This window comes from Megalobrama amblycephala, linkage group LG6 (assembly GCF_018812025.1).
Source record: "Megalobrama amblycephala isolate DHTTF-2021 linkage group LG6, ASM1881202v1, whole genome shotgun sequence".
NCBI classification, from domain to species: Eukaryota; Metazoa; Chordata; class Actinopteri; order Cypriniformes; family Xenocyprididae; genus Megalobrama; species Megalobrama amblycephala.
Genome location: NC_063049.1, coordinates 31,386,426 through 31,530,604, shown reverse-complemented (window position 1 = coordinate 31,530,604; position 144,179 = coordinate 31,386,426). Strand labels below are relative to the sequence as shown.

Below are 144,179 nucleotides of genomic sequence, written 5' to 3'. Positions count from 1 at the left end.
GAATTCAGACATGACTATGAAATATTTCTCTAAAATAAAACGATAGAAGTGCAGGAATGTTCCAAATCTCAGAAAATTACTGTTTAATTAAAGCTTCACAATAATGTAGAGAGAGACTTGATTAATGATATCTTTTTTTTGCTTTTCAATGCTTATTTTCTGCTGTTTTTAGTCACGTTATTGAGCCGATGTCAGATTACTCAAAAGAGCAACGTTGAAAGCGCCAGTGTTCACACTCTTCAGGAAGTCACAATAAACTGTGATAGTATTTTTAACATTGAGAAAATTACACACTTCACCTTTAAGAACACATAGTCTTTATGTCTCAATCTTTCTTTCCCTCTTGCACATTCTCTCTCCTCTCATCAGGATCACAGGATGGAGGATTGCATTATTCATGCCTGGCGGAAGACATGACAACCAGCCCATAAATCTACAAGCGCTTCCTCTTCTCTGACTATATGATTATGAAAAAAAGAGGAGCGAAAGCCCTTGTAAAACCATAAAGAATAGTCTGTCTACCTTGTATGCAAGTCACAGTGACTTTTTGTCTTATAGGTGATAATACAAAAATATAATAGTTGTGAGATGACCTCTTTTGATGACACATCATAAAGACGCTGATTAATGACCCATGTTGTTTGGGTCGTATAGTTTGGTAGATCTATGAGTTTTGTAAATATTACTTCCATGATGCTAGTGGAGTGTTATATTAGTATTTATTAATAATATGAATTAGCTTTATTTGTATCTTTTGTAACTTTTCCTTTTCATTTTAGTTTTAGTAATGCTTTTGTGCCTTTTGTCATTTTTTTTTTATTATTAATTTTATTTCCATTTCTATTTATTTTTAGACTTTTTGACATTTTGTCTGTCACTTAGTTTATTATGGTGATGCACTGTGTAGCTCCACTCACAATCAAATCTCATTGGTCCAACATCCTTCTGTGTATTGAACATCAAATATGTTTTGATTGGCTGTGGTTGTGTTGCATCACATAGCATTTTTTTTATTCAGGCAGCAATCAGTCTGGCAGTGATTTTTTTTTTTTTTTTTTATTGAAAAAGCGGTCATTTTCAATGGGAGTTGCTGATCTCTGTTTAAAACAAATGCAAGTACCTGATCATATTCAGTCATATTGTACGTATTCGAAAGATTCAGCGAGAGACTGTGTGCAGTTCAGTTGTGTTTATTATCTGAATCAGTCTTTGTTACTGATCCAGCTGTGGGATCACCTCCTCAGAAGGACAGGATTTCAAAGAAATCCCTAAAGCCATGCTGTACCTGACCATGAAAATAACTATTTTCTCTCTTTCTCTTTCCACCCTGTGGGTCATCAGTCTTTCTAGAGATTAGATTGTGCCTTTGAGAGAAAAATAAAGTGGTATATTGTATAGTATTGTCGGAAGTAGAATTTGAAACGAGAACTACTTACGTCAGCTGCCGTCTTGTGTATTGTCCTTTATTAGTTTCACATGCTGTTTTATTGCTGAATGACATGCATACTTGCTTATTCTGAGAGAGCACAACGCTTGTCCTCTGTCTTTCTGCCTCTCTGTAAAAAGACACAAAGGTGACTTGACTGGCTCAGAAATGTAGACGTTAAGCAGCACTGAGACAAACAATGTTTCTCTGTTAGCGGGATCAGCACTGTAATCAGAGCTGTGCCATTAAAGTGCTTAGCAGTGTAGAAGTGCCATTGTAATCAAGTACTTTGATAGTTGATCATAAGAGTGCTTTTTATTTAATGTAACTGTCTCAAGAAGTGCAACAAGCAGAGCTAAGGAGTCACGAAAAAACAGAACAAAAACATCAAAGTGATACACTGGCTTTTCATAAAATATTTAACACTAAAAACTGGTTATGTAAATGTCAACACACTAATTTATGAGGAGGGGGATCACATGTACATTCAAATGGTAAATGAATCTACATGGAAAAGAACCCAAACCCCACAGTGCAACTATAAATGGTTTAAATTATCTACATAAATTTATTGAATAGAAAGCTCTGTTTGTGTGTAATTTGTACTTGCAACTCTGTTTGCAACTAAATGAGAGTGTCCCTTAACGAGGAGGTAACAATCCATGTAACCCGTATTGCTAACCCAGTCAGAAGTTACATTGATTGACATGCATCTTGTGGAAGTGAAAGTGAAGTGATGTGCAGCCAAGTAAGCCTGGTGATATAATTATTCTGCTGTCATTGAAATTCTTTTGGAGTTTTACAAGTCACAGTTGGCAAAGACTATGGAAATGTGTTGCCTATGTGTCACATTGTCTGTGATTTCCCTTACAAGCAAACTACTATTCGAGGTAAGGTCCTTATATAGCTCTATCCAAAAGGAATTTGTCATGGTAAATATGTTGAAGATTAGCAGCTAGTCAGTTTATGAAGACACAAACTGTTTCTGCAATACAATGGTTTATTCAGTGTACTGAATCATCTCCTCTATTGATGTCCATTAAATGGAGTAGGCTACTGTTACGTCATTTTGAGCAGACCTTGAAGGCTTTCTCTGAGAGAGGGGCTCTGGATGCATGTGTGTGGAAAGAGAAAGAGGAAAAAAAAGTGCCTGCAGTTGTCTCACCTTCTGTATCTCATGAGTAGACCCACACACAATCTGTGCCCACAGCACTGTGTTCCACTCACAGTATTCATAAAACTGTACAAACCCCCAGTTCCGTGTATGTTTGTTTATTAAATATTTTGGCTGATTTCATTATGCTTTCAGCTACCAATAAGACTCTGAGCACCGTCTAGCACATTTTGCCATATTTCTAAATCCATTCCACAGAATTATGCCCATTTTTCTCTCCAAATCAGTTCAATCAATCAAAAAGATTCCATCTGAGCCTACGCATGAGAAAAAGTAATGATTTGGACTGGTCTCGCTTCTGAGATACAACTAGGGCTGCAACAACTAATCTAGAAGATAGATTATAATCGTTGATGAAAATAATCGACAACGAATTTGATTATCGTTTAGTCACATCTGCACACTGTGGACGGAACCATCCGTCAGTCACGTAGCTTTACACTAGCGAATAACGCATTTCTGTGGAAAAAAACTCATTTCTGTGGAAAAAACTGGAAAATAGAGGAGGACACAGAGTGAGCTGCTACGTGCTTTGACAGATGCATGTGCTTTTTAATGCCTTTTGAGATGTCCTCCGTGCAAAACGTACATTTAGGGTTGTCAATTGTTTTGGTAATCGAGTAATCGTTTGATTATTCTGATGATTACTCGAGTGTATATAATAATAATAATAATATATGATAATATATATAATAATCCTTTCCATTATAATTAGACGACGCATTATATTCATATCAGATACATATTGTGAGTAAGGCGAGCAACTATAGAGTTTACCCTGTTCTTCTCCCAATTCACTGGACACTTACATCCATCCGTGTATTTCGAAAGAAGTGGATGAATTCACGTGCTGTAAATCTGACAGATCTGATTCTCTGAACCACGGCTTAAACAAACATGGCGGCGCCCATCGCCCATATAGCTCAACTACTAATGTGATCTTAAAGGTGCTTACACAACAAATCACATACACTTACACATATGGCTTAAAATACATATGTAATAACAATAACACAATACTAATTGATTCAAGTAAAGTATCAAAAGCAAGTAATCATATGGTTTTATTGAACAAAACTGTCAAAATATATAGCGTATTGTACAATATAACTAATGTTCTTTATTTATTATTGCAAATGCCTGCAGAGGGTGCCAGCGGCCTGAACAATGTTTTTACAACTTTTATTTTAAACAGTTAAACGTAGGTTTACAGAATCTGATTAAATTCCACATATTGCGTTTCCAGATATATGTTAAAAGCAATCCAAACTCACAGCATATGCAGAGATGGAGTTTGAGACGTGCCACTCGTAAATGATAACAGTTCACGTGGAGCAGTATTTTCTGTGAACAGAGCCGTTCTGAGATGCACACAGGTAACCTACACACATGTAAATAATTATAGTGCATAATTCATTAAACCTGCAGCACATAAATTTATTTAATTCAATCTTTGTAAATTCACAATAGCATTATGCTTTATTATGATTTTTAAATGGTCTAATGATGCATTTTGTGAATTCTCGTCCGTGGAAAGCGCCGCTTCAGAATAGGAGTGCAATAATTCTAAAATATTTTTTTGTTAGATATTAAGTGTAGGTTTAAAATTCTACATGTAACTCAAGTAATCATATTTATTGGAGCAGTATCAGAATAGCGTAAAATTACTATTTCAGATGAGTGAATGTGTGTTTTTTGTTTTTATTTAGTCATTTTAACATTTTAACATTTAAAATGGTAAGCAATCAGTTTTTTTGTTTTGTTTTAGAATGTAATGTTTATTTCACATAATGTATAGCACAGCCTACATAGATACATTCACTATATTTGTTTTCATAGCCTTTATATTATACATTGTTTGGAGGACAACATTGGGCAGGATGTGGAATGATATATATATTTTTAAATAATGTATTAAATGTATTTTTTAAAAAATTTTTTTTTTTAAAGAACAAGTTTTGGATTTTTCATCCAATCAATTGATTAATTGAAAAAATTATAGGCTAACCGATTATCAAAATAATTCCAGCAGGGTCATCCTTGAGTCAGCATGTCCACAGCACACTAATAAAACAGAATTAATTTATTGCTATTGGGTGGTTAGCATGGATATTTAGCAGTGAGTCAGCATGAATGCAGATGACATCACTGTCTGGTCATTAAAAATGTATCATCTCCGCTTTACTCTTTCTTCTCTAACTCATAACTTAATCTATCATGTCAAATGATACCTCATGCAATGCACCCTTTTTTTGGAATATTTTCAGTTAGCTGTTAACCCGCCTTTGGTGACTTGATGTAGCTAAATAAATATTTCATTGACATTTGATCCGTACGCTCTACTCACCCGCCTGGCAGAGATTACTTTGTAATTCTAATGAGAAGTCGTGTGTGTGTGTGTGTGTGTGGCAGCTTTCACAGACAGGCCTCTGGGCCGGTGCTGTAAACAGACTTTGACCTCCTCACCCTGCTCTAGTTAATTAGACTGGCTTACACAGCTTGGGGATTTCATATTTTAGATGAATACCTAACAAAGATAAAATACGCTACATATTCTTATTAAAACAACTATTAAAACTCTTTTTATTTGTTACTTAAAAGGATAAAATAAAAAATACTGTCTTAAAAATACTGTCAAAATACAGGAACACAAAAGAAGAATGTCTTATTGTGTATTATTAAAAAATAAATAAATAAATTCTGTGGGGTCCAGTGCTATTTTACACCCCTTTGACTTTCAATATATGGACAAAATCATTCTTCAAAATATCCACAGAGGAATCTACAGGCTTGAATATTATTAAAGTCCCCCTGTAGTCAATAATTGTATCCCTTAAAACTCATTATTGATCACCAAAATGACTTTTTTTTTTTTTCCTGTGAAAAAAAAAAAAAAAAAAAAAAAAATTCATCATGCCTTAAAATAGCTTGAATGTTACTCTACACCCTTACCTCATTTAATATACGTGGATCTATGAATATGCATATTAGTTGCGCCTCCACTCGCTCACACCAGCTCAGAGATCCACTCGGTCAACTTACTGAGGTAAACATACTGAGGTAAATAATACCTTGCTAATGTTACACAAACCATGTTCCCGTTCTCCATGTCAGATTCAGACAGGTGCCTTCTAACAATCAGTATCCTTACAAATGCTTTAACAACTCAGAACGTCAATGGAGAAAGGCATATAGTTCATCATAACATTGAAATATACATCATACACCCGCCATATTGCTAAATCAACTCGATTTTTCATATCAATGAAAAAATATACTGGGATAACCTGGCTTCTCTCGAGACTCCCCTGCTATGTCGCTGTTAATGATTTGCTAAGGCCCGTCGGCACGTTGATGTGATTGCTACAAGGTAGTTTGTGATGTCACAGACACCAGCGATTCCAAATCGCGGGTTTTAGACTGTCTTTGTTTCACTGCAGTTTTAAGGAGAAAATACTCAGCAATGGTGTTGACATGAATTTGCACATGGTTTGTCTTAAAGCATATTAAAACAGCACATAGACATATTAACAACATTAAAAACTTGATTTTCACCACAGGGGCTCTTTAAGATTTAACGTGGGCACATTTGCCGTTAACAACTACATCGAAAATGCCCTGGCAGTCGCCCACAACACCTTAGCATTATGGTGATGACATTTGTTCGCTTAAATGCTGCTTTTCTAAAGAAAAAGTTGCCATATTCATTATGATATGGCATACTATTGGCTTCGTAGAAACATTTACTGTAACTTAAGCTTTGGCAATGCAAAAACACAAGGACCTTATTAAGCCTTAATTTTCATGTGCTTTTTAGAGGGCAGCCAAACTGCTCTTGTGTTGACTGTTAAGTTAATGAGTGGAGTGGAATATGTGTGTCTTGGAGGGATGTTTCCTGTGTCTGAGTGCAGTATTCTCTGCAACGCTAATGCTGTTTGCTCAGGTCATTGATGCCCAGCCATGCACAGAGCAGAACCACAGGAAATAACAAGGCTCTTCTGCCGCCAGCGCTGCTTGATCCAATGCATTGCGACAGCCGTTTGGAAAACAGTGAGTTTCAAACACATAGGGATTAATTCTTTTTGCCTAATTGAATAATTATAGAATATGTGCCAGCCTGCTTTTCATGTCTCAGTAGCTGACTGGAATTCAGGAGACCCTCATGGAGGATTTGTGTGTACACGAACTCGCTCAGCCCCTGTGTGACACACTAATGCGCACCGTCTGAAGTTTTAAGGGGCCCTTCCTGAGGACAGGGCTTCAGAGAAATTCCTCTTTGGCATTGAATGTATCTCTTGGAATGCGTTCATGATTTTAAATTTATTGATGTCTATAGAACTGCATCTGTTTGCACTTTTTTTTACCTTCTTTTTTTTGCACTTTCACAGCTGAGATGTATGTTGGATGTATGAGTGACACTTTAAGGAACAAGTTATCAATTTAATAATTTAAATAAAATGCGTGTGTTAATGGGTAAATTAGTATTAATTAGTTTTACACTTTTAATTCATGTTGTCAAATGTAGGAATATAAATATATAAATGCATATTTAATTTAATGTATTTATTTATTTATTTATTTATTTATTTTATATATATATATATATATATATATATATATATATATATATATATATATATATATATATATATATATATATATATATATGTGTGTGTATAAGTAAATAAATTATTAAATTATTATTAAATGTAATAAATAAATTTAAATGCATATTAACAGCATTAAAAAAAAACTTTATTTTATTTATTTATTTATTTATTTATTTATTTATTTTTGTTTAAAAAAATGCCATGACAATTCACTTGTGGTTGCAACCAATCAACTTTTAACTCAGTTTTAAGAGCCAGTGCCTCTCACACATGCCACTGAGAGATGCAAGGCAGACTTAATAATAGAGCTGTGGAATATAATCGTTTTTACGATGCATTGTGATGCTGATGCATAAAACAATGCAAGAAACAAGAATTGATTTTTTTTTTTTTAATTCACAAAAAGAAAATCTGATGTGTAACATTATATTAGATTGCATTAGGTTTTTAATAATTTTCCTGCCACTGTCTGTGTCATTAATGTTAATCAAACAACAAAAGAAAAGAGGAAATCACTCACTGGTCTTGACTGAATAACTTTCGTAGCTTTAATAATCCATTTTTTTTTATTAATACACTTAAAGACTATGCAGTGACTGTTTTTACATTTGATTAAATTTCTGTATTATTTCTTGAATTCTTCTTTTAAATAGATATAAAATGAAAGAAACGTAAAGCACTGTTAATTTCATTTAATTTCTTATATTGTATTTGTTCTACTCTGTTATTTACATCTTTTTGGTTTTTTTAACAAAGATAAATTAACAAAAAGAACTATGTGAATATTAATATAATAATTGGTATTAATTAAAGAATTGGAGGAAAAGATGCATCGATATGCATTGAGAACCGCTTTATAATCTGAATCGAATTGTGAGGCAAGTGAAGATTCACACCTCTACTAAAGAAATACCATACCTTCATTAAAGCGGCAAGTTTATTTTATTGCATTTTATCACATTTTTAAATATGTATAAGTTAGGGCTGTACTAGAATAATCGAATATTCGAATATTCGTTCGGTGGGGTGGCATTCGATTTTCAGTTTTGAGATTCGAATATTCTTTTTTTTTTTTTCAACACGTGACTTCCGTCGCGGACTCATTCTCACTCATGCTTGAACCGCCCGTTGGCGAACGTAGTGATTTATTTCATCTCATACTGAATAGGTACAAAATGCCCAAGACCTCAGCTGTTTGGGAGCACTTTAAATTAAGTGAGGATGACAAGACAAAGGCAGTGTGTCAAATATGCGATTTGAAACTGGCCTACCACAACAGCACCACAAGTTTGAAAAATCACCTGAGTTCTGTAAGTAGCACGCGGCAAAAAAACAAACAAACTGCTTTTATGCGCTTAATTTGCTATGATAAATAGGCTAATTGCAAATACGACACTATTTAAAAACATACAGCAGCACAGGCTAATAATAATTTGTTTATAGGTACATCCACAGGTATCGCAGCCATCAACATGCTCAACAAAACCCAAAACTTCACAGCAGATCCTGCAATTCCGAAAACCGTTAACAGAGAAAAGAAAGAGAGAGATAACAGATGCCATAGTGGAGTTTGTCGCTATGGATATGAGGCCCGTTAATGTAGTTGAAGGCGAAGGCTTCAGAAAATTAATGAAGATAATGGAGCCAGACTACACTGTCCCAAACCGTTCCAGTATTTCAAACACCCTGTCTCTTAAATACAGCGATCTGCGAGGCCAAATTTATGCTCTCGTTGAAAAAGCTACGGCCTTAAGTTTCACAACGGACATCTGGACTTCCGTGAGTATGGAGGCGTATATGGCTGTCACCTGTCACTTTATAACTCAGGAGTGGGAACTCTCTGCCTTCGTTTTGGAAACCAAAGCATTTGAGTCAAGCCATACAGGAGTCAACATTGCACAACAGCTTGGAGACGCGGCAGATGCATTCGCAATTCCAAATTACAAGCGAATAGCCGTTGTTCACGACAATGCCAGCAATATGAAGCTGTGCACCGAGACGCTGAATAAAGAACCGGAGAAATTGGGGAACCGTTCAAGGGGTCTGCTGCTCAGGACACACGCTGCAACTATGCATAAATGAAGCTCTGAAACTGGACCGAATCCGTCGCACAGTTTCAGCTGCCAGGAATCTCGTAGGGCACTTCAAAAAAAGAACATATTGTTCAAACTGTTGAAAAAATGTTTTATAAATTAAATTGACATTGCCCCCCAAAAATATTCTAAACAATTCAAGTTTGTACTGTCAGGTTACTTTTGAAACATTTGATGAACCTGAAATTCTCAATTTGAAATGAAAATGTAATTTAATATTTTTTTTTTGCAAAGATAAAGGACAAAATATGTTTGCAGTTACTTATGAACAAGGTCATGGTCAGGTATATTTAATAAAAACAAGACTAGCACAAAAAAATCTAGCTTGTATTGTTGTGTTACTTTTGACCCACCTGTGTGTTACTTTCGTCCCACCTGACGGGGTCGAAAGTAACAATGTGCAACTTATGTTCAAAGTGAAATTATACTGAAGCCGTTCTACATTTGTACAAAATACCACCTGGTATTGATAGACCACACATGTAAGTTATTGACCACAGCAAAAATATATCGCTGTCTAAAACATTACCTTTTAAAATTACATTTTTGTGAAAAATGTTACTTTCGTCCCTGCTCTCCCCTAATAAATAAAAAAAACACCGCAACATGCTTTCAATAAAAGCATCGCACATTTTAAAGATTTAAATTAACAAAAAGTCAGAATAAGACAAAATAAATCCCTTATATAGAATAAAACTAATTGTAATAGATATTACATTTTGTGTCATTTTAAAAACAATTCATTTATTCTTATTCAACTGTTTATAAGCATGCTACCGTGTTCTTTATTTATTACAGTTCGTTGAAATCACTGTGTGTTACTAATTTAATTTCTGTTTTGGGATTCATTTGTTTTAAAGAAATGTTCGTTATAAATACCTTATTAAAGTTCTTGCTCTCAACAGACTTTGTGTTTTGTATCACTTGTGCACTGTCCGTTTTCGGAGCATAAACCTGCCCGTGTAATGCGTACCGGAAACTGTTCTATTTAAAAGATTATTAAATGTTTATTAATATTTAAAGAATGTGTGCCACCTGATCATATTGCACCAAATGCAACACTGCACTCCACTGGGTCTGCCGCAACACATTTACGATGCCGAAGAGTGAAACGTGAAGTCGTGAAAGATGATACAAATGCAAACCGACACTATTATTATATATTTAGCCCCACCCACCGAAGCTTCGAATATTCGATATTGATTGCCACCTAAGCTTCGAAGCTCAAAAAATGGCATTCGAAACAGCCCTAGTATAAGTACATTATACAGTATATTATTCCCCCCCATTTTTTGTTACAAATGTAATAATTGAAAACTCTAAACTTATTCCTTAATTTCTTATAAGTGTTTCTCGTCCTCCATACAGGCATCTGTAAATGATCTTTTATTTATTGTAACACACTTTTCAGACTCTTTTTGTCTCCTCCCCTACAATATACTGGCATGAAGTTAGAGCTGACATCCTTATGTGGGTTTTAGTTTAAATTAAGCTAAATCCTGCTTAAGAAATGACTAATGTTGCTTTTGCAAAACATGGTGCAGCAGTGAAACTCATATAAAACATCAATGCTAGGCAGATGGAAGCATATCACACTGGATGCATTGTGAAATTGCTGGGGTAGTCCTGTTCATATTGCTGTTTTTTTTCCCTCTCTGCCTTTTCCAAACAATCCTACCTATTTATCCACCGCATGACAAGCGCCTGTTATGCGTTTAAACGGCTATGAGTGGAATGGAGAGGAAAAACATCAGCTGTTTAATTGAATTTGTAGACACTCGGGTGGTGGTTCTGATAGTAGGGGTCATTGTCAGCTCTAATAGACCAGAACTGCCACAGTGAGGCCACCTAATGATACACACTAGTATACAGTTGCAGTTGAATAGTTGTTAGTGATTTGAATTGTGAGACGTCGTGTTGCAATTGGCCTTTTCAACTGTTCAGTTTCAATTCATAATGTTCAAAGGATATTAGCATTTTGGCAGCTCTAGGTTTACAGTGCTGAAGTGCCTTAGGCCACCCTTCTTGGAAAAGTTAGGTAAAAACTTAATCACTAGTTCACACAAAGTTGAACAATGCTGTCAGTGGTGTTTATACAGGGCTGTCTTGTCCCACCTTAGTGTTCTCACATGGTCTGTCATCAATCATATGTGAATTGTATCAGACATTGCACTCAGTGTGTATTTGGAGGTTTTTTTTGCACTTCTGATGTGGGTTGCACACATTTACACACAAAAGTAATTAATCATTTTTAATATATGATAAATGTAATAGTTCTGTGCTTAATATTCTCATTTTTGATCCAAATAAATAAGTATTTACAATGAAGTTCAAAACTTTAGGGTCAGCAAGATTTCCTTTTGCAAGAATTGAATACATTTATTCAGCAAGAATGCATTGAATTGATCAAAATTTGACAGTAAGTTACAACAGTTTCTATTTCAAATAAATGCTGTTCTTTTGAACTTTCTATTCCTCACAGAATCCGGGGGGGAAAAAAGTATCATAGTTTCTGAAATATGAAGCAGTACAACTTTGTTAATAATAATAACAATAATAAATGTTTCTTGAGCAGAAAATCAGCACATTAGAATGATGTCTGAAGGATCATATGACATTGAATGGAGTAATGGCTGCGGTGGTATGCAATCTAGGTCTATCTTGAATACAGTTTCAGGAACCTTGTGCATAAGTCTACTGGGAGTAGAGAATGACCTGAGGGCATCATGACTCTCTCAGCCGTCACATACTGCATCACTGATTTAATCTTTGCCATCCTAATTTTATCTCTCTAGGAGATCACAGAGTGTCGGCTGTGTTTCAAAACTTAGTGAGCTTCTGAGCTAGACAGCATTTTTGGACATTAGCACACCTGTGATGCACCAAAAAAGCCATCTAGGTCAACGGCTTACTAGATTTAGAGACGCAGCCAGTGTCATTCACACACACACACACACACATACATGTGTACAACAGGAAGCCAGACGTAATGGGATTTGTAAGATTAAAACAGGATAGCGTAAAAATGGTGAATGTGTGTGCGGTAAAAGTGCTGAGTCAAACTTCTCGCTCGGGCCGATTACCGAGCCAAATACACACACTGAGTGTGTTTGAGGCACAGGCCTCCACACAGGATGAAATGCTGTTTCTCTGGCCTTCTTCCAAAGAAGAAAGGAAACAGGTTTGCAGTGAAGAGAGGTAAGGTGGTTTAGGGCTGGAAATGTGATTAGAGTGTCAGCAGGGCGGTGGGCAGACGGATGGTAATGCTTGAGATGGAGTCGCATGTCTCATAAATATTCTTTGGTGGAGGCTTTATGGTGTAATACTGACTGCTTGTTTGTGTCATGGCAATGCAGGTCACACGTTTACATGCATATATGGTATTTTTTAAATTTGGACTTACACTTCTTTATTATTGCTATTTTTTAGATTCTGTGTGGGTGTATTTTTATGCCTCTGTTCCTTTACATTTAAGGCCTGTACACACCGGGACGAATATAGCGCGCGATTATCGCCGACGTTTAACACCTCGTGACTAAACAAAGGGCACCAATGTGAGTATGCACACCAACGCGAAAAACGGCAGGCGTAAAAGTGTCATTTAAAAAAAAAAAAAAAAAAACGTCTCAAGTTTGACGCGCCGCGTTTAAAAACTGGCAGACCAATGAGATTGGCGCTTTTGTTCACGTGCCTGGAGCTGCTGAAGTTACAGTAAAACACGACTTCGGGTGCTCAAGCTCAAAACGGTCTTGCTGAGCACACATTGATACCAAGACGACAAAGAGGAAGTAAGTGGACGAGACAAACTATGGGTGCTGTGCCAGTTCGTGGCCACACACCAATAGATGTGATTTATATGGCAATTTATTTCTGTATTTTTACAGTTTTTTTGTTGTTGTTTTTTTACATTCAAGAAATATAGTTGAGAATGTCTATTTCATAAATGTTTATTTGCTCTACCCTTCACTTGCACTACTGTCATTGTGACTTATTTGCCATTTCTGACTACCATCTCCTTATGCCATATATGCCATTTTATATCTGTATTTTTATCTTCTTTAATTTTATTAATATCATAAATATGTTTATTTGCACTACCGTTCAGCACAAGCGCCATATACTGTCAGGGAGTGAATTTGCACGTTCACTCGGCGCATCACCAGTGAAAATCATTTGGGTACGAAAAATGTCTCGAAAAACGCTTGCGATAAACGCGTGCGATATTCGTCCCGGTGTGTACAGGCCTTTATACTGTAACAATACTGACACACGCAAACTCACCTGACCTCATGCCTTCATGTAAAGGAGGGGCAGCTATGGGGCTGGACAACTGATGAAGTATTGCACAAGGAATAATGAACTGGAGTGGCCTCAGTGCAGTATTAACAGTTATTAGTTCTCATTTACTCCTCAATGACTGTGCAGGAGAGTCTGAAGTGTGATTATATGTCAATGAGTGGTCAATCAGCCCCCTGGTGAGCTGATAAGCACTTTGAGCCTTTGGTCCTGACACAGATGTGACCTCTAAAAGTGCTGTAATAATGAAGCTGTAAAGTTTAACGGCTTTGCCTTCAGGTTAGTTGATGCTGGTTTGAGATATTTTTCATATTAAGTAACTAATACACAATGATCTTTAAATGCTGTAGCCTACAACAAATACTACCATGTTGTAGAAATACTTTTAATAAATTTAAATTGAATTAAATGTTTAATTGACATGAAAAAAAAATGTTACTTCAAAAAACTTAATAGCCCGAAATAAGTCAATTTGATAAGTCAGTTTAATAAGAACAGCAAAATAGGGCTGTCACGATATCGGATTTTCAAAACACGATTATCGTGGCCAAAAGAAGTCATGATAACAATACCGCTATCAGACAAATTAATTTTTATCTTGGTTTATTTTGTATTTTCTCTTTTATGGCCAATGAATCACATTCAAAATACAAGTGTATGGAGGCAGATTTCGTAACCATAATTACAAAAGCTTTGAAAAAATTACTGTTAATTGGCACTTCCTGCAGACTGAGGAGGTGTCACAGGCTTTTGCCTGATTGATGGCACCAGCATTAAAGGGATAGTTCTCCCAAATATGAAAATCACAAAAACCAAAAAATGAAACCAAACAGTTGATGGACCCCATTGACGCCCATATAGTTTGGGGAAAAAAAAAAAATCAATGGGACCACATCAGCGTAAAAGTAATTCATACAGGTTTGTAAAAACTTAAAGGTGAGTAAATGATGACAGAATTTTCATTTTTGGGTGAACTAACCCTTTAAGGTGCAATACTGCCACCTACTATATCGGAAAGTCAACCAGATACTGCTGCTGGATTATTTACAATATTATTCTATATTATATTCTATATGTGTATTATTAAAACAATATCTTTGTTTATTTTTTAATTTTTTTACATATCATGATTGTCAATATTGGTATATTGCGACACCCCCTAGTGCAAAATATTTTTTTTTTTTTTCTTTTGAAAACAAGCTTTGTTACTATTTTAAACACTGAAGTGAGTAATCATTCTGGTTGTTTCTCAGTGTCATGATGTCTTTTTTAATCCACTGCTCTGTTTCTCTTGCTGAGTGCGAAAATTGAAAGTTTGAGTCTGATTACATTGAGAAGGGTCGAGACAGATTACCTGTCTCTGATTGCCAGTGGAGTGGGCTGTCTCTTTTTATCTCTCTTTCTCCTGTTTCCTGTTCCCTTTAAATCTGTTACGCTGTGCCCAGCTGGCACGGAGGCCTGGACAGACTTACTGCTCATCACCCACAGTGCCTGCCACGACACTTCCTTTTTGTAAAAAGGCAAATGGAAGAAATCCCTTTAATTTCACTCTTTCTATCTTATCCATAAAAATGTATATATATATATATATATATATATATATATATATATATATATATATATATATATATATATATATATATATATATATATATATATAATATAAAGATGATCCAAAAATATTTTAGGGGTGACCCTGAATAGTCGACGATTCAATGCTCTGATAAGAGGAGCCTGATTCGACTACAAATCTCACAGTCGAATCTTTGCAGAGGTGTTATGAAACCTACTGGTTTTCTCCCAATAAGTTAATATACAGCCTATTATGACAATGCTATAAATAAAAATGTGAAAAGAAAGAACATATTTTATTCCAACCACCCCTGGGACAGATTTAAGTTTCACTTTCCATGATCCTGACCGACAGAGGAGCATCTTGGTGGCAGGGATTAAATCTTTAACAATGTCTGGGATAAGAAAATCTAAAGTGTGGAATTGGATGCACTTTGAAATGGTAAAAGATGATCCAAAAAAAGGAAGATACAAGTTGTGCCAACAGCTCATGTCCTACCACTCAACAACAACAAACATTGCGGCACACTTCTGCCGGTCAACGTTAACGAGCTGATTAGCGCACTATTTGAAAAGACTCAAACGGACACAGGCAGATCGCGTGAAAGACTGAATTTTTTTTTTCTTTTTTTTTCCGATCAGGTAGTGTACAAGTGATTTCAGAACATTTCAGTCGGTTCTAATTTGATTTTTGGATGCTGTGAATGTTTAGCTAAAAAAATTGCCACTCCAGTTTAGCGTTTATTGTCTCTGCATTTAAAAAGACAAAGTTGACATTCTGGCTATACTTTCGTTATTTTAATCATTTCTTTCATTTTAATTTTTTTTTTATCACTTGTGTTTTGAATATATGTTCCACTGCACTTCAGGCATTTGTTCCACTGCACTTCAGGCACTTGTGACTTGATTATGACTATTCAATTTTTTTTATTTTTTTTTATTATTTTTATTTATGAGAACGGTATATTCTGTTCTAATTCAGTTCTGTAAATAATTTTTTTAATTGTTTTTCGGTGCGTTGATGTTGTGCTGTAGACTAGTTAAAGCTTGCTTGCACAGGCAATTTAGCCAATTTAATTTGATTTGCCGACATGTGAAATGCATACCTATCTGCAGTGTGGCCTTTCTGCAGTTATTTATATATTTTTTTATGTTTATTAATCCAAAATGTTTTTATTAATTTTCTTCTATATTTTTGTGTGGTGTTCTGTACATCGTGACTGTGAATGTTTATCCACATTGCCTTTCATTTCAGCTTAAAAAAGATAATTGTCAGGTTCGTCTATCACTTGACAGGCAATTTGGTCGCTTTATTAGAAGTTGTTTCTCTGTGCTGTGTGTGAGAGAAAATAAAAGTTGTCTTAAGGCACGGGTATATGCCTTACTTCATTTTCCGCATCCCGTGGGGGGTCTTAATTCATAACACTTTTAACCAAATCCATTGATTTCTCCACTAGTTTTACTGATTCGTATTGTTGAACCAGTCTGTACCAGTTGGGCGTCAGTGTTTAATCTACACCCTGCCACTGAGGTTGTTGATGCCAGCTGGAGGCTACATCGATCTTGTGTGCTCTGCCCATTGCGGAGAGAGGCACAGCAGGCATTGCATTGGGCAGCCCAGGGCTCTTAGCCACACGGACAACAGATCTCTCCACGTCTGCTCCATCAAGATTTGCCCTGGCAGAAGTGCTTTCTGATTAGCTGTGGCAGCTGTGGCCAACAGGGCGGTGTGCCCAGCTGGCACAGGTACCTGATTTGGCAGCTGCTCTCAATAAAGAGCTGCTGACACCAGCTGGCCACTAGAGGACCAGCAAACAGGGGAAAGTGAAAGGCAAAGGAGAGAGAGAGAGAGAGAGAGAGAGAGCATCATCAGTAGTGGTTGACCGATATTGAGTTTTTGATTGCCGATGCCAATCTTAGAGAGCAGGGTGGCAGATATAAAGCCAATATATTTATAATTTATATTTATTTTACTTTATATTAAATAAATAAGAAATAAATAACTTGAAAATATACTTTAGATGGCAACTTCTTAATTATGTAATCATTTAATTTACTTAATTTACAGTAAATTGCAGTTTTTTCACAAAAAAAGGAATATAAATAAAAAGGTAGTAAACACTGTAACCAACAGGGCACTCAGTAATCTGGTAAGTTTGTACACACTGGAAATCATATTTTTTTAAACAAAGACGAGAAGAAACTAATTTTACAATTTTACACATTGGCCAAACAGAAAAACTTATCGTCCGATGCTCATATTTAAAAATGACAAATATCTATGTTATATATTGGCCTTGGCCCTATATTGGTCGACCACTAATCATGACATATAGAGCCTTAAGCCCAAAGTATACTTCATTTTTTATGTGTATGCTAGCTTATGCGTACAGTTGAACACGTAGCCTTTCAAAGTATACTCCATTTGATACGCAAACGCAGGCTGTTAACACACGCTCTAAAAAGCTTAATCTTTGTTCAGTGTCTGCGCTATTTTTCTCCTGAAGTCATGACCGATAAAAATGTCTTTGTATTCTTTTTAACTAAAGTTGCTGCTATCTCATAATTTCCTCACACAAGTGCTTGTCATTGTGGGCATCTGTTGTTGTTGTTGTTCCATCTCTTTAGTTTTGTTTTCTACTGTGAAACAATGGCCCGGGCCAGTTTTTCCACCTTGTTGAACAACATTTGCAAAACAAATTCATTGCACATGTGTAACCTGCGCATACTCTTCTGGTGACAAATTTTGTGTCACAAGCACTGTATGTGGACACTCGTGTAAGCATAAAAACCAAAGTATACTTTGGCCTTTACTCATATTGTAGTTTTGAGTTTGTTAATGGTTGACATTATGTATAATTGATTTTCATGCCCTTGTTGAGATGTACCAGTATGACTCGAAATATCATTGAGGAGTGTGCATTGCACACAAATATACCAGTTACAGTACTTAAGTACTACTTAAAAGTTAATTACAAAATGAAGATATTATTTTTTTTACTCACCTTCATGTTGTTCCAAAATGGTATTAAAATCTATGAAATCTCCCAAAAAAAACCAAAAAAACCCCAAATCATTAAAGTAGTACATATGACCTCTCTTATATGCAAAATGATAGCAAGTAATTTATTTGCAACATTTGCAAAATGCTTTACAGAAAACATGAAAATGGCATATAATACAAACAGTGAAAACAATCTAAGATAAAAAGCTGTTAAATAAAATAATAAAACTAATAAAATAAGAAAACAAAAAATGCATTAAAAAGGCAGATCATATCTTCTAGTAGTTTACACACTATTATCATACTTTTAATCAATTTTAAAATTGTTTATATATTATTTATTATATATTTGTTTCGTCTTTGTGTGATGAACAGACCATAATTTAAGTTGCTGTTTACTGAAAATCTTTCCCTCCGCAGCATAAATTTCATTCTTGTTCATGTACGTATAAAAAGATATATAGAACAATATATATATATAGAACAAATGACAATGGACTTTTTTTTGTGATGCATTTATGTCCATCCCCATTCACTTCTGTTTTATGGAAAACATCTCCTTTTTTTTCATAGAAGACATAAAGTCATACAGGTTTAGAACAACATGAAGGTGAGTAAATGATGCCAGAATTTTCTTTTTGTGTGAACTATCCCATTAAACGTTCATTAGAGAGAAAACATCTCATTAGCAAGAAAATTAACCGACAAGCAACAGTGTTTGTTAAATCAAATGCATTTGCAACAGGGGAATTTTCTTTGTATCTGATTGTAATCAGATGTGGCCAAAAACTGAGAAACTAGCTTCATTTGCCAATATATTGTTTGCAGCAGTTCAATACAACTGAATGCATGAAGAGAAAAAAAACACATATCTTCATGTCTGTGATAGGTCATGACAAACTGGACTTCTTTTCTAGTGCCTTTCACTTCTTGTTGTCTCTGGAAATTAAGTTTGAAAATGTTCACCATTCTAGCTTATGTCTCATCTTCAGTTATTTGCTGTGGTAAGTGCTTTCTACAGCTCATGCAGTCGTCTGTATGTTTGTGTGTGTTGGCCAGCGCTGACAGGAAATCATTAGCGCTGTCTGGGAGGAAAGGTGCAGAGTGACGCGGCTCTAATGGAGGCTAAGGTTGCTGTCTACTCTGCCACAGACCCCTGGGGAGCGCCTGGAGCATCCATCCGCCTGTCTGTCTGCTGTCCCCTGCCTGTCTCCCTGTCTCCTGCTCCTTCACTCTTCGTCTGTCCCTGGCTTTTTTTGCACATCTACTCTGGAGCTCAGATACCATGACGTCCACCTCTGCTGCAGCTTTCTCTAGTTTAGCGAATTGTCACTCTGATCTCACATCCATTTGGCTTTGCACACCTTGAGGCTACCCTCACAAGTTTGTTGATTTTCTGCTGAAAACCAAAATGGTTTTGGTGTTTTTGGTCTTGACGCAGTGCTGTCTAGTTTTACATAGCTTCTTCTGACCTGAGATCAGGTCTTCCCCCCATCTGGAGGGCAGGTCTTTCCCTTACTGTGAGCTAAACAGGTGTTTTTTTATTGCTCTGTACCTCTGTGGTTTGGCGGTTTATTATTGCTTAAATCTCAGCAGCAGTGAGTATTAGTGGGGGCGAGCACATGTCTTTGAACGATTGTCTCTTCCTGTGATGCTGCCAATGTATTGTTTTTCTTAAAACACCAGTGAAAGGAGATTGTCAGAACAGAGCAAAACAAAGAGACAAGGAAAACGGCACATTACCTTGGAGGAATCATTCACAGTCGCGGAAAATGTTGAGAACAGATTCTAGTAGACATCTTTGATATTTACAGCTTTTATTTTATTTTATTTATTTTTTTTTTTTTTGTAGCTTTAACCTGAAAATTAAATTCATATCTTTAAAATATATCTCTTTGAAATGGCATAACAGTGTACTGTTTGATTTTTTTTTTTTTTTTTTTTTTTTTTTTTTTACATCAGGCTGTCGGTTATTAAAGTCTTTCCGTGTTGAGCTTATGGCTTAGCTAGTTAGGATGCTTGACAAAGCCCCTGCAGACACATCTCTCCCACTTAAAACCAGCATATAGAATTTGAATAAACTGCAAGATTTGTGTTCTTCCGTGTCAAATTTGAAAGTGTGTTTGTATGAAACAGTAGGCTACTGTACCACATTTGATATGCAAATTTCTTAAGCCTCTTAATTATCAACATGATCAAAACTTTGCTAAAACCCTGCTCTACGTAATCTATTACATGCCTTCAGTCCTTTGATTGATAGTTTATACTTTTTAGCAAGTAAAAGGCCCTTTAGCAAAGTCCCTTTAAAGTGCCTCATAACAATATTTTGTCATGTACATTGTACAGTCTTTCACCCTAATTGAGATGCTCATTGTACACTCGAGTGCAAAAATATTTCAAATTGTTTTTTCTGGGTCCAAAATGGTCTTCGTTGGTGCCGGACGAAGAACACAGTCATTCACACACACAGTACAAAGCCCAGTACTGACAATAAAAACAAAATAAATGCAAAAAAAACAAAAAAAAAAACGGTTTGTAATATTAACTTATCCTGTTTATTCATTCAATCAGTTCCCTAATGGTTGCAATTTTGAGGCCTTGTTTCCATCTGCAAAGTCTGGTATCCTGTCTAATATCAAACGTCGCATGAGTTCATTGTCTTATTTGGAATTAAAGTATAGAGAGTATCAACATGCAGTCTGGACATGGTGAAAACGCTTATTTGGCTATTTCTTTTTCTATAGTGTTAAAACCACAATGTTTAGGTACTCTTGCAAAATGCAACACCAAGAGGCCAGAGTTGATTCTTAGAAAAAGAATGGCATGACTGATGTACCAGTTCCTTTTACGATCTGAACATATGTATAAATGTTTGCAAAGTTCTTTGCTGGAATAAATTACATTGTAAAATATATATTAAATTAGAATATTTTTTTAATAACATTTGATTGGTAACACTTTACAAAAGGTTCCAGTTAGCTGTTAGTTAATGCTTTAAATAACAACAACTAACAATGAGCAATATATTTCCTACAGTATTTATTCTGTGCTTCCCAAACATAGACTTTACTTGGGCGGGCCGCCCTGGTATAATAACGGCCGCCCAAGTATATTTGGAGACACATTTTTGCTTTTATTATTTTTATCTTCTTATACTTTTATATCTGCCCAATATAATGAAACCATCCGCGATCGATTGACCAATCGTTTCATACCTGCTCGTTATGTGTGCGTTAGAACTGTTTACTCCCGGTGACATTCCCACGGGTGCTGCATTTTGCCAAGTCACAAGAGGGCGCTGTTGCGCGTTCTACAAGCTCGCGCAACAGCGCTTCAGACTGCTTCAAAGTGATTCTCAATCAATGAAAAGCTCAGATTTATGCCAAGCGATTACTAATGAACTCAAGTTGATGAATTATTACAATGTCTACTTCATAGCCTTTATATAAAATGTTTTAGACGATTGTTTTATAATCTGAAGGATCAGCCTACAATAGTACAAACATTTCAAAATAAGAGTCCCGGTGTATTGCGGGCTAGTTTATGATTAAAAGTTACACGCTAAGTTTTTTCTTTTTCTTTTGGACATTATCGGTATTTTAGTTGCATAATAAATTGTATTTAATTTGATTTCCATTTAATTCATAGTAAATTATTGTAGTCTCCCCCACAGGAAGAAAAGACTAAGAACAGTATTTGACATATATTATTTATTATTTATTATATAAATTTTACTATTAAAATCTGTGTCCCATTCACTGAGAGAGACACTATATGACAGCAAGGAGAACATAGGAAAAGGATAACCATTTAAATGCTGTAATTTTGCATAATTTACAATGCATAATAATGCATTGCAATATTAGTAATTAAATGTAATAGTATGCTATGTAATTAAAATTAATTTCAATTAATAAAAATACTGTTAAAAATCACACATTATTTGTTTGTCACATGTAGTAGACCATTTTTGTGCAATGGGTAATAGGAGGATTTTTCACCCGGCTACCACCGCAAGTATATTTCAAACCTGTGGGAAGCACTGTTATTGTATAATTTTGTTAACATTTGATGAGATTACCCTTAACTAAGATTAATAAATGCTTAGAAGTATTTTCTTCAGAAGTATTATTATGTTAAATAATGTTAACAAATATAACATTTTTGTAAGTGTTTACCTATTTATTATTTTATTTTATATATATTTTTTTTTGTATTCAGAAAAGTACTTATCTGTCTCTAAACAGTGATTTTGATTTTGGTGACAGCAATAAACAGCATTTAAACATAAATTGCACTAAATACATTCAGGGGTTAAACTTTTTTTTCGAGGTGGGGAACTGTAAAAATCTATGGTGGTCGTACACTGGTGCGTATTCAGTGTATTCCATTTGCCCAGAAGGAGAAGTTTTTTTGTACCTGTGATGTTTGATCTCATGCCAGGTAATCTATCTCCAAACTGTGGTAGGTGGTCTTCTTTTGGCTATAACAACTGTTGGAGTGGTGCAGTTTTTGAATGCCTCCTCCTGTTTGTTTTCATGCTTTTATGACAGTAAAGAGCGTTGATGCATGTATTTGTATGGAGCACCTGTCCTATGATGCATGTGATAACTCTTTCCTGTAGAGCTGTGTGTGTGTGTGTGTGTGTGTGTGTGTGTGTGTGTGTGTGTGTGTGTGTGTGTGTGTGTGTGTGTGTGCTGTGAGTGCTTTCACTCAGCAGACTGTCGATAAGAGGCTAAGGGGAGGAGAAGAGAAATGACCTGCTTTATTCTGCCGAAAATATGCTAATAAAATTCACTTAGGCTTCATTTGCCAAATGTTTGCTCTCTCCTCAGAAGTAACATTTGATTTGTTTTTTTTCCCCCCCTTCCTTTGGGTGGAAATTTTCTGTATTGTTCTTCTGCTGCAGGGCTTTTGACTGCCACAGAAATGAACTGGATTTTTTTTGTCCACTTTTTGAATTTGTGTGCGACTGCAAATTTGAATTTAGTGCATGTGATTTTCTGCATTCCCAGCATCAGCTGCCAAACATTAAAGATTTCTGCTGTCAGCAGTAGTGGTTATGAAACACTCATTCTGTATGACACACCCTCGCTCTCTTGCTAAACAGTTTTTTAGTCATTGTAAATATGTTCCTGATATGACGGTTGTTTCAAAGAGAAAAAATTTAATTGTTCAATTTTATTAAAATATATAAGAATCAATTTAATTCATTATTTGTGTGTGAGTGCAAAGTAGCTTAGCAACATATGTTAACATAACAGTTAGGGATGGGTATCGTTAAGGTTTTAACGGTATTACTACTCTTACCGATACTGCTTATCGATCCGGTACTTTAACGGTATTCTTATCGGTACTTTTTGTTATATGTATATGTGTGTGTGTGTGTGTGTGTGTGTGTGTGTGTGTGTATATATATATATATATATATATATATATATATATATATATATATATATATATATATATATATATATATATATATATATATATATATATATATATATATATATAAAAGAGCTGAATTAACATTGCTTTATATTATATAGTGTCCGGCATTTTTGGTGTTTTATGTAAGATACAGTAAGAACATGAACAAAGAAAGTAAAACAAACTGAAAAATACAACAAAACAAAGATACAAATGAAATAAAGTGCTTTCATATGTTCATGTGTTCAGGTAATATAGACCTAGCCTATAAAAGAAATCTAAGTAAAGTAACCAAATGTAAAATAAATAACACTGCATGGTTTTCAAAGTATAAATTAATAGATTAATGCTTATTAAAGCTAACTATATTCGGAAGAAGCGCTGTGAGTGATTTTCTCTTTGCATTTCGTTGTTTGATTAACACTGATGGCACAATCGTCAGAAGGAGACTGCTGTCACTTTAAGACAATATTAACACATTTTCTCCCAGCTGTTCATGTACACTTCCGATATAAACTGCGTTTAAGTAGCTAAACACGCTCTAATCCGGTCATTTTAACATGTTTGTGTGTGTATTTGATCGCTTGGACGTGCACCTGAAGCCTGCGCGCCGCACACACAATTCAGCCTGAGGAACAGCGTCTCTTGCGCGGATTATTGTGCTTTCAGCGTTTTGAAATGTTGATAATAATTATCAAACATTTACTGCAATTTAGCAACAGTAAAGACAACAATAACCGAATGTGCTGATTCTGACGTTAAGTTTGGGTTTAGGGAGGAATGAACGCGAACAGCTGTGAAGAGAATGAAGGTGTGCTAGACGAAACGTGGATAGTTTTTAATAGTTTTACCTCAAGTATCTTCTTTCTGATGATACTTGGAAGCCAAAATCGAAATCAAAAATAAAATTAGCATAATATCACAGGCCTAAAATGTAAGCAGACGTTTAGTTGTTTAGTTCTCCATTAAACAGGGCTTTCATGTGAGCGGCTGCGCGCGCTGTAGCTCCTCTGCGTGAGCGCGATCTCTCTTCTGGATTGCGAAAGCAAAAATGCACCATAGACAAATGTCCTAATATTATTGCATACAGACACAGCTGGCGACTCTGGCGAGATAGTATTCGCAAGACAATGTGTATATATAGTAATAATAAATGTACGTGTATTTTTTTCATAATTTCTCCAGTATCGATAGCAGAACCGTTAACGTCAGAGCTTATCGATACACCGGTCTTTCAAAATTTAGCCCCGGGGCCAATTTAATACCGGGTTTCGGTACCCATCCCTAATAACAGTCAGGTTCTGGAAGTAAAAATCACACTCATTTTTACCAAGGATGGACTATATTGGAACTTTGCCGATATCTGAGATGCCGATATTTTTTCATTCCTGTTTCAGAGGCCTGAGCTCTCCTTACCAAAAGCTAACAAAAAACTTTTTATTAACATTACTGTTAATATTAAGATTCACGTAAATACGCATGTCACATAGTCGTGTACAGAAGACCAATGGCCAAGGTCAGGATTTGCATTAAATAATACATTCATCTTCGGTTAGTTTTTTACCAAATCCTATCATATACCCCCAGAACATGTGGGATACATATGGTTATAACTTTTTAACAAAGACTTTTTTTTTTTTTTAAATCCCTATGGGAAAATGAATGGGGAAAATATTTCAATAGCCAAGGCTGCTGAAAAAGTGGATGAGCACTGTTAAACTCTGCTGAAATCAAACGTAAATGCCTCTCTAATTCGCTTTAATTGAGAACCAATCACTCATTAGGTTACCTTTTTTAGTTATGAGTAGGGGTGTAACGATACGCTCAGGTCACGATACGGTACGTATCTTGATACGGAGTTCACGATACGATACGTATCACGATATTTTGAACAAAATGAAACTGAAATTCAAACAAGATTTATTAAAAAAACATGAACAAATTTTCCTTGTTGTACATACAAGATCACATTTCAATAAAATAAATAAATATAAATTTTAATAAAAACCTTCTGTATTCAAATTAACAGTTGAATAGGGCTGTCTGTCACTGAAAAAAAAAAAGTTAAATTTAACATGAACTTAGAATTATGAATAGGGGCCGTTCACATATCGTGTCTAAAAACGCGTGGAAGGCGCGGCCGCACCGCTTCTCCTTCTTTCCAAAGCGCTTGCGCTCCTGTGGCGTCGGTCGTTGCTATGCAACCATGAACTGAGCTCTCCAAGAGGATCAGGATGTTTCTGCAAAGGATAAATGATTTCTAGCCCTTGCATTAGTTTTACTACGAGATATATTGATGGAGATAAGATATAAAAACCACCATGAACAGCTATGATCAGCTATGATCAGCTGTTCGGCTGAGCTTTTGATGTTTTGTTACGGAATGGCCATAGCTGATCGGTTGATTCTTGTCACACGACCTGCGGTGCGCTTGCGGCATTCTGAGAAGTTGAGAATTGCATGCGCGTCGCGACCGCGTTGATCCCATTATGAGCGCGCCTGCCGCCCGGCTACATTTGAAAATAATAACTGACTTGCACGCGGAAAAGACGCAATATGTGAACGGCCCCTAACTTAATGCAAAGCATCGCAAGCGTCTTTTGCTTTTCTGTGAGCACAGCTGTTGCTGTGCACTGCGGTGAAAGAAAGCCACGACTTTTCTCACGCGACCATGCAAGAGACTGACATGAGAAACGTTTAAACCTGCTTGCAAGATTCAATGTGTGCCCGAAACACTTAATGAACTAGAGAGCTGATTGAGACACACCATCTACGATAAATCGTTACACCCCTAATACTTATAGTAATTTAAAAATGTGGTAGCATTGGATCTGGACAGGAAGGATAACTCTGGGAGTTGGAAGGGGTGTGTCGCGATTCTGCCTTCTCACATCGCGATACAGGTTCGTGGACCTGCGTATCGCGATTTCGGTTTCATATCGCATATCGTTACAGCCCTAGTTATGAGACTGTCTTAGAAGCCAGTGGCCTGTAGACAGCGAGGCAGCTCTCAAATATTTGAAACATAGCCACTCCGTCTCTGATTCTTTGTACCAGCAGCACAAATAGAGCAGTCAGTAAAAACAGTCTTCACAGCCCCTCCAGTTTTCCCGCGTGTGTTTTTTGCAGGCAGGTGGTATGTGAGTATTGACTGTTGTGTGCTGTCAGAGATGCAGGGGGCTGAAATACTGCGGTGTGTCTCCTCATACCAGTCCTGTTTCTCCTCTTCGCTGAAGGCTATTATATCCACTCGCAGGGCCATGGACGAGCATGCTGTAAAACACATGACATTTACAGTACTGACCTCTTTTTGTGATTAATTCCCTTTGTAAGGACACGTAGAGACATTCTTTAAATCACATTCCTGGGACAGATGGGGATTCTAGAATGAGGGTCTTTTTTTTTTTTTTTTTTTTTTTTTTAGTTAAACTGGCAGAGTTTATGATTCACATAACTCACCTGCCCTGATGGTCATGTCTTTAAAGACCTTTCTAATGTGTGTGGGTGTTTGTATCCAGGCTGACATTGTGATTTTGATTTGTTAGGGCTGAAAAGGAGTATTAAGGTCCTTGAATATCAGTCCCCTTTCTTTTCTGTAAGGCCGAGTTGCCTCTAGGCCTGTCATGATTACATAATAGACTGTTGTGATTATTTGGTGCACTTTAAAATCTAATCACATATTGTCATGAAATAATGGAAATTCAAATGAATATAGCAATGCCAAGAAATGTTTTTTTTTTTTTTTTTTTTTTTCATGACTATTGTAGTGCATTATGGGAGTGTACACCAAAATACACCATGCTTAAACTGTGGTATGGTTTGCTTATAACATGCATTGTGAACAGCAAGTACTCAAGGTTTAACCCATTTTCCCATAAATTTTTAGAAGAAATAATGATTTTTATCTTAATTATGAATTCTTTATTAAAGAATGCCTTATTTTATAACAAATCAATATTTTAAAATAGGTAACTTTTTGCTTAGAAATGTTATTTTAAATGTATTTATTTATTTTAGTTTTATTTATTAGAATTTTTTATTTGTTTTATTTTTCTACTTCAAGTCAGTTAAAAAAAGTCTTTTTTGTAAAAAACCCCGGTCCAATGCAGTTGTTTACAGAGTAAATGAGTCTATCGTGCAGCTGCACTCCTCCAAGACTTCCTGATTGTGCCGTGGAGAGCCGGAGAAGTATAATTCTCTCTAAAGGCCTCCTTTTCACTTTCTGCATCCAGCTACCACAGATCATCCGGTTTTCATTGTGGCTTCAGTGGCTCTAATCTGTATAAAATTAGCCACTGAGATGCTGATTTCCTTTCCTTTTAGTTTCGTTTCCTTTTTGAATTAGTCACTTGATTTGTCTCCTAGATGGCAAGCAATGTTGGAGATGATTTTCACACTCTACAGCAGTTTAAACTCAAGTGTTGGAGCGATGTCAGCGTCTTAATCATCTAGATTTACATCTCACTCTAATGAAATATCTACTGCCCTGTCAGTGAACACAATCAGTCAACCCTTTTATCAGTTACAGTTAAATATCAGCTAAATCTGCCATAAAGAGCAGGAGTGAGTTCTTGTGTTAATTATGTGCAGTGCAGTACAGTACAGTGCAGTGCAGTTTATTAACAAAAGTGCAAGAAAATGGACTTTGAACACAACGCCTTTTCATATCCGGTTCCAATTCCTTGAGGCCATATGCGAGAATGGATTTGTAACTCTAAACCACATTTGATTCAATTAAATGAGTTCTTGTTCTTGATTTAACATAATTGTTGAATCGGGTATTTAATAGAAGTTCAAATTATATACGTTCAAAATGACAAAAAATTGAATTTTTTTTTAACTAATGTGTATTATTGAACATGATTTAAAAATGAAAAGTATACTTAAAAATGAAACTAGATTAATAAATTCTGTAAAAATTTGATCTTGTTAAATGTATGCCAGACTACACACTCTAATGCTTGGATGAACATATTTTTCTTGAATGCTAGTTCCTCCTGTCTCTATTCCTCTGTTTTTACTAACTCTAGTGCTCATATTTACTTCTCTCTTTGAAATACAAGTTGAGTTGACTCGGCTTGACGTTTATGGTGTTTGTTTTGAGTGGGTAATGCGGACATTAATCAAGGCCTAAACAAGCATTTAAGATTTTTCATTTGCCTGCCACATTGCCTGTTAGTGCAGTGAGGTTATTCTATTTGACCGTTTGTTTTATGCGTTGATCTTAGTTACGCATAATGCACTAATTCATGTACACACACCTGTGCACACAGAGACACTTTGTCTTATGTAAAAACACTCTTTTTTTTCTTGACATCCTGATCCTGTGCTTTTGAAATGGCAAGGAGGGACTTTAACATAGGTAGCAGTAACATGCCCATTCCAACTGAGGGGGCCAAGTGGATTTTGAAAAAGATGAAGTTCCATGATAATTGCATACAAATTATTGTCAGTGCTGCAAAACGCAGTGTCAGTGTCTTGAGTCTAAAAATGTCATTTATGTGACCGAACGATACAGATGCAGAATGATGAGTTTAGTTAGTCAGCATTTAATCTTGTTTTAGTATCAGCTTTTAATGTGTGTTTTTTTTTTAAATATATATTTAAATCTAAATGTATATTTGAATTCTGAATTATTAAAATAATAAATTAATAAAATGATATACACAAATGTATGATTCAGTATGTACCTTGGTTTTCAATTCACATAATTTAAAGTACTTCCACTTTTGTATGCAAAAAATTTAGCAAAATCTTTGCTGATTCAGTGAAGTCAGAAGTTTAACGGAGATTCGCTTACTGTTAGTCTTTTATGCAAAATGAGTACTTCCCAAATCTGTATCTCTAACATTTACAGAGAAAGATACAACCGTAAGATACAAGTTATGTTTTGAGCAAAACAAATGCATCAAACAGCACACGTATCTGACAAGATGACAAGCCGCTTTAAACTGTGTGATTATGATTTAGTTTGAAACTCTTATATATAAATATATATAAAGCACATCATGTTTTGGACACTTTTTCTGCAGCAGCTCACTCTCCATTATTTTTCAGATGCGTTCGCATTCGCAACCTTAAAGTATATTAATATAAACGGTATTGTCCCATTCTAGGGGGTCCTATTCTTTGACACTCTGAGTTTCAAATTACATTCTGCACACACAGAAGTTCCACACGTGCAGTGGTTAAAACAGTACTGCTTTTGTTCTGTACACTTGCACAAGACCCGTATCGAAAATTTACTGTGTGTGTGTGTGTGTGTGTGTGTGTGTGTGTGTGTATGTATCTATCTATATATATATATATATATATATATATGTATGTATGTATGTGTGTGTGTGTGTGTGTGTATATATATATATATATATATATATATATATATATATATATATATATATATATATATATATATATATATATATATATATATATATATATATAAAATCTCTCACACACACACAAATATATATAAAAAAAAAAAAAAAAAAATATATATATATATATATATATATATATATATATATATATATATATATATATATATATATATATATATATATATATATATATTTATTTATTATTATTTTTTTTTATATATATATACATTTTCTGACTGCAGTGTGGCCAAGTTTCACCAGCATACAGCCCTGAGCTGTCAGGTATCCTGCAGGTACCTACGCACACATGCCGTCTGAGAAGTTATCTTCCGCAGGAGAAACCTTACACCTACGCCATCATCTCTTGCTCACTGTAACAGATACCAGCTGTCACAAACACCAGCGTTCTTCCTCTGCCAGCCTCCCCGCTGTCTGTCTGACCGATTCTTTCATCCTCCACTATATCATTTTCTCTACTTCTCTCTCATCTTCCTGTGTCACCTCTCTTTGTGTTTCTTTTCCTGTTTTTCACTCTGCATTTCCTTCTTTCCTCATATTTCTTCCTGCCAGCACATTTTCCCCCGTCATGCACTGCTGCAGAGGACATCTTCTCTGTCCATCATTATTTATGATCCCTGCGTTCAGCACTCTTGCACAGAAAGACACTTCAATGAAATATTCACCTGCTCAACTTGCTGTAAAGTGGTTTACCCAGGCTTGTTTATGCTGCATATGTGACCTGTACCCGCTGTTCTCATGTCTGCACTGGTCTTATCTAATCTGCCTGGTTCTTTCTGGCACCAAACACGGCATCCCTGCTGCGTGCTACAGCTTGTCGCTGCTTGTGCCTGTCATCTCTAGCAGCTGCTGGGAGCGAACGGCCGATGCACACTTACTGCACCGCTTCGGTTCGCAAAGACTCTCATGATGCCATGATAAATCAGCATAGCAGGACACCTCACAGGTTCCTCTCTGCGCTGGTTATGTCTAATGCTTTTTTCCTTTTTCCAGTGTGTGTTTTTTTTTTGTTTTTTTTTTAAGTAAAGTTGGGTGCACACCTAGGATCAAGATTGCTAGTTTGACATGTTTGCCGACAGCTGATTAAAAATTTTACCTCTGAAATTCTGACTGTGATTTCTCCTACGACAACCATCAAATCAAAAACCAATTGGAGCGGCGAAAATTTAGAGACTGAGCAGGGCTTGACGATAAGGACTGCCCGATGGCCCGGGGCCAGTGTGAACGACACTCGGGACAGTAGACGGAACGGTCACTTGTGCGATATATATATCGTCTATGATATCGCAATTGTTCATTTAACGATCTGATATTATCGAGTATGCCCCTCACTTAACAAAAACACCCATTGAGTGCACGCATACACTACGTGACATAGTCTAGTAGGTCAGACTAGTGCGCATGCATATTTAGAGTGCACGATTTCACTGCGTGATTTAGTCTATTAAAATGCCTTTAGAATGCCCCACAATTCAAGATAAGGGGCAAAAATGCCCCTGTATATATTTCATATTTATATAATTTAATATAGTTAACAAATATTACACAAAGAGCGCAGTTTTTCTCCAAATATTAGCATGATTACAAATGTGATATTGATTTTATTCAGCGTACAGTTTAATGAACAAGAACTTAATATCAAGTGACTTACATTTAAGCATCCAAATCGCCTGTTTCGCTGTATTTCGCCAACGAAAATAGTTCCAAAGTCCACAGAATTGTTTTGCGTCTCTGAGCAACACTTCCTGAGTGAATCAGCCATTTAAATGAATCGGTTGAATCTCAATGATTCGCTCATTAACAGTGATTCGCTGCCACCTACTGGCGGGTTTAATTTCACGTTTAAAGTGTCTTCATTTTTTTTAATAATTTCAAATAACAGTATTTAACGTTTTATATTTTCAACATTTAAAAACATTTTTATGCATCTGTAACTGTTCTTGACTGATTAACTTTAATAAAGTGTAATCTATTCTATAGTTATATAGTTAGACATTAGATTACAATTTCTGTACCTGAAAATCTCCTGTTTAAACCTATATGAAAAACTTGAAAAGCGCCATTTATTTTATTTATATGTTTGTTCTGTTGTATTTATTTGTGCTATTACTCGTAATTTGATTATTTGTTACTATTTTATTACTTACTGTTTATTTGTCTAACAATATTTAAAAAATAAGTTAATCTAGTAGCTTTTGGTGTCATAACCCGATTTATTGAGGTTAACTGTAACAGACAATGAAAACAATAAATATGCTTATTTTATAGGCCCATTTTCTTGTCTTTTACTTTATTAATTTTTTTTGTTGTGGGGCAAGTGAAAACTTTGGCGGGGCAAGTAAAAATTGAAACCACTGGCCCATCCGGGCCAGTAGAAAAAATCCTTAGCGTTGAGCCCTGCTGAACCTTTTGTAATTTCTGTTATATTCCAGAATATTACACCAAGATGTTCCTCAATCAGCGTTACTTTTTAAAAAATGTTTAAAAAAAGTAAGTTCTATATAATATGAATTTGTGTTGTATGAATGTAATCCGGATGTACTACATCCGCCATGTTGTCATTTATCATGTGACCTACCAGCGTCAGTTGTGTCACTTCACCTCCATTCATAAATTCTCTCCCGTGGCCTCATGGGATAGCATCCATCAAATGCACAATTCAGAATCTCGGCAGGAGTAGTAGGTCATCTGGGGACTTTTCGCCTACTGTTTTTCAAATACTATATATTCGGACATACTAATCTTTTAGCGTACTGTTTTTCACATACTATATAATAGGGAAGTATTTGATTTCGAATGCAGCATAAATGATATTTGCATTTATACATAACGTCATTTACATAACATTTAGGGAACATTTACTCTAAGAACAACAGGAGGACCGTGACAGATTGAGTAGATAAAGCCCATTCAGATGTTATGGTGCTTCTGAGTGTCATGTACTGTATCCACAGTTCCAGCAGTTTAGCCTGGCCAAGTCCAGCTCTGAGCCACGCGTGGCCGCTCCTCGGCTATCTGCCAGTAAGCGGCTTTGCGCTTCATGCCATCTGCTCCTGCAGTTTGTGTTGGGGAAAACACAGCCCCTCTCGCACCCGTATTAGCAAGATATAGTGATAATAATAAGCTCTCAACCACCTCTTCAATTTGCATTCTTCTCCAGTTTGCCGGCATTGCAATTTTATAGCTGAATCAGAATAGACTGTGCTTTAAATGCAGATTGCATTATTTATTAAGAAGCATCTGCTTGTTTTTTCAGAGTCTTGAAGGTCAGCAGACTGGTATAGGACATCCGATTAGATTAGATTTTCCTTACGTGTGTTTACATGCACAGTCTTAAACCAATTATGCTTATAATAATATGGCAATGTGTAAGGTCATGTTAACACCTTAAAACCATGTTCTTTTATCATTTAAAGGTCATACAACACACACAATGGTTTTTGCCCAGCTCCCTGATTTTACTGGCTTTTTGGCAGCTACTTCATTGTCTATGTCCATTTCAAAATCTCACATGTAATGTGAGACTGATGGTTTTCCCATTCATTGTGACATGCACAGGCAACACAGCCTGTGTGTTTGTGTGCTTTTTAAAAACTTAATTGTTGATATGTCAGTGAATGAGAGAGCACTGCAGTCCTGATCTGTGCACTTGGCTCAAGTCCTGTATATGTTTTAGCACAGCTCGGTCTGAAAAATGCTGCTTTCTATGGCATTTGCTGGCAATAAATATATACAATATCATTCATTAGTTTGGAGTCAGTAAGATAATATATATTTAAAAAAAAGAATTTAATAGTTTTATTCAGCAAGGCCACATTAAATTGATCTGTTTATTAATTTAATTCTTAAAAAAATGTTCCACAATAATAAGCACAACTGTTTTCAACTTTGATAATAATAATAAACCAAATCAGCATATTAGAATGATTTCTGAAAGATCATGTGACTCTGGCTGCTGAAAATTCTGCTTTGTCATCACAGAAATAAATTACATGGTAACACTTTACCATAAGGTTCATTAGTTAAATATTAGTTATGGTATTAACTAACATGAACTAACCATGAGCAATACATTTGTGACTGTATTTACTAATCTTTGTTAACGTTGTTGTAAATACAGTTGTTCATTGTTTGTTCATGTTAGTTCACAGTGCATTAACTAATGTTAACAAGATTTTAATAATGTATTAGTATTGATGTAATGATGAAATTAACATTAACAAAGATTAATAAATGCTGTATAAGTGCAGTTCATTATTAATTCATGTTAACTAATGTTAACTAATGAATCTTATTGTAAAGTGTTACCAGTTACATTTATAAAAATGACACGCACACATATATTTATGAACCATCTCCATCTCCTTCTGGAGGTAGAAAAATTGTTGCATCAAAGCCAGTTTTTACTCAGATTTGCCACTTTTGGCATTGGATAGTTATAGCATAGTTATAGTAGATACTTGTTGCCTCGCTGCCTTAGCAGACAATGACTTACCAAGCAGCGTTTGCACACTGAGGCACCTCATAAAAATGATTTTACACAGCTTCTGAGGAAGCCTAACAGTTAAATGATCTACAACAAAATAGAGAGAGCTTTGGTAATAACTAGGCAAACAATTAATAGTCATTTATACAGATGCAGCGAAATGAAAATTCTGGGCCGAAACTGAAAATTCAGAATGCACATGGCCAGAAAACATGTTTAAAACTCAGCACTCAAATAGCTAAAACTGAGCTGTACAAACAATTAAATTACACATAAGGCAGTTTTTATATCATCTTTTAATAACATAATTGTTTGTTGGTGAAATATAAACATTTAAACTACAATAAACTGTAATAACTTGTTTTCATGACAGTAATGTATCTTTCAACATTCACCTTTGTTCATCCATGTTTATTCCATGCTATAGGCTAACTACAAACCCGATTCCAAAAACATTGGGACCCTGTACAAATTGTGAATAAAGACAGAATGCAATGATGTGGAAGTTTCAAATTTCAATATTTTATTCATAATACAACATAGATGACATATCAAATGTTTAAACTGAGAAAATGTATGATTTTATGGGGAAAATAAGTTTATTTTAAATTTCATGGCATCAACACATCTCAAAAAAGTTGGGACAAGGCCATGTTTACCACTGTGTGGCATCCCCTCTTCTTTTTATAACAGTCTGTAAACGTCTGGGGACTGCCGCTTGATCAGAGGCAGCTACAGCGATCAGTCACACTGTATTAAAGAGTGCCAAAACTACGTTCATTGTTTGAATTTAGTAATAAATTTTAAAGTTGAGACTCTTGCTTCATATTAAAAGTAACAAAGCACAAAGCTTTTTGCGATTATCGGATGGCAGACGCGCTACAAATGTTTTGTGAAGTTTTGTTCACACATCAACAGAAAACAGCACAGACTAAAAGATTTTAGATTTAAAAAACCATATCATTACCAATTAAAAACGAGAAATTAATATTGTCAATCCAGATCTAGTGTCTACACAGCTGACATATGTATTTAACTGTTGAAGCTTATCCATGTTCTGTGCATGAAATAGACACTGAACACAGTGAAAACGTGCCATCGGAGAAGCTCTAATTAAAAGTCTGTTTCGGTCACTGATCTAGCTGTTTCGGCCAAAAAATTTCGGTAGCCGAAATTTCTAGTTTTTGTTAGAAATAACATCAAAAATGGAAAACGTTGGTCAAAAATGTACATTTTCTCAGAAACTGAACACCAACTGCAACTTTCAGACGTCATATTTATTTTTTAGCTCAATTGTCATGGAATGGAACGCACAGGATTGTGGGAAATCAAAGGCACTGAAGGTTACATCTATGCTTCCTTCAAAAATCGATCAGATGAAGGTATCTCAGGAGACAGGAAGTGAAGCTAACATTAGATTGGGCATTGATGTTTTCCTATCTTGGAATGCATCATCCAAAGGCAGTATTTTTCAGCTTTCGAACGCAGCTACAGTCTAGCACTGCTGCTCTCCAAACACGTTGTCCTCCACACGTTCAATGCACCTGCAGTTTGTTAACAGTTCAGCCAGAGAACTCAGATGACAGGAAGACAGCATTCAGCCAGAAAGTGTTCTCTCTGGAGCACTGACCTAGGAACTGTACAGAGAGGTTCTGACAACACATATTTCATAAAGTTTGTCTATTTTTACATCTGTCTGGATATCTGTGGGTCAGAGTAAACTGGGTCGTCTGTAATGAAATGTAACTCGCGTACCTGAGGAGGAGGAGGGTGAAAATTCTTACAGACTTGCCGGCAGTAATATAGAGAATAAATGTCAAGTTTGAAAATGTGGCCATGCTGAGCTTAGTGTATTGTAGGTAAATATCACACCAGCATATTTTCCCTCACTGTAGAAGAATTTTTTTTTTTTTTTTTTTTTACTATAAGAGAGGAGATCTAATCTGACAAGCTTGAAGCTAAGTCCTAAGAATATTTAAACTTGGATAAAGTGACTCATGTGTTGACCAAAGTTTCTTTTCTGATTTTGTTTATCATTTTTTAAAGCCTGTTGGCAGTCAACCCACTGCACACAAACAGAAGCAAAACTTGGTACAGAGGTCTCTCTGCTGCCATCTCTCCTCAGGCCTGCAGAAACACTCTGAGCTCATGCTGAGGAGGGTTAAAGGCTTTGGGAAATCTGATCACAGCTCTTCACGGAAAGCCAACCTCTCCCCATCCCCTCTACTCCCCATTGTTCCTCAAATGCTCAGCCCGCACAGAGCATTCCCGTCATTCTCATCGCTGCTGTGAGCATTTCTTCATTCCTAGAAAGAGGGCAGGCTTCTCACTTCAGCCGCTCAACTTGTAGCTATTGAGCCACATGAAGTATGGCTCAATAATGACAGTGCTGAATCTGAAAATCTCACTCCTTCCCCAAAAAAGTTTCCATATGAGGAATATATCAGCTGTAATAACTGTCAGTTATTGTCAGTTACAGTTCTCTGCTTATTTGCATAATGTTGATTTATTTATTTATTTTTTGCATTGTCAACAATTAATGGCACCTCAAACTGACTGAAAACTTATGACTTCCGGGCGCTTTGTTTCTACGAATCGCTGTCAGTGTGAATATTTTTTTGTTGAATGTATTATGGCTGTGCAATCGCACCATTTAAAGGATTAGTTCACTTTTAAATAAAATTTTCCCGATAATTTACTTACCCCCATGTCATCCAAGATGTTCATGTCTTTCTTTCTTCAGTCAAAAAGAAATGAAGGTTTTTGATGAAAACATTCCAGGATTATTCTCCTTATAGTGGACTTCAATGGCCACCAAACGGTTGAAGGTCAAAATTATAGTTTCATTGCAGCTTCAAATGGCTTTAAACGATACCAGACGAGGAATAAGGGTCTTATCTAGCGAAACGATTGGTCATTTTTGAAAAAAATGCAAATGCATATGCTTTATATAAACAAATAATTGCTTTCCAATTGCTTCCGCCAAAACCGCACTTTCATATTCTACTTACGGAACGAACATGCCGCCAGTTCAGTTTTTTTCTGTAAGTAGAATAGGGAAGGTGTGGGACATACAGCTTAAGCGTTTTGAAGAATACGAAAGTGCGGTTTTGGTGGAAGCACTTGGAAGGCAATCATTTGCTTATATAAAGCATATACATTTACATTTTTTTCAAAAATGAGAGATCGTTTCGCTAGATAAGACCCTTATTCCTCGTCTGGTATCGTTTAAAGCCCTTTGAAGCTGCACTGATTTTTACTGACAATTACTGTCATTAGCTCACTCACAGAATAGGTTTATTGCTGCTAGCATCTGTGTATAAATGATACAATCACCAGCCATATACTTATAAATCAGACTGAATAACCAACCAACATTTAAATGAACTTTTTGAGATCATCATTATTGGCAACCGGTTTGGCCGATTTACAGAAATAGCAGTTCCCCCCTTATGTCACTTCCAGTGTGTAAAGACAGCCTTGGCAATGGATAATATACTTTATATATTTTAATTTATTTGTAATTTTGAGTATGTGGATTAAATAAGAGCTTATTTCAGCGATTTAAAAGATGTGTACATCTCATTTACCATTATTAAATAGCATCAAATATCAGGATTATTTTGGCCATTGCTAATCCTGTCTTGAAATTGATTTCATTGAAAAACCCAACATGTGCAGGACTCTAATTTACCTGTTTGTTTCCTTTCCAGGGGGCCGTTTAGCGTGGTAAGAAGATGCATCAACAGGGAGACGGGTCAACAGTTTGCAGTGAAGATTGTGGATGTGGCCAAATTCACCTCCAGCCCTGGCCTCAGCACAGAAGGTAAAAAATGCAAAATCTCTGTTATCATCTTTAGCTGTTTTCCTCTTTAGGTGGTGATTGTGTTGAGAATTCATCAGCTGTGACCTTTCCAGAGCTCAAAATACGTATTCAGTTTTTTTCTCATGAATAATCATTGAATTCTTATTCTTACGGCTGGAAATGAACCAAACTGAATGTCTGTGTTTGTGTTGATTTGATTAGCCACTCTTTAATCAGGACCTTTGGATAAGAAATCCTGTTCTTATGCAGAATAAATAATCTAGACCACCAGCTCACCTCCTAAACATCTGCGGTTACAGTAACTAATACAGCTGTCCGAAATTTACTATGGAATTAGCTTTGATTTTTTGATGTGAAAATAGATGTGCTGCTTGGCTGTAACGTATATACATAATACCATGAGTGGGTAGCATGTGTGTTTTGCTGAGATAGTGGATAGTAAGGCTGCCCTCCACTAAAGATTTTTCTAGTCGACTAGTAGTCATTTGTTTAAGCGATTAGTTGACTAATCGTGCTTTTTATATTAATAAACCATAGCCTAATCAGTGATCAAATGCACGCATAAAGCTTGCAGCATCGCACCGGCAAATATGATTATGAATGTGGTGTGAAAAAACAAAAGGAGACTGTCTAAACATTTTAATAATTTATTGATAAACTATTGATAAACTAGTGCAGAGATGAAGTCGACGATGCTGACTCGTCATCTCCACAGTAGTGGACGCACCAATATGCATGTTTCATACGGATTACTTAATCTGAAAATATTTATTTTAGATTTGAATCGGTTCATTTAAAAGTAGACATTTCAAACTTACCATAGATATATTTCTCATGTCTGTGAGGCAAGTATGCTGGGTTTTGGTTTATTTTTGTGACGTGCTCAAGTTCACTTGAGACCGAGATGGCAGAAAGCGTATCCTGTTTGTTTCCATTATTTTACAAAAGCACAACATTTTGTTGTTTTTGTGAGTTTACAGAAATAAAAGCACACCATTTACAGTTTTGAATGTTGGATTATTCTTATCTGTATGACAAAAAATGACAGAGTATTTTAAGATAAATGCAAGTGATCGCACCGGCGCCTCCATGTCATGCTGTAACCTGCACTCTCCACGCAAACACTTGGATATGCGGCAAACTTTTATCTAGGTTAACGTTAGAGCGAGCAGACTTGTAAAGTTGCTACTACTTATGTTTTTCAAATGATAAGCCATATTTGAGGTTGATGAATTAGGTGAATTTTTGGCCGTTAACGATCTGTCCGTTACAGACTGTATGATTTCACCACTTTCTGTGGATTATTTTTTTTCCTGCGACTAACTGACTAATATCAATTTTGGTCAAGCTAAGCCTCTTATCGTCGACTAACTGTTAGTCGACTATTAGGGGGCAGCCCTAGTGGGTAGGCCTGCTGTTTTTTGTTTAGAAGATTGTCACACCTTTTTTTCATACCTTCATTCTTTTTAGATCACACTCACTGATTTAGACTGGACTAAACAACTGCCTCTCACTGTTCTCTGTTTCCCTGCCACTTTAAAATGTTCCATTTTGGCAGCAGATCAATGTGAAGCTTGTCTAAATAAGGACAGGAGTATCACACAAACCTAAATAGACTAAATTAATAAATTAATGAAGTAACCACCCTTTTTTGAATGTTTGTGGTAGAGTTGTCAAAAGTACCAACTTCGGTACCAAGTCGGCACTGAAATTTAAAAAATGTGTGGTGCTTTGATCATCAGTACAGTCCTGAGATTAGAGTCTGCGAGTCTCCCTTGACTTTGAGCAAATTAGACAGATGGATTCATTGTACAGTACTTCCTTCACAGTGAGGGTGTATGTAAGCATGGAAACATAGCTGTACAGTTTCAGCATGAATTCTCTGAAGAGAGAGAATTTCTTTGCATGTGAGAAAGAGCTCTTTGCCCAGGGCTTTGTGTTATCTCAGTCCACTGCTAAACCTCTGTCTCATCTCTCCTGAGTTTCACAGTCTCGGCAAACACTCTGCCCACCTCCCATCTGTCTTCCTCCTATGTGGGAGAGAACACACTCATGCTGGTATTTCAGAATCTACTGTAAAACCCATGAGACTCAGTGATTAAAATGCTAACTCTGACTTTTTTCAGTGTATCACCTTTTAAAAGTCTCTTCCTCTTCCTCCTTGAATGCAGTAAAAAAGCAACTCAATGAACTTTGCCTCCCTTTGGTTTATTTGCAGTCACACACAAACACCCTCTTCTCCACAACTGTGACAAATACTTTTAGCTAGTGAAACCGCTGTAGGACTCAAGCTTCTCTTGATGCAACTTTAAAGCAGTGGCGAGGCCAGAAATGTTAACGTGAGTGGACCTTGGTGAAATACGGTTGTGCCTACTCTCAAATTACATCATTTTACAATACAAGGGATAAAAATAACTTGACAATTAAGATTAGTAAAATGTGCTTTATTGTCAGCCAACATTTTCATGAAAAAAACAAAATCCATTTATAAATAAAATAACCAATGAACGATAAGAACAATAAACAAAGGTAAATAATCGTAGGCACAGTGTGTTAAAGGCTTAGCCTTCTGCTAATAAACACCTAGATATCCTAGCATCCTTATTCAAAGCAAAAAAAAAAAAAAAAAAAAAATTAAATATATCTGTCATTTTTTGCTTAATAATAAAAAAAAATATTTAAGGGTTTGTGTTTTTTTTTTCTCCCCCCCCAATCCTACCTCTACTGTATTATGTATAACAGGTGGTGAAAAAGCGAAAAAAGTGCCACTGGCATTTGTAGTATCTGTGCAGCTGTATTCATGAATCTGTATGAAATGCTGTACTGCTATTGGCACATCTCAAAACCTGATCATTTTGTGTTGTCTAGACATCAGCTGGGGCAAACTAAACCGTCATCTGTGGCATATTTTGTGTTTGTAGCACCTTAAGGCCACCATGCCAGCTGCTAGCCATCTGTGACGAATCCTCTCCAAACTCTATAAAACCCATTCTGTGTTTAGGGCCTATAAACGCACACTCTTATTATTTGCTTGAATCCAGTGTTTTGTTATAGCTGCACTTAGAACATCAATACACTGAAGTACTGATGCTTTCACGTACCATTGTAGCACTTACCGTAAGGAAAGGAAAGCCCATGAGGGCCACTTAGCTCAGATTCTCTGTTACTGATGGACATGCACGACCATAAATGTTATATTCAGTGTGGTTTAAGTTTCCTAATGACAGATTGAGGTTTACTTTAAATTGAGGAAGTGCTCAAGTGTGTGAGTGACTGTTAAAAAACTTACATACACAATGGATATGTATGGCCGATTCAAGTTACTGTAGCAAAATGAAGTTTAAAATCTGATGGTTTTATAGGTTGATATAAGGATGTTTATTCAAGAAAAAGTGTTACACCAAGTGTTACACCATGTTTACGCCACAACGCAACAGCTAGAAGCTGTCTACACTGAACATGACAAAGCGAACGTTGCAAATCCATTTGTCCTTCCTTTTAGAAGTATCGCAATTTCTTGGAGTTCATCATAAATAGAACGATGTGCCAGTTCTGCGTCCTGCATCTTCCTTTCTGCCATAGGACGGCAGACTGCCTGAGTTATTAATTGAACAGAATAAACCTTGTTTTCTGTACCTTTGCGTTTGGGTCCTCTCTCCGCTCCCTGACAACAAAATGAGTGATTATAATGGGTTCTAGTGTCTTTTGTCGCACACATTGTTACTTGATGGAGTCAACTTATGCCATCACAAAAATGAAAAATAAATGTGGCTGACTTTGGTCTTATTCAATACATTCATACTTCAAATTAATACTTTAAATTCTCATATAAGTGCACATATTCATGTCTGTAATTTCAAATTCATGCTCTTATCTTGAACACATAGCTAAAGGTTTTTTTTTTAAGCTTCCATATAATACAGATATACAGTCCCTCAAGAAAAACGCGATTATGCGATCGCCTGATTTAACGCATAATCAGCCAAAGTCCGCATATTTATGCGGGGTCGCATTTTTTTCAAATACGCCGCACTTTTGCCGCATAAATTACCAATTTCAGCAAGCAAAATATGCGGGGCTAGCATGATTTCATAATTGTAAACTGTATTTTCGTTGCAAAAAAGTCACATATATCTTAGCAGAAAGTTGAAAAATGTTGCATTTACTTCACACAAGTAAAGCGCCATTATTTGCCCTATTGCCATGGGAACCTTATGAAGTGACGTAATTACGCGACGTGAACATCATCTGCAAACCCCGCGGTGAAATCAGTGATACCATGATGAAGCACGCAAATCATTCTCATTTGCCAACAAAAATAAGCGCAAAAGACAGCGCGAAGCAGTTTCCCGGTGTGTTACATGACAGTGGGGGCAAATTATTTTGCACTGCGTGCAACTGCGTGTTGGACCACAGACGGAAGTTTGAGCCATGTGTTAATTAAGGTCTGAAATAAAACAGAATGAGAACTTAAATATTCTGTGTTTAGTATGCTTACTTATCATATGAAGTAATAAGAAATGACTCTTTACATTAAGGTAGTAGCCTAGTGAAAACAGGGTGTTGGGGAAATCACATTTTTTCTCTCTTTTTCATCAAACCGCAGTTTTTGCAAGTTCCCGCAATTTCATCGCATAAAATTGCAAAAATATCCTGCATATTCTATCGCATTTTTTAAGAAAACGTGCCGCATAATCAAGGATTTTTGCCCGCAACAATCACAAAAAAAATCCGCGTTTTTCTGGAGGGACTGGATATACTTCATTTTTATTATATTATATTATTATATATTTTAAGTATTTTATAACTATTTATATATGAATAATATGAGATATGGATATATTAATAATATATTATTATATTATGTTATACTTTATATAATTCAGAAAGAAAAAATATAGATTTTTGTTCTTCAATCCTTGAAAAAGACAATCCATCGCTTAAATCTCACCACGTTTGTTTTGTTACATCTTTGCCGAGTGCTCTGGACTGTTGGAATCGCTCATTCTCATTGCGTCAATAGAGGAATCAAAAGGTCTTTCTTCCTCCAGCTCTCAGAGTCATAGATAAGCCATCACATGTAAGAGTGACTGCTGAACAACACAGCTCCTCTCTCTGTATTAATTCTGGCCGTTCTGTAACCCCCTGTCATTCACCTTGTGCTGTTTTTTTCCCCAGCAAATTCTGTGTGTCAAAAAAGTGTGGTCATCCAGAGCGCTGCGATCAAATGTTAGTAGGGTCCAATTGCTCTTGGGGGAAAAAAGTCTTGCATTGTTTGAAATTTGTATGCCTCCAGTAGGCAGAGAGATGGACTCCTTTATTGTCTTCTCTACGGGAGGTCCCAAAGTCTTCACCGTTGCACACGCAAACAGCCGAATGTTAAATGTTGTAACCATTCATCATCATCATCACCACTGCAGAGCTCCAGCAGTGTTTCTGCAACAAGCGGTTGTTTTGAGGTTACTGCTACCTTTTTATTGAGCTACCCAATTTATTTATTGCTATTTTTGGAAAAGAGCGTGTTTTGTGTATGTTTTTCAAAGCGGTTCCATTCAGGATATTTACAGAGAGGAAAGCCTCCGAACAGCCTGTGGGAAATCCACAATTATAATTTAAAAGACCCTCCCTTGCTTTTCATGTTTGCTCCTTCGCAACGTTTGTATAAAGTCACTGAATCATGAAATGATTTGCTCAGAAAGCTGCAGACGCAGAGGTTGTTAGCCTGGGTGAACTGTTTTTCCCTATGGATCAGATCAGTATGGTTTGTTTCAACCTCTTCTCCCCGAGATCTCAAAATGTCTAGCTTATTTTTTCTCTCCAGAAGCGTTTAGCAACTTTTCAAAGGTTGCTTCTTTTTGCTAGAGTACTGATGGGGCAGCCTTATTTCAGATGACTTCTTAACTATACACAGTAGAATCGGAGGGTACCTCACGATACGATACGATCACAAATGGCTCAGGATAACGATAATATTGCGAGTCAGCGATTCTGCGATAATCGATATATCGCTAGACAATCTTATAATGATACATCACGATATCGGTCTTAGTATGAAAACAAAATGCTAGTGAAAAGGTTAAGTGCAGGTTAATGGATCTTCAGTTCCTGCAATATATGTAGATTTAATAGAGTTCACGTCACCAAAAGCAAGAAATATGAGGTGCATTTTATTGACCATCAGTTAATTTCAAAATCAAAGAACGCAATAGGAGAGAGCGGCAACAGCACTGGTAAGTTCTCATTACTTTTAATGAAGATAATTGTGTGTTACGCGTCTGCGACTTACTTTCACTTTCAAATGCAGACGTTTGCGCGCCAGCTTGCTGAAGAGATCTGCGGCGATGCGTGATGCAGTAGCGTTGTCATATCTGACTCTCACATGTTTCAGTTTTAGTATTTTAGTAAAATTTACATATGTAGTTTCAACAACCAGATGCATTTAGACAACCAGATGCATTTACATATGTAGTTTCAACAGCCAGATGCATTTAGACTGACGCAGAGACTGTTTTGACTGGAATGCGTCCCAGACCATCTCCTGAAGTGGTTTGAGCGATCGGATTTAAATCCATCTCAAATGTGTTTCGGAGGGCATTTAGACCTGATCTTTTCACGATCGGACAGCTATCCGATCAGAGAAAATGCATAAAGTGACCAGGTGCAAACAGACCCTTTGACGTTCTTCACAGAGCGCTTACACAGATATGCACGGGTGTTCGAAAGCAGGCATCTATCAGCAGATCCCTATGCTTTCAAACGCTCCCGTGTATATCGCTTAGTGAAGAACGTCAAAGATGTCTACGTTTGTCACATCAGTGGTATAAAAGTTTGTTTTTGTTGCCGTTTTTGGAGCTTGTGGCGACTACAGAGACCGCGTTTTTTTTACAGTGTGTTCAGGGGACAGGCAGCTAGCGGATAGTGAGTTGATGTTTGCTGTATGTGACAAAAAATGTTTTGGCCTAAAAACGCGTGACATCGCTTAGAGGACCTTTAAAATATCGATATTTGGCACAGCGATACGATTTTCGTATCGCACAGAGAAGGACAGCGATATATCGCCATATCGATATTTTGTCCCACCCCTAATACACAGACATGCAAATGCAAACATCTCTTCAAAGTACTTTATGGTTCAAGTTAAAACCTACTGTACGTATATATCATTTACTTATAGTTAAGGTCACATCAGTTTCTAGGTCAGATGTTCCCTCCATTGAAATTTGATTGTTCTCAAATTATGCTGCATAAGTTAATTCCTTATGCCACCACAAAAACTGAACATTTTCTTGGAGTTTAGCAGCTTAAAATAATTTAATCGAAACAGAGAAACGAAATTGGTTTAAAGGGTTAGAATAGAAATTTTCGCTTACCAGGGTTACAGGTGCTTGTGCCATTGTAAAAGCTCAGTGTGATAAACTCCCGACTTCTAAGGTCATCTAATTACGCAGTTTATTTGCATGTTTTTTCTTTAGATTTATTTATTTTTTTGTCGTTTTTGTGATAGGACAGTATTCAGACAGGAAGCGAAGTGGGAGAGAGAGGGGGTACGGGATCGGACAAGGACTGCGAGCTGGGACTCAAACCCGGGTTGCCCGATGTGCATCGGCGTTACATGTTGGCGCGCTGCCCACAAGGCCATCTGCGCCGACTACATGTTTTGCATTAAATTATTTTAACTTAAAGATTTTGAATTAATTGCATGCGTTAATGTTGACAGCGCTAATATATATATTGTAAAAGTGCTGGACTAAAGCGGATGTATCTATCGTGCAGGGTGCTAAAGCCATGCATCTGTAACTCGTGCCAGTGGTGGGGTGGACACCACTTCACTTTCGCTGTAATTATTACAACACTTAGAAGACAATTAGGCTGTTCAGCAGCCTGCTGTAATCAGCCAACCTGCCACTAAAGAATGAGAGATGGAGCCGGAGGATATGAAAGAGAGAGAAGGAACACTTTCTAGGCCTCTGCTTGCGATCATTCCATTTATTATGCCTTAAAGATTAGGCCAGATGTACCCACATCCCTTATAGCTTTTAATTGGCTGTTCTCATCTTAGCCTGTCTCATTTATGTTAGATTTTTATTACAGTACATTTTGATCATCATCTTGTTGTCTTTTATTTTGTTGTAATTAGTGATGTTTGCTGATATAAACATCTTAGCTCATGGTTGGGTTTCGGAAAAAACATTGGCCCATAATTACGTACAGCCGTCTGTATGTTTTGGAACCTGTTTTGATCTATCCAGTATATCGGTTTCTAACTTTTTTTTTTCCTTTGATGTGAAATGTATTCTCCAAGTGCCTTGAGAACAAATGGACCGCCCAGACCCATTTGTAGGGACTGAGGCTTTTTTTCATGAATGAACCCCTCCATAAATCCTGGAAGTCTACTCAGAGCTGACTCAGCCATGACACATCTCCAACTGAGCACCTCTCTTTACTGTATGTGTGAAATAATTCTGATGCTTTGGCACCCTGACAAAGAACTATGAAATATGGATTTTCATTATTCTTTAATAATTACAAAATGAAAAAAGATGCTGTATTGATTTTTAGGTCTCCTGTGCCTTTCAAGTCATAAATCGAGACAGAACCGATGGTAAATGGCTGTGTTAAAATGTAATATCTTATCTTTTAATGTTGTAGCTGTGCTGTTGTGCTTTTTATCAGAATCAGAAAGAGCTTTTTGCCAAGTATGTTTGCACACACAAAGAATTTTTGGTGACGGAAGAAGCTTCCAGTACACCAAGACAACAACAATATAATATAATAAAATAAAAAATAAAGATATGCAAATAAGATATATATATATCTTATACCAAATAGATACATTTGTATGTACAGGTGTGCTGTATACAATAGAATTAACAGGGAATGAGAAGAGGTTGTTAAATAAACATAAGTGGTATTTGTTGGAAATCAGCATAATTATTCAAAAAATGGGACAGAGGCTTCAAAAGCCATTAAAGACAAAAGTGTGAGTCTTTATTGACTTACAATAAAGAGAACAGGATTGGCAGAAAACTGTTGCTGGAAACTTTTGCTCAACAGAATCATTCATTCATCATCTTTATCTTAAAATGCTTTGTACAATATACTTCACCTTAGTATTACATGTGATGTTATGTCAGGACGTAGGATCAGCAGATCTTAAACAGATTCTTAAATTTGTAATCCTTGTCACATATTGCACGTAGTTATCATTGTACAGTGGGGAGAACAGTTAACTGATCATGAGGTAGATTGCCTGGGGGTAGAAACTTTTCTTGTGCCTGGCTGTTCTGGTACTCGGTGCTTTGTAGCACCGACAAGATGGCAACAGTTCAAAGAGAAGGTGGCTTGGATGTGCGGGGTCCAGAGTGATTTTCTGAGCCCTTTTTCTCTGGATTTATAGAGTTCTTGGAGGGTGTGCAGGGGAGCACCAGTAACACTCAGCAGTCCGAATTGTCCTTTGTAGTCTTAAAATCGAATAAAACTGTACTATTTCTATATTATTTTATTCTGTATATATATTTTTATGCTGTTTAAAAATAATAATATATAAATAAAACTTGTGTATGAAAATAATTATTTTTATTTATAGAAATAAAATATATATATATATTTTTTTTTACTATAATCAATGATAGTCAGATAAAACTGAGTAGCTGTTTAATTTACTTACCAAAGTGGAGCTTGTCAAGTGTTAATATTGAATTATAGTTTCTATTTACCAATGCTGTCCTGAATCTCAGCAGCTCCAACCTGCTGCTGTCTACCTCCCTAGCATGACGCATTCCAGGGGCTGAGAGAACATGGGTGGTGTGTGTTTGCTGTATGTGTCAGCAGCTGCATTTGGTGCCGCAAGAGCCATGGAGGCCACACTGTGCGTGTGGAGGCTGTTCAATGGAGTCCCCTGTGAGCACCTCTGGATCACATGCCAACTGCAACTTTCTCTCTCTCTTTATTTAAAAAAAAAAGGGTGATAATGTTAATAGTCTGTGATTTGTCACTGTACATGATGTGAAATCCATGTCAGTGTGCACAAGGTGAGCTGTAAGATGTTGTCAGTGCTTTATGTTGTGTTGAACTATAATGTAATCTTTATTAAAGTCACATTACTATACATCTGTTAGCACTGAAGCCATCTACTGTACATGTAAGTGTATTCCTAGCAAAAAGTTTACCTTTAGCAGATACACATTTAAAAATAAATAAATGTTGTTTTACCATTATCCCATATGATGAAAAAAATCATATAAATATTACATTTTATGTAATGCTTTAATAATCTGAATGAATAGTGAAACAATAATCAATTCAGTATATATTGTTAAACCTTTATGCAATTTATATCAATTTTATTATATCAAATTTATACCGTCACATGTATGTGCACTTTTTTTTTCTTACTAAGAAGACAAACAGTGACAGTGAAGAGCATTTTAATAATTGTGACATTTCCAACCAAGATGTAATATTGGTAAAAGAAAAAATATTTAAATATGCATATTTACAATTCATAAAATTTTAACTATAAAATGAGACTTAATTCAAAAAATGTTTAAAATGTCATGTTCACCACAGAAAACAATTGAAACAGTAACACAAATAGGGTGGAAATGAAACTGGTGGAAATGTTCTTTACATTTCAGAAATAAACTAGTGAATTGTGAGAAGTGTATTTTAATTGAGTTTTTTTTTTTTTTTCTAAAAGTCCACAGGGCAAAACATGCTCCTAGTTGAAAAAACACTCACTGGATGTGTTGGAATATGTCAAAATGTGTCAGCGCTCTCCACACAGTGTGGGTTTGAGCGTGTAGGCTATCATTTAGAAATAAGCTTCAAATGATTGCCATACAGTTGATAACAGGCTGTTATTCAGAAAGACATTAACTTGGACCTTCAAACCCTTCTCTCAGAAAGACATATGTTCCTCCTCTGTTTAAGAGGGGACAGAAATAGGTGGGTGTAAAGCAGAAGGGCTTTACTTCTGCCTTCCTCTAGAAGCATCACTTCAACATCTTGCTCCATTTCACTCTAGAGCCATTTATATCCTACCCCATCACTGATCTGTTCTCTTGTCCTTGACTAACTCTTTTGAGTGTTTGTTTGAGATATTTGACAGAAGTGTGGTGAGTGATTCTTAAGCTTTGAATGGGTCCTGCGCTTTGGTTTTCGGGGGGCTGGAATGGAAGTCATTTTATAAATGGGGTCAATCGGCTGGTTAGTGGAACTCAGCGTCAGATGGCTCTCTGATACTCTGTTTGATGGATCACTGTTTACTCAGGTTAGTGACAGCACTGCTGTGATGGAGAGAGGCCACATATGCTTGAGTCGTGGCCCAGCATAATTTTTAGCTTGGAATTAGTCTCAGCCTCAGTCGGCACACTCACAGACCTCCTACGGTCTGTTCGCACAATGAAAAGGCATGACATGGCTGCAGTTTCAATCCAATTGGCTGACTTTACACAACTTCCAAGAGTCAGGTTGCAGAGGTCTTTATTAGTCCCTCAGGAAAAAGCATCCTGGATTAATGCAGTGAACACTTCTGAGGAAGAACTCATCAGTGGAGTTGCAAAAATGTGAGAGGTTCATGGCATCAGATCTGGTTTGTTGCACTTAGTAGCAAGTAAACTAAAATACACTGCTTTATTTTCTTATTTTTATTTGTAATGGTCAGTACTAGAGATGCACCGATTGCAATTTTCTTGGCCGATTCCGATTTTTTTTGTTAGTGAGATCGGCCGATACCGATTTTTGCTGATTCCGATTTTCTTTCAAAGAACTATAATTGACAACATATACAAACAAAAATCTACTTTTCTTCAATGCAAAGTTTAAAAAAAAAAACAAGTAAAAGTCAGTAATAAAATATAAACAGCTCAAATAAATGCAATAGAATAAAGAGAGCTATGAAACTAAGTTTTTTGGGTTAACTGGGTTTCTATTCAGGTAAGAAAGACTACAGAAATTAAAGTAATCAAGTGTAAAAAGACATTCAGTGTTATTTTACATTGGTTACCTTAATTTCTGTAGTCTTTATTGTAAATATTAATACAGATCAATTCTTACCATTAAAGTTATAAAACGTATTCAGCCAAGAGCTGAAATTAATTTTCTTTTTGTCTTTTGTTCTTTGATTAACATGACAGACAGCAGCAGGAATATTGGACTGCTGTCCCTTTAAGAGTCTATGAACGGTGTTCGACGGACCCAATATTGTTACACACAACATGGGTTCACTTTCTTAGCTATTTAAGGATTCAAAACTGACTGTGTTTATCTGTATACTCGCCAAGATTGCCTGTGCCGCCGGTTTTGACATACTTTTGTATGTATTTGACAGTTTAAGCGCATTATGCTACACGTTTTGGTACTTGTGACTCTGTTTGATTTCTGTCTCTGTTTGAGACAGAGCGTGGCTTGTTCTCTTCACTAATATAGATCAGTGGTGCGCGCGCTTTCGGTGTGAGCGCGAAACCTGCGGGGATGACAAAAATGTATGCGCAGTAAGCACTATTTAACCGGAGCGAATGAGTCGAGTGAGAGAGAGGAGGCGCCCGCACGGATGTGTGTCACTTCACCGTGACAGAGAAGAGAGCGAGAACGCGCATTTGACGTTATTGCCTGTGCCGCTGGTAACAAAAAAGATCGGCTCGGAATCGGTAAGAAGTGAGACTGATTGGCCGATCACCGATCCGGGCCGATCATGAGGAAAATCGGCCGATTCCGATCCCTGGCCGATCAATCGGTGCATCTCTAGTAAGTACTTACTATTTTTGGACAAATTCTCATCTACACACATTTCTCTAGTAAATTCTGCCTGTTTAAGCAGGAAGTTCCTAGCCCGAATAAGATGTGCAGCGAACTAGACTTAATGGCAACAGTCAAAAGTCTGGCACCATGAGAACAGATTGCAATGAGAGGGTTTTTCCCCACACAAACTTCTATGCACAATGATAAAAAAAAAAGCTCTGTGCACTTTTTCCAAGTTTTTGCACTCAGATTTTTCAAGTATATTTCACACATGGATTTAAAGGCACAATATGTAAGATTTTTGGATTAAAATATCTAAAAACCACTAGAACAATGTAATATATTTTGTTGACTTGTGTACTTACATTATCCCAAATGTTTTCAACAATGTTTAATAGCAGAGAAATTAGCTATTTTAAAATTGTTTCTACACCTTTTTTTTTTTTTTTTTCAGAGTATGCAAAACATTGAGTCACCCATGCAATTTGTTAATGCAACAAAAATGATTAATGTATTCGAACACAATGAATTAAGTAAACTTGCGTTTTACACATTTTAGTGGACTGAACACAGTGAAATTAAGTTGTGGGTAAATGTTCAGAAATTGTGTTGTCCATGCACACACAGCACAACTACCACTCTGTTAATGGAGTCAGTGTGAGCCGAGCCCTCCTGCATAACCTCTCTGAAGGTGGTCCTCCTGACTGCACAGCTTGTGCAGCACAGACTGCTGAGTTCACATCTCTCCTCTCTTTGCACACCTGCATTTCTTCTAATCTGTGCTGAGGTGCTTGCATGCTGATTGGTCCTCGTCTTTCATTCAAATGAGTTGCCTATATGCTTGAAGGGATTTCGGTTTGTAAATTAAGGATTAAGATTTACAGGTAGGGTTATGAAGTGACGCTAGTTAAACAGTTTATATACAAGTGGTATATTTGCAAAAATATATGGCGTAAAATTAAAAAGTAATAAAATTAAGCAACATAGTGAGTAATGATTTTAATGTGCTTTTTAATAGACCATTAAGTCATTAGACTTGTTTTATGAGCCTTGATGCGTTTCTGTGAATCAGTTTAAAGTGTCGGTTTCAGTGAATCAATTCAAAACTTTGATTCAACAATTTGTTGGCAAAATGTGAAAAATGTGTCTCTGCATGTCATTTTTCATTTATTAAAACATTTGAGTAAAATATATGTAGGTAAATGTTGCTGTTTATTCCATGTTTTATGTATTTTATTGCATATAAAAGAAAATTTTGATTTTCGCTTATTTAGCTGACGACAGTATATAAAACATACTGTACCTTTTTTTTATATATATATTTTTTTTTACTATTTAGTATTTAGCCCAATTTTCTTTGTGCTTTTAAGCAGTTTGAATCTATATGGCAAATATATACATTTTGAGATATTTGTGAAATATCATAAAAATTATAATATAAGCTATATTGTTTACTAGTCCATGTTTAATGTCATTTGTAGTCCTATAGTTCACATCACACTAGTGCTAGCGTCTCACTGGCTCTATCGCTAACAGCTCAGTTGTGAGAGAAACATTTCTGGTGCACGTTAAAATGCGTCATCAACGAGCAGTTGTTTAGTTAGGTTCCGTACACACTGCATAGAATTTTTGTAAATGCGTTTGTTTAAAAATTTGGTGTGTGTACAGAATAGGATTAAGCACTGAAAGGTGAATGGACATCCTATTTAGCTGCAGTATGTACATGGCCTTTGAGTCCTCATAGAAAGGAAAGCTCTTTCATTATAACAGTAAACTACAGTGACCTGTGGGAGGATGGTATATGCCAGCCTGAACAAACAATGACATTTAATTCATCACATTGGGTGTAATTATCATTGCTGTGTTTTTTCCTCTTTTGAATCTTCAGGTTCAGCAGCACTGTTCACCTTAAGGGCTTTTTAATGTCATTTTTATGGCTACCAGGAAGACATTGTGAAGCTATAAAAAGCATGCTGGGACTTATAGCCTTTACAGTTGTATATTCTCTGACAGAAATGATCTATCTGTATCTCTTTCCCCTCTCCCTCTCTCGTTTTCCTTTTATCACTACATCTGGTACACTTTGTTTGGTTGATACTCTCATAGTGATGAAACATACATACCTATGATATTTTGTATATAAATGTAGTCAATAATATAACAACATTAAGCTCTTAAATTAATTTCTGGGAACTGTCCGTTTCACTGAATCGGTTCAATCAGCAATATTTATCCACATACTAAAAGACTTCTGATTCATGAGCCAACATGCAAACTAATCAGTGAATCATTGTTTTGAAACGAACATTTTGAAATGAATTCAATTTACTAATTCTGCCTATTTTGCTAATGAAATTTAAATAAAAAACCTGTCTTAGCAGTCTCATTCTCGCAAGTTGCAAGATAAGATCACAAAACTAGTCTAACAAGTCTTAAACTTAAAGGGTTAGTTCACCCAAAAATGAAAATTATGTCATTAATGACTCACCCTCATGTCGTTCCAAACCCGTAAGACCTCCGTTCATCTTCGGAACACAGTTTAAGATATTTTAGATTTAGTCCGAGAGCTTTCCGTCCCTCCATTGAAAGTGTTTGTACGGTAGACTGTCCATGTTCAGAAAGAAGATAAAAATGTCATCAAAGTAGTCCATGTGACATCAGTGGGTTAGTTAGAAGTTTTTGAAGCATCGAAAATACATTTTGGTCCAAAAATAACAAAAACTACGACTTTATTCAACATTGTATTCTCTTCCGGGTCTGTTGGATGTCCTAATCGCCAAAAACAACGACGTATAAGTGCATTACCAATGCCGACAGATGAAAGGATTCAATGGAATCAATTCAGTGGAATCAATTCAGTGGAATCAATTCAATGGAAAGGATTCCGGAAGAGAATACAATGCTGAATAAAGTCGTAGTTTTTGTTATTTTTGGACCAAAATGTATTTTAGATGCTTCAAAAACTTCTAACTAACTCACTGATGTCACATGGACTACTTTGATAACTTTTTTATTACGTTTCTGGACATGGACAGTCTACCGTACAAACACTTTCAATGGAGGGACAGAAATCTCTCGGACTAAATCTAAAATATCTTAAACTGTGTTCCGAAGATGAACGGAGGTCTTACGGGTTTGGAACGACATGAGGGTGAGTCATTAATGACATAATTTTCATTTTTGGGTGAACTAACCCTTTAATGACTAAATAATTGATTACAAGTAATCATGATGTTGCTTCATTTTATATTGCCAGCAATATATTTCATACATATCATAAGTGCAAATTCACATATCTAGCAACTGTGTTTAGTACGGAGTTAAATCGTGCACACGATTTATAAATCGAGGGAACAAAATGGTAAAACATGCGTATGATTTAGCCTACTATTTTTTCATGCATGTCATATCTGGGGCTCCGTAGTTTAGTGAAAAAGAACTAAAACTTAAAATGTTTGTCTCAGTATGACACTCTCACTTATAATTGGTGATCAGATTTTTTTTTTTTTTTTTTTTTTTTAAAACAATTTATATGGAAGTCCTCATCCTGAGGTATAGAACAAAATATCTGCACTCATGCTCTCTCTTCAACCTTCAAAACTCTCATCTGCTCTCAAAGAGATTGCCATACATTTCATTCTTTATAGAGCAAGAGAGAAAGATAGGGCTTCATGGTTGCCATTGAATTGAAGGTCTTTCCTGCGGTTGTAAATTGCACGAGTGATTGTGAGAATATTTCACCCCTTTATTAGTTATGGCGCTGTGTGAGTGATGGTGCTCATTCTTCAGCAGGTGCCCTGTGTGTTTCACAGACTAATGTAATTTTGTGTGCACAGGTTGATTTGCCTGCTTATCTTCATAGAGTGATATATATATATGTTCATTTTTTCCCCGTTCTTTGCTCTATAAATGGGCCGATTGCTTGCGTTTGTCTCAGTCCTCTTTATTTACCGCGTCAGGGTGACTGATTGTTTCCATATTCTCCTCTGTGCTTCTGTGTCTCATATGTGCTATATTGCAGCAGGAGGACATTAAATGTTAATACAGTTAAAAGAGAAGCACATTCTCCAAAACATTCAAACAGTTAATGTGCAGTATATCTTTCCCTGGTGTAAGGAATATCCCCAGAATAGATGAGACTATCTCTGACACACAATCTGTTGTAAAATACTTTGCAACAGACTTGAATGGATCTGTGCCTAATAAAAGAAGGTGAAACATTTATTTAACTACAAATGTTTTAATTGTGTTGTTGTGGTACTTTACACTAACTGGATATCACACAAAGCATTAAAGCTATTTCCGCATAACTGTGTCAGTATTTTGCATCATCCAACTTCAAGTGGCTTTGTGCATGTAAAATGACTGCACAATGGTAATGCATAATGATTAAAGGAGTACTTCACCCAAGAAAGAAAATGTTGTAATCATTTATTCATTCTTTTGAATGACTTTTTTTTTTCGTAATGAGAATATTAATGCTGCTCTTTTCGTTACAGTGACAGTGAATGGGAACAGATGCTGTTGAGCTCCAGAAATTATTTATTTATTTATTTATTTATTTATATTATATACATTTCTTATTATTTTATTCACTTAATTAGTATAACGTGGTCTTTATTTTAGAAAATGTATTGTAGATTCCTAATGTTCACCAGATTACAGAATAGTTACTGTTTTTTTTTTTTTTTATTAAATTTCTTTTAACATTTCTTTTTTTATGTGTAAAAATACTATAGTCTATAATAGGGTTACAGAAGAGAATCAGTGAGAATTTTTAAATCAGTTATTTCAAATTGTTTCAGAAAACATTAAAGGTCCTTTAAAGGTCCTCTAAGCGATGTCATGCATTTTTAGGCCAAAACATTTTTTGTCACATACAGCAAACATCTCCTCACTATCCGCTAGCTGCCTGTCCCCTGAACACACTGTAAAAAAACGTGGTCTCTGTAGTCACCACAAGCTCCAAAAACGGCAACAAAAACTGGACCACGAATCATAATAAACATGCTCCAGCCAATAACCGACAAGAATGATTTTAAAATGCGCGTTCATGACTAGGAAGCATGGAGGGGAGGGGAGGAGGAGGGAGGGTCTAGCTAGCCTCTGTTTTGTTTGACAACACTTCAAACGTCAACAAGAAGTTACTCCACCAAGGATCGCTTAGAGCACCTTTAAATTAAATTGTTTAGTTTTTAAAGATATATCAGCTTGATTTCAGCATTTTAGAAAAACCCATATTGATTGACCACTAGTTTATACAAAGTAATAGAGAATAGAATACAAATTATAAGGAGAAGAGCAGGGAACAGGAACAGGAGAAAGTTGTGAGCCAGATCTGAATTTGTGTCATCCATATTAACACCACGGTTTAACATGTTAAGGCACTTGTTCTAAACACTAGACCAGAGGTTTGTCATGATGCACTGCCCATCACTTCAGAACACACACGGTGCATAGCGTAAGATAAAGCATGGATGAGTCCAGGGGGACAGCAGAAGGTCAGCAGTGTGAGTGTGTTTGTGTTTATCTGTCAGATGAGATGAGAGGGGTTGTTCAGGTGCTGGACGTCTGCCGTCAAGCTCTGCCCCTGCTCTCCTTACTGCTGGAGCCAGCCGACATGTTTTATTACTGCATGAAAAAAATGACTGCATCTCATTTAGTCCTCACCAGAGAACCCGTAAAATCTTCCGTGCTTCGCTGAGAGTGTTATATGTATGTGCCGCAGAAATTTGGCTGCTTGTAGACACCGATACTCGTGGGAATATCCCTGGGGAGGCTCCCTAAGAGGATGCTGGATAGAGATAGAGAGCAGAGAGTGTCCAGACTGTGTGGGAATGTTGTGCCAAACATCCAAACCAAGCTGCCTCTTCTCTGAGAGTAAATCTCACCCTCTGATTTGAACAATTTTCCTCCTCAGATAATAGAGTTGCATCTTAGATTGCCATTCCATCATATTAAAGCTGCACATCGACTCCTCATCAGTGTCCCAGATTTTCACATAATTCCCCAAGCACCCCACCATTGAAACACAGGCTTCAAAAACTTGGAGCTGATAGAAGAGGTGCTGCATGATGACCTGCGCCATTTAGATATTCGCAACTGCATAAATGCAACATATTGGTTAACTTCAGTACAATTGAAATTTTAAAAAGATAAATTAATGATTTTTTTTTGTTGTTGGTTTTTTGTTTTGTTTTTTTGTTTTGTTGAGACAAAGTAGTATAAGAAGCTACAAGAGACTGTACTTTTATTGTACTTTTATAGTGAGTTTAACAATGGGAAAATCACTTTATTGCACATCCTTGTGGTGAAATCAGCAGTATGATAAAAGACTAAATGTTCAATAGTTTTATGTTTTCTCAACCATCATACTTAGGTTTTATTGTCACATTGAACATGAGCGCTGCATGTTCATCTAGGCTTGCAAACAATGCTTGCTGTACTGCGCAACCACTGACCCTAAAAGTGGTAAATCTTTCCTCTCTCTTACCTCCAGACACGAGGCATATAGTTGAGGTTGTGTCATAGTGATGAAGTGGCCATTAAGAGGCCAGAAGCCATGTCAAAGGACAGAACTGCCACAGCACTAGTTTATTACACTCTGCAGTTTGGAGACAAGCCACTCACAAACTATTATGAACATGAAAATAGTAGCCTTTAAGGGTATATTTTCAAATCTCAACCAATTTTAAAACTGGGCTGTGTAGACCACAGTCATTATGAGAGTTTCAACCGATTTTTAGCATTACAATCCTCGCACACACTAGATGATTCGAGCAGACTGCGAGACCACACACCTGCCAATAGCAGGACCGATTTCAGAGTGAGACGAGATCTCACGGAGACTCACGAGATCAAATGTGACTTGAGGAAAAAAAAACAAATGGAGGACAATTGTGTTGTCAGCAGACTCTCCTGCCACACGTTCTGCTTTACAGTGGAAAAACAGAATGGAAAAAAAGAATATGGGTGATCTTTCTTAATACTCCACTTTCGTGGCATGTTTGTGGCTGCCAAGTTTCAGCTAGAGAAGCATGCAACATCCGGTAGGTGGCGCTTGCTCATTCTCATTGGTTTTCATGTCAGAGGCAGCCCAATCAAGAGTCGTAAATATCATGTTTGATATTTATGATTTGAGATCAGCGACGCTCCCTCTCGATCGGGAGCAGTTAAATAATCGTAATGACATCACACAGTAGAGGTTTTTTTGGGCAAAAAAAAAATGTTTCTGTTTTAATATATTGTAAAATGTAATTTATTTCTGTAATGGCAAAGCTGAATCTTCAGCAGCCATTATTCCAGTCTTCAGTGTCACATGATCATTCAGAAATCATTCTAATATGCTGATTTGCTGCTCAAGAAACATTTCTAATTATTGTCAGTGTTGAAAACGATTGTGCTGCTTAATAGTTTTTGTTAAATATAACACTTAAAAATGTTAAATTATTTCACAAGCACAGTTTGCAAGCAAAACCTTTGAAGTTGAAGACAAAAAGTCTGTTCGAGTGGAACACAGTTAATGTCAAGTGTCATCAAAACACTTTATTTTATGGCTTTTATTATGGGTCTTACTTTTTCCTTGTAAAAAGTTATTTTACTCCATTAACTTTCATAATTTAAAGTCTCATCTTTAATGTCTGGTTGATGGTTTAAATAAAGAAGCTCCATTCCATAGTCTACATATATCACTCAGGGGAGTTTTATGGCTTATTACAGTAACAAGCAACTGGGCTGGTCTGATCGATGTTGGGTCCCTAGGATAAACTACTATTACTTTTTGTTCTTGCTGATAGGGGGGAGGTTCCTCAGCTGAGTTCTATGAAGACTTTAAGTGTTAGCATATCAAACATAGATACAGAACATCCATCAGTTGAATGTTTGCAGTGATGGGGAACTTGGGTGATTATAATAAGTGTGATTGTAATAAGAGTGATCTAGATTTTGTTGCACACCAGCATCACGCCAACCTCACACATCATAACAGTATCGGACATCGGTTCTCAGGTCTGTGTGCTGTAGCTGCACTGTAATCTGCAATGATGTACAGTAAGAGGTATTTCCCCACTCCTGAAGGCTACGGTTTGCCAACTGGGTCACAGCTGATGAAACATATCAGAAAAGGGGGGGGAGGACTTTCCTCTAGGGAGGAAGTTTGAAAGAATGCAGAAGAGTTTCGGGAAAGAGCAAGGAACTTGCATGCACGTATTGTGATGCATATTGTTATTCCGAATTATGGCTTTGTGGTTAGCAGCACACATTCGACATGCTGAGATGCTCATTTCCTGTTCTATCTGCTCTGTCTCTGTCAAACAAAATACAGTTATACAGTTAACTGATGCTTTAGCTAAATGCTTATTAAAGAATAAAGAAATATAGTAAATAACGCTGTCTCATGCAACTCTCAATTATTTGTTGCTTTTGTAGCTCCACAGCCTCTTCCAGTGTTTGATAGTGGAATGTACTGTGAAATCCTTTAAAGAGTTAAGTAAATAAAAAAATAAAAAAAATTCCCTATTTTATATAAATGTATATACTTATTATATACAATTATTATAAATAACAAAAAATACCATAAATCCCCCAAAACTGCACAACTTTACAGTAAAAATATTAAAGTGAGCGATGTCACGTTTGTTTAAAAAAGTTACATTGTGTTACAAGATCACAGTTTACTGTCTGGTTATGAAAGCTAGTTGGACAGAAAAATGAATATTGTTGCCCAATGTGTGGCATATTAGCAAGTAGCATAGCATAACATAAGTGATAGGCCCTATATTTCAGAGGTTCCCAAACTTTTCAGCCCACGACCCCCAAAATAACGATGCCAGTGACTCGCGACCTTTGGAGGTGGTTAAAGTATACAAATATTGTGTGCAATAGGGCACACGCACTAACGCCCGTTTCACACATAGGCCTACTCTGTTTTATATAAATCTAAAGTAATGAATTGAACAAAATGTTTAAATGTAGTTTGTTTAAACGTGACATCTATGAAATACAGTTTATACAAAAAGAATCGCAATGCTGACACGCCATGTTCAGTAACAACTTTTGGATTTGAAATAAAAATGTTGTGTTTGTGATAAACTACCACGAATCAGTTGCGCACTGTAAACGCGGCGTATGTGAAAGCACAATAGTGCATGCTGCTCCGCATATCTACTGCAAAGGCATGACTGGTGCTTCTCCATTCTCCTCCGCTGGCCTCCCTGCATTGTCTTTGTTCAACAATAATAATAATAATAATAATTCCTTACATTTATATAGCGCTTTTCTGGACACTCAAAGCGCCTTACATATTGAAGGCGGAATCTCCTCAACCACCACCAACCGATATTAACCAATGTTTCATTTCGACAAAAATAATATCCATAGCTTAAAGCCTAAATTATTATCCAAACCCCCACTTTGGGAGCCACTGAAATATTTTATTATTTGCCTACTATTATTACAATATATGAGAAATAGCTGTATACATGCCTTTATCTTTTGCATGTTTCCTCTCTTCCTTTTTATTTATTTAGGGTACCTAAATTTGCCTCCGGTGGCTTAGACCATTTTTCTTACTATAATTTATTGTTGATTTAGAATTTGTCCCGCTCTCCCTACAGACGTCACCTCATCCCTTCTTCTCGTATATTTTTGAGTGAGAGTTCTTCTCCAGGCGCACAGTCCGAGTCCCTCCCGACCTGGTTAATTGACCCGCACAGTGACATGATATCATTGACGCTACGTGCAAATTTGAGCGGTAAAACCTTGACCGTGCATTCATTTTTTTTTTCTTGCACTGGTGTCCCGTGCCGCTTCCGGCAAGATGCCGCCCTAGGCTGTTGCCCATGACGCCCATGCCTAAATCTGCCACTGGTTTTAAGGAAAAAGGTACTCGGCTAAGTAAATCTGGCTGCCTCGACAGTTTCTAGAGCATCCATATTTCAACCCAATGCCATGAAAACACCAGCCCTCGCGGCCAAAAAAACAGACCGGCCCACCGGAAATTCTCCCGGTGCTCCCGATTAGCCAACCCGGGCCTGACTTATATATACATGTATATGTTTATTTTAAGTGATTTGTTAACCTTGTCATGAATGTCTTTAGGAATTCTCTTTATGATGTAATTTCATGTTTCATGTTTTGTGCATTGGTTGCACTGCATGACTTGGCAGGCATTTTGTATTTTTTTTTATTTTTTTAAATATTTGTAATCCATTTTAACAAAGAAAAAATAAATTATAAAAATGTATTTAATTATAAAAAGATTTCTTTTAATGGTATTCTTATTGTTTTATCTATTATGATATCGGAACGATTATAATTTCCAGGCACTTTTGACTCATAAAAAAATATATATTTTAGATTTAAAGGGGTCATATAATGTTTTAGCTCAAAATACCCCACAGATAATTTTTTATGCCATTTTAAATTTGTCACTTTTTGAGGGTGTATGGTTAGTAATGTCACTAACCCGGGAAGAAACTTGATGTAGTCCCTACCAGCCGTTTGTTGTAGTCCTTAAACAGAGAATTCTTTAAAAGAAAATATCTCCCTTTGCTTTGAACTTTGAGCATCTTAACTGTGCAGATGTTTTTTTATGCTCTAATGGCAACACACTAACCAAAGTTAAAAAAGTGAAATCATAATTTTTATAATGTTTATAATCATAATTTTTAAGCCCTTTAAAAAAACTGATTTTTTTTCTATTTTTTTTTTACATGTTCGTCATGTGAATTGCATTTTCAGTATATTTTTAAATACATTAAAGGTGCAGTATGTAATAATTTTGTCCGCTAGAGGTTGCTAGAGGCCTATTCAAAACAAAGGCGTAGCTTGATGACGGCAAGTTTGAGTGTGGAATCTTGGGACTTGTGGTCTCCACCTCAACAGACAATAGGAATAGGACTTGGGAAGAAAACATGTTAATGGATGCGATTATTAACGTTACTGTAGTATGAAGCAGAGCAGGACCGAGTGTTGTGGGAGCTGAACGAGGCCGCTGGAGCGATTGCGCAACACACGCCTCACGAGCAGCGGAACTTTTATTATGCCACAATCGCCGGCGCTGCTTCTGCTTTACCATATGTATCATATGTATTGACAGCACAATTTTTATTGTGAGGTTATGATGTAAAAGTATGATAACTACACTTAGCTGCTACAGTAACTAACAAAATCTATCCAATACTGGATTTCGTAAGTGTCTGAAAAAGAAAATTTTCACATGCCACCATTACATATTGCGTCATGCTATATTGCAATACAATACAGCAAATATAGTTTGACAGTAAATTATCAAATTAATTGATTACTGTTTAGTCAGATGATATGAAAACGATTACCACTTGTTCAACAAATACACTCGTGTACATTCAAACACAATAATTGGGCATACATAGCAAACGCGAGTTCAACGATTTGCGCGAGTAGGTTACATACAAAGTCAATGCAAAGACGCGATCAGACTATGGATCAGACTCGTCCTCGCGCAGGTCTAGAGACGCGATGCCCCGCTTTTGGCGTGTATGCCCCATAATACTAATCGTGTTGATCGTTATAATGGCATACGTTTTCTGTAAAGATACGAATCAAAACTACTCACCTGTCGAGTAAAACACAAGCGAGATCGCAATCTCTTTCTAGGTGAAGTTTGTCGCGAAGCTCTCTCCATCTAGAAAATGCAACACCGATATTGATCCTCGCTCTTTCTCTCCTCTTGTCCCAAACTCTTCTTGGGTCGTTTGGTTGGCCCATACGCTTACGTTTACGGGAGCTGTCCTTGTCGACAGAACCAGCGGCAGATGGTAAACAGTAATTATGTTCCATAAATAAGTAACATAATCCACCATAAAACGTGCAAGAAGTAAATAAGGAACTGCTTGAAGCAAGCTAGTGGTTTGCTGGACGCTAGACACTACTTCCGCATTTGTCCACGACACTGTTGTCACGTGGTTTCTACGTCAGTAAAGGCGGTAACAAAGGGTAACTGACGTCATTGACAGGCGACTGCACTGCCCCGTGTCACTGTTTAGAATGGGAATTTTCTCATGATTTACAAGTAGTTGAAAACATTAGAGATATTGTTAGTAATCAGCTGGACAAAATATATAACACTAGCCTAGTGGTTTTTGGATATTTTACTGTGAATATCTTACAAATTGTACCTTTAACTGAGCATCATGTCATTGACCCTTCTATTGTACGATTTGTAAAAAGTTTTATTACAGGTAATTCTTTGGTTATTCACACTATACAGTATGTGCCATTAATGACACCAGAAATAGGAAATTAAGAAGTGGAGCTGTGACTGTTGAACAGATATCTTAACGCTACAGTATAAAAGTATCTTTAAAGTGATTTTGAGGAAGATGTGCATTATACTCTGAGGAAATCCATGTAAAGGTTCAAACATGCAAAATTCCTTTATCATGCTTTGCTTTTCTCAGCCAGGCTTGAATGAATTTACACGACAAAAGTGGTTTGTAAAACAACTGTTTTTACTGTTTTCTTATAGCTGTGTTGTTCTTGAATGCCAACAGTTTTAATTACAGATGAGAAGAGCAGCGGTGTGTGTGGAGTTGACTGTATACAGTTCTTTCACCACAGATGTCTAATTGTGCACTCTCGCACTTTTGCCAGTTGTGCAAAATTTTCTTCTGATCATCTGAATTAGCATATAAAGTAAACTAGTTTTATTAGTGAAAGATGCAGATGAGATTAGAACATGGTGCTGACCTTGACTTTTTGCATTAAATTGGGATGTTACAGATAATAAACATGGAAATAAGATCATTAATCATGGTTACATTTAGCATTGTTACCAAATCTTAGGATAAAAATGTTTTAATGTGCTAAAAATAATAAAAAATTACATTTCCAGAAAATGACTTGATTTGAAACTGAAATTTGCCTCTTTGCCTTTCTGTAGATCTGAAAAGGGAAGCGAGCATTTGTCACATGCTGAAACATCCTCACATAGTGGAGCTTCTGGAGACCTACAGCTCTGATGGGATGCTCTACATGGTGTTTGAGTTGTAAGTCCTTCATTCTGAGCAAAACTGCACTTGTGTTATTATTCCATTCATTCTTTATTCACGTAAACTCCCAAATGCAGTCAAACATTTTGAATTTAAATGTTGGATTTATAGCATTGGGAAACATTGACAAGGTTAACACATATGTACTCATATACTGTTCACAAGAAACCCAAATGCAGTGTTGCATTTGGAACTTCAGAGTTAAAATAAGAGTCCAACACATCTGTCTGGTTTAGTGTGTGAAAGTTGCAGTGTCTTGAAGGTTATTTAGAAACATGTTATAAGGTTTGGTCAGTGTACTCTAAAAAGCATCTCGAAACAAGGCATGAACATGCTGTTCTCTATCCAGAGGAGTCTGTTGCTCTCTCAGCAGTTTTTTAATTCCTCAAATGCTAAATGCTCGTATGCTTATCTGAAGTGCCGAGCTTTTCTCAAAGAACTTTCATGCAGTGTGAGTTCTTATCTGGAGAAGCGCAGCTGCCTCTCAAGGAATTTTTCTTTAAAGGCCTTAGAGACCTGAGTCGACACAAAAGCAGGAGCTTCCAGAGCTCTGCTGCCCCCTGGAAACAACACCATCACGGTCTTGGTGTTAAAGCATTGGGAAGAATTTTCAATCAGAAAAGTGTTCATTTCTGAAATTGGCCATAATTGGCTCAGTCCACAACTTACAGTTCAGTTTGTCCTCACAGATAATGGGCTGGTCTGGTTTTGCCTTTAGATGCAAATTCACACTTGAGACAAGTCTGCCCACACTTAAAGTTGCGAAATTGCAACACGACAGTTTTTGAAATCAGTCTTGATGTTTAATATATAGAGCTATTGTGGAATTTTGGACAAATGAGATTTCAGTGTAGGCAGGGTCACAGACAAAATTGATTTTTCACTAGTATCTTATAGATTTGTATTTATTTCCTGTAAAGTTAAATCATAAATTGACCTAACTGATAGTGCCAGTATTTGACTTTACTTTGCTGATAAGTTTCCTGTCTTGTTCTGTCTTTCAGTATGGATGGAGCAGATCTCTGCTTTGAGATTGTGAAGAGAGCAGATGCTGGTTTTGTTTACAGTGAGGCAGTAGCCAGGTAAACAGCTCTAAGGACAGTTTCATCCATTTCCTGTTCTTGTGCTCTTCTTAAAGATGTAGACTGAGATCTCCTATGTTAAAACAGATAGTTTCCCAAAAAAGAAAATTCTGTCATCATTTACTCACAATCATATAGTTCCAAACCTAGTTCTCACTTTCATTCCATTCAGTTTAATATGGGTTTCTCTCCTTCCCACCATCCCCTCTCTTCTCTATTCCTTTAGTCACTACATGAGACAGATCCTAGAGGCGTTGCGGTACTGCCACGACAACAACATCATTCACCGGGATGTGAAGGTAAGCTCAGTGGTTTTTTAGTGCTTTAGATGACTAGCAAACCCCTGTTTACACACTGACGTCTTTTAGGTTTTCACACCTTTGCAGCTTCCCCCACTTGATTTTAAAGATGTGTCATTTAAAAAGCCCAAAATAACACACTGTCATAAACTGTCTAAAGGGTTGTTCTCTTTTTTAATAAACAGTCTGCAGCTGTCAACAGGAGGAAATTAAACACAAAACTAATATAGGATGATAACGATAAGTTGCCTAAGATCCAAATGCAATGCAGTCATGACTCGCAGCCTATAGATGAAAATACAAAGATATCAACCATGCTCACAGATTCTTAGGAAAAAAGCTTCAAAAGTGCTGTTGCGTTAATGAAAGCTGTTATAAAGTCAGTACATTTGGTTTATATTGAAGAAATATGCATGTTTTTTTTTAAGAACTTTATTCTCAATATTTGGATTTGGCAAACAGGCTATTGAATACAAACCTCAAAGATATAACAATACTTTTGAAACCTAAGAAATATAAGACATATAGCATTAAAAGTTAAACATGAAAATAAAATACCCTGCTACATTTATTTTTACTGCTCAAAATATGTTTTCCTACATAATAATATTAGGTATTGATCAGTCTAAATCACTGGTTTAATTACTGTCTTCAGAATTAATGCAAAGACAAATTTTAGTAAACTTTAGACAGAATATAGTATAAGTATTGGCTTTATATATGTGATTTGTAAGATAAATTCAGAATGTGATGCCTCAGAGAAATACAAATCTACCATCACCAGCTGCAGGGCAATCAGATCTTATTAGAACAGAGATGATCTCGATGGCTGAGGTCAGTGTATCATAATTTACGTCAAATCCTTGGTGCCTCTTAATCTACAATGGCGTAACTCTACAGAAGGCGGAGTCTTCATACATTATTTGGAAACAGAAACATGTTTAGCATATGCACCACTGATATGGCGCTACACCAAGCAAATGGTTTTCTTTTAACTTTCAGATTTTTTTACAGTTTGCTTAAGATTTGGCAAAATGCTTTATGGAGCTAGCTATCTTGCTGAGATTAGATTGACAGCGCAAAAGCAAAATAGGCAACTATAATCTAGCTCTTATATAGGAGTAATGATGCAGACTTTGAAGCTCCTGAGAGACTTTAATATTTATTGTCTGTAAAGCAGTGGCTTTTAATGCTGCTTCCATCAGAAACATAGATGGATACCTAGTCCATCATGCATCATTAGATATGTCATATGTGCTGCAAATAAGTAAAGGCACTGTTTGCAAGAACACAATCTGTTTGCGCATCTGATGGAAAGCCTATCACACCACAATTACCAGAATGCAAATGGAAACAGGAAACAGGTATATGTAAAGTAACAAAAAAGAAACAAGTTGTCTTGTAATGGTAACATGTTTGAATAACAAAATGGAATGTGGATACAGTCATTAAAAGTTAATGTGGCATGCTGTAAATGTGCAAGAAATCACAAAGTGATAGTTCACAGTCACACACTCGCTCAGAAAACAAAAGAAATTTCTGTTGTCGTTTAATCACCCTGATTTCTTTCCAAACCTATATGACTTACTTTCTTTAGGTCGTGATGAAACGGAAGTAGCAACAGATCTTTTCTTCTGTATCATGATGTAAACCCGAGTGAAACTGCGAGAAAAATGTACGGCAGGCACTTTGTTCAATGCATTGGTTGCTGATTGAATGGAGGACAGATCTGAATGCAAGTTTGTAGTCGATTATGAGAAAAGGATGGTGTTTAATTGGACTAAATGATTGGAGAAGTCCGGCATATGTCACCAGAGAGGTCTATTGTTTCACCGGAAGATCAAGTTACGACATTTTTAATAAAAATGACAAGGTAAATTTTTTATAAAAGAAAAACATATGCATGTATGAATTGTTCACAATGCAATCAGTAACTTGCATTTAACTTTAAGTGTAAGACAAAAGAAAATATAACAAAAGAATGTTTGGTTACATTGATTTTCACTTCATGGACAAAAAAGACATTTTTCAAAATATCTTCTTTTGTCTACAACAGAAGAAAAAAGTCATTCAGGTTTAGAATGACATTAAGGTGAGTAAATGATGACAGAGTTGTAATTTTTTGGCTGAGCTATCTCTTTAAAGCTACCAGGGCTCCAGACTGCGACCATTTTTCCTGCGAGTGTAAATAAATTTGGTTAGCGGTCCTGCTGGTGCGACCAGCACAACGTTGCCCAAAATCAAATGGCAAACGTATTGAACGCGGAACGAAGCTGCGCTACTCATTTGTGCTTCACGGACCATTTATCAGTTCGGACCAATGTCAGACAGTGCAGTGCAAGCCACAAGCTATTCACCGCAATCCGAACTTGACCACGTGGCACCAGGAGTGGGTTGTATCAAATAATGCAGACCACATCATCTATCTGGCAGCCACCATATATGTGACACTGTTACTACACAGAAAAAAGAAAGCATTTGAATTCACCACAGAATTAATAAGCATTCAAATTTGCCGCAGAGTTCTCTGTTATAAACCGTAGACACCAGATCGAACAGTGCTGATGTGGAAACCGGAAGAAACATTGTCCCATGAATGAACAAGTTATAGAGGGCTTTCAGTCCACAAATTAACAATATTCGTCATGGATTTAATGTAGTAACACTAACTGTAACCATAAAAGTTTGGCAGGAATTGTAAAATGCTTTCAAATACTACACACATCTTTTTCCAGCACTTCAAAACTCTAATATTATCATATTTATATGTTACTTTTAATGTGATGACCAAAACATCATTTGTTCATCCTTCAAAGATTACCCCCATTTGAAATGCAATGAAAAGGACCTATTAATTGCCATTAAAGTGAAATTACTGAACCTAAACATACGAGCTTGATAAAAATGCTCACTTAGAGGCTTTTTCATCTGAAGTCTTCAAATCTGGAGCTTGGAACAGAAGCATCAGATGAACTCTTGTCTGATTTGTAGTCTCTTTTCAAAATATCTGGGGATTATATAGGAACTTCAACTTGTAATATTACTTGTTTGCATTGGGTTACACTGTGCGCCTGCCCACATATCCTCTATTATAAAGCATTTCTCAGCACTGTGTAATTCTATACAAGAGTTCTCACAGCTTCAGGTCCATACTGAAGAACAATGGACATGCTGAAGTAATCCAGTTGAAGAGATGCCCATTAACTTCCGCTTTCTTATTGGTGTGTGCAGCAATTTGTTCAGCTGTGAGGGAACATCGTTCACAATGAGACTCCTTTGTGTCAGCGTACAGTATCCTCTCAAGTAATGTCTAACGATGCCCAGATGTTGCCTGAGATAACTGTCCCACATTAGACTTCGATGTCTGGCTGTCATTTGAGCTAGCGTGTAATCTCAACAGGCTAAGTGCATGCTTACGAAACATCTTGTCCAGCAAGAAGTACATGATGGGGTCTGTGCTACATCGCAGAGATGCTAAACAGAGGAGGATGCTCTTTATCTCCACGTACATGGACATTGGATGGCAAGCATCTGTTGTTGGTGATGTAGACAAAGACTGCTCATTGACAATATTAATAAAGATGGCTTTATAGATGTGATGCGGCAGGAGACAGACCACCAGCACGACCTTAATGACAACAATATTCCGAAACACCCTTGAATAGACTCGCTGCCTGTCAGAGATGACCGTGTTTCTCTTGGACCTCCAGATGTGCCTGATCACTGCCATGTAGGCGCTTAAGACCAGCAGGAAGAAGAAGAAGAACAATGAAACGGCCACTAGAGCGAAGATGTGAGATCCTTGCCCTCCGACCTCCACCGCTGCACTGTAGCACACTTCATATCCATCACCATCCTCCGCACTTCCAGCCTCCCTGATCGAGTACAGCACCACAAAGGATGTGACTGCTATGGCCACTATAGCCCAAGTGATTAGGCACAGTGCATAGGCCAGTTTTGCTTGCCGTTTTCGACAAAGAAAGGCTCCGGGTAGAACTTTGAGCCACCGACTTGGGCGGTCAGCATGGGAATGTTGAATTAGTGAGGCAAAGCGACTTAGCGCCACCCAGCTCAGTATCATCACGCCAGTGCAGATGTTGACGTGGATCACTGGAGTTAGACCATTTATTGCCATTCGGCACATGGTGTTGTGTTTGTTCCATGTGGTCCCAAGCGAGTAATATGCAGCCTGGAATGGCATGGTGAGGCAGAGCAAAAAGTTAGAGATCCCTAGATTTATCAGGTAGATGTGCGTGGACGTTTTGATGGCGATCTTGCGCATGAACACCCATAGAGAAATAGCATTCCCAGGCAGGCCAGTGAGAGACATGATGGTGTAGATAATGGGCAGAAGTACACTTGTAGTGGATGTTTGGCACAAGTAAGAAATATTGTGTGAGCTGTTTGCCATTGAGCTCCCAGAAAAATAGATTTCCAGTAGCTGAGGAAGAAAAAAATTAAATATTTATATCATTACGAAAAATTAAATAGTTGTGCTATTTACTAAAGAGAGTTAAAATTAATTATAACCTTTGCTTCCTATCTCTTGTATTTACAGAAGCCACATTGGGTGTCACTTGCATTCCTGTAAATATTCTACCCAATTGCAGAAGCTGTTGAACCACTTTCACAATATGTCAACTTTTTTGTAACCTTAACACCATAGCAAACATAGGGTAACAGAAGGACAGAAACTATATGTGTGTGTGTGTGTGTGTGTGTGTGTTGGCATTCATTCTATAGTCATTAGTTCATAGTTATAGGCAGCAATGAGGTTTGCATGAATTTTACAGCATTTCACACCAGCCACATTTACCCACAAAATAGATGCTGCAATTTTATATAATTCAGTATCTTTGTCTCAATATTTGAGCTGTAAACTTATTAAAATTAAAAACTCATTAAAAACACATTGCTTTTACTTTACAGTTTTGGTGTCCTATGGACACCACCTAATGGACATAGTAAAACTGAGGCTCAAATAATTCATGTTAATTGACTATGCTAAATAGATTATTAGAAACATTTCTAATTCTAACAAACAAAAAAATACAACAAATAAACTGTCAAACATTTTACAGGTTTAATTCTAAATTACTTGTTTGTGTAGCACTATTAAGGTAAGAATATAATGCATACTGTAAGCAATATAATACACTTACCCCTCTATATATGCAGCCACTGAAGTGTTTAACAGACATCTGTGAACTGCTCTGTTTTGACCACCTCCCTAGACTGTCTAAAGGAAGTGACGCCTGAGGTAAACTCAGTTCTCTTTTGCGAGGTTTCTCTCACAGAGACACTTGCCTTTGATTATAGAACTTCTGCTGTGAGTCTGTAAAAGATGCTTTTTATTATTTAATTATTGCTTTACAAAGCAGCTCAGGGATTTAAATTATTGTACAATTGTTAAAAACTATTTGCATAACATACACGAATACTTAGGATAATATTTGGACAAGACATTTTGGTATCATCTGAACTTTTTGTACAACTTCTAGTTGATATGTAGGTTTTTAACTGTCATACAGTGTACCTGCTATGGTAGTGTTTTTAACCTAAGAGGAAATGCTACTGCCAGTTGCCTTCTTACTGAAATACCTGTCAAGGATTTTTATCCCTGAAAGACCCAAATATAGAAAAAACTTTTTTTTTTTTTCTTTTTTTTTTCCCACATTTTGTATGCTGTTGTAGGGGGCATCTAAAGCAGAAATAAATGCATTTTTACATTTTTGACATTTTAGTAGGTTTTTATGTAAATGTTGTAATGTTGCAAAGTTGGGCCTGTGGGGTAGCAGAATTTCAGTGACTGTCTGAACACTTGTAGAGAACATCTAAGAGTTCATTTGCAGGGTGAACTGCTTATGTAGCCCAATAACAATGGCATATAGATCTATACGCTAATAATCACACAATAATAACCAGATCAATCATATTTTTATGAAAAATTATTTATTATACAAATATGCTCAGATTGTATTTACAAAGCCTGATAAACTGAATGAAAACTTTGGTATTGTGGTATGTTTTCATTTATGGAAGTGCTATATTGTTGTTTATGGATGCTCCTTTCTTTTGAAAACTGTACTCTTTGCTATTATCTGTCAGAACCGTGATCATGTCTTCTGACACAAACCGTTTGGAGGGAGATGGCATTATAAGTGAAATTATAAGTGTCTCTGGACCGGAGCAGACTGCTCGCATTGCGGCGGTTCATGTGACACTGACGTGAAAATGGACTTCATTTGCGTCAAAAGAAAGCATATTTACATTGTCTGAGTCGTTCCCTATTCTCTATGTAGTGCACTATGTGCCATTCACCATGTAGAAACTAGTAAATGTGTGAGCAAATGACCGATTTCAGCTGAGGCTTCAGCATCTGTAAGAGTGTAGGAGGAGGCAGAACTTCAGATTCTAGAGAGCATTTGATTGAACTGAAGATTTGATGAGAAACTGAAGTGCAATGTGATGTCATGAAAATCCGTGATCCATTTTAGCGGAAGTGAGAGACTGTAAGTTTTGAATGCTTATATCTTCTAGATGCAAATTTTGTCATTGTTTTGGAACACACCAGCTTATTCATAACCTTAAGGCTAACATATTCATACTAACAAAAATTACATTTTGATTTCAGGGGGTACTGTTCAGATCCAGGTAAGGACATTTCTAGTTTACAGTGATTGAAATCCCCCAAAATGACCATGGGACACCGGGACGAATATCGCACGCGTTTATCGCCAGCATTTTTTGAGACGTTTTTTTGGGACATTTTTACCAAAGCGATTTTCACTGGCGATGCACAGAGTGGACGTGCAAATTCAATCCCTGACAGTATGTGGCGCTTGTGCTTAACGGTAGTGCAAATAAACATATTTATGATATTAATAAAGTTAAAGAAGATATAAAATGGCATATATATATATATATATATATATATATATATATATATATATATATATATATATGACATATGAGAGATGGTAGTCAGAAACGGTAGTGCAAATAAGTCACAGTGACAGTAGTGCAAGTGAATGGTAGTTTAAATAAGCATATTTATGAAATAGACATTCTCAACTATATTTCTTGAATGTAAAAGAAAAAAAAAACAAACAGTAAAAATACAGAAATAATACACATCTAGAAGTGGCAGAGCGTGCGTCTCAATCAGCTCCCTATAGGGGAGTATAGTTCAGTAGTCAGTGCACTGATCAGGGAGTCGGCCACATTCATTTACACAGTATGCTGATACACGACCTAGGAAGCTAGGGAGCTGTTTAAGACGCAGGGATAGTTTGTAGGGGTTTTCCTTGTCTACTTACTTTCTCTTCGTCGTCTTGGTATCAATGTGTGCTCGGCAAGACCGTTTTGTGCTTGAGTGCCACCAAGTCATGTTTTACTGTAACTTCAGCAGCTCCAGGCACGTGAACAAAAGCGCCAATGTAAAGCAGCGCGTCAAGCCAAAACAACGAACCCGAGGCGTTTTTTAAAAAATGACGCTTTTTTGCGTCGTTGTGCACACTCACATTGGCACCCTTTGTTTAGTCACGAGCCGTTAAGCGTTGGCGATAATCGAGCGCGATATTCGTCCCGGTGTGTACTGGCCTTTAGACACGCATTTCCTTGTTGTTCCCATAGAATGCTGTTGTTATTGTTTGGCAGCAGCCTACTGCAAAAAGCAGCAAAAATAGTCCTGTACAGAAAAATCTTAAAATTCACCATCCCGCAGTGTTTACGTAACAGTAACGCCAAACAGAAACAAACACAAAGACGTATTAATCGCTCAGTCACGATTAAAAAACACAATACGCTGCAGCACAGTTGTCTGGGTCGCTACAGAGCAGTGCCACCGGAAGAGTATCACCTTATCATCAGTATATCTAGACATATTACTAATCACAGAAAAAAATATTTTTGGCATTTTACTTACTTGAATGTTGATTATTTCTAGTCCAGTAAAAAAGGTGATGTGCTTGAAGTCAGGTTCGCAGGTTGTGTGAGTTTATGTCCTGGTAAACAGACCCATTTACAAAATCTACCATTTAAAAGCATCGCAGGGTTGAACAATAGAACGTATTAGTTGTGTAAATGGTGGTCTTAAAGAGAAAAAAACATGTACAGGTATATTTTAGTAGAGCTTAAACTGATGTTGTAATATTACAACAGTGAGCCTTACAGGGTTAATGGTCTCCTCACGCCCCCTTGAGGTTGAATAGACACATTGCAGTTGAAGGACTATTCAAAACAAGTGTTAAAATCCCATTGATACTTATATTTATTTGTTTTATGGATGCATTTTGACCATGCAAAGTATATATTGTGTGCCTAAAATATTTATTACTATAAATTAAATCATGCAAAAGCACTCAGCAGAATATTAACATCGTTTCAGCCCTACTTAAATAATAGTTGTCACTGATACAGAGAAGGTTGCTCCACAGTAGACAACAAGGACTTACTATGTATACTGTAAAAAAGTGAGGAGGTACCACTGTACCATTTAAATTGGTCATAAGTTTGTTTTTTGTTTTGTTTTTTCTGTCTAATAAGTAATGGTTGTAAATGTGAGAACAGCTCCCTGAGGTTAGCATATTTCAGAGTTTGCTGAATGCATCACACAGGAAATGCAAACCTGCAAACCAAATTCTTCAAAACAGTGTTGGTTGCTTGCTTAATTCAGTTTAATTTTTCTTCAGTTCTTGGCTTATTTCCAGTTTATTTTTCTCAGATTCTTCAATGTTTTCAGTCACATGTATAGTATGTATCTGAGGTGTTTCCAGGCTCTTGGAGGTTTCACGTTTGGGTTTGGCCCTGGTGTTGCGATTTGCCCGACAGCAGCGCAAACGAAACACCAGCTGGAGGATGGGATGCAGGCAACAGCTGAGAGCTGCAATGAAGATGGTGCCTGTTTTTATCCTGAACCCTTCCTGACAGTTTTTATTCTCTGATTTTAATAAGATGATCCTTTGCACGTGGTAGGGTAGGAAACAGAGTACAAACATTATGACCGAGGCCAGGATCTTCCTGCGAACCTTTAGACTTCCTCCGGGTCCAAATCGACCTCCCCTCACCTTCTGCAGATGGAAGACCAGCAGGCTATAGCTGACCACCATCAAGCCCAAAATGAAGAAGAATGCTGACACACCTACACAGTGGATGGTTTTGAATTGATCTTTATAGATGATGTTACTGTTGACAACTTGGTCAAAGCAGGTCCCATTGATTTGTCGGCCCAGTTTAAGCCCCATGCTAGTGCCGACGACTGTGGTGACAACCGACCAGGTAGAAAAGCAGAGGATCCAACTAGACCGAGTATGTTTAAAGATCTGAAAGAAAGCGTAGCTTGGTTTTACCACTGTGACATAGCGATTGATGCTGGTCCACAAAAGGAAGCTCATGTTACAATAGAGGTTAATGTAGAAGCAAGAAAAATTTATCAGCTCTACTACATTGCAGGCTGGAGTTCCAGATAGCCATTTGGTGTTCTCTTTGTAGTAGGCTATTCTGAAGAAAAAACTGCTGCACATCAGCAGGTCTGACACGATTAAGTTCAAAGTGAAGATGGCAGTGGGTGTCCTCTCTGATCTCCAAAGATCGACCAAGACTATTCCATTGGTTGGAAGGCCCAGGGCAGCCAAACAGAGATAGAGCCAAGGCAAGATGGTTTGATGGATTTCTTCAGGAAGTATCATGCATGTGCTACAGAAATAAAAAGAGAAGGAAATGAAAACATCTCTGGATGGAAATGAGCAATCCGACACAGCTTTCCTTTTACTCAACAATCTGTGTGTGTGTGTGTGTGTGTGTGTGTGTGTGTGTGTGTGTGTGTGTGTGTGTGTGTGTATGTGTGTGTATATGTATGTATATGTATATGTGTGTGTGTGTATACACATATATATATATATACATATATATATATATATATATATATATATATATATATATATATATATATATATATATTAAAAATCTAGTTAGCTCTAGTTACTTGCGTTTGTGCAGCGTCTCTATTTTTACCAACCAATTTCACAATTAACCGCGATTTCACAATTAACCATGATTGTTTCTGTTGCATGGAACTGTTGAAACTTGCACAAAATGAAAACAAAGTTACACTAGCAGTGCGCCAGCTTAAAGCGCCAGCTTAAAGTGCCGTGCTTATCAGATACACGGAGGTTACTACTCTACACACTAGATTAATTATGGCAGAGGGACCAAACAGCGAAGCTTTATTTCCACCAAATAACTCCACCACTGTTTTTAACCGTTTTGTAATTTTCACTAACATTTCATGGCCCCCACAATATTTTGTTGTATGAATATCTGAACATGCAATATATCAAAAGAAAGAACAGAGCCTCTGCTTTTAAACAACAACAAAAATTTAATGTACATGTAAAACACAGATTGAGTAACGTTAGATCGAGTCCATCAACACCCCCAAAGCTTCACAGTCCTATAGCTGGTCCTGGGTCAACATTTCATTCAGTAACGTTAGGCAGTTTTGATTTATATGCTGTTTAATGCTGATGAGTGCTGTATTATTTGGTTACTGTGTAATTTCTGTTTCAGAAGGCAGCAATAAATAACACTTTAAAGAGTGTTCATGTGATTTTATACATTAGTAGTGTTGTGAAATTATTCAATGCATAAAAATTGTGATAATTGTGAAACCATGAATATTGACTATAATCATACCAACGAAATCTATAATCGTTGCATCCCTAGCTTTGAGTTTAAAAAAAAAAAAAACTTGCGGGACAGCATTGATAAGTTTCTTTGCTCCTGAATGTATCTGTGTGTGTACAGCGCAATATTTGATGTCATGTGTGTGTGCGCTTCAGTGAAAACAGCGCATTAATATAGAACTGTGATTAAACAGTTTTATTGCACACCTTCCAGCCAATAAGAATCAAGTATTTAGACAGACCCTGGTATAATACACTGTTAATCAAAAGTTTTAAATCTTTAAAAAACATTTAAAAAGTCTCTTTAATTCTGCATTTATTTTATTGGAAATACAGTAAAACAGTAATATTGTGAAATGTTGTCATAGCTTAAAAAACCTTTCTATTTTAAAATACTGTATATTAAAAATGTAATTTATTCCTGTGATGGCAAAGCAGAATTTTCAGCTACCATTACTGATGTCTAGAATGACTCCAGATCATTGTAATATGCTGATTTGGTGCTCAAGAAACATTTCTTATTATTATCAATGTTGAAAACAGTTGTGCTGCTTAATATTTTTGTGCAAACCGTGATACGCTACCATTAAAAATGTGGGGTAAGTAAAAAAAAAATAAATAAAAAAAAATGCTTTCATTCAGCAAGTACGCATTAAAGTGACTAACTGATCAAAGTGTCAGTAAAGACATTTACAGTAATGTTACAAAAATGTTCTGTTTCAAATAAATCCAGGTCTTTTGAGCTTTCCATTTAAAAAATCTGAAAAAAGTTAAAAAATCCTAATGATGCCATACTTTGGACATATAATGTGTATACATATATAAACACACACACAGTACCACATTTAAACCAAATATATACAGTATATACAACATATATATATATATATATATATATATATATATATATATATATATATATATATATATATATATATATATATATATATATTAGTGCCCTTCATAAGTATTGGAACAGTAAAGACAAAATTGCTTTGTTAGCTGTGGCGTCAAGACATCTATAAATATGATTAAAAGATTAATATGAGGCAGAAGTACAGAATGTCACATTTTATTATTGGCTGTTTCAACAAAAAATGTTTTACCAAGTAAGAAGTACAGCACTTTTAGAGTTTTATCCCTCTGCCTAATGTGAGCATAAGTATTGGGACAGTTTTTCTCAGTGGTCTCAAACTGCCGGCCCTGCGGGCCATTTACATATATATTTCAACATACTTTTGATGTTCATTCATGTTTTTCGAGATATAACGAGATATAACGGAAAAAAAACGCAGACCTGGCAACCCTGGCTTGAACTACGGGTGATTCATATGGTCAAAAAGTTAAAATTCAACACAAGTGATTTTCTTCACACACAGTATTTATGAGTTGCAGTCTGAACACGTCTTTCCACACCCTTTTGATTGACAGAATATAATTGGCCCTGACCATCGGCAGTTTTTAAACAACCAGACGATGGCCAATAGTGATAATAATAGCTTTTGTCGGCCGATATTGATTGTTAGCCGATAAATTGGTTATAAATGTAAAGCTGCTTTGACACAATCTACATTGTAAAAAGTGCTATATAAATAAAGGTGACTTGACTTGACATTGGTGCATCTCTACTTACATTTTTTGTTAAGTATGGCAAAAATATTTTAGTTATGAAATTTGAAGTAAATGAGAAATAATGCAAAGGAAAGTAAATTTACAGAAATTTTGCGTTTTCTTGTGCTTGAATGTTAAAATTGCCCTCCTATGAGGTGTCAATCACAGCAATGGCCCCCAGCCAATTTGAGTTTGAGACCCCTGCTTTAACTTAAAGCAAAAGTAAATATGTAAAAGCTAGTATTTAATTGTAAATCCCTTGCAAGCAATCACAGGAGAGAGTCTGTGACCCATAGACATCACCAGACTCTTGGTTTCACACTTTGAAATGCTTTTCCAGGTCTTTAATGTTCAACAGTTGCTTGTTTTGGGGAGTTTCGGCCTTCTCCTCTTCAGTTGGTGAAATGCTTGTTCAATAGGATTTAAATCTGGAGATTGACTTGGAATGTCCAATTTGGAATGTCCTGAAAAAGATAGATACCACTGACAAGCTTAAACATCCAGACAACGACCAGGTCAGCTGACAAGATCAACAGCCGCTGATGATAGACAAATGACAAGGACTATGAAAAAAACTCTAAAATAACTGTCAGTAAAATCACCAGCAACCTCCAGAAAGCTGGGGTGATGGCCTCTCAATCTGCTGTTCGCAGGAGACTTCACCAACAGAATTACAGAGGAACACACAGCAAGATCAAACATCCGATCAGTACCAAAAATAGGAAAGCCAATTAGAATTTGCAAAAACACACAGAGATGAGACAATAGAGTTTTAGAACAGAGTTTTATCAACAGATGAGACAAAAATTAACCTTTGTCAAAGTGGGAAAACAAAAAGAGTGGAGAGAAAAAAAAGAAACTGCAAATAATCCAAGGCATACAACCTCATCTGGAAAGCATGGTAGATGTAGTGTCATGTCATGGGCATGCATGTCCGCATCTGGAACAGGCTCACTCATCTTTATTGATGACTTATTCAATGATGGCAGCAGAAGAATGAATTCAGAAGTGTACAAAAGAATCTTGCCTACCAGTGTTCAAGAAAAAAGTGTTCACTGGGAAGTGCTTCATATGGCAACAGGACAATGACCCAAAACACTAGTACTGCCAACTAAATCAAGGAGATTATCATGGTAAAGAAATTTTGGGTCTTGGATTGGCCAAATCTACAGATTTAAATCCTATTGAACAAGCATTTCACCAGCTGAAGAGGAGACTAAGGCAGAAACTCCCCAAAACGAGTAACTGTTGAAAATGGTTGTATTAAAGGCCTGGAAAAGCATTTTGAGGTGTGAAACCAGGAGTCTGGTGATGGTGTCGGCCACAGACTCACTCCTGTGATTGCTTGCAAGGGATTTACAATTAAATATTAGCTTTTACTAGGGGAGTGACGAGACACAAGATTGAGTTCACGAGGACTAGACGAGACTAGATTTTTACACACTATTTTTAAGAAATCCTCAAAGATGAAATACATAATTAGAAAAATAATCTGCAGGTGTATGTTTTAACTAATCATCTTGTAATGAATGTTATTTCAGTTCTACTTTCTGAGTATGAATTATCATATGCAGTAAAAGACAACAATATTCAAGCACTGTAAAACGTTTTGCCACAAATTCAACTGACTGGCTTCTCTCCCGTAAGATTTCATATCTCTTAAGACATTACTGTACAAGATTTATGAGCTTCTACAACTTTTGACCTCCTAACTGAACTCCTTTCCACAAATTGATCATAGAAATAAAAACAGTATAAATAAAAATGGTAAAACTTTACAATAAGGTCACATTTATTAACATTAAAGGTGCTAAAGAGGATCTTTTCGTCGGCTGAGAAACCATAGACTGTTACTGAGTTTTTGAAATGAGCGCATGCGTAAGAACAACCCCCCTCCTTCACAACTCATTTCGAGGGAACGCCTCCCAAAACTCGTGCACGAGTATTGGAACACGAGTGTTTACCACCGGCATTCGCTGTGTCGTGTTAGTGGATTCATTATGTCGGACTCACCGCAGGTAACTCATAATCTGCAGTTGTTACTCCTGTCTCCTGACAAAAACATTGCATGCGCCGCCTGTAGAGTGTGGAAAGTTACTGGAACGCGCAACTGCGCGTCTCTCACAAGAAACGTCATGGCAGTGATTGACAAGCCAGACGGCCAATCGTTTACGCGATGATCGTGTAAACGATTGGCTGATGTTTTTAAGGCCCTACCTCGTGCACAGATGATGTATATTAATATTATTCCTTTCAGTGCACCTAATAAATAGTCTTTTATCAGTTAGTAAAGACAGTTTCAAGTAATATTGCAAAAATGTGTCAAACAAAACATCCTCTTTAGCACCTTTAATGTATTAACCGACATCAACTAACAATGAGCAATATATTTGCTACAGTATTTATTCATCTTTGTTAATGTTAAACAAAAATAGTCATTTATCGTTAGTTCATGATAGTTCACAGTGCATTAACTAATGTTAACAAATACAACTTTTGATTTTAACAATGTATAGTAATGTATTATTAGAAATTAACATTAACTAAGATTAATAAATGGTGTTGAAGTATTGTTCTTCCTTAGTTCATGTAAATTTAACTAACGTTAACTAATGAAACCTTATTGTAAAATGTTAGCATAAAAATAAAGTAAGTTTTCTTTTAGTCTTAAGTGCAACACAATAAGTGCAACAATAATCAAAGCATTCTCTCAATATTCAAAGTGCAAATAGAGACCAAATTTTTCTTCAATCATGATACAGAGCTGAGAGATGCTTACAACTACACAGCCCAGCCTAAGATAGCTTTCATATTGGGAGATATTTGCATGCATCAGGGAGCCGCTTTCAAAATGCGGGGTATTGACATCTCGTTTGAATACGTGCTCGCGTTTACCTTCACTTTCGCGATCACGCGTACTCTGTGAATATGGAGCAGCGGCGACTGTTATCCAACTGAATTAAATGGTTTTTATTTCTATAAAAAGCTAAACGACAGTGGAGGCGTAATGTAAATGTAGCAGTGGCATATTCTTTCCTAATTTTACCCTCATACTATCACAAGACTGCCTTTTCGCCTCGACAAGAAATCTTGTCACATTTTAATCTCGCGAGATCTGGAATCTTGCACTAAAGTAATCTTGTGGCCAGTTGGTTGAAATTTTGCAAAGGTCTAGAAACCCTTGTTTGCAGATGTTACTGGTTTGGTACTCCGTTATCAATGCAAGGAAATTCATTTTGGTACCCACAATAATGATGTCCTGCTATCTACCTGAACAACTTAATGTTAATTGTCTGTACAACTGTACTGTAGCACAAGTACTTGTAAAACTAAAGGCCATTTTCTTTTCCTGTGTAGCACATGGTTGAACAACAAGGTTTGACTTTGGTCATGTTTGATTCCTTTTTAAATTAATGATATTGATTTATTTTTGTAATAATTTGGTCATGTTTAGCCACAGAATACTCTTTTACTTTTAGTGATCAATAGCTAAAAATGTTGTCCCACAATGAATTATTCTGAAACTACTGATCTGCTTTGTTGTTGAGTTTGTTAAAAATAAATAAATAAATAAATAAATAAATAAAAAATAAGATTTGTTGGGAATACACCAACTAACCTGCAAACCCACAACAGATACGCAAAACATACGCTGAAAGAACATAAAGATAGATTATTATTGTTGAGACTGCAGTTTTAACACTCCATTGAGTAATGATGCAAATCAGTGTACAGTACCTTTGATTGTTGTCTGAATCATTTACTCCTGAGGGATGCATTGCTATGCCACCTTGCACAAATATGATGCTTATTCCTTTGCTTGTCGTTGTCCGATACTCATGTTCGTAATGTTTTACTCATAGAATCTTGTGTGAGTGTAAGCAGTTTGTGGTTGGGGTGTGCTCTTCAAATTTGCTTCACATAGAAACTATTTGGTTCTCTTCCGACCACATCCTGGAAGCAGATCTTGTGTGGCACATTTGCACCAAAAGTCAAGAACTTATTCCCTTTTCATTTGTGATATAGTAGCATAATTTTAATCAAATCATTAATATTAATAAATATATAAATATAATAAGACTTCATAATGATTAATCTTTTTGTGCATGCATTTGCTTTTTATGTTCACAGTGAATAACCCCTTTTTAGATCACCTTTTTTTCAACATATGAAGACACCTTTTTGAAGGTTCTCTTCCTTATTGACCATTCTCCTCTCAAGAATGAGAAGGTGTTTTCCTAGGGGGCACCCAAAGTTCTGTGCTCGCCTTTCTCCTGAATTTCTCAGATGGTCTTACAGGGAGTGCAGAATTATTAGGCAAGGATTTTCTGACATTTTTTTCCCAAGCACATTTTACCAATTCCAATCCACATCAATCTTAATAACTACAAAATTGTTTTTAATCATTTATAAGATATATAATTGTTCTGAAGGCTGGAAATGAAAAATGCCTTATATTCAGGTGTGCAGAATTTTAGGCATTTGTGATATAGTAGCATAATTTTAATCAAATCATTAATATTAATAAATATATAAATATAATAAGACTGTGACATAATGATTAATCTTTTTGTGCATGCATTTCAGTCTTTTTATGTTCACAGTGAATAACCCCTTTTTAATGATCACCTTTTTTTCAGCACATATGAAGACACCTTTATGTGAAGCTGTTCCCTCCCTTCCTTATTGTTACCTTATTCTCCTCTCAAGAATGAGAAGGTGTTTTACCACTAGGGGGCACCCAAAGTTCTGTGCTCGCCTTTCTCCTGAATTTCTCATGATATGGTCTTTTATATATATATATATATATATATATATATATATATATATATATATATATATATATGGTCTAATATATATATTTATATATACTATGCTTGTATTATTAGGTTATTAGGTGTCGCCTGTCTTAACACACTATACACAGTGGATACAGTTATCATAGAACAAATGATCTGCTGTTATTACAGTACATAAAATATGTCTTTGTTCATAGAAAAGGGCAGAAAATAGTGAGGTTGAGAATTGATCAGTCACCACTCACCCCTCCCTTTCGATGCACATATATAGAAGCTACGGTGGCCGTCACAAGACAAAGACACAGCAGAGAGTAGCCAGTCAAGCAATGACGTTTCTTCTTGCTTCTATCAAAAAACAGTCTCTGCTTCTAATAAACGACTCTGCTTCATATTCAATGTAGTGCCGATGCAAGCTGCCTCTAAAAACACCAACGAAGAACAACAACAACGTAGTGACAAAACGCACTCTGTAGAGCAGTTTGTCCGTTTAGGGCTACTGTAGAAACATGCCGGCGCAAAATGGCAACTTAACATGTTAAGGGGACCTTCTGTGTATGTAGATAGAAATGGTTCATTCTAAGGTAAAAAAATAAATAAATATGTCAGTAGATCCTCCTAAAATTTATACACTGCACCATTAAGATCTATTTACATACCAAGACAGTTTGGTTACCAACATTCGCAAAAGAAAGTAAGTCATACAGGTTTGAAACAACGTGAGGGTGAGTAAATGTAAATAGACAGAATTTTCATTTTTCATTTTTTTGCCAGTAGGTGGCAGTAAATGTGTAAATGAGTAAGTGATTGAGTCATTCATTCATTCATTTGATTCATTCAAACAGCTGATTCTTTTTTTTTTTTTTTTTTTTAATGAATGGGCCATTGAATCATTGGTTCACCCGAACGATTCGCTCAAATGTGGATTAATTCAGAAACGAAACACCGCTGTGTGTTACTCGAAGAAGCACAACAGTTTTGCTCTGGTTGTATTGGTAATATTTTCCTTGACAAAATTGAGCAAAAACAGACAATATTTTGTCTAAAATGTAACACAATTTTAACTTCTTATTTATTAAATCGTATAAAATCAATTTCACATTTGCACTCATTCTATTCGGGACAAAAACAGCACTCATGTGATATATTGCGCTCTATGGCGGGTGGGTTAAATGCGTTAAATCTTTTCATTTGTGCTATTTTCCCACATTTAATTAAATTAACATATTAAATCGACGGCCCTAATACTAATACATTTTTTAACATTTCAAGCTGCATAAATTAAAATTAGTTCATGTATAATGAACAAAAATGAATTAACAATGAACAATAGTTTACTTAAAAATTCATTTTCAATGTATTAATTACAATAATTTATTACATTAAAGTATTGAACATTGTTGTAAAGTGTTACTATGTTAACTATTTTTGATCTGAATACAATAAAAATACTTTTTATTAAAAAAAACAGTAGTGTTTTTGAAGATTAATAAAAGGTAATCCACATATATACTCCACACTGTTCACAACATTGAATTCCCACAGGTCCTTGAAATCCTTAAAAGTTTGTGAATCTGAAAGAAAATATTCAAGGCCCTGAAAAGTTTTTGAAATAAACAAACATAGATACAGGTCCTTGAAAGTGCTTGGATTTATTTTGTGCAAGAAGTTTTCTGGAAAAAAAATCAATATTATTCCCTCCGGTCCACTAATGTGTTATTTTGCCAAGACTTTGTGGCCTATGCATACTAGCTTGTTTGATTTACGTTAGTTACGCGCATTTACACGTTATGTTAAGTGTTTCCCACATGAGTTACTTTGTGTTGTATGTTGCCACGACATTCACACAACCACGAAACTACTAAAATGGTACCTCAACGTTTCACAGATGTAAACCCATGATGCAAGAAAAACTTAAAAGCAGAAACTCATATATTTTAAAACTTCTGGTTACATGCTCTTTTCAATAAAATTCATGCGAAAGTTCAGATCATTTTAGAATACAGTATAGGATGCACCGAATATTCTTCAGTTTAATGCAAAACAGTAATACGACAAATAGAATATCAGATCTCTGTCATATTGCCAAAAATTAATGGCAAAAAAAAGAGAAGCTTTTTTGCATAGTTGTGTTAGACACATGAAAACTGTAACATTGTATCTTACATGGTAACACAATGTAACCTTGCTCTCACTTGAAATGTGTCCCCACATTAAGTCCTTGAATTTGAGGGTATTGGACCTGGAAAGTCCTTGAAAGGTCCTTGATTTTAAAGTTAACCAAGGTGTGGGAACCCTGATTGAACTAGATTTCCTTTTACTTTGCTGTGCCTTTGGACATGGTTTATATGTTTAATGAACTCATTGGACCACATTATCCGTCTTTGTTGTTTTTGATGTTCTGACGTCCTGAGTGTCTGTCATAGGCACAACTACACTGATTTTTTGCTGTTCTTGTGGAGTCTCACTAGAACTCATCAGTCCTCTGGTGGTTTGCTGACAGAAGCCATTACAGATGATTTTCAGCATCACTTTGCGAATAGAACTGCACAACAAAAAGTACATGACTGGATCCAGACAGCTATTAAGGGCAGATAGTAGCAGAACTACTTCATTGGTTTTATCCAACAGATTTATCCTATCGCAAGAAGTGTCATTTGCCATCTGTGACATGATATAGAAAATCCTCACAGAGTGGTAGGGCACAAAACATATTGTGAAGAGGAAGAGTACAAAGAAGGATTTCCATGCTGTTTTGTTGTACTTGGCTGCATTTGGGAAATCTGGTTTCTCTCTGGAGGCTGTAAGGAGCTTCATTCCGATCCTTCCGTAGGAGATTACCAATGCACCATAGACCACCCAAAACATACCAACGATGGCAAAGTTGAAATAGGCTTTCCATTTGGATTTATTCAGTTTTTTGTACTGGAAGCACTGTTGGGATTCACCAGTCTCTGGATTCTGGACAATAAATGCCATAACTGCAGCAAATGATGTAGTCCAGATGACACAGCAGAGAAGCACACTCCACCGGCTCTGCAGAAACAGCCGCCTACAGGATGCCCTCTGGAATTTCAAGTAACGGTCTACACTTATGAAACCCAGTAAGACTATACTAATGTACATGTTCATGTAAAATATGTTACCCACTATCCTGCACATTAATGATGGCAACACCCAATGGTCATGGTTTGAGTGGTACACCACTCGGAAAGGCAGGCAGATCACAAGAAGTAAGTCAGCCAGAGCCAAGTTAATGAGGAAAATGCGAACAGAGTTTTTCTTTGTATGTACTCGCAGAAAGACCCAAAGAGCCAACAGGTTCCCAGGCAACCCGAACAGAAAGAAGAGTGCGTACAAAACAGCCAGCGGAACCTGCAAGCTGGTGTTGTCCATCTGGCAGTTACTCATCATTGCATTTGCATACGTCAAACCTTAGAAAGAGAAGATGATGTCATTATATTACTAACTAAAGACATTTTTAAGTTAGCATTGAACTAAATGTCTGGAGAGCAAAAAAATAAAGAGCAACTTGCCATGTCGTTGAGCAATGTCTCTGCCTAATCTCTCTTCAGAACTGTCTTTGCCAACTTCCTTTTTATCAGTTCTTTTTTAGTTTATCAGTAAACTCTTACCGCAGAGCACAGCTATACACCAATCAGTATTAACACAAAAAGTGTGTGTGTGCTTTTAAAGGGGAAGAGCGTGTCTCGAAACCACATTTCAACTCCACTTCAGCTCTTGTGATCACCAGATCAGATATATTAGACCTGATTAACAGTTGAAACAATATTAAATATTAAATATTTAATCGTGATTATAATATATTATTTTTGGCTGATATTCCACTTGTTGACCTTTGATGAAAGTTCAACATACAAAGACTACAAACAATAAAATTCAAGATTGAAGAAAATTCAAACAACAATACTTTTGTTAAATATTCTGTCTGGACTTTAAATAAATCAAGGTGGTCTTTCTTCATTGTTTGTTGAACTGAACTTTTAGAAATCACTCAGAATCACGTATGTATAATTAATCACAATGTTTACTTTTATTTGTTTTTTTTCACTTCCCTTGACTTTTAATGTCAATTCCAGTGTGGTCTGTACAGCAGAGTAACTATCCTTTTTGTCTTTTCTTTCTTTTTCCTTGCAGCCTCATTGTGTGTTGCTGGCATCAAAGGAGAACTCTGCTCCAGTGAAACTGGGTGGCTTTGGTGTGGCTATACAGCTGGGAGAGTCTGGATTAGTGGCTGGAGGTATTTGGAAAAACCCTGTTTAAACTTGTACAACACATGGACATTTCCTGTGTACTTTACCTGCACTGCAAACTAGGTGCTTCCTTCTGGTCAACAGTATTCATTTGCAGTAAAAGCATATAATTGAAATTAAATGAAGCACAAACTACATAAGAAAATAACATCCTCTTTTCATTAAATTGGCTTGGAGAACTGAAACTCTTCAGAATATGAAGCTTTCACTTGTATCACGAAGAGTAATTATGCATTTTGTTCCTTATTTTATTATACAAAACCACTTAGGCCATAATAACGCTCACTCAGTGTCACTTCATAATTTGGGTCTTGAATTTCAAATCATTCAGGCAATGACTTTCTCCTGATTCATGAGCTCTGTGTCACTAATGCAGTTTGTGAGTGACTATGTATGCATGATTGTGCTTAATTGTTTAAATCTTGTATCAGCGACAGCTCTTTTGTATGTATTTGAATGGATGCTCACACATGACATGTTGTCTGTGCCGCAGGCCGGGTGGGCACTCCGCACTTCATGGCCCCTGAGGTGGTGAAAAGAGAACCCTATGGGAAACCTGTGGATGTTTGGGGGTGTGGCGTCATTCTCTTCATCCTGCTGAGTGGCTGCCTGCCCTTCTATGGCACTAAAGAGCGCCTGTTTGAAGCAATCATTAAAGGAAAATACAAGGTAGTAGTTTAATAGCCTAGTCCGTCAAGATGAAAAAGGACATGCTTTAAATATCTTTAAGGCCTTCAAAAGGGTCTGAAGTCAAGCAAATAAAAGCAGAGGGTGCTGTGGGTGTTTAAGGGCTTAGATTATGAGATAAGAAACCTTAAAGGTGCCCTAGATTCAAAATTTGAATTTACCTTGGCATAGTTGAATAACAAGAATTCAGTACATGGAAAAGACATACATTGAGTTTCAAACTCCATTGCTTTCTCTTTCTTATGTAAATCTCATTTGTTTAAAAGACTTCCGGAAAACACACGGATCTCAACATAACACCGACTGTTACGTAACAGTCGGGGTGTACGCCCCAATATTTGCATATGCCAGCCCATGTTCCCAACATTATGAAAGGCATTAGACAAGGGCAGCCAGTAACGTCTGGATCTGCACAGGTGAATCAAAAAACTAGGTAAGCAAGAACAACAGCGAAAATGGCAGATGGAGCAATAATAACTGACATGATCCATGATTACATGATATTTTTAGTGATATTTGTAAATTATCTAAATGTTTCGTTAGCATGTTGATAATGTACTGTTAAATGAGGTTAAAGTTACCATCGTTTCTTTCTGAATTCACGGAGACAAGAGCCGTCGCTATTTTCATTATTAAACACTTGCAGTCTGTATAATTCATGAACACAACTTCATTCTTTATAAATCTCTCCAACAGTGTAGCATTAGACGTTAGCCACGGAGCATATAGCCTCAAACTCATAGAGAATCAAATATAAACATCAAAATAAATACTTTACTCACATAATTCGAAGCATGCATACAGCATGCATGACGAACATATTGTAAAGATCCATTTGAGGGTTATATTAGCTGTGTGAACTTTGTAAATGTGCTGTGATATAATCGAGAGCTCGTGTGGCAGGGAGCGCGCGAATTAAAAGGGGCGGCGCGCTGAAAAAAATCAGTGCATAGTTAATGATGCCCCAAAATAGGCAGTTAAAAAAATTAATTAAAAAAAATCTATGGGGTATTTTGAGCTGAAACTTCACAGACACATTCAGGGGACACCTTAGATTTATATTACATCTTGTGAAAAAGCATTCTTGGGCACCTTTAAGTCAGTCACATAAACATAAATCACTTACAAAAACCAGTGTTCCAGCATTTTGCTCTGTCCCAGGTCTGTCCCTTTTCCACCAGTGTGCATGAGCCAGTGACCAATATGGCTATTTCCATGCATCTAAACTGAATAAAGACATTTCAGGGCTCGAAAAATTGGCTTCACACTGACCCTTTCCCTCACCTACTGGCCACTAACCAGAAACCACTAAAATCAGATTATATTCTAACCACATAAAATGTACCCACAACTACAGTTGGTTCCGGTTCTGTAATTCGGTCAGATGAAGCAAGAGTACAGTATTAAAGTATGAACCAATATTCCAAGTCCTCTGATGAGCTTTGTGTGAAAACAGACTGAAATTTAAGTAATTAGTACCAAGTGTCATCATTGTCAGTAGAAATGTTGGCAGATTCTGAACATTGATTCTGGCACCATCACCATTTTGGAGGAAAAGTGGTATCAGAGGATCTGGGTTTGTCCATTTATCTATGCGCTTTCTTTGCAGATGAACCCTCGGCAGTGGGGCCACATTTCAGAGAGTGCCAAAGACCTGGTGCGTCGTATGCTGATGCTGGACCCTGCTGAAAGGATCACAGTTTATGAAGCTCTCAACCACCCCTGGCTCAAGGTATCAGCTTCACTCAAGAAATATCTGCTTACTGATCTTGCTGAGTTTTATTAGTAGTATTATTGATGTTGTTATAATGAATAATATTAAAACCATACAAACTGTACGCATTATAAATACACTAATTATATATTATTTTTCAGCTTTTATGTTTTCTTAATATGCTTTATTGTATTGTTTTTTGTTTTTTTTTGTATTTGTGTTTATGTAGATTGATTTGACATATGTTTTTACAATAATTTATGGACTTAAGTTTTCATTCTTTAAAGAGATGAATAAGCACCATTTGAAGTATGTGTGTTTCCTGTTAGGAGAGAGACCGATATGCCTACAAAATCCACCTTCCTGAAACAGTTGAGCAGCTGAGGAAGTTCAATGCCAGGAGGAAGCTAAAAGTGAGATATCTGCACTTTAGAGTCTATGCATATTGCTGTAGCAACTGCTCTTGTGCATGATTCATGTGCATGTTCTGCAGTGTAATATAAATAATATTAATATAATATAAATAGTAATTAGGGCAGCCACACTGCACTACATATGTGCATTGCACTATAGAAGTACAAAGGACGGAAATACATGTTTAGAGGCAAATGTCATCTAAATTTGATTGTTGCCAAATATGCCGAGCTGATAAGTATTTGTACGGCTTGACAGGGTGCAGTGCTCGCCGCAGTCTCAAGTCACAAGTTCAACTCTTTCTATGGCGACCCACCTGAAGAGCTGCCTGACTACTCTGAGGACCCTACTTCATCAGGTACTACAGCAACCAGCAGAGATGCAACATCAGCTCCCACCTACTCTGGGTGAACCTCTTCCTGAAGTGATATTTTTTGTACTGAATTATCAGTCTTGTAGTCTCTCATCACAGCGTTTTGGTTACTTTGATGTTATCTGCATGACAGAGAGAAAGAAGTTAAGCTTGTTAATAACTTGCTTAGACAAGCATCACAGTCATTATTGTGTACAATTTAGGAATTTGAACAAATCTCTGTCTCAGTAAGCTATCCTGCTACATGCATGAATTATTCCTCAGATCCCATTGCCTGTTGAGAAGAAGTGCTTCTTTTGTAAGTGAACAAACTTACAATTTTTGCCTTTCAGACAATAAAATAGATTTAAAAAAATCCCATAGTTACATTGAGGGATAAAAATGTCTCTAGAGAACAGCTCTAGAAACTGCTTAGCAACACCCTATCATGTCAGTGAGTTTTGCATAGGCAAGCACCTCTCAAATTGTCTTAATCTATTTTTTGAACAGTTGTCTCAGAAACGTCTCTCTCTCTCTTTTCTTTTTTTTTAATAACTTTTTTCAACTTTTATTTATAAAACACTTTCAAAACCATTAGAATGGGACCAAAGTGTTTAAATGTCTTAAAGACCTCACAGTGTAAATTTCACACTCTCCAAACACTGACCGCAAATATTTTGGTTTACAGCCTGGTTCAGATGTTTCCTGTTTATTTCTCTTACCAATTGTGGTTACATCTTTTTTTCACTTAACACAGTTGCATAAAGATCTTCTAAGATATACTAGGAATTTCATTTGAAAGTGCATTTAAGTAGTTATTCACAAAATGACTGTTTTATGTTTGCACTTAAGAGTGTGGGTGAATCCTATTTCTAATCACATGACAATCCATCTCTGCATTGTTAAAGTAATGCTTGTTGCTTGTTTCTATGCTGGCCTACCTGCAGGACTACTAGCGGCAGAAAGTAGGTGTCACTGTCTGTACCTTTACGAAGTACAAGTGTATGACTGCTTCTTTCAAATCAAGTTCATGCATTTCCTGGGTATCTGAAAGTCATGGTGTTTGCTCGCTTGTGTTTGTGTGTACATGTAAAGGGGCTGTGTCACAAGTGCTGGATAGTTTGGAGGAGATCCATGCACTGACGGACTGCAGTGAGAAAGACTTGGACTTTCTACACAGCGTCTTCCAGGACCATCACCTCCACACATTGCTTGATGTGAGAGACTGTACTATACAGGCAAACATATATATATACACACCCCATAAAACACTTCCTTCTTTATACAACAGAAACGGATGAGTCAAGATGCTGTTATGTCTTGATGTGATTAACTTGCTTTGAACTTTGAAGTAAATGTCACGTTAGGTTTTTTTTTTTTTCTTCTGCTTTTGATTAGTCAGCATTGACCTAGTCTCAGCCTCGGATCATTCACAGACCTTCTGATGCATAATGCACACAAAAATGGCAAGAGTTCACTGACATTGCAGTTCCAGTCTGATTAATTGGCTTTGTGCAGGGTGCTAGATTGTTTGCCAGATTTTTTTTATTTTATTTTTATTTATTTATTTTTTTTATGTTTATATTACTTTTGCCTTCATCTAATGATCAAATAAGGTTAATATTTGAAAACATTAAATAATTTAATAAAACTGCTGTGTGAATCTCAAAATGATTATCCATTTCTCATACTGATGTTGTGATGCCTAAATTCACTTATAGCATTTAACACAACTGATTTGAACTATTAGCCATAGTAAGTTTGGCTACGCATTAACCTTCCTAAGCAGGTTAGATCTGGTTTCTTGACGTTTGGCAGACAGTTTTTAGCCAAATCATCTTACCATATACTTATTGCTGGCACAGACCCTGACAAACAATTTGTGGGTAGTTGCACACAAGTAGTATTTCATTTTGATCTTGGTGGGCTGCTAACAGCCTACAATCTTGATCATTACCCTTCAACCACCCAAACAAATGCTACAGATATTAGGGCTGGGCGCTATATCGCATGCGATTGTCACGCGCATTTCATCAGTAAAGCCGGTTCACTGATTACCGCTAAATCGCCATCACCTGCTTTCGAATGGAGCGCCATTTAATAGACAGAGCCGTAGATCACTGACAAGCTACGCAATATCACATTCATTATCGCAGATGAATCGCCTTCGATAATGAACGCGATATTGCGTAGCTTGTCAGTGAACTACAGCTCTGTCTATTAAATGCCGCTCCATTTTAAAGCAGGTGATGGCGATTTAGCGGTAATCAGGGAACCGGCTTTACTGACGAAATGCGCGTGACAATCGCATGCGATATATCGCCCAGCCCTAACAGATATCAATCTGTATAGAAATAATCGGCCAAAACTAACTAGCTTCCACAGTGATTGTTAGTACACCAATTTCAGAATTTCCCATTCAGCTTTCCACAGAAATGTTTACTGTTGACGTTTTTGTTTATTTGAGAACTTAATGGACTTTGTTCATGCATTGTTCTTTGTTCATTCATTGCGTCTTGTGAAAGCATACACACTGCATGGCCTCGGCACACACACGCACGCTTGTCTCTTAGTATTATGGCATTATGCACATTTTTGTGTGTGTGTGAATAAGTGTAGCTGTGGACTCTCTTCACAGTCTCTATGTTTGTGTGTGCGTCTGTGTACCGAGGCCTCTATAGAGAGGCGTACAGCTCGGTACAACCCAGCATGGATGATAGGGCCTGTCTCCATAGCCACAGGCCAGAGGAAAGCAGAGAGGAGGGCACGCCCCTTATGCCAGTGCTCTGTGGGTAAGATTATCACCAGGAGGCTTTGAATGCATGTCGTCCCATTGAGAACTCAACTCCTACCCTGAATAGGGAGGGAAACAATAGCACCTATTGTCAGCCTCCATGCTTTTTTACTGTTGTGGCTCCAGCAGTATCTGTGTATCAGAAGAGCTACTCCAGACTTTGCCATCCTCTCCATTCAAGCTCTGAGTGTAACTCTACCTTCATGAAACAGAGGACAGAGGGGTTGAGATCCTATCAGGACCAACTTTGTCTGGAGTTTTACTTTGGTTTTGGTTGTTTTTTATTTGACTGTGGTGAGTAACCTGGGGTATTTTCATATTTATTGTTACTGGAGGTGTTGCAACCTTTTGCTCAATGCTACCTTTAAACTCTGCTGAAACTGTTTGTGTGAAGTTGTGAAATGTAGATAAATATAGATAAATATAGATAAAGAACTTGTATCCTGTGCACAGCAGTGCACTAACAGGATGTAATAGAGGTGTGATCTTGCCGTGAGATGGCTTGTCCCGTGAGGGTTAGCACTCGAGGTGAGCCACTGAAGAATCACATTGACGCACAAGAAAATGTCTGTAACATGCAATAAAGCTGTTCAGATGTGATGTCAATTTGCAGGCCCTAAACAAATGCAGCAATGCCAGTGAAATGTTATTGTTTGTGAGGGTTAACCTCTTATTGTTTCTCTTCTACTCAAAAAGCAAAATATCACATAATACCCAAATCAAAATTTGCTTTATTAAACATTGATGATAATGTTCACTTTTGAGAACTGTATAGTTCTTGAACAATATATATATTTTTTTAAAGATCTTGATTCCTTCCATGCATGCTGATGTTTTTGTTTTATAATAGAGCCAAGGAGTCTTGTGATGATTGTTCTGTCCTTTTTCATTTTTTCAGCTGTACGACAAGATAAACACAAAATCTTCACCGCAAATCAGGAATCCTGCAAGTGACGCAGTTCAGAGAGCCAAAGAGGTGAGTGCAGGCTACAGTTATGGAAACATGCTCTTGTAGTTGCAAATATAAAATTGAGGTCCAGAGAGGTTCCTAGCACAAGTTTAATTACCGTCATTGTAGTTTTTGACTTGTTTTTGTTGGAAAAAAAAAAAAACAGGACTAATTTAACTAATTTTTTTCTTCACAACCTGTCCATTTCCGAGAAGATGCAATTTAATGTCTCTTTTTAATTTCTTCAACAAGAAAGTATGTTAATGTGACTTAACAGAATAATATTTACATGATTTGTCTTGAATGTGTTAAATTAGAATGACATTTTAAATACTTAATACTCTGTTTATCAGAATATTTTGGTGTATTTACAGTATGTCCTCATTTTTTAACCACTATTCTGTCTAGTTTGTATTTCCATTTTAATACAGCTCATCTGGATGTTCAGAAATGACGCACTGCATGACCTACTCACTCATTGGCTTTCCTAGATACTGAATTTTCTCACTGCATATTTCTGTCATGGTTTTTTCACTTCTGCTTGGTGGGCTTTTTGACACCTGCTCTTTTTTATATTGTTGATTGACTAAGAATTTTTTCAAGATTAATTTATAAACCTAGAAGTGAGCTAAATTGCCAGATTATAACTGAAAGCTGACGACAGAAAGCTGATGAAAGCTAACAAAAACACGTTATTGTTTGCTTCATATGTACGATTCGTTGACATAAAATGTATTTTACAGATGGTGGTCTCACAAATTTTAGCTTTTCAAATGGCAAATACAGTTTTAGTAATTTTATATCGTCTCTGTTCATATCTGTTATTTAGAAAGCACCATGTGGCAGACAAATTAATGTGATTTTACAAAGTTAACAGAATGCCTTAAACAAAGACCTGTTTTGTAGTCAATGCCTCTTAGAAGTGCATGATTTATGTGACATTTACAGATCCCTAGTGGTCTATTGCTTGTGTGAACACATGCCTGTTTTCTTCCTGGTGTATTTGAATGCATTCAAACCAGCTGCAGTTAGAAATCTGCATTAACAAGTGAATGGGTTTGTTTGCTTTTACCTACAGAGTAGACTAGAAAAAATAAAGAATAATGATTGTGTGGAGCTGGACTATCATTGAGATCACAGAGACTGACATGATGCTTCTCATGTTACCTGAAAGTAAATTTGAGAAAGTGAAAATGCATTTAGCTTGGTGATCTGTATGTTTGATGTGTGACTGTGTGCTTTCCTCACTGTTGGCTGAAAGTGTTTTGCTCTCTTCATTTGCACAGAAAACAGCTAAAATCCTCACAATTAACACAAATAGACAGTTAATAGTTTTGCTAATGGTTCTATTTTGTCCTTAACACACTAAGTGAAGTTTAATTACCCATTAATCACAATGTCCAGTAACTTTAGGAGCATTGCTCCTAAAAAATCCCCAAAAATCCCTTGCTTATGGCGTTATTTTACTGTCAATTGTCGAGAGCACATTATTGTGACGCGAGAGCATATCAATGTAATGCGCGAGCGCAAATCTGTCCGCTCGCGCGCGGATTTCCTCTGCTCTCGCGCAAATCTGTCCGCTCGCGCGCGGATTTCCTTTGCTCTCGCGCAAATCTGGACGCGCGCGCTCAAATATACAGTGCTCTCTTATGAACTGCCTCTCCTCTCGCTCAGATATTGCGTGTGCACGCTCAAACTGTTTCCTGCGTGCTCAAACGTGTCCTGCGCGCTCAAATTGCACATGTGCGCTCACGAATCTCTCTGTGCTCTTGCAGAAATTAATTTGCTTTTGGATTAAATGCTGTCAAAAGTTATAAACCAATCAGAAGAGACGACTGATCCATGAAAATGCTACGTGGAATCTTATTGGCTGAGAGTGAACTGCGCCTGGAATTCTTTCGACAAAAATATATATTTTATTTCTTTACAATTTAATAATATTTATCAAATGTAACCTAGTCTAACTGCATCACATTACAGGTCAAACCCCTATTTATCTAAATAAACAAACAAACAAAAAATGTTTCTTAAAGTTATTGTGGTCATACGTTTTGTGTTGAATTTTTAAAAAAAAAATAGGTAACATTTTACAATAAGGTTTTTATTTGTTAACATTAGTTAATGTATTATCTAACATGAACTAACAATGTGCAATACATTACTGTAATTATTAATCTTTGTTAACGTTAAAAATACAGCTGTTTGTTGGTTGTTTACTTCACAGTGCATTTAATAACGTATTAGTAAATGTTGAAATTAACATTAACAAATATTAATAAATGCTGAAGAAGAGCAATTCATTATTAGTTAATGTTAACTAATGCAGTTAAATAATGTTAACGCAACCTTATTGTAAAGTATTACCAACAAACATCTTCTGATTTAAGACCGAACAAGATCAGGGTCAAATCGTCATTCCCTTAATACTTAATGTGGAGATCACATATACCACCATAGTCAATTTCTTTTGAGGTCTGGAATTAATGATTCTGATACATCAAATACATTCTGATACATCAAATACATTTTAACAGTCACTGGTCACCACCTACTGGCAGAACAGTGTAACAACATTAGTTTCAACATTCATTTAGCTACTTATTTTAATTGCTGAAATCAGTGTATATTCAGACTATAAATTGTTATTGCAATACTTGCATTATTATTTAATGTTTGCAACACAGATGTAGCAATAGTATGTTGTTGAAAACACTTTGTGAAGCTGTTTAAAACATATAGCTTACATGACCACTGCTTTCAGCAGCAATGCAAAAGCAGGTTTAAATATTCTGGTATGATTGTAATTTCAAAAGGTTTAATAGACATAACCGAATCGTTGTCATTTAGGAATAAGATCGCGTTCTTTTGCTTAATCGTGCATACACAAGAGCTTAGGTATTTTTGTATGTCATGTTTTATACCAGACCTCAAAAGAAATATACCACTATGGTGGTATGTGATCTCCACATTAAGTATTAAGGGAATGACGATTTGACCCTGATCTTGTTCGGTCTTAAATCAGAAGATGTTTGTTGGTAATACTTTACAATAAGGTTGCGTTATCATTATTTAACTGCATTAGTTAACATTAGGGCCCAAGCGAAAATTCGCGCAGGGCCCTCTTGTTTTTCTAATTAGGGCCCAAGCGAAAATTCGCGCAGGGCCCTCTTGTTTTTCTAAGGATTATTAGGGCCCAAGCGAAAATTCGCGCAGGGCCCTCTTGTTCTTCTAAGGATTAATTAGGGCCCAAGAAAATTCGCGCAGGGCCCTCTTGTTCTTCTAAGGATTATTATTATTTTTTTTTTTTTTTTTTTTTTTTTTTTTCCGTCTTCCGGGGCTTTTTGGGGGCCTTAACATGCTCAAAAACTCTTGAAAATTGGCACACACATTGGAATCCGCGGCCATTAGGACGCCGGAGAGGCTGGTACCCGGGCGTGGCAGGGGGGCTCGACAGCGCCCCCTTGAAAAAAGTCAGAAAATTTGGTCCATATATTGAACAAACTTGCACGTATTAGTATGAAACTCGGTACACATATAGACCTCATCGGGCCGAACAACTTTCGTGCTCTAAGTTAAACGCCACGCAAACAGGAAGTCAGCTATTAAGGGTTGTTTGAAAAACGCATGCTCTGGAATTTGATATACTCCTCCTAGACGATTAATCCGATCGCCACCAAACTCGGTCAGCATGAAGTCAAGACATTGATGATTAAAAATTGCCAGGGGATTTTTGATATCTCGAACGGTTTGGCCGTGGCGAGGCAACGAATTTATGGCGAGAAAAAGGAAACAGGAAATGTGTTATAACGTCTGCATACATATATTGATCTTTATGAAACTTCACGAGTGTGTTGCTTGTAGTAGTCCGATCACATGGATGTGACTATTGTGAGTCAAAGTTATAGCGCCACCAACTGGCAGCAGGAAGTGTATCACTTTTTGAATTGCTTTGAGATCACCCTCTTATTTTTACCTGATTTGCTTCAAACTTCATCAGTGTAATGTCAATACACAGCAGATGTAGACATATGACAGGATTTTTGATATTTGAAATATTGTTGCCATGGCAACAGGTCAAACTGTAATAATATTCTTGAGTGTTTTTTAGGCTCTTAACATGCTTCAAATTGCATGAAACTCGACACACACATCAATATTGTCAACCAGTAGACATGGACAAAGCCATAGAAATGGGTCTGGTGGAGGGGCTCAGTAGCGCCACCTTTTGACAAAAGTGGGGGGGTTAGTTTTTCCTACAGTCACCAAACTCGGTACACATATTGTTCTCATCAAGCCGGACAATTTTCTAATTTACATTCATTAGCTCCGACCAACAGGAAGTCAGCTATTTTGGTTTGAATGTTAATTTTTTGAAAAAACAGGCTATGAATTTTATACTACTGCTCCTACAGGGTTTATCCAATTTACACCAAGCTTTTTTTAACTTGTTGCTAACACATTGAAGTTGTTTAATTGCAAACGGATTTTGGATATCTCAAACGGTTTGGCCGTGGCGAGGCAACGAATTTATGGCAAGAAAAGGGAAACAAAGTGTTATAACTTCTGCATACATTAATTGATTTTGATGAAACTTCGGCTTAGTCTTCGTTGTACAAGGCTGATCACATGGATGTGACTATTGTGATTCAAAGTCATAGCGCCACCAACTGGAAGCAGAAAATGTGTCACTTTCAGCATACATTGAGATCACCCTCTTATTTTTACCTGATTTGCTTCAAAATTCATCAGAATAATGTTAAAACTTGGCACATGTAATCCTTTGAAAATGGGCAGGGAGGAGGGGCTCTATAGCGGCACCTTGTAGTGCAGTAAATGTGGAGTGAATTTGACATAGTCCTTTGATGTTTAACCGTTTTAAGTGCCTATTGCCCGCTGTGCACAGTTGCCCTGAAGCCACCGGGGTGGCGGTGCCACCGGGCTTGGGCCCGCCATCGCTGCTCGCAGCTATATATTATTATTTTTTTTTTTTTTATTTTTTTTTTTTTTTTTTCGTCTTCCGGGGCTTTTTGGGGGCCTTAACATGCTCAAAAACTCTTGAAAATTGGCACACACATTGGAATCCGCGGCCAACAGGGCCGGGCAGAAGCTGGTACCCGGGCGTGGCAGGGGGCTCAACAGCGCCCCCTTGAAAAAGGTCTGAAAATTTGGTCCATATATTAAACACGCTTGCACGTATTAGTCTGAAACTCGGTACACATATAGACCTCATCGGGCCGAACAACTTTCGTGCTCTAAGTTAAACGTCACGCCAACAGGAAGTCAGCTATTAAGGGTTGTTTGAAAAACGCATGCTCTGGAATTTGATATACTCCTCCTAGACGATTAATCCGATCGCCACCAAACTCGTCAGCATGAAGTCAAGACACTGATGATTAAAAATTGCCAGGGGATTTTTGATATCTCGAACGGTTTGTCCGTGGCGAGGCAACGAATTTATGGCGAGAAAAAGGAAACAGGAAATGTGTTATAACGTCTGCATACATATATTGATCTTTATGAAACTTCACAAGTGTGTTCGTTATAGGAGTCTGATCACATGTATGTGACTATTGTGAGTCAAAGTTATAGCGCCACCAACTGGCAGCAGGAAGTGTATCACTTTTTGAAATGTTTTGAGATCACCCTCTTATTTTTACCTGATTTGCTTCAAACTTCATCAGTGTAATGTCAATACACAGCAGATGTAGACCTATGACAGGATTTTTGATATTTGAAATATTGTTGCCATGGCAACAGGTCAAACTGTAATAATATTCTTGAGTGTTTTTGAGGCTCTTAACATGCTTCAAATTGCATGAAACTCGACACACACATCAATATTGTCAACCAGTAGACATGGACAAAGCCATAGAAATGGGCGTGGTGGAGGGGCTCAGTAGCGCCACCTTTTGACAAAAGTGGGGGGGTTTGTTTTTCCTACAGTCACCAAACTTGGTACACATATTGTTCTCATCAAGCCGGACAATTTTCTAATTTACATTCATTAGCTCCGACCAACAGGAAGTCAGCTATTTTGGTTTGAATGTTAATTTTTTGAAAAAACAGGCTATGAATTTTATACTACTACTCCTACAGGGTTTATCCAATTTACACCAAGCTTTTTTTAACTTGTTGCTAACACATTGAAGTTGTTTAATTGCAAACGGATTTTGGATATCTCAAACGGTTTGGCCGTGGCGAGGCAACGAATTTATGGCAAGAAAAGGGAAACAAAGTGTTATAACTTCTGCATACATTAATTGATTTTGATGAAACTTCGGCTTAGTCTTCGTTGTACAAGGCTGATCACATGGATGTGACTATTGTGATTCAAAGTCATAGCGCCACCAACTGGAAGCAGAAAATGTGTCACTTTCAGCATACATTGAGATGACCCTCTTATTTTTACCTGATTTGCTTCAAAATTCATCAGAATAATGTTAAAACTTGGCACATGTAATCCTTTGAAAATGGGCAGGGAGGAGGGGCTCTATAGTGGCACCTTGTAGTGCAGTAAATGTGGAGTGAATTTGAAATAGTCCTTTGATGTTTAACCGTTTTAAGTGCCTATTGCCCGCTGTGCACAGTTGCCCTGAAGCCACCGGGGTGGCGGTGCCACCGGGCTTGGGCCCGCCATCGCTGCTCGCAGCTATATTAATGAATTGCTCTTCTTCAGCATTTATTAATATTTGTTAATGTTAATTTCAACATTTACTAATACGTTATTAAAATCAAATGTTGTATTTGTTAACATTATTAAATGCACTGTGAAGTAAACAACCAACAAACAGCTGTATTTTTAACGTTAACAAAGATTAATAATTACAGTAATGTATTGCACATTGTTAGTTCATGTTAGATAATACATTAACTAATGTTAACAAATAAAAACCATATTGTAAAATGTTACCTATTTTTTTTTTTTTTTTAATTTCAACACAAAACGTATGACCACAATAACTTTAAGAAACATTTTTTGTTTGTTTGTTTAGATAAATAGGGGTTTGACCTGTAATGTGATGCAGTTAGACTAGGTTACATTTGATAAATATTATTAAATTGTAAAGAAATCAAATATATATTTTTGTCGAAAGAATTCCAGGCGCAGTTCACTCTCAGCCAATAAGATTCCATGTAGCGTTTTCATGGATCAGTCGTCTCTTCTGATTGGTTTATAACTTTTGACAGCATTTAATCCAAAAGCAAATTAATTTCTGCAAGAGCACGGAGAGATTCGTGAGCGCACATGTGCAGTTTGAACGCGCAGGACACGTTTGAGCACGCAGGAAACAGTTTGAGCGTGCACACGCAATATCTGAGCGAGAGGAGAGGCAGTTCATAAGAGAGCACTGTATATTTGAGCGCGCGCGTCCAGATTTGCGCGAGAGCAAAGGAAATCCGCGCGCGAGCGGACAGATTTGCGCGAGAGCAGAGGAAATCCGCGCGCGAGCGGACAGATTTGCGCTCGCGCATTACATTGATATGCTCTCGCGTCACAATAATGTGCTCTCGACAATTGACAGTAAAATAACGCCATACTTGCTGGCTCTAAAGACATAAAAGACAAGTATCTAGTATTTCTTATAAACAATCTTATGTCAGTGAGGCCAGGTGGGCAGGAAAGGTTATGTTAACCAAAAGTCAAGGTAATGCAACCTAAAATCTTGCCAATAGTTAATGTAGCAATTTAATTCAGTTAAATGTAATAAATATGATGGGAATAATAGGAAATGATGATGGATTTCTTTACATCCTCATCAAAATTCACCCTCTCTATTTGGTAAATGCATGTTATTGATCTTTAGGGCTCCCCCTGACTAAAGATTTTTAATTTAAGTCTTGCAGTCTCCGTTCTAATTCATCCCAAAGGTGATCTTTCGGGTTGAGGTCAGGACTCTGTGCAGGCCAGTCAAATTCTTCCACACCAAACTCATCTATGTCTTTATGGACCTTGCTTTGTGCACTGGTGCGCAGTCATGTTGGAACAGGAAGGGGCCATCCCCAAACTGTTACCACAAAGTTGGGAGCATGAAATTGTCCAAAATGAAGCATTAAGAGTTCCTTTCACTGGAACTAAGGGGCCAAGCCCAATCCCTGAAAAACAAGCCCACACCATAATCCCCCCTCCACCAAACTTTACACTTGGCACAATGCAGTCAGGCAAGTACCGTTCTCCTGGCAACCGCCAAACCCAGATTCGTCCATCGGATTGCCAGACAGAGAAGCGGGAAATCGGCACTCCAGAGAGCAGGTCTCCACTGCTCTAGAGTCTAGTGGCGGCGTGCTTTACACCATTGCATCCGACGCTTTGCATTGCACTTGGTGATATAAGACTTGGATGCAGGTGCTCAACCATGGAAACTCATTCCATGACGCTCTCTACACACTGTTCTTGAGCTAATCTGAAGGCCACATGAAGTTTGGAGGTCTGTAGCTATTGACTCTGCAGAAATCATGGTACCACACTTGAATTCACTGAGCTCCTGAGAGCGACCCATTCTTTCACAGATGTTTGTAGAAGCAGTCTGCCTGCCTAGGTGCTAGATTTTATACACCTGTGGCCATGGAAGTTATTGGAACACCTGAATTCAATGATTTGGAGGGGTGTCCCAGTACTTTTGGCAATATAGTGTATTACACTGAGCTAGGCTGCTTTTAAATGAATTTAGATATTTAAAGTAAAAAGGTCTTCTTCTGCAAATTTATGTGTTTTAAGAGGCTTTAACGTTACTCCCTTCAAACTTAAATTGAAATGTCATTGTTTCCGTCACTGCAACTTCCCGCACACACGCACGCACACACACACACACACACACACACAGTCATTAAATGCGTTCAGCCCAAGCAAAGGTTGGATAGGCTTTATTAGTTTTTTATCATATACAGAGCCATTTAAATTTCTCTCAGTTCTGTTTTGCCTCCATTGCTGCTTAACAAGTGAACTGCAAATGAGTGCCTGACGAAAAATTATGCTATAATCACGCTAATATTTCCATTGTGTCTGAAAACGCTCTTCTCATAATTCTGTTACGTTTGTGTCGATTTTGTGTATATTTTAGTTAAAACCATTGCACTAGTATTAAGCAATTTCTCATGTACTGTAGGTTTTTTCCCTATGTGTTCTATATAATGTCCACTAGGAGTTGCTCTAGGCAAATGCTTTCCTTTATTGGTTTTCCCTGAAGAGATGCGCTGTTTTTGAAAACGAATGCATGCGTAATTACTACATGGACCAGCTGTGTTAATGATCTGTCCGTCATGGACTGTGTTTTTTTTTTTTTTTTTTTCCTGTGACTAAACAACTAATTAAAATTTGGTCGACTATGCCTCTTCTCATCGACTAACATGTAGTTAGGGGGCAGCCCTATTGATCCTATTTTTTTCATTTTTTGTATATTGGACTTTTCCAGTCATTTAGTCAGCTTAAACCTGACACTCCACAATAGACTGCAAACTCACATTCATTTACTCAGATGTTCACAATATGGAAGAAAAGATCTGTTGCCGCTTCAGTTACATAGCGACTTTAAACTGCAGTTTTAGGAGGAGAGTAGTCCCCCATACGTTTAATTTTTTTGTAAAGTAAAATGGGTTATGAATGCTATTTCATGTTGACCTTGAAGTTAGTGAATCAAAACTGATAATGTCTTATATAGCAATTGCATCAACATGAGCTCTGAGTATTTTGAATATATGTCAATGAATCTTAACTTGATGACGATCAGATAAGATTGATCAATCAGATGTGTTAAACAGATTTTCATTTTTGGGTGACCTATCCCTTTAAGTTCCCATAAAGAGATTAAAGTAATCTTAGTTTGAATAAAACCATCTGCATACTCTAAGTTAAAAATAGTAAATTTCACACTAGTCTTGATGGTTACTTCTGACGTCAAACTTGTTTGATGGCCTCCCTCAGAGGTTCTCTTGGTCCTGAGCCCTCTAAACCAGTTCCTTCTCAGTCAAAAAAAAACCTATAAAGCTCAACCTTCCTTTAGTATTGTGAATCAAAAAGGAACTCAGGCCGGCTGGTGATTTAAGTGCTGTGCTCTCAAATAACCCTCCTTGGCCTCTTGCTTGTGATCACTGGCAGTGGTGAAATGCTTAAGGATTATCCTCTTTGTATTGCTTAGAGCCAGCGGGGCGGAAACTAACCCATCACCTCTCACTGTTTTCCCTGAGCGACTGAAACTTGCGGAGACGGCATAATGCCTACCTCCAAAATTCAGCCTTCGACTCTGCTGCTTCTTACACAGACTATACTGTATCAAATGTTATAAAACTCTCCTGTGTGTGTCTCTCATGCTAAGACCTCCACTGAAGACGAGTCAAGCACAGCTTTGAAACATCTGGAATATGTAAGCTGCAGACATTTTCCCAATCTTATGTCCACTTCTTTTTACCACTTTTGTAGAAATTTCTAGCATCACGGATTCTTGTAAATGTCTGAGCTTTGCATTTAGTGATGTTGACTGGCAGTGAGGGGCTGCCAGATGGGTTTAAACATTGATTAGAGCTCATTAGAGATGATTAGTGTGGTTCAAAAGACGTTCAGGTTCCGGCGCTCAGAAGCATTCAGCGGGAAGTTGTGACATATCTGCAGTACGGTGCCAAATCACCCCCTTCCCACCTGACCCGTCCCACCCCGCCAAATAGAAGGGCAAAATGAGTCCAGACAGCAGTGCTGATTGGTCACATGGGGTCTAAGGGTCATGCCAGAAATTTTTGTGTGTATGTGTGTGTGTCTCTTCTGATATATGATGTGTGGGGTCTCAGCAGTCCATCTCAAAGTTGTGTTGGAGTGTATGAGATTAAAAAGCCTATGTCAGATATAGCATCTTTACTCACCTAAAGAGATATACTTAGCGTGGAGATGACAGCCTGAGGAAAAGCCTGATGACTCTGTCTGTCTGTAGGTACTGGAGGAGATTTCATGCTACCCGGAGAATACAGACGCTAAAGAACTGAGACGGATCCTATCCCAGCCCCATTTCATGGTGAGTCACAGCAGCACAGCTCTAAGTCTTTGACTAATCTCTTTACAAAAACACGTTAAAGTCAATATGAAATCAAAATTAACCCTATTTACTTTCCTTAATGCATGTTCTGGTCTTGGTGAAAATGATTAATTGGTCCAAGTTATTCTTTGTTATATTTAATCAACATGTAAAACCTTGCTTTTCCTCTGAAACAATTTTTCTTTTCCGCTGATGTCGGTCAGCCAATAGCCAAATATCTATTTAGTCATTGCTATCACAAGAAACTAATACTTTTATTAATCAAGGGCACATTAAATTGACTAAAAATGACAGTAAACACATTTATAATGTCACAAAAAAATGAATGCTGTTTTATTTTTACTTTCTATTCATCAAAGAATCCTGAAAAAAAAGTAGCACGGTTTCCACAAAAATATTAAGCGAGACAGCTGTTTTTATCATTGTTATTAATAAAAAAAAATTATTAATTTTCTGAAGGATTTCCGAAGAAAGCTTAGCAGGCTTCTTTCAAAAACATTAACAAATCTTACTGACCCAAAACATTTGAATGGCAGTGAATGTTGCATTACAAAAGTAAAATGGTTTGTGAACGTTACTTCATATTGACTTATGGATCTCAAGGCGATCCTTATTATCATCTTAGTGTTAGACAGCACTGCTAACATCATGAAGTACAGTTAAACGGCAAAAGTGGAGTCTTCAAGTTTGTTTAAATTTCAGTCAGCAAAACTATCTTTGAGAGATTAATTAGAGCACTTGAACTTAGTCTTTATGAAGAAAATTATTTATTCAGGATGTTTGTTATTTCACCATCTCAGTCTTCGCAATCCTTTTCTGTAATCCTCTTCGCTAATCAATGAGATATTCGTTAGTTGTGTTTAGAGCATTATTATCAGCTGGACAAACAACCTCATGACAGATGAAACAGGGTTTTGCCCTTTGCTCCACACTGACTGTTTGTGAGGGTTTAGCTGATTAAAGATTCCTCCACTTTTTACACAGAAAACATTGTGTAACTCTTAGAATTGAAAACGTTCTTCCCAGTTGAAAAAGACCATTTGTTGAAATGTTAATAACAATAATAATTGTCGCATAATTCTAAAGGTTTACCTTTAAATCGGGGTGGTAGTGAGGGTGAGAATTGTTGGTTAGATTAAAAGTAGAAAAAAAATAGGAAAATCTGAATCTTCAAAGTGTGTGAGATAAGTTGGAGACAAATTATGTGTCATGGAACACTGAGCAAGATTAATTTAAAATGATCTGGCATGATCCAGGCTGCAAGGGAATTATTTGGGGGCTTTTTAAAATGTTTTTACTTCCACTTGAACTTAGGGATTTATTATAGAACTGAGAGAAATAAAGAGGGAACGGTTGCTTTTCAGAGGAAAGGAGTCAAATAGAGCTCATGCATGAAAAAACAAGATGTGGGTGAAGTTAGCCTTACTAACTCTGACAGCCAGGTCAAGAGTGTGTGTGTGCGTGGGGCAGAACAGAGATAAAATGAAAGAGAGGAGGGAGGCACCATCAGGTACTAGCTGTCCAATTCCAGCATGACCTTGCCCTTGATGCTTTTCTCATAATTGCACACAAGATGGTAGTGTCAGATGAGCCAGCAAGAAAAGAGATGCTTATTATAGTAAACTAAATTTGTACACTACTGTTCAAACTTGGAAACTCACAATGGAAACTTTTTCTTTTTACACAATGATCAATGATCAAATGTGAGTGTAGTGTGACTTTTACACTGATACAAAAAAAAATAATTATACTATTATAATCTAATCTATTAGTATGGTTTCCACAAAAATATTAAGCAGCAGAACTGTTTTCAACATTGATAGTAGTACGAAATGTTTCTTGAGCACCAAATTAGCATATTGGAATGATTTCTGTAGGATCATGTGACACTGAAGAATGGAGTAATGCTGAAAATTCAGCTTTGCCATTACAGGAATAAGTTACCTTTTATTTTAAATTGTAATGATATTTCAAAAGATTACTGTGTTTCCTGTATTTTTTATCAAATAAATGCAGCCTGGGTGGTGATACGAGATTTCTTTGGAAAAAAAAAGAACAAACAACAAGAACTCACACATGAGTGGCGCTTGCACAACATGCCTCCTTGATTGATTACCAAGACATTGCTCTGTGATTGCTAATGTGATCTGAGTGGATTTTAGTTTATCACTATCTGCTTGTTAGTGTGTTTGTTCTGAGTGTTTACTAGCTGGCTGCTTACTAGCTTAGGTACCTCCAGTATAAGTCTATGAGATTTTGTTGTTAGAGTGTGTGTGTGATATATCTCTCTCTTTCTCTCTCTCTCTCTCTCTCTCTCTCTCTCTCTCTCTCTCTCTCTCTCTCTATCACTTTCCTTCAAGGCCTTACTTCAGACTCATGATGTTGTGGCACATGAGGTGTACAGTGACGAGGCACTAAGGGTCACTCCACCACCTACATCACCATACCTCAACGGAGACTCACCTGAAAGCACGAACGGAGACATGGACATAGAGAATGTCACCCGGGTGCGCCTTGTTCAGTTCCAGAAGAACACAGATGAACCAATGGTATGAATGCTCAACTTGTACATGTACACACACTTATATAAACTTAAGGAATTATATGCCTAGCATGCACTTGAACAGTTTCTCATATAGTTAGCTATCATAGCAGCTCTTTAAACTTTAGCTGTTTTGATCCTTTCACTTTCGATGTGTGGAAATGCTAGCTCTGCACATTAACCCTTAAATGCATACCTCGGGTCTTTAGTGACCCGGAATGTCATTCACTACCCTCCTCCTCGTTCATTTTTTAAAGTTAGACATCAGCCTTCTTGGTATTCCTCAATCAATTCATTATCAGGGGTGTGATTCTTCCGGAAAAATCCGGAAATCCGGCTTTTCCGACCTGAAAATGATGCTCTCGTAAATCATGCAAAAAAAAAAAAAAAAAAAAATGGGGGGTGGGGGGGTCAGGGTTGCGGCGGTTGCGATGGGACGAGTATTGGTAAACATAATGACCGTTCACCGCTGTCAACGTTTTTTGTGCCTCTGATTCATGTCGTCATGTCACTCCGCAAGTTGTCCAATCATTTGTCACGATTGAAGTTCAAAGTGTACGCGCACTGTTATGAATGCGCACACACCCAACCGCGCCCAACCATCTACTCACGTGAACAGCTTCAGTGAACACGGATGATTCAGATAAGCAAATCCATATTGTCTTTCATTTTTATATGCAGGTCTAGTAAAATTTAACCAATCTATTGATCATTTTTGTCATGATTCCATAACATTAATGTTAAACGATTCTGGGCTAATTTAGCAAAGTAACGGCAAGGCTGCCAACTCTCACGCATTCAGCGTGAGACTCACGCAATTGACCCAATTCTCACGCTCTCACGCCACACGCCCATATTCTCACGCAGACTCGTGCAGCAGTGAGGGAAAAAAATCGCGCTGCATGATCTCGCAAAGCAACGCGCAGAGAGACCAGACAGACAGTGTACAGACTAGTGAGTTTTTGTGACAATTGTGAGGGAAATACACAATTTATTCCCATAAACTGTGTAGTCAGCCGTTCTTCCCTCCCATCTGCACCGTGTGAATTGTGAACGCAGGCAGGTCAGTGAGTTACAGGGCGCTCCGTGTCTCCGTCCAGTTTAGGCTAGTAACTAATAGGCCTGTGCTGTTATATAGTTTATAGGGGTGTGACGAGCGAGACTAAATTGTAAAAAAATTCCGGCTGTCGTTTTGCTTTGTATTTAAATAAAAAACATTTAATTCAGTTGGATAACGGTCGCCGTCGCTCCACATTCACAGAGTACGCGCGATCACTAAAGTGAAAGTAAACGCGAGCGCGCATTCAAACGAGATTTCAATACCCCGCATTTTGAAAGCGGCTCCCTGATGAATACAGATATCTCTCAATATGAAAGCTATTTTAGGTTGGGCAGTGTAGTTGTAACCATCTCTCAGCTCTGTATCAAAGAAAAATTTGGTCTTATTTGCACTTTGAATATTGAGAGAGTGCAATTATGGTTGCATTTATTGTAAAGTGTTACCATCAAAATTAATAACAGTTTTCTCTAAATCTTATTAAGCACAAACAATAAGGTTTCATTTGTTAACATTAGTTAGTGCACTGTGAACTATCATGAACTAACAATGAATGACTATTTTTATTAACTAACATTAACATGTTAGATTAATAAATACTGTAGCAAAGATATTGCTATGAAATCATACAGAAGAAAAGTCAGTCAGTTGAGTTAGTGGCAAAACCTTTTACAGTACTTGAGTATTATAGTATTCAGTCTTTTACTGCATATGATAATTCATACTCAGAAAGTAGAACTGAAATGACATTCATTACAAGATGATTAGTTAAAACATTTCAAAAACACCTGCAGACTATTTTTTCTAGTCGTGTATTTCGCTATCTTGTCTCGTCACACCCCTAATAGTTTATATAGAATTAAGTTAGCATTAGCAGAGTTGTCTGTTCCCTTTCGATACTTCACTCGTACTGCGTATGGGGAAAAGTCTCCCTTTTTCCCCGTCACTGAAACCTTTTTCAATAACGCAGTGTAACTGCATCGTCATTGGTTCACTCATAGACAAGTTGTTGAACCAATGACGGCGCGGCATAGCTGCGCGACCTATGGCGAGAGAGCGCGCGAACTTTCCCGCCGAAATGGGCGGGGTAAAGGGCTATATAAGCAGGCGTTTGGCCATAGGATTTCAGTCCTTTCTCCTTCAGCGACGACAACGCATCTCCTCGCTGATCTCCGCCTGAAGCCTGAGGAAGCTCGCCGCCTTCGAGAAGCTCCCGCCGCCGTCTGAAGAGGCCCCGCAGCGGACCCAGCTGAACTCGCCGGTCGGAGACAGCGCCGGCGCCCTCGCTGACTGCCGCCCCGAGTGCCGTCCTCGAGACGCCCGCCTCCCGCTCCCGCTTCCGGCCGCCTTCTCAGCGTGTCTCCTGCCGCCATCCGGTGCGCCCCTTGAGAGCTTTCCCGCGGCTTATTGCCGCTCTAAAAGAGCGTTTCCTCAGCGGTTCTACCGCTCTAAAAGAGCTTCCGCGGCCCTCGCCGCTCTAAAAAGAGCCCCCCAATCGCCGTTATAACGGCGGCGGCGTTGCTGCAAATGCCGCGCCACTCTTGTGGCACGTGCAGAGCCCCTCTGCACGATGATGACGGACACAGCGAGTGTGTCGCGTGCCTGGGCAAGTCCCACGCCGACGGCGCGCTCGCTGGAGCCTCATGCCCGCACTGCGAGAGCATGAGCCTCGGTTCTCTGCGCTCGTGGGTCGCCTTCTTCACTGAAGGCGATTTCGCTGCTCGCGCCCTCCCGTCTCCTTCCTCCCGCGAGCCGGCCAGGAAGAGACAGCGGGGTAGAGCGACTCAGCGCCCGGAGTTGTGCGAGCTCACGTCGAGTTGTGCGAGCTCACGTCGGCCCAGCCCCCGCGTGCCTCGCCTTCTCCCCCGAGAGAACATTCTCCCGTCATGTTCTCCCGACCAGAGCAGCGTCCCTCTGCAGATGCGAGCGACCTCGTCTCGTTTGGAGGATCTGACGAAGAGCCAGATGACTCCATGTCTCTTGCGGCTTCTGAAGCGGAAGGATGGGCTGGCGAGCCGGACGACCCTGCTCCCCCGCCTCCTCTGGAGCCCATTGATCACGGCCAGGGTATGGATGCCGAGCTCTTCCGCATCCTATCCAGAGCAGTGGAAGAGCTAGACCTCGACTGGGCCCCTCCGGAGGAGCCATCGCGTAGCCGCCTGGATGAGTGGTTCCTGCCAGGCCGCCACCAAGCCCCTCGCCAGCGTTCCGCTCCATTTTTTCCTGAGGTGCACGAGGAGCTTACGAAGTCGTGGCGCGCTCCGTACTCCGCCCGCCTCCACACAACACACCGTTCTGCCCTCACTGCTGTCGACGGCGCAGAAGAGAAGGGCTATGAGCATTTGCCGCCCCTGGATGAAGCGGTGGCAGCTCACCTCTGTCCTCCCGCGGCTGTGGGATGGAAGACCAAAAGAGCCCTGCCTTCCAAGCCCTGCAGAACCACCTCTACTCTGGCTGGAAGAGCCTACACCTCTGCGGGCCAAGCTGCTTCGGCGCTTCACACCATGGCGATCTTCCAGGTGTTCCAGGCCAAACTCCTCCGCTCTTTGGACGAGTCCGGCATTGATGCACCTGCCTTCAAGGATCTCCGCAGCGCCACCGATCTAGCCCTGCGGGCCACGAAGGCCACTGCCCAGGCCATCGGTCGTTCCATGGCCAGCTTGGTTGTGCTTGAGCGCCATCTTTGGCTCAACCTCACGGAAATCAAGGACCTGGATAAGACGGCCTTTCTGGATGCCCCGGTCTCCCCTTCCGGTCTTTTTGGGCCAGCGGTGGATGGTTTCACCGAGCGCTTCACAGCGGCGCAGAAGTCGTCTCAGGCCATGAGACACTTTCTGCCCAAGCGCTCCAGCTCTGCGTCTGCTTCTAGCCGCCCCAGGACTGCGCCGGCTCAGCAGACCAAACCTGCCCCATCCACCTCTCAAGCAGCGCCGCCTAAGGAGCATCGTCAGCGCCCTCGCCCTGCTAAGCGCCAATCCTCCTTCCCGAGACGCCAGGGACCCCGGCCCAAGATTGTGCTGGACCCGGTGACTCCGAAGACGTCCTGATCCAGCAGGAAGGAAGAGGGTTGGGGAATGTCCCGTTGCGACCGGACCACCCCAAAAGCTCCCTCGTGCAGTCTCCCCTCCGCCTCGTTTAATTCCGGGCGTGGGAGAAATGCTCTGTGTTGTAGCTGGGCCCACACATGTTGCGCCCAAACAAAACGCCGTTTTCACGGCGAACACTATTTTACTTCCTCTAAAAGAGAGCAAATTTCCTCTTCCACCTCCTTCGGTGTACGGCCCCCTACCCGGCGGCCTGTCATCCGACATCATTCAACCCCTTGTCACTCGGGCCGAGGCCTGGCAGGCCATCCCCGACGTGTCAAGCTGGATCCTCGGGATCATAAAGCAGGGCTACTCGCTCCAGTTTGCACGACGGCCCCCTCGCTTCGGAGGGGTGCTTCAAACCTTGGTGAACCCGGACGACGCTCCCGTCCTCCGGGCCGAGGTCATGACCTTACTGAAGAAAGGGGCTATAGAAATAGTTCCCCCTTCAGAGAGCGAGTCAGGCTTTTACAGCCGTTACTTTCTGGTCCCCAAAAAGGATGGCGGCCTCAGGCCCATCCTAGATCTCAGACTTTTGAATCGCTCCCTCATGAAACGGAAATTCAAAATGCTGACGCTGAAGCAGATCCTCGCACAAATTTGTCACGAGGACTGGTTCTGCTCGCTGGATCTGAAAGATGCATATTTTCACATCCAGATAGCCCCCCTTCACAGACGATTCTTGAGATTCGCGTTCGAGGGGGTGGCATACCAATATACAGTCCTGCCCTTCGGGCTGTCCCTGGCTCCTCGCACTTTTACCAAGTGCATGAACGCAGCGCTTTCCCCTCTGAGACAGATGGGAATCCGGGTTCTGAATTACCTCGACGATTGGCTCATTTTGGCCCATTCGCGAGTCGAGCTGGAACACCACAGATCCGTGCTCCTCAGCCATCTCCAATGCCTGGGTCTCAGGGTCAACCTAGCCAAGAGCTCACTGCTCCCCAGCCAGCACATTTCGTTTCTGGGGGCAGTTTTCGACTCAGTCCGCATGACGGCAGTAGTCTCGCCAGAGCGCGCCCTGGCGATTCAGCAGCTCGCGGCTTCCGTCAGGAACAAAGCCTATCTTCCTCTGAAGCTCTTCCAGAGGCTCTTAGGGCTGATGGCTTCCGCCTCCCCAGTTCTGCAGCTTGGCCTTCTTCGGATGCGGCCGTTCAGTTCTGGCTGAAATCCCGGGTCCCCCCACATGCCTGGCGGCATGGCCGCTTATGTCTCAAGGTCAATCGGGCCTGTCTTTTAGCCCTGAAACCTTGGATGAACCCTGCTTGGTTCAGTCTTGGGGTACCTCTACAGGCGGTGTCACGAAGGACGGTGCTCTCGACAGACGCATCCAACTCAGGTTGGGGGGCTCTGTGCGAGGGCAGACCGGCCTTCGGTTCGTGGTCCCACGAAGAGAGCCATCTCCATATCAACTGCCTCGAAATGTTGGCAGTGATGAAAGCCCTGCAAGCGTTTCAGGTTCACTTGACGGGACGCCACGTCTTAGTCCAATCGGACAGCATGACCGTGGTGTCATACATAAATCACCATGGCGGTCTTTCGTCCAGCCGTCTATGCGCTCTGGCGAAACGTCTTCTGGAGTGGGCAATACCAAGGCTTCGGTCGCTCAGGGCGACTCATATACCTGGCAAAACCAACCTGGGTGCAGACATGCTATCACGGAGCAACGTCCCCTCAGACGAGTGGATGCTCCATCCCCAGATGGTTTTCAAGATTTGGGAGCTCTTCGGGAGAGCAGAGGTAGACCTCTTCGCCTCAGAAGACAACTCTCATTACCCAACATATTTCTCAAAGGAAGTCGACGCGCTGGCCCACACCTGGCCCAGCACACTCCTTTACGCATTTCCCCCGATCGCACTGATCCCGCAGGTCATCAGGCGAGTCAGGGAAGACAGACACAGAGTCCTTCTAGTGGCCCCGCTCTGGAGGAGCCAGACTTGGTCCTCAGAGCTGTTCAGGCTCTCCACGGAAGCCCCGTGGCCCATTCCCCTGAGACGGGACCTCCTCTCTCAGGCGAACAGAACAATCTGGCACCCCCAGCCAGAGCTCTGGGCTCTACACCTCTGGTCCCTCGATGGGAGCCGACTGACCTTCCCAGGGACGTACTAGAGACCATATCTCAGGCGAGAGCCCCGTCCACGAGACGCCTCTACGCCCAGAAATGGTCGGTCTTTGTTGATTGGTGTTCCACACGCAACATAGACCCCGTGGAGTGTGACGTATCACCGATACTGTCCTTCCTCCAAGAGCGTTTGGATCTGGGGCGCGCCCCTTCAACGCTCAAAGTATACGTAGCAGCCATCTCAGCGTTTCATGCTCCTATCGCTGGCCAGTCAGTGGGTCGGAACAACCTTGTGGTTCGTTTCTTAAGGGGTTCGAGGCGATTAAATCCTCCTCGTCCCCTTACTGTTCCCACTTGGGACCTTTCTTTGGTCCTTAGGGCTCTCAAAGGAAACCCCTTCGAGCCGCTGAGTTCAGCTGACCTCAGGCCTTTAACCCTGAAAACCGCTTTGCTACTTGCACTAGCATCGGTCAAGCGTGTTGGCGATTTGCAGGCCCTCTCTGTGAGCCCTGCGTGCCTCGAATTTGGGCCTAATGACTCTAAGGTCGTGCTGAAACCTAGGCATGGCTACGTCCCCAAGGTGCTCTCTACTCCGTTTAGAGCTCAGGTCATTTCGCTCTCTGCTCTTCCTCCCTCCGCGGATGAACAGGAGCTGAAGTTACTCTGCCCTGTCAGGGCATTGAGGACCTATGTAGAGCGATCACAGCCTTTCAGGCAATCAGATCAGCTCTTTGTCTGTTTTGGTGGCCGCACCAAAGGGTCTTCGGTCTCAAAGCAACGTCTCTCGCGTTGGATAGTCGACGCGATTAATCTCTGTTACTCCTCCCTGGACATTCAATGCCCCTTAGGAGTTAGGGCCCATTCCACTAGAGGAATGGCTTCCTCCTGGGCCTGGTCTAATGGAGTTTCCATTAAAGACATCTGTGAGGCGGCCGGCTGGTCCTCGCCGTCCACTTTTGTCAGATTTTATCATCTGGACGTTCCGGCCTTACAAGCCCGGGTCCTCTCGGTGTAACCAAGCGGCCTCTTCGAGTTCCGCCTCTCGCCGATCAGGAGTCATCTCCTCTTGTAGTGTAACAAGGGTTTACGACGGCTTTGCCTCCTTACTTGTTCTCTTGGTCCCCTCTCGGTGTCCAAAACAAGTTATGTCGTTCCCTGCCGTGGCACGGCGCGGTTGAATTCGTTCCCCATACGCAGTACGAGTGAAGTATCGAAAGGGAACGTACTCGGTTACTAACGTAACCTCGGTTCCCTGAGATACGGAACGAGTACTGCGTTACTTGCCGTGCCACGAGGCTGCGGCTTCAGTGTCGTCGCTTCAGTCGATTGGCCTGAAATCCTATGGCGAAACGCCTGCTTATATAGCCCTTTACCCCGCCCATTTCGGCGGGAAAGTTCGCGCGCTCTCTCGCCATAGGTCGCGCAGCTATGCCGCGCCGTCATTGGTTCAACAACTTGTCTATGAGTGAACCAATGACGATGCAGTTACACTGCGTTATTGAAAAAGGCTTCAGTGACGGGGAAAAAGGGAGACTTTTCCCCATACGCAGTACTCGTTCCGTATCTCAGGGAACCGAGGTTACGTTAGTAACCGAGTACGTTTTGCAGCACTGAGCAGTTATTTTACATAACTTTATCATAAAAAAAAGTACAAAAGCAAGCCACGCCCCTCCATAAGCCCCTCCCCATAACAAAGCCCCGCCCCCATGGTAAGTGCACCGTATAGTTTCCTGCTTTTTTGTCCTTTGCCAATCACACCTATGATTATAAAGAATATAACAAGAAAAAAATCATAAAATTCTAAAAGAATGCCTATTTTTGTATTCATTTTTTGTAAAAGTTTGTATAAGGTCGCAAACGAGCCGAGGTGTGTATGAGTGTACGTATATTTTTTCCGCACAACAATAATTGAATCTTAGATGACGGAATAAGTGCAATTAATCTTTATTCCACAAGGTGGCAATGTCTGAAACACAATGCTGAAGTGACGACTCATTCAGACAGAAAACAAAATAATAAGAAAAACATGAAATGGCTCAGCAATTTACTGCAGAGCAAGTACTGACCGCAATCAAATATGACTATAACTGTTACAGGATGAATTTGGTGAAGCTGTTAGTGATCAAAATATTGATTTTGAAGATGTTGAAAATTATATAGTTTTGAGAATACATTTGAGATCGCAAATGGGCTCATATTCATGACCTCAAACATAAAACTAGCCAATTATTTGCTGAATTTACTGGGAAATGAGCTCTGACGAGGACAGTGGTGATGGCTTAAAACATCTGCTCAAACGGAGCCCTTTCAAGCTCCAAAAGGTAACAAAATATGATTTATTTTATTCTTCTGTAATTGTTCCTCTAATATCAGAGGAGTTTTATATTATCGCGACAGGTAGAGATCCTTCCGTGTTAGATATAGATCCGGGTCGATAAAGACCCGAATATGTAAGAATGATTGGAGAAACAGTCATGCATTTAAGGGTTAAATATCCTGTGTTGACACACATTTTGACACCCAGAGCTGATATTGTTGTTGATAAAGCTCTCATAGTGGTTACAATTTATTTCCACGTTAGTCAAATTTCCTGAAAGCTTGACATTCTTATCAATGTGGCTTCAAATGAGTTTGTGGGCACTGTTTCAGGGCATCACGTTGAAAATGAATGACCTGAACCATTGCATTGTGGCACGAATAATGCATGGAGGAATGATCCACAGACAAGGTACATGCACCAGATCATTTTCCAGTCATTTTGCAATCTGCAAACCGGACAATCTCATGGAGTGAAAGTAGTCAAGATAGAAATGAAATTATGAAGTCTGTAACACTACAGTCATTTATTAACACATGTAATGTGCCACTTTGTCAGGGACTTTACACATTGGAGACGAGATCCGGGAGATCAACGGCATAAGCGTAGCAAATCAAACAGTGGAGCAGCTTCAGAAAATGCTTGTGAGTGGGAACATCATTTATTTCAAGCTGTGGTTTCTTTAAAGGAATAATTTACCCAAACATTTCAATTTTGTTACCATTTACTCACCCTCATGTTGTTTGAACTATGATGGGTTTTTTTCATGGAACACAAACGGAATTATCTAGCAAAATGTCCAGAGTGCCAGACCCCAACCAGTGACAACTTAAGAATTTGTCCTTTTTTTTAAGGTTTTCCATTAAACTGTAAGTGCGCTGAAAAGTGAACTTCACATGTTAAATAACCAAATTTATTTTCATATTAAACATTACAACAGACATTTATCACTCAGTTTAGCACTTTCAAATATGAAATATAAAAAAATAATATTAAATTAATTAAATTAATGATAAGTGTATTTACTTAAATGAACACGTATATTCAAGTGAAATGAGCTTGTACAGATATTACGTTCTCAGTGAGCAGAGAGCAGTGAACACTGTGTAGGAACCCTGTTGATCTGAACACTGCTTAACACAAAGCTTCTGTTTTCCATTTGTGTTCCTTGGAATTAAGAAAATCATATGGATTTGGAACAACATGAAGATGAGTAGATGACAAATTTTCTCTAAATTAAGTCTCGTAAACAGGCATTTAGCTTTACCACCATTGTTCAGACATAATCCAGTAAAAATGATCTTCTTTTAAAAAAAAAAAAAAAATTGCTTTTTGTTTCTCTATTGACAGCGAGAAATGAGAGGCAGCATCACCTTTAAGATTGTCCCAAGCTATCGCAATCAGCAGTCATCCTGTGAGGTAACGGCCTCTGTGGTCATTGCACTCTCTTCTGCTCTGTGTCTCTGCCAGTCTCCTCTCTCTGCAGTGCTGTGGTTTGCCTCCCTGGCCTGTCGTGGCCTTGTGTGGTGGGGTTTAATTGCCGTGGACTCTTGTGTGACTAACTGCCTGCCTGATGGCTGCGTGTTAACGCTTTTCTCCCCAAAAGCCTCCATCCTGCCGGACCAAAAGGCCCGGTTCAGACACTACCGCACACCAATTTCACAACCAAGATACCGGAACCCTCCCTTACATATTATCAGTTTAGATGTACAATGTGAGAATGTTTCACAGTCTGTTCATAGACAGTGTTGCAGCATTATTCACGATTTATAAAGTTAATCTGTACCGTATTGCTTACAGAAATATATTTCCCATAACACTCCCCATCCATATCACACGATTCCTCCTTTCTAAATACATACTGGCATTAAAGAGGTCAAATTTCACTTGGAGTTCCTTCAAACATTAAATCTCTCAGAGTTTGTTTACACATAGAAAGGTGTGTTGGCTCCCCCTTCTGGTGGGAAGCTGAAATGCGGCCTGTTGTTCACAACATGTTTCCCTTCCCTTTGCAACTGTAACATTACTGTGCTTTAAAAATGTCCATTTAATAACTTTCATCTCAAGCAAATCTTTTGGTTTCCCTTATATGATGTCCCCGGTTTCCGCAGTGTTGGCTAGTTTCCGTTTGCTCTGCTGTTTCGCTGACCTTTATATCTTATTACAGAAAGAATCCCCCTCCACCTCCAGACAGTCCCCTGCTAATGGCCATTCCAGCATTAACAGTTCTATCTTGGTAAGGATCCCAGGCAACCTCAAATAACGACCCCCCTTCCCACCCACCCCCCACCCCAACAATCTCCTAATGTTGTTTGTGATTATTTCACCCCGTTCTTGCAATCATACCCTCTTAATTTGCACCAGATGTTATTAAATCTGTTTAATGTCCAGTTTTATGGTATTATTTTGTTTTCTCAGTATTTCTTTATATGTTTCACTAGGAATTTTTGTTTTGACAATCTTAATAAACATAAACACAAAGACTTAACACAAAGACCACGAGTAACATCCATTGAACGTAGTTTGCTAGATTCCGTTATCTCAGTTCACAAATTGGTGTGCTCTGTGCTGCTGTAACTCACTCTGACTGTCAATGTTAATACTGTTTCTGTAGACACGGTCCCAGGCACACTGTACAGTGGATGTGGGATGTACTATTGCTGTTTGTAATTAAATATTCCCAGTAGTTAATATCAGTGATCTATAATGGCTGACAGTGAGCACAATGATTAGGCCAAACTCTATGGAAGCATGCAAAGGATTCCTAGCATTAATTAAAGCATGCATAATTCTAACAAAATCCAATGAGATCTGCATTAGCACTGTATATGGACTAGGGGTGGGCGATAAGAGATGTTGACAAAAAAAATCTGTAGAAATTTGTCCAATAATATAAATTTCCTTATAAAATTAAACATTATAAAAATATAAAAATAAATTCTTATATTCTGCTGCTGGTAATGACAGAGAAAAGATTGGATGAAGTTTGGAAAAAGTTTTGGAAAGTGGCAGAAGGTTCTATAAAAATATTCTAAGCAGAAAAATATTTTTAATCAACATTTATTCATAGAAATGTAATAAGTATTTAAATATCAATGTAAAATGCATACTGTAATAATAAATATATGACTAATAAATTATTTGATTGGATTTTTTTTTTTAAACATCATAAAAATGTGCGATAAACCTGCCTTTACTTTGGACATTGTTGTCTTTATACTAAATATTTTTTTCAGTAATATTTGAATAAATTCAATAAATATATTTTTTTCAAACTGTGTAAGAATAACGTGATATTAATATTTGCTAATATCGCTCATCCCTGATATGGACCCAGTGGGACCCTCTTGGTGTTCTTCACAGAGGAGAGTTAGACTCCACCTCATGAACATGCTTGAATGGAGTGTGGTGCTGAAGCTGCTTGCTTGCTCCTTGCTTTCTTGTGTGTTGCTGTTCTGAGATTTACCCTCAACAGCCCTTCTTAACATACGCATACACATAAAATGAAGAAACGTTTGTGATCCTCCCTTGTGGAGTTAGCATTGCCTACTCCTAACCAGAGTTTTTGTTATGTTGTGTTATGTTATGTTTTGTCTTTTAATTGTTATTGTCTTTCATGAATCAAAGTCTGCCTTTTCTCTGTAACTGGTCAGTCTCTCTTTCACTGCTGGGCTTTGCTTTACAGGACTTGCCATCAACCATCCAGCCAAAAGGACGTCAGGTGAATAGAGCATCCCTCAGTCTTAACCTTGTCTATTGACTTTTCATACTGCTTTTGTGCTTGAGATTGAATGAACGAGTTAGTGATTCACGGCTGTTAACACCCTGCTTTCTTAATCAGTTCTTTCTCTAACACCATTCACTACACTGTATTCGCTGTATAATTTTTGAGCTGCTCTGCAGACAGTCTGACCAGCAGGTTGTAGTGTTATTGCATTGCATTTCCACAACAAAAAGTTTGTAAATGCATAGGTCTGACTACTAATTTTTTTTTTTTTTAAATACCATAATTTTAACAGAATTTTTTTTTACAAATAGGTTATTCTATGTGTTAGCAACAAACCAATGATTTTAAATAAATGTAATAAATTAGAATACATTTTATCTGTATTCTTAAAAATTAATAATTTAATTATTCATGTGTTGTGACAAATAACCTCACAGACAGTTGATTACACTTAAAGGGTTAGTTCACCCAAAAATAAAAAAAATTCTGTAATTAATTACTCACCCTCATGTTGTTCCACACCCGTAAGACCTTCGTTCATCTTCGGAACACAAATTAAAATATTTTTGATGAAATCCGAGAGGTATATGACTGGTTATATGGTGGTTATATTGCTGTCTATGGACAAGTCATATACCTCTCGGATTTCATCAAAAATATCTTAATTTGTGTTCCGAAGATGAACGAAGGTCTTGTGGTTGTGGAATGACATGAGGGCAAGTAATTAATAACAGAATTTTCATTTTTGGGTGAACTAACCCTTTAAGGCTGTAACAGCTAAGAGATCAAGAAATGAAAATAACAGTTTTCTCGAAAAGACCCAATTTATGCAACTTTTTAGATAGCATGTCAACAATAAAACTTGCTTATGTTTTATGTTTTTCTAAAATGAGTACATTAAAAGATAAAACACTGGCCCAACTATCATTCTGTCCCTATTAGACTTTTAGCTTTGTTAAAGCTAAAAGCAGTTTCGTGCTTTTCGACTGGCTCTGGGCTAGAGTGGTGTGTGTATCCTTTCACATCTCAACTAGATTACCCTGTAAATAAACAAGGTAGACAAGAATGAGGGATGAAAGAGCTCATCACAATTTGTTCTCCTAATCTCGAGTCCTCACCTTGAGTAATTGTGTCCTAATAGGATAAGAAGTAGAATGGAAGAGAGGCGATCACCAGAGGGCGCCATCTGCCAGCACAAGTCCATCTGTGTTGGCTGAAGTGCGTCACTGAGTGCTGGAAATTGTCTACTATATTACAAGTGATGTTAACACAGTGATGTGAATGACATCTCCACCCTGCTTTGTTCCTTTATGTCGACCCATAACTTTTCCGAATGTTAGTTTCGTAGCTGCATTCTTCATCTCACCAACCCCTGCTCGCAGTGCCATACTAATGCAGCCACAGTGCCATGATATTGCATGATGTTTGTAATACTCTCATGCCCTAGATCTCCAGACCTCCAATCAAGGATAAATTTTCCATCCAGGTAAGATTTCAAAGAATGAGCCCAATCCACTGCTCTGAAAAACTGTTATGTAACCATTTAAGTCCAAATGTAGTAAGGACTCTAAAACAGTTACATCATCACTGCGATTCTTAGAAAATATAACGTTAAGCTCAATTTTTGCAAAATAATATTTATACTTAAAGGCCCCTTCTAGTCAATCCAATGTCATTTCTTTTTAATGTGGGAGTCACACACCACTCTACTCTCAGACCGCGGTTTGGTACCCAACTGCGCTAAATGTCCAGCGAGGGAGGGCTCTGTAAAATAACTCACCCTCATACACAGCTTCAGCCAAGCATGCCTCTCATCGCAACCAAAACCTGATCTCCACTTGTACCCTGATGGCCAGTTGTACCTTGACCTCCATATGTACCCTGACCTCCTCTATCAGTCAGTCCTTTCCTTTGCACTCTAGGGCTTTTCTGACTTCAGCTGATCATGCCTCTTCTTCTCAGATCTATGTACGGGCACAATTCGAGTATGACCCAGTGAAGGATGACCTCATCCCCTGTAAAGAGGCAGGGATTCGCTTCAGAGTGGGTGACATAATCCAGATTATCAACAAAGATGACCATAACTGGTGGCAGGGCAAACTGGAAAACACCAAGAATGGCACGGCGGGACTGATTCCCTCACCTGAACTCCAGGAGTGGTAAGTTTGGTTCTTTCCTAGAGCAGAATGAGCACTTGAGTCATTTCTTTTATTAGTATGATGGAAGTCAGAAGATTGTGTTTGGCAGCTGCTGAGGGAGGAGGGAAAGAAGATGCAGTACAATGCAAGCCGCTCTCAATTTGATTTGAAAGCACTCAATCATGTACTATCATCAAGGCTAGCAGATATGCTGCACACTCACCACGTGTTTCTTTTGTTTCTTTTGTTCTAGGCGGGTGGCTTGTATAGCCATGGAGAAAACCAAGCAAGAGCAGCAGGCGAGCTGTACCTGGTTTGGCAAGAAAAAAAAGCAGTACAAAGACAAATACTTAGCAAAGCACAACGCAGGTAGAGTTTCTGCATTTTTCCTCTCTTCATACAGACAACAGCTGATACCGGTCAATCAACTCTCCCTTATTAGTCATCTACAGTAATTAGTTATCTGCCCCTGTTAACACCAAGAATGATGACTATAAAGATAACTATAAAAATAACTATATAAGTGTCCACACCCATACATAATAACATGTTGTCTAACACTTTAAATGCTAAAGCTCATTAAAGTTGGGTGGATCTTGATTGGCTGTCAGTGATTTTATTGTTCATAATCTGGACAAAATCGTTCTGATACTGATTCCAATGATATTGTTTCTCTGTGTCATTATCCATATAAAATAAGAATGATATTTAAAACTATTTTGTTATAGTTATCATTATAGTTATCGTCCATGGTGTGAACAGCCCTTGATATCAAAAAGGGTTCTAAGATGAGTAAGTTTACTGTTTACCAATAGCTTGCAGAGCAGGAGGTGTATTTTGAAAGTTATGCTTCCTATTTGGAAATAGGGTGTCATTGTTAAGACGTGAGAGTATGACTTCACGTGAAATTGGCGGCTCCCGGGGATATGTACTGTATACAATTAATGATTAATGATAAACATAAATTTTTAAGAACTTTATCTTAAGCCTGTTTTGTAAATGTTTGTGGTATGTAAAACCCCATTGGGTCATTATATTAAATGGAGCCTCTTATAGTTTGATACTGTAGGTACATTTTTATTTTAAGCATTATGTCAGTATAGTGTTGTGATGATAATTCCATTGTGCCATTTTAAGCAAAATCAATACATTTTTTATATTAATTATACCGTATATTATATATTATTTTATATTTCATATAAAAATTATATATGATAAACTATTTATATAGCTTGAGTGTATATATACAAAAGTATTTTCTAAAGTATGTGGTCAGAACACACTTTTTTAAGAAATTAATACTTGAAAATTACACTCTCTTAAAAAAGAAAATTTAATGCTTTCTACAAATATCCACTTTTCAATTATCAGTAGTTTACTATACAGGTTTGACATTTTTAGATTGCCCCTTAATGACAAACATATCAAAACTAGGAGACTCTAATATATGAGAGACCTTGTAAATGACCTTGTAATTTATAATCTTTATTGATAATCATATAGTACTTTTTATACATCATTTCTATTGTCAGATACTCAGAAACAGTATATGATCAGAAGCCCAATAAAACAATGTGTGGTTGAGGCCCATCACTAACTCATTCCAGGTGGAACACCATGAGAAAGAATGCATATGTCTATAATTAGTCTTGTGTTTATATTAGTTCCTGCTTTTCAACGAAAGCTGACTTTTACCCTCATGGGATGGTTGTCAGTAACTGTTGCTAGAAACATCTCCATTGAATGATTCAGATTGTAGTTCAGAAGCTGTAGGGAGCGTCCGTTCGTGTGTGTGGTAGTAGGTATGGGCAGGTAACGGGGCCCTGTGCTGTCTGGCTCAAATAACCTGAGGTCCTGACTGCAGCATTTCCACAAATAGCAGGGTGACTTGTGCCAGTACATAGCCAACTAGCTGTGTGTCTGATTCTGCCTGCTGTCCCTGACCACACAGTCCCTTAAGAGTGCACCAGAGAGTCTTTCATTTTGCTTTAAGCACCAAAGGGGCTCATTAAAGTCAGCCACAGTGGAAACCTGGGTTGTTATTAAAGATGAGCACACCTGCATGTACAGCACTATGTAACAAGTGTGTGTATGTGTGTGTTCTATGCAAAGACAATGCGTGAGACACTCCGTAAGAGATTATGGTAAAGGGCCAGAGGGGAGAAAGAGAGAGTGTGTCTTTGTTGTGGGTAACTCATATGTCACTATATGTGTTCATCAGAAGTTTATGCCTTCATCATGGCTTCAGGTCTAAAGCAACACACAGATCTCCACTGAAACTGCAGATGTACTGGACACCTCCTGCTCTCAGATGTGTTGTGGTTAGGCACAAATTTTACAACCTCTATATAAAATGACATTATGAAAGGTGGCAATTATATGATCTCGTTAGAGGCACGGTGAACCCCGCTGCTTTTAACATCTTATATAAGCAAGTCATTTAGGTCCTACTTCAGTCTGTAATACTAGCTAACATAGGGTCAGGTTACCACCTTTGAACACACAAGATGTTAAATGATGCCGTCATTTTGTCAAGATATCCCTGATGGTGTAGAATAGTTTAAAGTTGAGCTTCCTAAAAATGTGGATTTGTTAGTTCAGACTGCAGACACAGTGACGACGACTCCACTATGCCAAAACATGTTCTACTCTAAGTATGTGAATGCAAACCCTTCTAGCTACACAACATTGTTGCATTATGCAGTGTTTCTGGGGAAAAAAAATAAAGTACACTACCATTCAAAATTATTCAGCATTATGAATTAATTAATTATAAATAAAAAAGTGACTGTAAAACATTTATAATAGATTTATATTTCAAATAATTTCTGTTCATTTTCTATTCATCAAAGATTCTTGAGAAAATGTATTGTTTTCCACAAACATATTAAGCAGCACAACAGTTTAAACATTGATTTATATTAATTGACATTTTTATAGCCAAATCAGCATATTAGAATTATTCCTTAAAGGCCCACTGAATTGCGATGGAACGCGCAGCATTATTCATTGTGTTAATGTAATTTCAACTGAAACAGGAAGACAGGGCGGGACATATCGAACAGCTCCACCATTTTTTAAAATAGCCAATAGCGTTTCGTTTATACCACAGCTCGGCCAGAGCCGTTAAACTCTGTAAAACCTCCGTTTCTTTCTAATCTCTGACGTTTCTCCTCCTAATCTCTAACCGTTTCTCCTCCTAATGCCATCTAGATCACTTTAAAATACAGCATTCTGTGCAGAATTCAAATGGGTCCGGTACCTTTTGTGGTCTGAGCCGACTCACGGTCCGTGGATATGATCCACTCTGTGCTCTCGTGTCTCTGGACCAGAGCAGATTGTGCTCGCGCTGCGGCAGTTCACGTGACACTAACGTGAAAACTGACTTCATTCACTTCAATGGAAAGCATTCGTTCCCTGTTCTCTATATAGTCCACTATGTGCCATTCACCATAGAAACATAGTAAATGTGTGAACAAATGACCAGGGTTGCCAGGTTTGCACAACAAAACCCACCCAATTGCTACTCAGAACTAGCCCAAAACCAGCCCACTCGTGTTTCGGAGGGTTCCCACGATAACAATTGCATTCTGGGGGTAAAATCCACATTTTTGGGGGGCTTGCCCTGGTAAATTCGCATTCCAGGGGCTAAATATCATGTTATTTGGGGTCGCTTCAAGCCGCGGACATGAAAAACAACCTGCGGCAACAGTGTAAAAGTAGCTTGGCAACACTGCAAATGACCGATTTCAGCCGCACCTTTAGCGTCTGTTTATAGTGTAGGAGGGGCAGGACTTCAGATTCTAGAGAGCATTTGATTGGACAGAGTATCTGACGAGAAGCTGAAGTGCGATGTGATGTCATGAAAATCTGTGATCCATTTTAGCGGAAGTGAGAGACTGTAAGTTTTGAATGCTTATATATCCTAAATGCCAATTTTGTCATTGTTTTAAAACACACCAGCCTATTCATAACCTTAAGGCTAACATATTAAAAAAAAACATTAAAAAGTCTTACAGACCCCAAACTTTTGAACAGTGCTGCATGCTTAGAAAAATTAATGATCAGCATTGAATCTGCATTTGCATACTTGCAACAAGTGTTTCTGGTCTAAGGAGGGCCAATGGTAGATCTCATCAGATCTGGGCTGCTAGAATCGCAATGTTCTCTGAACCCAATCACTTAGGTGATCAAATAGGCTGTGTTCAGCACAGCTCCCTCAGCCAGCAGCGACGGGGAGCACAGATCAGACATAATCCTCTCCTGAGCCCAGTGCCCCACTTTAGTGAGTCTGATTTGAGCTCACTCAGCCAGAGAGGCAGGAAATGGGACTCTTCGCGGTATTATGGCCTTTTTTCCAGGTCTTGTCACGAATTCCTCTAGGATTGTTTAATTGTCTAAAACTGTTTTGATTATGGCGGCTTTGTTAGAGTTGTTCTTTGGGCTTTTAATGTGCAGCTTCAGATCAGTTTAGGAAGGGAAATGGGAAGCATATGGTTGGGTATTTTCCAGTAGGAAGCAGTTGTTAAGGACTAGTCCTTCACAGGGAGAATTTCATCTTTCGGAGACTCGAGACAAAAACAAATCAACATTGCAGCAACAGGCTTATAAAGAATATAGACCTCTATTTAGAGATGGGCATATCGACAGGCCAGGAAGTGCTTCTCTTAGTTGTGTATGAAAGCAGAAAGGGGTCATTGGTGGCTTAACTCAATGTGTGTACAATTTTGATGTCCTTTTAGCCCCTCCCTTTACTATGTTCCATCCTAGTTATTTCAGCATTGACAAACATGATCTAAATCCGCTTTTCATTGTATGGTTAAAAACCTGTTTTTGTTTTATACGAGACAGGTTTGTTCAAGCAGCTTGTTTTTCATAATGTTACATACATGAATGACACGTAAAATCATGCATATTTTTAGATCTTCTGTTACTTTTATATGTGTGTTCAAAAGTTTGGGGTCAGTAAGATTTTTTTGGACGATGCATTAAATTAATCAAAAGTGCCAGTAAAGACATTTAAAAGTTTACAAAAGATTTCTGTTTAAAATGAATGCTGTTTGAACTTTCTATTTATCAAGGAATCCATCAAACATCAAAAATGTTAAGCAGCACAATAGTTTTCAGCAGTGATAATAAGAAAAGTTTCTTGAGCACCAAATCAGCATATTAGAATGATTTCTGAAGGGTCATGTGACACTGAAGACTGGAGTAATGGCTGAAGAAAATTCAGCTTTCCCAACACAAGAATTAATTACTTTTTAAAATGTTAAATATTTCTAAATGTTTAGGACGTAATATACATTAATAAATGAATAGTTATTTTAAATTGTAATAATATTTAAACATATTACTGTTTTATGGTTTTACTTTATGATCAAATAATTTCTTGATGAGCATAAGAGACATCTTCAAAAACATTAAAAGATCATACAGACCCAAAACTTTTGAACAGTTGTGTATATACAGAAACACTGAAAGAGGTGGGGTTTACCTTTTTGATGTGGACCTTTAACCATCTAGCAACATTCTAGCAACCATATAGCAAGGGTATAATGATACACAGCAGTGGTTGAAATCTGTCAGCCAGTAGAGATTTTGCTTTACCGGAATATACACTTATGAGCCAAAACATTATGACTAGTCACAGGTGAAGCAAATATCGTTGATCTCCGATCCAGGCCACATGTCTGGGTAGATTAGATGGTAATTAAACAATCAGTTCTCATAATCAACGTGTTGGATGCAGGAGAAATGGATAGGAATTAAGATCTGATCGACTTTGACTAGGGCCAAATTGTTATGGCATGGAGACTGGGTCGGAGTATCTCTAAAATGCCAAGGCATGTGGATTGCTTTCTATCAGCAGTGGTGAGAATTTACTAACAGTGGTCCAAGGACGGACCAACCACAAACTGGTGTCAGGGTGTTGGGCACCCAATGCTCATTGATGCACGAGGGCAACAAAGGCTATGGTCCAACAGAAGGTCTACTTTGGTATAAGTCACATAAAATTTTAATGATTGTTATGGGAGGAATGTGTCACAACACAGTGCATTGCACTCTGCCTTTTATGGTGCTGCGTAGCCGCAAACCAATCAGAGTGCCTACGATGACCCCTGTCCACCGTCAAAAGCACCTACGATAGGCACGCAAGCATCGGAACTGGTCCTTGGAGCAGTGGAAGAAGGTCGTTTGGTCCGATGAGTGCCGTTTTCTTTTACAACACGTGGGCGGCCATGTACATGTGAGCCATTTGCCTGGGGTAGTGAGGCCACCAGAATGCACTGTGGGATGACGACAAGCCGGTGGAGGGACTGTGATTCTCTGGTCAATGTTCTTTTGGAAAACCCTGGGTTCGGCCTTTAATATGGACATAAATTTGTTGCAGACCAGATGCACCCATCATGACAATGGTGTTCCCTGGTGGAAGTGGCCTCTTTCAGCAGGATAATGCACCCTGCCACACTGCACACATTGTCCAGGAATGGTTTGAGGAACATGATGAGTTCAAGGTGTTGCCCTGGCACTTCATATTCCACAGATTTCAATCCAGTTGAGCATCTGTGGGATGTGCTGAACCAACAAGTTCACCTCGCAACCGTCAGGACTTGAGGAATCTGCTGCTGCTAACGTCTCGGTGCCAGATACCACAGGACACCTCCAGGGGTCTTGTAGAGTCCATGCCTCTGCGGGTTAGCACTGTTTTGGCAGCACACAGAGGACCAATAGCATATTAGGCAGGTGGTCATAATATTTTGGCTCATCTGTGTATATATTTCAGTAACTATCAGTATCATTTATGAAGAAAATCTGTTCATAAAAATAGAAAAGAATAGTTTATAATTCAGTGGATTATCCAAGAACAAGCATTACCGCATGATTATGTAATATATGTATGTCCACATATGTCATGATGTATAACGTTATTGTAATACAGTAGAATGTACTCATACTCTGACTGCAAATTATAATACTTAGCAGATGACCTCTTAAACCTCTTAATGCCACACTTTAATTGCAGCTTTCAGATTCCAGCCTTGATTTGCAAGTGCATTGCTGTGAATGTCAGAGGCATGTTTCATTGTTCAGAGTCGTGATGTCTCGCACGCTCTGAAAGCGCCCCATCCAGAGAAGCCCGAGCTCACGGATGGCTATCATGTCTCTGTGCTTCGAGCATCACAGCTTTAAGCGTGCTTGTTGTTGTTGTATTTGTTTACTGATGTTCTGTTAACTGAACCATAACTCAATGACCCCCCTCCCCTGTCCATTTTACATGCTGTCTATCTACCAATGGCCTCTGTGCATGTAAGTAACTGTGTTGCTGTGGCATACAGCCTCTATGCTTAATTCTCTCTTTCTCTGTCTCTCTGTCTCACTCAACGCCTTTGCTGTGGTGATCTCATTAACCCCGAATCCATCTGTGCCTATTAGCAACTTCCATTTTCTCTCAATCAACAGAACAGATATATTTTTCATTGTGTGTTTAAATGTTTGTGGTGGTAATCATGGTTTTTGTTTTGTTGTGCTTTGTGTTTTTAGTTTCCTGTTAATTCTTTATTCTCTCAACCCTGTGCATCTATCTTCACTGATCCACCGCACGACATGAGGCTTCTCTGTGTGCAAATCCATTAAGCATCCTACATATATAGAGCTGCATACTCAAGGTCATGTGAAAAAGGGGCATGAATCATTTAAGGCATCTATTCAGAGAAGGAGATGAGTGCTGGAATCACATTTCAAGTGGAAATGACACAGATGGCTCACGTTTCTCAAAGCCAAGTCAACTCAGTGTCTCCTGCACACATGCATGCTATCTCCTCAACACACCCCCGCATGCACACTGCAGCCAGTTTTTACTCATTATGCAACCGTAACACTGTGGTAGAAAAGAGTTTGTTGAAGTTCACAATAGCAATGATACTTTGTCCTTCATTGCAGTCATATTTCAGAGGAATCATCATTTTAGCCCTTCAGATTTTTTTTTCCGTGACGGCATCTAACTGTGAGAATTGTTAACAGGTGTATGTAGCGTTTTTGGTCATGTGCAGGAATAGTTGACACAAATATAAAACAATTCTGACTCTTTTTTTTTTTTTTTTTTTTGCCTTGAAACACAAAAGAAGATAATTAGCAGTATTTTTTCCTCTGCTTTTTTACCATTCAATGAGCATACGGTGACCAAAAAGGGCAAAAAGCATCATAGAAGTAGTGCAACATTTGTACTAAAGTCATGGCTTTGTGTGATAACTGAAATCAAGCTGATAATCATTCTCTCAGTTATAACTCAAATCTCATTTGCACATGCACATAAGAATTTTAATAAATATTAAAATTATAAACTATTTTGGATAAATACACTACTGCTCAAAAGTTTGGGGTCAGTAAGGTGTTTTTGACAGAAATGACTTCTTTTATTTAGCAAGTACACATTCAATTGATCGAAAGTTACAGTAAAGACGTAATGCTGCAGAAGTTTCTATTCATCTAAGAATCCCCAAAAATTGTATCGTGGTTTCCACAAAAAATATTAGGCAGCACAGCTGTTTTCAACATGATAATCAGAAATGTTTTTTGAGCGCAAATTAGCATATTAGAATGATTTCTGAAGGATCATGTGACACTGAAGACTGGAGTAATGATGCTGAAAATTCAGCTTTACCATCACAGGAATAAATTAGATTTTAAAATATATTCAAATAGAAAACGTTTATTTTAATTTGTAATAGTATTTCACATAATTACTGTTTTACTGAACATAAGAGACATTTCAAAAACATTACTCTTACCTACCCCAAACTTTTTAACGCCAATGTCAATGCGAAGGAAAACAAAAAAGTAAAATCAAGTTTTAATTGCAACAATCAAAAATGGATATTCATTTTGAGATTTACATTTATCTGTGTTAAATACTTAGTGCTTTCAAAGATTAACATTAATTGAGTGTTGGATAACTGCAAAGGTCATCTAAATAAAGCAAAAAATACAGGAAATTAACATGTAAAATGTCTCCAGGTTTGACATTGGTAAAAGTTTGAATATGCAGAAATGCTAACTGTGAGTGGCTGGGATGTTTTCTCTCAGCTCGGCTACTCTGCTGCAGTGGAGATTGAATGTCAGTCAGGCACAGTATCACATCCCCCATCAGGCCTGTAACATTACATAAGCTGCCAAAACACATGCAGAATCCTCATAGTCCCAATGAAAACAGAGAACAAACACCAATAGCATTACCCAAAAACATCCTCCTTTTCCTTTGTAAGATTCCACATTTGTTTTTTGTTTTACTTTAGAACAGTCGGTTTGTTGGAGTCTAATGACAATGACATACAATTTTGGAAATTTAAGATCAGTCCCTCCCCCCCTATTAAATATCAGTCTTCTGTTTGTTTTTAGTGTTTGATCAACTAGATCTGGTCACATATGAGGAAGTGGTGAAGTTGCCAGCGTTCAAGAGGAAAACATTAGTTTTACTAGGTGTGTATGTAGATTTGGCTTTAATTTCACATCTTACCTTTGTTAGTTGGTATGATGTCTCTTACGTTTGTGGTTTGCTCAACTGGCAGGTGCCCATGGTGTTGGCCGAAGACACATCAAGAACACACTCATCACCAAACACCCAGACAGATTTGCTTACCCCATTCCACGTAAGTAACATTCCCATATATCTAACAGTCCACATGAGTGCACACTGCTGAACTAATAACCGCAAACCCATTTCTACCCCAAAAGACACGACCAGACCTCCAAAGAAAGATGAAGAGAATGGCAAGAATTATTTCTTTGTATCCCATGACCAAATGATGCAGGACATCTCCAACAACGATTACCTGGAGTACGGCAGCCATGAGGACGCAATGTACGGCACGCGGTTGGAGACGATACGCAAGATCCATGAGCAGGGTCTTATAGCCATACTGGATGTAGAGCCACAGGTGAACGTTTAACTGCCCTTAGCTTTTATTCACGAGAGAAGACGGTTGGACATTAACTTTGTACATCATTACTATGATGCAGCAGCTTTAGATGAAATTGCAGAGTTTCGGAAATATGCTCTGGTTAAGCAGAGGCACTTAAACTTTATTATAGAACAAACAAAGTAAGTTATTAGAATTAGAACTAATATGTTGGAAATAAAGACCTAAGGATAGTTAGATATTGTTTAGTGAGGAATTGAGTTATCTGACATGACAGTGTCAATTTGAAATGAATTTAAATCTTTTTTAAACCATATTTTGATATTATCATAGTAATTTTCAACTAGTATGGAATTTTTAGAGTGAGACAAACCAACTAATACCATAAAACTATGAAGTCAAATACAGTTAATGTTTATGTTGTTCTTTAGAGAACTGTCTGTTGTTAGTTATAGGGACCTTACAAAACACAAAAGGAAAGGGATATTAAGAGACATATGAATTGTTTTCCAATTACAACAGTATTCCTTATTAAAATATTTACTTTGAAACATTTCAGTTGGAGAAAGGAAAAGCTGAGGAAACATCTAGAATATTTTGTCAGAAATTGCCCATTTTTTCCCATGTTAAAAGTTGAATGGTAAAACTAACAACATCTGCTCAAACCAAAGTATTGAAATGATGTGATATTGTGATAAAAGCAAAGTAACTGGTTTGATTTCATCTTTAATTTTATGAGTTGAATATCTTATCGGCAATACATTGCAACATATATGATGGGAGCATAAAAATGTACTGTGTATTGTAATGACTCTTGTTGTGTTTGATTATTCTCAGGCACTGAAGGTTTTACGGACAGCTGAATTTGCTCCCTATGTGGTTTTCATTGCTGCACCAACGATCACTCCCGGCATGAATGAGGTGAGATCAGGATCCAAAACATGGAGTTGTCAATATGCCATGGCATGTGTCACCCTCACTGGCAGAATAACTCCACCTTAACTTCTCTTGCTTCTTTCATTCAGCTAAATCTTTATTTGTTTGTTTGCATGCGCTTTTTTGCATGTTTTTCATTTCTTCTACCTTTCCTTACATCACGCTCAGCTTCCCAGATGGTGCAGGAAGCTGCCTGTGAGTATAACAGGAAGTCAGCTAGATCCTAGAGCTCTAGCCAAATAAGTTCCACTCTATTCATGACCTTTATATCAAATGTCAATTTAACAGATGGCTATTTTTAAGAAAACTCTTATCCACACAAGTACTCCACTTTAGAGCTGTACGCTACTGTTCAAAAATTTGGAGTCAGTAAGGTTTTTTTGTTTGTTTATTCAGCAATAATGCATTAATTTTCATAAAAAAAAAAAAAAAATATATATATATATATATATATATATATATATATATATATATATATATATAAATATATATAAAAATTTGGAGTCAGTAAGGTTTTTTTGTTTGTTTATTCAGCAATAATGCATTAATTTTCATATATATAATATATATATATATATATATAAATAATATATATATATATATATATATATATATATATATATATATATATATATAATGTTTCCAAAAAAAATATTAAGCAGCATAAAATTGATGATGATGATAATAATAATAATAAATGTTACTTGAGCACAAAATCAGCGTATTGGAGTGATTTCTGAAGGATCATGTGACACTGAAGCCTGGAGTAATGATTTATAAAAGTTCAGCTTTGCCATCACAGGAATAAATTACATTTTAAAATATATTAAAATAAAAACAGTTCTTTTAAATTGTAATAATATTTAACAATATTACTGTTTTTACTTTATTTTGATCAAATAAATGCAGCCTTGGTGAGCATAAGAGATATCTTTAAAAACATTAATAAATCTTACTGACCCCAAACGTTTGAACAGAATTGTATATATACAATAGTACCATCCTTCCCAACTCTCCAATTGTCTGTTCATATTCCTGCACATTCCTTTGGGATCATCAATGAAATTTTCCGCATTCGTCCATTGTCCTCCACTGATCTTTCAAAAGGCACTCATCTGCTCTTTTACTTACTCTTTTTCTTTCATTCTGCAGGACGAGTCATTACAGAGACTGCAGAAGGAGTCTGAGATCCTCCAGAAGACATATGCACACTATTTTGACCAAACCATCATAAATAATGAGATTGACGAGACTATTCGGCTCCTGGAGGAAGCCATAGACCTGGTTTGCACCACAGCCCAGTGGGTTCCAGTGTCTTGGGTCTACTAAATCAGCAAGCCCATCAACCTGTAACCTTATGCCCTTCATAACCTCACACGTTGCAGTGAATCTCTGCAAGGAAGAAAAAAAAAAAAAAAACTTCAGAACTTTCCCATGATGCAAACAAAAGCTCACCTCTGATGTTCAAAAACATCAGTGTATCTGCAGTGAGCCCAGTCTTGGCCCCTCACAGACTACCTAGACGTAGTGTTGTATTAATGAAAAAAGATCAATAAAATAAATTACTAAATATTGTCATGTCTATATAGCTAGGAGGCAACATTTTGTAGACATTTGATTTAAAGAGACAGTATCCTACATGATGCATTTTCCTGAAAGGAATATTTTTGTAGTTTTCCTGCACATTTTTCTGTTAGTACCAGAGCAAAAGTGCAGTATTACTACAACAGAATCCTCATAGCTTTCATCTGTCCAGCCCGTCCATTAACTCAGCCATCATACATAATCCCCACATTATCCATGCGGCAGACCCTAGCTGCTTTAGCGCACAACCCACCGATTCGGCTTTAAAACCAAACCTTTTGCCTTTTTTTGGGGGTTTGTTTTTCCCCAGTCCACCCTCCTCTACACATGGATACTGTCTCTCTAAAGACCTGCATAAATGTTTTAGAGATTTGAATGAGATCTCATGCATGTGAACATTCACGAGCGTCCATGCTGTCAGTGTTAGCTGTGTTCAGACCGTCACCCACAGCAGAAAACATTCCATTCTTCTGGACAAACACATTCAAACAGGTGGAGCCGGTGACGAGGAGGGAAAAAAAGACCTATGCACATCCCTTGCATTTTGGCAACTTTGTAAAGTTTATTTTTACCAATCATGTAGTAAAATGTGTTTGTAAATGGTCTTAATTTTTCTTTGTTGCAAGATTGAGGGGTTTGGGATGAAACCGAGTGCACAAAACTGTTCCAGCATTTCAGAAATGTGTCGTTTGAGAATATTAATGTTGACTCAGAAATCCTATTTTTATTCTGTGCAGTTGTCTGAGGAAGAGGTGCGTCCATGCAAAGCAAAGACGCTGTCTGTTCATGTGAATGGTTCTGTACATGACAAACTGTTTACTCAAACTGCCCTGTGTAAATGGCTCTGCCGATGACGGAGCAGCTCTTCGGTATGAGCGTGTTTTTTTGTTTTTTGTTTGATTTTTTTAAATATATTTCCTTTAATGTGGTGAAGATCTTCTCTGTGTCCTCTGCTCTGTGTTGTCTCATCCAGATTTTTGCTCAGCCTCTCTGTGTGAGTTGGCAGAGACGGGGCCAACGGAAACTTTTCGTTCCTTCTTTACCATTTTGTTTTTCCAGATTTTCCCCAGCAGCTGTGGTAGGTCACGCCCTGCCCGTTTGACTCTGTGTGACTGCATTCGGGATCAATGCCCAGTTATGTGTCCGAGAGCGACGCAGAGCGTGCGTTTGCTTGACCAGTGGTACTGTATGTCTAACATATTTCTGTGTATAATAGAAACCGAATTCAGGCATGAATTTTCAGTCTTATATACACTACCGTTCCAATGTTTTGGGTTAAGATTTTTAATGTTTTCAAAGAAGTCTCTTTGAAGTCTGGTTTATTTGATCAAAAATACAGTTTTATTTATTTCTGTGATGCAAAGCTGGATTTTCAGCATTCATTACTCCAGTCTTCAGTGTCACATAACCCTTCAGAAATCATTCTTATTATCAATGTAATCAAAAACATTGGAAACTGTGATTTTTCAGGATTCTTTGATGAATAGAAAGTTCAAAAGAACAGCATTTACTTAAAAGACAAATGTTGTTACTTGATCAATTTAATGCATCCTTGTTGAATAAAAGCATTCATTTCTTTTCTTTTTCTTTTTCTTTTTTTTTTTTTAAATCTCTCTGACTCCACACTTTTGAACGGTAGTGTATTTTGGTACTGTCATAGAGGTGAATACAACCTACATACAAACTGTCATATATAAAGAAGCAGGATTTATTCACATTCCTATCCCAGGATGCCCAACTGAAGGCATCTTCCTCCAGCTGGGTTGGGGTATAATATGGTGAACTTCCTGCTGCTCACTCACAAACTGCTTTCCTCCTAGAACGAGTTTCTTCACATCAGTTTCTGCCATAATCAAGAACAGAAATTTGAAATGCTGGATTCCCAAATGATGAAATATACACATATGAATGAATGATAGAGCCACACTTTTCACCTGCTGAACCCTGAATGATGCACTGATATGTGCCACACAGAAAGGGATCTGAGTCTCAATTTAGCTGTCACACATAACCTTACACAAATGTTGATAAATATGTTTGTTTTTTTCCTCCAGTTTGGTTTAAAATAAGAAACCAGAGCCAGATTTTAAATGGATGAATTGTTTTCAGTAAAAAATAAATAAATAAAAGGCAGAAATGGTGAACTAAAAAAAAAAAAAATCTGACGATGTATTTCTCAAGTGTATTTGGTCACTTTAAGCAGAAAAAAATTACTAATTAGTCAAATATAGTCTCACCACAAACAGATAAAATTAGAATACCATATAAAACAGAAAAATACCATATAAAACAGGTGAAAGTAGTCGGGCAAGGTTTGTTGTCTGCTGCAGTACAATGAGAGCATAATTTCTCATACTTTTCACTTTATGAATGCATTTTTTTTTAGACAAGTTTTACCTGACATATTAATTTTAGTGTGAAAGGCCCTAATGCGGCCAGACTTGCACTGTACCATTTAACAAATGCAACTACACACTGGACATGCATCAGTGATTTAGTAACACTCAAATATCGCACCTGGATGGGAGTCATTTTAGTGACTGTTTATGCAATGACCTTTGTTTATTCAAAGTATTATTCATAAATGAACAAAAATCTGTATTAAAACAATTAAAAAGGTTCTCACGCAAATCTAATGCTTAGCTTAGAAGCTCATGGCTCAGAGCATAATATCATCCTTCTATGCACATTGCTCTCTCTATAGAGAAAATAAATGGTCATAAAGTATATGGTGATAAAGCCAGTTCATTTGGTTACAATATGAAGCAGTTTATGTTACAGAGTGCACTTAAGATTTATGGAATAAGAAGACTAATGCATTTTCCGAGACTGGAAACTTACCCAGTTCAATGAACCAAACAATAGAGGACAGTGTGTTATGCCATCTGCTGAAATGATAGAAGCTTTATCAGATAAATCTCCTACACAACAAATGTTTCATGTTACGCAACAGAACATGCACAGACGTGTTAATACTATAGATGCGTTATTAAGATTTTTTTAAATCAAATCTAAATAAAAAATGATGTAAAAACATTTGTGCTACTAGTTGCAGGTCTCACAAAATGGCCCTCAGTTATAAAGCCTTTCATAATGACAAAAAGTCTTTTACAGTCTCATTGGCTTAAAACATACTCCTTTCCCTTCAAGACCAGTTTCCATTCATTTAAAGAGACGATCATCTCCAACTCCATTATATCTGCCAGAATTTCATTTTCAACATGAGAAAACGCACTGCTCATGGCAAGATGGATCAAACATTTTATCACAGCCTTAAATCCAAACATTTCCCATCCAACTACTGGGAAATTATTTCCACTCTTGAATGCGCTTCAACCCCTTTTGGTATTCACCAGACTCTCAAGAGGCATTAATGCAGTCAATCTGGACTTGAAAAAGAAACACAAGAAGAAACACAGTCTGAGCAGCACCGAAAAGTCCATGTCCAGAAGAAACCTGACTCTCGGCGGGGTCCTGTTGTGTGCCGTTCCTCAGACCATCCGTGGCGTTGACCATCTCGTCCATCTGTTCCTGCAGTAGAAGTTTGGAGATTAGGCTGTTGAACTTGTTCTCCATGGTAGGGTAGTCTGGAAGAGATGTGGTCAGGTTGAGCTCTGGAGGATCCAGACAGGTGCCGTTCAGATGGGCGTAGACAACTTCGCTCAGGTCCAAGCCGGCCACTGAGGACGGGGATGCGCATGGAATGTCCCTCACCAACTTATAGCTCTCCATCCACTCCTTCAACCACTCCAGGTCGCAGGTACACTCCCAAGGGTTTCGAAAGAGATACAGGCGGCCGATGAAATAGATGGGCTGGAAGACGGAGAAGGGCAGAGAAGTCAGATTGTTGCTGTTGAGGTGCAGCGTGATGAGGCTCGTCAGGTTCTCAAAGGCGCCCTCCTCAATATAGCACAGGCGGTTTCGATCCAGGTACAGCACCTCCAGCTCCACCAGGTCACTGAACCATGTTTTGGAGACATTGGTGATCAGGTTCCCACCCAGATTCAACATTTTCAAGTTGCTTAAGCCCTTGAAAGCCTGCTGGGGCAAGTCAACCAACAGATTATCGTTCAGGTAGAAGTTCTCCAGACGCACTAAGTCTTTGAAGGCCTCGTCATGTATCACGTTTATGCGATTCTCCTGTAAGTTGAGGTACTTGAGACTGGTTAAGCCCAACAAAGAGGTGTAGGCCACCGCTTCGATCTTGTTGCGCTCCAAGTAAACGTGTGTGAGGTTTTCCATCCCCCGTATGGCACCGGGAACGCGTCGAAAGTTGTTTTGGAAACACAGCAGTTCCTTCAGGGCGATTTGCTCCAAGAAGATCCGGTCTGGCATGTTGAACAGGTTACAGTCGGAAAGGTCCAAGCGCACCAAGCGTTTGAGTGCCGTGAAGGTGCGAGTGTGCAGGTATCGGATATACTCGTTGTGGGCCAAACTGAGCTCTACCAGGTTGGGCAGCCCTTTAAATGCTCCTGGCGTGATGAAGGAGATGTTGTTGTGGTCGAGAGAGAGTGTCTTGAGCGAAGGCAGGGTGCCAAAGGCTCGCTCGGATAGAAACTTTAGGCTGTTTTTGTCCAGGTTGATGGAGGACGCCTCGCATGGGAACTCTTTGGGCAGGTCCATCATGTTGACGTGGTCACACAGGACACTGCAGCTCTTCTCCTGAGTACACGTGCAACTGGGAGGGCAGGAGCGAGTGCAGGCCCACAGGGCCATGGTGTGAGAGGGGAGGAGGAGGAAGTACACTGGAGAGAAGGGAAAGGAGATGTGTTAGAGGGTGCCATTTAACCACAAATTGTTGTCTATTCAGTATGTTCATGAAGGTCATGTTTTGAAATATTTGAACTAAATATCAGTCACACATTGCATATATGGGTCATTTAAAAAAAATTCACACATTAATGTAAAACTAATAACGGATTAAACTATTTTAACTTATTCTAAACTTTGACCTTGGATATACCTAAATGGGTTTATAAACTGCAAAAAAAAAAAGTCAAACCATTTCATATTATTGAATAAACAGTTAGGTTACAGAATGAAGCTGTTATATGGCATTTCTTGACTATGTGAAATCTATTTTATATAATGGAGGAGTATATAATTTCCTATGTTTTCATATTTTTCTGTATTGATACCACACTATGGGTTTGTACTTGAACTACATGGTCTAACATGCAGAGAAATGCTGAAAAGCCTTTAATGAACTTTCAGAGAGAACTTCCAGGACTCTATTATGATAATTATACAGAAACAAAACGCTAGTCATGCAGCATAAGCAATCACTTTGCAAATGAGTCTCGTTCTCCCAGCAGTTATGGGAAGATTACAGAGAGCACAATCAGAGACTGGAGGAATAATTTAATGTGTGGCCTCCCTCTGTCCTGCATCTGCTCTGCACATTGAAATTATGGTGATTAAGAAAGGACAGATTAGAGATTACACAAATACACTAGGTCTTGTTTGTTCCCTTAAATTCATATAAGTAGAGATACTGTATTTCAGCAGCACATTGTAATTTGTAATTCCTCAGAGGAAACATTACGACCAGTTGAATTGAATAGCTGAAGAAATACACCAAACCGACGACACCAAGGACAATAACAGCAGAAATCAGGGACTTACCAGCAATTGCGATGAAACACATCACTGGTTTCTCTCAGCTGTGGATTTTTAAGATAACATGAAATATTTTGCAAATTAACCTCTAAGTTTCCACGAAGACATTTCAAAAACAATTGCTGAACATCTTGGCATCAAATAAAATGTTCCGTCTGCACTGACAACTGATAAAAGTGCATCAACAAGTTCGCCCAACATGACTATGTCTGTACCGCTTCACTCCAAGTGAAAATATGAATGGATTAAAGGCTCTATCGCTCAGCATTTGTGTTTGTATGTGTGCACACATCCACTAACATCAGAACTCCCCTTCAGAAAGCCATCACTTAATGGCAGAAAAATCCTAGGATTATAAGCGTTTAAAGCAGTACTCTGAAATCAAAGCAAGCAGAAATGACCCTAGGCCTCAATAGTACATGCAGATTACAGTCTGCAATCTCCTTATATAAACCAGTGGCCGTAAGGTACTGTAACAAACTAATGTAAACTTTTCAGGAAACATTTGCCAAGTACTGTATGTTAACGCCTTACATTAGAGGCTCTTCTACCATCCCAATTTCAGATTAAGGGACAGTGTGGTCACTTTTCACTAAGACAAATAACAGAAGTAATATACAGTGCTCAGCGTAAATGAGTACGCCCCCTTTAAAAAGTAACATTTTAAACAATATCTCAATGAACACAAAAACAATTTCCAAAATGTTGACAAGACTAATTTTAATATAACATCTGTTTAACTTATAACATGAAAGTATTTATCTTGGTCTCATCACTCCAGAGTATAGAGTCCCAGTAGTCTTCATCTTTGTCAGCATGGGCCCTGGCAAACTCTAGGTGGGCTTTTTTGTGCCTGGGCTTTAGGAGAGGCGTCTTTCGTGGACGGCACCAATGCATGCCATTCCTCTGCAGTGTACGCCGTATTGTCACGGGAAATAGTCACCCCAGTTTGGCTTTCTAGATAACTGCAGTGAACTTGCATGCTGATTTTCTTCAGCCCTTCTCATCAGAATATGCTCCTGTCGAGGTGTTAACTTCTGTGGACGACCTGGACGTCTCTGTGAGATGGTTGCAGTTCCATCTTTTTAAAATTTTTGTACCACTTTTGCTACAGTATTCTGACTGATAAGTAAAGCTTTGCTGATCTTCTTGTAGCCTTCACCTTTCTGATGTAAAGAAATTCTTTTCTTTCTCAGGTCTTGTGACATTTCTCTTCCATGTGGTGCCATTGCTGACGGCATGAAATGGGAAGGGGTTTTAACACCCTTTTATAGTCATAAAATCAAACAACAGTACAAGTTTGTTACATAATATCATTTTCATAAAGATATTCATAAACACACAAGGAGTAATATTTAGAATATTTAACAGTGAAACATTTCATTACAAAAATTTCATTAAAAAAAGTTAAAGACACCGTTGAGGCAATAGCACAGTTTTCCCTGAAGCATCAGACTACTATCCGACTACCACCTGCCATTTTAGGGAAAAAATTAATAATTTAATCATTTGTGAGAGATCCTACATTGTTTTATACAATTGCTATTCATCAATATGCATTTAGACCTGGTAATTTTAAGATGTGTCCTATTAGTCCTGTAATCACTTGAATTGATGAAATCAATCATTTAAAAAGATACATACTGTATTTAGTTAAATTAAAGGGGTGCACTTATGCCACATTACAATACTATCACAATACTTTAACTCAAATACTTTGAGTTGTATGCATGCATGCATATATAAAATTGCAAGACATATTGTAAAAAGTTAACAAAATGCAATTTCAATTAAAATTCTAACTTTGGTATGAGGTGGACTTGAACAGGCTTGGACATGGTCCTGGTCCAGAATAAAAATAATCATGATTCTGAAGTGGAAAATACACAATGTAAGACACATATGCTTGCACTCTCTCTCTGACTACATGCATTTAAAATAATGTAGGCCCTTTTCTACTGGTAAAATCAGACATTTGGAATTATCAGGACCCATCTAACTGCCAGTGGCTGGTGACTTAAGAAAATTTACCGGCCATAAATATTTTTTTTACGGGTCATTAAAGCTGACACCAATCCCTGGTTTTACAGACAAGGCTTAAGATAGTCGCAGACTAAATGCATGTTTGAGCTGTTTTAACTGAAAGTAACTTGCACTGACAGATCTTAAAATTTGTCAGGGCCATTGTCCGGTCTCAAGATCCACACCAGTAATTTTTTTTTTTTGGTAGTGAACATTTATGAAAGCTATTTAAATGCCCTAATTGAACTAAGACCTTAGGCTGTCTGTGAAACTGGGCCCAAAATTTTAAATACTAGTGAAAATTCACAATTCTCTATTCCAATTTCGATACCACAGCTAAAACTACTAGCATAATAAAAATTTAAAACATTAAAGACAAGTGGCCAGTCAGTAATAAAATAATTACAAGTAATAGCACAAATAAATACAGTAAAATAAATACAAACCCGATTCCAAAAAAGTTAGGACACTGTACAAATTGTGAATAAAAACAGAATGCAATGAGGTGGAAGTTTCAAATTTCAATATTTTATTCAGAATACAACATAGATGACATATCATATGTTTAAACTGAGAAAATGTCTCATTTTAAGGGAAAAATAAGTTGGCAAAAATTTCATGGCATCAACACATCTCAAAAAAGTTGGGATAAAGCCATGTTTACCACTGTGTGGCATCCCCTCTTCTTTTTATAACAGTCTGCAAATGTCTGGGGACTGAGGAGACAAGTTGCTCAAGTTTAGCAATAGAAATGTTGTCCCATTCTTGTCTAATACAGGCTTCTAGCTGCTCAACTGTCCTAGGTCTTCTTTGTCGCATCTTCCTCTTTATGATGCGCCAAATGTTTCCTATGGGTGAAAGATCTGGACTGCAGGCTGGCCATTTCAGTACCCGGATCCTTCTTCTACGCAGCATGATGTTGTAATTGATGCAGTATGTGGTCTGGCATTGTCATGTTGGAAAATGCAAGGTCTTCCCTGAAAGAGACGACTTCTGGATGGGAGCATATGTTGTTCTAGAACTTGGATATACCTTTCAGCATTGATGGTGCCTTTCCAGATGTGTAAGCTGCCCATGCCACACGCACTCATGCACCCCCATACCATCAGAGATGCAGGCTTCTGAATTGAGCGCTAATAACAACTTGGGTTGTCCTTGACCTCTTTAGTCCGGATGACATGGCGTCCCAGTTTTCCAAAAAGAACTACAGATTTTGATTCGTCTGACCACAGAACAGTTTTCCACTTTGCCACAGTCCATTTTAAATGAGCCCTGGCCCAGAGAAAACGCCTGAGCTTCTGGATCATGTTTAGATATGGCTTCTTTTTTGACCTATAGAGATTTAGCTGGCAACAGCGAATGGCACGGTAGATTGTGTTCACCGACAATGTTTTCTGGAAGTATTCCTGAGCCCATGTTGTGATTTCCATTACAGTAGCATTCCTGTATGTGATGCAGGAACCCGAAGATCAAGGGCATCCAGTATGGTTTTCCGGCCTTGACCCTTACGCACAGAGATTGTTCCAGATTCTCTGAATCTTTGGATGATATTATGCACGGTAGATGATGATAACTTCAAGCTCTTTGCAATTTTTCTATGAGAAACTCCTTTCTGATATTGCTCCACTATTTTTTGCCGCAGCATTGGGGGAATTGGTGATCCTCTGCCCATCTGGACTTCTGAGAGACACTGCCACTCTGAGAGGCTCTTTTTATACCCAATCAGGTTGCCAATTGACCTAATAAGTTGCAAATTGGTCCTCCAGCTGTTCCTTATATGTACATTTAACTTTTCCGGCCTCTTATTGCTATCTATCCCAACTTTTTTGGAATGTGTAGCTCTCATGAAATCCAAAATGAGCCAATATTTGGCACGACATTTCAAAATGTCTCACTTTCAACATTTGATATGTTATATTTTATTCACAATAGAATATAGATACATTTATGAGATTTGTAAATTATTGCATTCCTTTTTTATTCACAATTTGTACAGTGTCCCAACTTTTTTGGAATCGGGTTTGTATACAAATGAAATAAACAGTGCTTTTCAAGTAGGTTATTCCAGGTAGATCTATCAGTAGTATACAGGTACAGAAATGTAAGTTCAAGTAATCAAATGTAAAATAACCTTCACTGTATAAATTAAACAGATTAATCCTTAATGAAGTTATTCAGTAGAGAGCAGCGAGTGATTTTTTTTTTTTTGTCCTTTGTTGTTTGCTTAACATTAATAATGCAGACAGCAGCAGGATTATTAGGATGCTGTCATTTTAAGACCTAATGTATGGATCCAATATATGGATACTGTACACATGAATTTTCTTTCTCAACTGTTTGTTCACTTAAGACAAAACTGACTGTTTACTAGGATACTTGAGTATAATTTTGACAACTGACAATTTTGTGT

The 144,179-nt window shown here is 37.9% G+C and overlaps 5 protein-coding genes across 5 annotated transcripts; 1 reads left to right on the top strand and 4 right to left on the bottom strand.

The window, feature by feature from the left end:
- Window positions 1-38,173: 38,173 nt before the first annotated feature.
- Window positions 38,174-135,061, top strand: caska (calcium/calmodulin-dependent serine protein kinase a). Its single transcript, XM_048193973.1, has 28 exons — window positions 38,174-38,315; window positions 63,979-64,084; window positions 65,092-65,169; window positions 65,396-65,468; window positions 86,719-86,821; window positions 87,328-87,503; window positions 89,131-89,253; window positions 89,565-89,648; window positions 89,908-90,007; window positions 90,949-90,966; window positions 91,097-91,218; window positions 93,694-93,771; window positions 104,055-104,102; window positions 104,661-104,741; window positions 107,123-107,311; window positions 116,159-116,237; window positions 116,385-116,470; window positions 117,177-117,245; window positions 117,994-118,062; window positions 119,512-119,547; window positions 121,001-121,039; window positions 121,516-121,712; window positions 121,945-122,060; window positions 131,088-131,168; window positions 131,258-131,338; window positions 131,424-131,626; window positions 132,446-132,529; window positions 133,697-135,061. Exons 2-28 carry the CDS (start codon window positions 64,008-64,010, stop codon window positions 133,871-133,873), a joined length of 2,667 nt encoding a protein of 888 aa, XP_048049930.1. The 5' UTR covers window positions 38,174-38,315; window positions 63,979-64,007; the 3' UTR covers window positions 133,874-135,061.
- Window positions 64,080-70,783, bottom strand: LOC125270409 (probable G-protein coupled receptor 82). Its single transcript, XM_048193975.1, has 2 exons — window positions 70,631-70,783; window positions 64,080-69,909 (listed from the first exon to the last, which is right to left on the bottom strand). The coding sequence occupies exons 1-2, from the start codon at window positions 70,667-70,669 to the stop codon at window positions 68,779-68,781; spliced, it is 1,170 nt and encodes a 389-aa protein (XP_048049932.1). The 5' UTR covers window positions 70,670-70,783; the 3' UTR covers window positions 64,080-68,778.
- Window positions 73,717-81,855, bottom strand: gpr82 (G protein-coupled receptor 82). The gene is made up of 2 exons (XM_048193976.1): window positions 81,503-81,855; window positions 73,717-75,164 (listed from the first exon to the last, which is right to left on the bottom strand). The coding sequence occupies exons 1-2, from the start codon at window positions 81,541-81,543 to the stop codon at window positions 74,147-74,149; spliced, it is 1,059 nt and encodes a 352-aa protein (XP_048049933.1). The 5' UTR covers window positions 81,544-81,855; the 3' UTR covers window positions 73,717-74,146.
- On the bottom strand, window positions 84,475-86,224 carry LOC125270411 (probable G-protein coupled receptor 34). The gene is made up of 2 exons (XM_048193977.1): window positions 86,097-86,224; window positions 84,475-85,994 (listed from the first exon to the last, which is right to left on the bottom strand). Exon 2 carries the CDS (start codon window positions 85,972-85,974, stop codon window positions 84,922-84,924), a length of 1,053 nt encoding a protein of 350 aa, XP_048049934.1. The 5' UTR covers window positions 85,975-85,994; window positions 86,097-86,224; the 3' UTR covers window positions 84,475-84,921.
- Window positions 135,062-136,651: 1,590 nt separating the features above from the next.
- On the bottom strand, window positions 136,652-140,471 carry nyx (nyctalopin). The gene has a single exon (XM_048193974.1). The coding sequence runs from the start codon at window positions 138,842-138,844 to the stop codon at window positions 137,489-137,491; it is 1,356 nt and encodes a 451-aa protein (XP_048049931.1). The 5' UTR covers window positions 138,845-140,471; the 3' UTR covers window positions 136,652-137,488.
- Between the last annotated feature and the right edge of the window lie 3,708 nt (window positions 140,472-144,179).

What these genes read in the sequence shown, in the direction of transcription:
- caska (XM_048193973.1), top strand. Translation starts at nt 64,008, where the DNA reads ATGCTGAAACATCCTCACATAGTGGAGCTTCTGGAGACCTACAGCTCT. An exon ending in CTCTACATGGTGTTTGAGTT is followed by an intron (nt 64,085 to 65,091) that starts GTAAGTCCTTCA and finishes TCTGTCTTTCAG; the next exon opens with TATGGATGGAGCAGATCTCT. An exon ending in TATCCCAGCCCCATTTCATG is followed by an intron (nt 104,742 to 107,122) that starts GTGAGTCACAGC and finishes CTTTCCTTCAAG; the next exon opens with GCCTTACTTCAGACTCATGA.
- LOC125270409 (XM_048193975.1), bottom strand. Translation starts at nt 70,669, where the DNA reads ATGTCTGTTAAACACTTCAGTGGCTGCATATATAGAGGG. An exon ending in GTGGCTGCATATATAGAGGG is followed by an intron (nt 69,910 to 70,630) that starts GTAAGTGTATTA and finishes TTTCTTCCTCAG; the next exon opens with CTACTGGAAATCTATTTTTC.
- gpr82 (XM_048193976.1), bottom strand. Translation starts at nt 81,543, where the DNA reads ATGCATCCCTCAGGAGTAAATGATTCAGACAACAATCAAAG. An exon ending in GATTCAGACAACAATCAAAG is followed by an intron (nt 75,165 to 81,502) that starts GTACTGTACACT and finishes TTATTTCTGTAG; the next exon opens with CACATGCATGATACTTCCTG.
- LOC125270411 (XM_048193977.1), bottom strand. Translation starts at nt 85,974, where the DNA reads ATGATGAGTAACTGCCAGATGGACAACACCAGCTTGCAGGTTCCGCTG.
- nyx (XM_048193974.1), bottom strand. Translation starts at nt 138,844, where the DNA reads ATGGCCCTGTGGGCCTGCACTCGCTCCTGCCCTCCCAGTTGCACGTGT.